Source organism: Amblyomma maculatum, chromosome 5, assembly GCF_055883805.1.
Source record: "Amblyomma maculatum isolate TAMU_Amacu chromosome 5, ASM5588380v1, whole genome shotgun sequence".
Taxonomy (NCBI): domain Eukaryota; kingdom Metazoa; phylum Arthropoda; class Arachnida; order Ixodida; family Ixodidae; genus Amblyomma; species Amblyomma maculatum.
The window spans coordinates 27,520,736-27,664,914 of record NC_139348.1 but is presented as its reverse complement, the minus strand read 5'-3'; the positions used below and the strand labels follow the sequence as shown (position 1 = coordinate 27,664,914).

The window sequence follows — 144,179 nt, the reverse complement described above, 5'->3', positions numbered from 1 at the left end:
GGCTTTTGCGTCTCGCAATCGTGCCAATTCCAATTTAGCGGCCTTCAGCTGAGAGGTCAGATTTTCAACTGTTCCTTCGGTGCCACCAGCAGCCCCCGTTTCGCTGCGAATCAATTCCTCGTATTCCTTGAAGCGGTCCTGCATGACCGAGCGTAAAGATGTCAGTTGCATCCGATACATGTCTATATCTTTGCGATTCTTCGTCGCCTCCGCCAGTTGTTGTTGCATGGCGCTCTTGGCTTCGTTCACGCGTTCGTCAATCTGACGCTGTGCATTTGAGGCAAGCTGTTGGGCAATCAACAACTCGTTTTCGCGCTTGGCGATGACCTCGTTAGCCCCACGCAATTCCTTTTCGAGGTCGTCGATTTTCACCAGTAACGCGTTGCGCATTAGATTCTGTTTGTCGTTCAGCGCATTCTTGGCCTCCAACAAGTTCTGCTCGAGTGTATCAATTTGCATCTTCCTGTGATTGAGTACCCTGTTCAGTTCGGCGGTCGAGTCTCGGTGAATATTCTCTTCGTGTTTAGACGCGCGTAGTGCGCTCCTGCGTGCACGTTGTGCATCTTTGTTTTTCGAGCTTAACTCGTTGTATTTCCTCTTCCAATGTTCGATTTGCTGTCGCAAGCTGTCCACTAGGTCCCACTGTTCACCTTCTCCGCGAGGTCTGTCGGTGCGTGTCTGCAACTCACTCTCTTGGAGAGCCTTTGTAAGCCGATCCACCGTGGTTTGGCTCGCAGACAGTTGCGTTTCAATGTCGACGCGTTGCTTTTCGGTCGCAGAAATCTTCGCCTGTAACTCGCTCTCGACACGTTCGTGTCGCGTATATTCCTGCAACAGCTTGTTCTGGGCGCGAGCCACAGATTGAAATAGCGATTCCAGACTGCCGCTGAGTTGTTCGACGTGAAGTACATCCGGACGCAACACGTCCCGCAAATCTTTGTACATTGCGGTAACAGTGTCGTTTACCCAACCACGCATCGCTTCTGCTTCAGACTTGGCGCTCTCCAAATCGCGGTTCAGTTGAGAGATCATACGATTGGCGTTTTCGAGTTCCGCTTTGCGCTTGTGCATTTCGGTCTCGAACTCATTACTCCTTCTGGTCATCTCGTCCTGCGTTTGCACGAGGTCCACCTTGGCCTGTGAAAGGTTTTCACTGAGTTCCCTCACGTGCGCAGCGTATTTATCCAGAGCTTCCCGTTCGCCTTGGCTCATCATGGATTTTGCGACTTCCCACGATTTAGCATTGCTGATCACATTCGCCTCAAGCTGCGCGTGTTGTTTCTTGTTTTCGGACAACTGTTCTTGCGTCTCGCGCAACTCGTTTCGCAACGCGCCTATCTTGGCCAAATATGCATTTGCTGTTGCTTTAGCACTCTTCAACTCCGACTCGCGTTCCTTCAGTTGTCGTTCTGTCAGCTGAATGTGATCAATGGCTAGTTTGTGCTCGCTCTTCAACTTTATCAGCTTCTGGTTCATCTCCTGCATGCCTTCCCTGTCGCTACTGCCAACTTCGATCTCGCGACGTAGGTTCCCAATGAGCGCTTCGTTGGCCGCAACAGTGTCGCGCAACTCTTTAAGCCTGACCTCGTACTGGGACGCTTTCTTCGTAGACTCTTCCAATAATTGGGAGGCGGTAACATGTTGCGTAACGAGAGCGTCCAGCTCGTTCTTGACTTTTGCGTGTTCCTCGAGACGCCGTTTCAACTCGTCTAGGCCGACGTTGATCTGCTGCTCGTAATCGGCCACTTCCGAGTCGACGCGCTCGAGTTCCGTTTTCACGGCAGTCGCCGCCGCTTCTATCTGTTGCGCCTTCTTGGCATCTCCGATGTTAACCAGTTCCTCGACTTTGAGCGTCAACTCCCGATGCGCTTGCAGTAGTGCATTTCTTTCGGCGACCAAGTGGTCGCGTGTTGCCTCGAACTCTTTACGCTTGGCTTCGGCGTTGATTGTGAGTTTGTCTATCGTCTCCCGCTTCTTCGCAACGAGATTTTTGAAGTCTGTAATTTGCAAAGACAGATCCTTTACGCGGTTCTGCGATTTCCTCAAATCTCTCTGCGCGGTTTGCAGTTCGGTGCGCAACTTGGCCTCCTTTACTCCGGCGATCTCGCGTTGGTCTTGTAATTTGCGTAGTTGAGTAACCACGTGCTCGGTGGCTAGATCCTCACTCTTGTCCAAATGGACCATCGCAGTTTCCAACTGCGCGATGGTCTCGGCCTTTGCGTTCAGCGAGGCGACTTGTTCCTCGTATTGCGATCTCAGTTGTTGGGCTTCGCCCGAAAGTTCCTCAATTTGCTTCCCGCAAGAGGCGTGTTCTACTTGAAGCCGTTGCAATTGGTCTGTGTACAACTGCACGCTGGCCTGCAGGTTCTGCACGAGCACACTCGTCAGACCCTCGTCGTTGTTGGCAATGGTGTCCGAAAGTTTCTCGGCGTGAGCTTTGAGCTCTTCGACTTGACTGATGTACGCGTCGCGTTCCCGGGAAGTAGTTTCGAGCGTTTCCCGAAGTTTGGCCACCGAATCTATTTCTGCCTGGCGTTTCTCGATCTGTTGTTGCAGCTCTTGGATCCTCTTGTTATCGTCATCTGTCTTTTGCGTCGCCTTTTCAACCTTCGTCAGCAGATCTTTGACTTGCTGTTCCGCGTCCTCGTTCGTCTTGCGTAATAGCTGGATGTGTTTCGCCAAGTTCTGCTCGGCTGTAATGCCAAGCGCAAAGTTGGCTTCGTGCAATTTCCTATTGAGCTCGTTAAGCTTTGATACCGCGTCCGGAGACGTGACAGACTGCAATTGTTGGATCCGTGCACGCAGTCTCTCGATCTCTTGCTTGGAACGAGTGGTACCGGGAGTCGCCATGGCCTCTTGCAGTTTCTGTTTAAGCTGCTCGATCTCTTGTTCGTACTTGGGACCCGCGGCTTTGAGTGTGTCTACCTTTCGCGTCAACTCTTCGATTTCGCGCAGCAATTTCTCTTTGCAGAATTCGGCATTGACCGTCGCGCGCCGACATTTCTCCAGCTCCACGTATACATCTTGCGAAAAGAGATCGCGACCTTGACTCGTTTCCAATTGGCGCTTGATTCGCTCAAGCTCTTCCACGGCGCGCTTAGAGCATTTGGATTTGATGAACTCCTCTCTCATGGTGTCGACCTTCATCTTGGTCGAATGCTTCAATGCCATCAACTCTTTGTTCAATTGGGCACTGTGTGTTTCTTCGACGTTGGCGCGCAGCTCGGCGTCGGCCACTCTCTTTGTCCAATCCAAGATCTTTGCTTCGGTCTCGGCGCGTACGTTTTCCAAATCGAGCGTACAGCGCCCGAGCGCTTCTTCGATGCTCTGTTTCTCTCTCGCGATCGCTTCGATTTTACTAAGCGCACTGCCCACTTCGGATGTCGTGGCGTGAAATTGCGGTATGCTTTCACTCAGCTCCTGCTTCGAAGTCGCGAACGCTCTCTGCACGGCATTCATCGCGTGCTCGAGATTCTTGTATTGCGCACTTACTGTTTGTAAGCTTTTGCCGAGAGTCGCGTATTTGCCGGCCGTCACGTCGTGCCTGGCTATCAGTTCGTCGTACGCTGTCTTGGTGATCTCGTACTCCTTGTTCAAGTGCTGTTGCGAGCGCAACTTTTCCTTTAGCCGATGTTTCAAGTCGGAAAGCTTGGCCTGGCACTCTTCTTTCTGCGCGGCGATCGCCCGGGCTTTCTTGATGTCGGCCCTTGTTTGCTTACCTTTTGCCTCGCACTTGGAAATGATTTGCTTCAGGCTCGTGATTTCCGATTCCACGAGCTCTTTGACCCTTTCGGCTGCCTGCAGCTGGTCCTTCATGTCGGTTAGTGACGATGCATACGAGATGAGATGTTCTATCGAACCGCAGGTGTTCAGAAACGTCGCTTTGGCCTTTTCGAACTCTGCAGTGAGCTTCTTCAACTTTTCCGTGCACTGTGTGTAGTTGGCCTCGTGGGATTGCGACGTTTGCTGTAGTGTCGCTAGCTTGGACTGTAGCTCTGCGACCTGGTTGCTCAGACTACCGACTCTGTTGTGGCTCTCGTCCAGTTGCGCCCGCAACCCATTTATGGTTTCGTTGGCTTCTGTAATCTTTGCCTCCGCATTCTTCATCTGTTCGGTGCACATCTGCATGCTTTCCTCGATGTCCCTACGCTCCTGGAGCAGTCTGGCGGCCGCGTCTTCCACGCTTTCTTTTCCTGCCTCCTGGACATGGGCAGCTGCTTCCTGCGGGGCAGCAGGTTGCTCCACGCGTATCCTGGCCTTGTCGATAATGCTTTGCACTTCCTCGATGTTAATCTTGCCGACAGCAATGGATAGCGTGGCTTCTCGACCCAGCTGTTGACCGAGTTCAGCAAAGCGTTTGGATAGATCGTCCAACATGGCGGAATATTGCGTTCTGAAACGGTCCAAGTTCTTCGTGATGTGGTCGTCCGTGATATTGTATATGTTCGCCTTTAGCTGTTCAATGTTCGCATTGAGACGCTCGTATGCCAAACGTTCCATTGTTTGCATCGCACCGTAGGCATCCGTCAGTATTTGGTCCACGCGCGTGCACTCGCGTACAAGAACAGCGTCAAAATCTTGGTCCACCGCACACGTCCACGCTAACGCGAACCACGAAGCAACGTTAGCCATTTCTGCTTCCCATTTCTCGCATTCTTGCTGTACCAACACGCGATAATGGTCGAGCGTGGCTCTTTGAGACTCCATGGCTTTCAGGTCATCTTGCCGTAATTTCTTGGCTATGTCAACGCAATGCGACACAAACGCAGCTTTCAATTCCTCTATATCTGTCTTGTACATCGCAATTACATCGACAACTGCGTGTCGTTTCAGAATCTGGCCGGTCATGTTATTCATCACATACTGTTTCAGCTTAATAATAGTTGCGCCGAACTTTGCCTTCATGTCTACTTGTGCCTTGCTCCACAAGTCAGGATGAGTGTCTCGTATGGTCGTCCCCTCTATGCGGCGTTTCTGCGCGACCACAATGTTGTCTATCGCCGATTCCAAACTTGCAACGGACGGAAGGAAATCGGGAATGGAAACGTGGAAGCTGTCATTATAACGTTCCCACTCGACCGCGTCTAGATTAGCCAGGGAGCTCTTGAGATCGGCGTACAAGAACTGTACGAACCGGCTACATTGTTCTGTCATGGACATCGTATTCTCCGATGGCTGTGTAACGCCCTTCATGGCGTAGCCTAAGACCTCCTTTACTGATTCCGCGTCCACCACTTTCATCTCGGTGTAGTTGGTCTCAGTCGCTTGAACAACACTGAGAACTATCTTCAAGTATTCTACGGAGCCGGAGCCAATTTGGGCGTCAATTTGTTTACGCGCATTATCGACACTCTTTATCCACTCTGTGATCTCCTCAGCCACGTCGGCGAGTTTCGATAACGAAAGAAAGTAATCCAATAGCTTGAACCATTCATTCTCACTGCTGGGCAACTCTGGATACCGGAATATGCGCATTTGCTTGCTGACGATTCTCTTCATGTCATGGAAGACGGCGACGGTTGCCTCCATGTACAACATTGCATTAAAGATGGCAACTGTGTTGACCTCACTACTGGGTAGCGAAAGGACTCCACTGTGCAATTCCTCCAACTCTTGCTGCATCCGTTTCAAGTAGTCGTTGACATTCGCCAGTGCCTCAAGCATGCGACCATTTGTTGTCTTCGTGACAGCAACCAATTCCCCTTGCTGCATGTTGTCCAGCTTCGTGCGCTGCTCCTCTCCATATTTCGTCCACTGAGTCAACGTCCGCAAGACTCGCGTAACCACTTTCAGATGCGCGTACACCCGAGTGCTGGCGGTAACCAGGAACCGTCCACGCCAAGACGACGACAATTTGTACTCCTGGAAGAAGACAAAGGCTCGCAATATATTGATGGTGCCCAGTACCATATCCGCATTATTTACGTCTTTGACGAGATCAGTGTGTACATCCGCTACCGCAGTGTCGCTATTACACGCGGAATTAAGGTACTGCATAAATGCTTGGAAGGTGACAGGCGCCAGTTCACGTTCCGCCGTTGCACATTGAATCTGTTCGTAGATTTTGAGCAAACCGGGGACCCCCGAACGTGCAGTGTTGACCAGGGTAGTGATATTTGTGTCCACACGGATGTTGGTAGCAAACAGGCGCGAGCTCAGATTGATGGAATCGACGTACTCGACGATGTCTACGTCGCTATGCATCCGCAATAACAACTTGTCGGGGCTAATGTAACCAAACGACGTATCCGTAGAGTTCCTTAATTTCTCAAACTGGGTGAAGAATGGTTCCAGCAGAGCGAATAGTTTGGCCACTTGAATGTCAGTGTGGAGGAACGGCTTATCGGTATTGACGTTAGACGTGCACGGTTCGTAGACTGCAATGTCCTTCGCAACGTTACTTACTCGGTCGGTCAAATAGTGCAACGCCGTAGCAATGTGGTATACATTCTCCAGAAACAACAGAGTAGCTCGTCGCTTGGCGAATGCTATCTTCTGGAGATCATATTTACTTTGCGAAGCGATCAGCACGGCGTAATAGACGTGCAAATTCGTCAGTCTGACGAACATGGGGAACGAGGATGTATGCGAGATGGTAGAGAGTTGCTCGAGAATGTCGACTCCTTCCGGCGATTGCATGCTTGCTCCCACAACCTTGGCCATGTTTATATCAAGTGCTTGAAAAGCGTCGAATATGGCCTCGTCAGAAATACTGAAGAGGAATGCGAAGTTGTTTGAGCGCTGTAGCCGATCCATCATGGCGATCTGGACCCAGAGTGACATCGAATACGTCGTGAATTGGATAGCTGTCGTCAACATCATTTCTTGATTCAGTTTCGTGCGCATCGACGTTATCCGCTTGTGCAGCGTTAGACAGAACACCGCGAACATCCTGCGAATGTCGATCGTAGAGTACTGTACGCTTTGGAGTACTTGCATGCCACGCTGGGTATACAGGTAGGAGTCGTCCATTATGTCGGTGATGTAGAACCCTTGATATGTCTTGTCACACACCGCACGCAGAAACATCTCGATGCTAGAGTACACGGCCATCGTGTACGCATGGTCAAGGCCGGTATTGGTGACGTGCGCGTAGTGAATGGCGTTCCACGCATTGAACAACGCGTGCACCGTGTCGGACATGTACGGGGTGATGTATGAGTCTGTAAACAGCCCGACGTCTTTTACGAACACGCCAAACAAGCTTTGGATGCCCCTGATAACATCTTGCAGTGAGCTCTTGTTTCGGGTTGCTTCGCTTACAATCAAGCTGACGCGATGCACGGCTCGTGCCATATTATTGACAAGCCAGAGGAGCTTGTCTGATGCGTTGACTTGGGCGGCGCCGACATTGGTCGTGCCATCGTACAGACTACAGGAATTGCTTTTAGCAACAACAGTAGCAGCATAGGCGGGCATCGCCATCGCTGCTGTGTTGCTGCCACTCTTTCCCGACTGTCTGATTTTTATTACAGAACATTGCACACACACACACACACAGGGATTTCTAACGAAATATCTTTATTTGTGCGCTATTATAGCCAGCGACGCGCCATCGTCGTTGCACAGTCTAGGCCGTGCAGAATTTCGGGTGCGAAACGTAGGAATATTGCCAGCAGCACAGCGCACACGACGACTCTCCAGGGGAAGCGAAAATCGCCACGTTGCCGATTGTTGTAGACTACGTAGCCGCTGCCTGGTACGCACAGGGCAGACACGATACGGTGGGCCATGTCGTCAATGTCAAACTCCCCGGCCTCGGTTCCGGCACGCAACTGCTCCTTGACGACATTTACACGTGCAGTGTCCATCGTCATTGCGAGGCGTTCTTCTCAAACCTTTCTTGTCCCGAGGTTTTGACGCGAGCTGTAGGCGGAGGAAGATCGGGCTCGTTGTCGTCGTCGACGAAACGCCGTTTGGTGACGCGTCGCTGCTCCTGCAGCGAACGCCAATATTCGGGCACGTCATGGGAGGCGGCGCGCTTTTCACGCGCGTCGTCGAGCCTTCGTTGCCGCTGTCGTTGGCTCGCCCTGGTGCGATTCACAAAGTCGCTCACCGCAGTGTAGCCCACGTACGTGCCGGCCGCGACGAGCGCGATCGCCGAGATGCCGCGGGCGCCCAGCGAAAGCACGCCCGTGGCGCCAAACGTTTCCTTGGTCTCTCCGTCGGGATCCTCAAAGTAATCGCGCTGGCCGGTAATCGTGTCGATGTACGGTTGCAGTACGTCTTGAAGTTTGCGCTTGGCCAGCGCGTCGACCGAATTAATGAGAGGCGCCATGTCTTCTTTGAGCGTGGCCAGCAAGTTCCCTCCTCCGCTGTGTGCGGCGACGGCCGCGCCGGTGTCCGCCGCCGCAGCGGCGCCTTCGAGAGGAACGCCCGGTCCCACGTACGTATACATTTTGTCGCCGCCAGCGGCTGAACGTGGTCATGCAAGTTTAGCCGCGAATAAAATTTGTGGTTCGCAAAATACACACGGGGCCGGGATCCCCGGAAAATGGCTACGTCCGCGTACGGCGATGTCGCCCGCGAAGAAGAAGAACACGGGCGCCGCACCGAGCTCGTATCGAATTCGGAACGCGTCGCCGAATTCCTCGAGTCCTCTGGGGCAATGTAGGGGTTCGACTACGCCTTGCGCGCCGCCACCCCGGCGGCGCAACGGGTCGTCGTGCGCATTGCCGAGAACGTGGCCGAGGCGCTGACCAAGAGTGCAGCCTCGATCGGAGTGGAACGCGCCGGCTCCGCCGGCCGCGTCTTCCACGCTCGCCCGGTGGACTACGGAGGCCATGCTGGCGCGAGTCGTCACCGAAGCGACCGCGCAGGGGCTCCGCATCTCGGCACGCGTGCTATCGTCCTCGTTCAACGTGGCCAACTACGCCCTCGTAGGTCTCGGCATAGCCGGTCTCGTTTACGACATCATCGACAAACGCGGCTACAGCAAGATGCTCACCAATCGCGATCACATGGCAGCGTACGCCCGGGCCGTGTACAAGCTTCAACGCACAAACATGGCTTCGGGAGTCGCCCCAAACGCCTGGCCCGCGCCCGTCACCCCGGGCCTGTATTTGCCGCCTCTATCGCTGAACGACGCGCTAAAGCGCGGCGACAACGAGTTCGTCCAGCGCTACGCCAAACACGTGAACACGTACTTGGCCGCGCTCAAGGTAAACAGCCGCGGCGAGGCCTTGGTCGACCCCGTCACCGACCTGACAGAGAAGCCCCCTTACTTGTTCGCGCCGTTCCACCCGGATAGAAGCAACAGCATTGATGCTTCGCTCAATCCGCACGAGCTGAGTCAACAATTGCTGAAGCGGTTTGCCAAGCTTTCAGCGACAGCTAGCGAACACGATCTGCTACTGCAGGACACGTCTCACGATCCGTACTTTAGCTACTTTGAGCGTTCGGCCAGCGGTAACGCGCGGCGCAGTGGTTCGTGGAGTCGCAAGCGCAAGCTGACGGCCGTCACGGGCGCAGTGGCTGCAACCAACGCGTTGCTGCTTGCGCTACTCTAGGGTGCAAAACCTCGGTGCATAGTGCGGCCAGCGTTGATGTAGCCACCATGTCGTCGTTTCGCGAGGGAGAACGCGTGTCCGAAGATTTGGGTGCGCTGTCGCTCGACGACACGCAGGCCGGACCCGCTCGTAAAGTGGCCAGAACCAACACGGAGCGCTTTGTCGATGGTTTCACGGGACCGGCGCCCGATGCCGGGGCCAGGAGGGCAAGCAGGCGCGAGCCCGTCTCGCCCGATCCCGGCGCAATCCCCGACCCAGACAACACCCCGCAAAAGCTAGCCGAACGAATCCCTCCGCCACCCAAACCTTCCTCTTCGGTGGCGGACACCGGCGGCGGCGGGGATAACGCGGCCGCAATACAGCTCCTTCGAGGCGCGTGCAAGGGCCCCAAGAAATGTTGGCTTTCCACCGCCGAGGGATTCCGCGACGCGCGCGAGCTTCTGCGAGGCTCGCCCATCGCACTGCTCGCCGCTGCCAGTCCCACTTCCGAAGTGCTCACCGAGACGGTGCCAATTGGATGCCGGCGTCGCTTGCACGTCGCAGTGGGAATGGCGGACGGCGGTAACGAGCGTTCGCCCTTTGTGCTGGAGGTACTAACGCAACACTCGTGCGTGCGACAACTACGATTCGGCTACCCGACCAAGGCGCAGTGCTCTTTCGAGCTCGTGGACGTGGTTCTCGAAGCCCTGTATTCTCCGGCGACTCCGCGCGGCGTGATCGATCTGCGAGGCTGGCCACTGGCCTCGCTCATGCTTAACGCGCGCATCAAATTTGCGACGTGCGCCGACGAAGACATCCAGGCCAGCGTGTGTTCGCTGCTCGATCTGCGAGATCCCGTGGTGGAGCACCGCGCCCGGCTGACCGAGGCTCCGTTGCGAGCGCTCGTTCGGCGGGCGGAAGCGCTACGACTGTCCATCAACGACGATTCTCCCGCGGCCTTTCTGCTGGCGCGCGACGCGATGTCTCACGTGGGCTACGGCCTGCGAGATTTCGAGCTTCACGTCGGAGCAGATACGCCGGCGCGCTGCCCGTTTGACGCGATGGCCGCGATGGCCGTGCGCGCCCTCTCCAGCCTTCGCCGGCTCGTGTATCGCTATCCCAAACAAGTATGTTCGTGCATGGTGCACCGCGGCGCCGACATATTGTTCTGCGCATGCATGCAATTGCGCGAAATCGAGATCCCCGTTGAAATCTGCCAGGACGACGATCTGAGCAAGTTGCTCACGAATACGGGCATGCTGCGAACGGTTCGCATCACGGGCATTCCCTTGAACGGAGCCCCGCGCTTCGTAAACGCCGTGTTCGACGTCAATCAGCGAAAGTCGCCCGCGAGCCTACGCAATCCGAACGAGGGTCCCATCGAGCTGTTCGAGATCGAGGGCGCCGACTGGAGCTCCAACGACGGCTCGTTGTTCTCGGCAGCGCTCGGCAACTGCAGAGACTCGTTGCAGCTCAAGAGCGCGGTCGTTTTACCGCGGGGCATTGTCGTGAACGCGCTACGACTGAGCCAGATGGGCGGACTTGAGTTACGCATGCATCTAAGCGAGCATCCGAACCGCCTGGTGTGGGGGACGATTTGCGACGCGTTCGAGCTCGACTCGTACCTGCACGAAGACGATGGACTGGAATACTTTACAAAGTCGGTACTGAATCTCTTGCCCGACGACAGCGACGTGGAGCTCGATGCTTCTGTGCTGGGCAGCGCCCGCAGCAAAGAAGAAGTGCGGGTCGCCGCCGAGCTCGTGCAAAGAATGCGCAGCGTAAAAGGATGGCCCCTGTTTGGGCCAGGCAGCGAGGAAGGTTGCATGCACTCGATTCTGCGTGCCGCCGCCCAAAACGACAGACTGCGAGAGCTAGAATTCCCGTCGCTAGACTACTGGCCCGCGAGCTGGAAGGGATGCGAGGACGGTCTCGCGGCTCTGATCACGTCGCACCCCTCTCTGCGCGTGCTGCGCAACTATGCCCTGGTGTCACCCGATGGCACCGAGTACCTGCTATCCCAGTTGAAGACCGTCGAGAGCACGGGCTCTCTACAAGTGGCCGACAGCGTGTTTGATTTGAGCGAGCTCGGAGGAAGCCCGGAGACCGTTCTGGAACTTCAGCGTGCGCTGCGCCAAGTGTGCTGGCACAACGCAGTGGCGTCGCCACGCAGCAAAGTGTAAGAATAAAGAAGTTCTCCCATGCGATGGGGCGTGTTATCTCTCGGCTGCGGCTCCGCCCTTGTTGCGGGGACGGCCCACTTATCCGGCTGCGCAGGCCGGTATGAATAGCGCTCCGCCGCGTATGTATCTCACTAGCTGTCGCGTAGTACGCTAACCATGTTCGGAGTAACTTTGGCCAAGGCGGCCACGACCCACCTCTACTGCGCCGGTCCCGGAAAATGCAAGCTAATCAATTCCGTGAACAAAGCCTACTGTACCCACAGCCACACATTTCCCCCCGATGCGCACACGCCGCGCCCCGAGTACGAGCTGGTGCGAGAAGAAGTAGCCGTCGACGTGTACCATCTCATGCACCCGGATTACTACGCCAAAGCCGACGAGATGGACGCGGCGGTGGTCAACTCGTGCCATTTGCTACGCAACCACGGATGCGTGATCGAGGTAGAGTACATGCTTGGATCGTCGGCCGAGAATCGCTTGGCTCCCATGAAAGGTGGCATAATCGAGCAGCTTCAGCTGAACGCCAAGGGACGCTCCACTAATTTGACGATGGAGGTGCTGATGGGGACCGACCGGCGCCTAGACGTTCTGGGGCTGACCGTGTGTCGCGACGGGTACGTTTACATCCCCGAGGACGGCCCGCTAACGTACGACTGCCTGGACCTGATCCTGCAACATCGCTCTCTGTGGGACCTGACCCCCGAAGAAACGAGGGCCGTACTTTCGCTGCTGAACCGTTGCCAGCGGCGGTACCGCCTCACGTTCTGCGCAGAGGACAATCTCGACGGAGATTGGACCGTGCTGTACGGCGTCCGCACCGGACGCTCCAAGTTGACCGGACTGGGTTCCGAGCTGGCGGCCGAGATCGTGCGCGTCAACGGCGTGTGGGGGAACGGCAACGCCGCCTTGCCCTGCAAGGGGTGGCTGTTTGCCGACGATTCTCTTTCCGTCGAAATGCCGCACCTGCGCCAACTGCACGTGGGCTGCCCGTACATGACACTTCGCACCGCGTGGAATTTGGTGAAGATGCTAGCAGGCAAGTTTTCCGGCCTGAAGCAAGTGGTGTTCGCCAGTCCGATCGCGTTGCCGTCCGAAACCAATTACAAGCGACTGAGGCGGATGCACGCGAGGGACTTGGAGCAATACGACGTGACGCCGACCGCCGCCGTAAAAGAGTACCTGTCGCTCGAGTCTTGGCTGGACGCCCTGCAGTCGGGGTTCGGCAACGACCAAGGAGACGACATACCCCCACCGCCGCACCAACTGCTGGAGGCCGTGGTGTCGTTAGACGTGGCTTCCCAACTCGACCGCAGGTGCCTTCCGATATCCGGCAAAGTATGCGTGCGAGTGGTCGGGCCTCGGGGGATCAGGATGGACGTAGCGGTCGCGTACAAGGACTACCAGTGCAGTTGGACTGCGCGCACCGTGAAGAGGGCGTGTGACCTGATGAGCTGGGCCAGCGAAAAGGGCACGACGGAGCTGACCATCTCGACCGCCGTAGACACATGCAGTCACTTGGCTGTATTGGTGTCGGCGTGCCACACCGTGAACCTCAACTACGTTCGCGGTAACAGCTGGGCTACCCTGGAAGGCATTTTGGCCCCGTCGAGCCGCACCGTGCAGCTCGTCGAAAATTGCAAGCAGGGGGATTGGTCGCACAGCATCACTACGCTGGACGACTTTTGCAAGGTGTTTACCAAGTCTGAAATGGTAAGCGTGAGCTACAACCGCAGCTTCCCCGAATGCCACCCGGACACCGTTGAAAGGTACATGTCTCCGTTTGTGCAATGTGACGACCAGGTGGTGTCGCACGCGGCCTACGCCAAAGCGGTCGGCGACGCCTGGCGCACCAAGACGGTCCCCACGAGCGCAGTGATCCGCGAATATGCCCGCACCTTTGCCAACGTGTACGTTGTACAGCAAAGCGTTGCCGACGTCCTCGACTGGGCTCCCCTAAGCGAGGCCCGAAGCGCCCTGGCTTGGGTCGCGTCTTGTGGAAAACAATAAAGAGCTACGAGACCGTACACTCCAACATGTCTTTATTCACGCGGCGGCAATAGGTAGGTCACCTTTGCGGCAGCCTTGACGTGCTGTTGTAGTGCGACCGCCAACACTTGCGTCTGTACTTTGCACACGAGGTAGGGAATTAGTCTTCGCTTGGCACGTTGCTGCGCGTCGCCAACTTGTTGGTACGCAATGTCGTCGGCGATCCGGTCGTAAGCGATGCGATAGATTCCCTTGTCAGCGGCCACGGAGGCGGCGATCGCAATGTCTACCGCGGCAAGGGACACGCGCTGCAGGGGCGTCAGTCGCTTGTTTTTGGTCGCACGAAATAGTATGATCTCCAGGGGTACGTCGTGATCTCTGGGGAATCCAATTTCCACTATGGGCCCGGTGTCTTCGAGCACGGCGTCGGGCAATTCCCCGAGCCTGGCGTAGCCCTCGCGCACACGCAGGATATCGCTGTACACACTGGCAATCAATTCGCCGGCAAAATTACGAGCCCGAGGATCTCTGCGCGACAGAGACAGGACTGCCGACGCAGCATCCACGTGTCTGCATATGGCGTCTCTGTCTCGTTGATCCTCGCCCGAATAGGCGTCTAGCAAAGCGTTGCACAAGTGGCGGCCAAAGCTAGTGGGCTTCTTTTTACGCTCCTTGCTTTGCCAACAGCCCATTGCGCAGCAACGCTGAAATGAGTGAGGCGCGTGAGTGAAAACATTTATTCAAATAGAAACGGGTCCGATGCCTCGACGGTGGCGCCGTCCTCACTGGCGCTGCAATGGGCCAGAACGTCGGAAAGCTGAATGCCGTGCGAGCTGAGGCAGTTGAGAAAGTCGGCGCTCAGGGTAGACAGGTCGCCGATTCCCCCAGAGGTCCACTCGTGCCAAAAGTCTGGGTTGCACCTATTGCGATAGCGGCCAATGCATTGCTCGGCAAACACCACGTTCCAGTCGCAGCGGGCCTCGACGAGGCGCCGAAAGTCTGAATCGCACAACTCGAGAAGAGTGTCGCGCACATCGTCTTCAGGGGCCGGCAGCAGCCACGTCGATTCGGCGCCCGCGGTAATGACGGCGTCGGCGGCCCTACTGATTCGAGCTCCGTTCTCCAGTATGCTGCGAGGTTCGTGTAACGGTCTGGCCGGAGACACGACCTCGGTCAGGAGACCTTCGTCGTTAATGGGCACGCTGGTCAGGCCGTTTGGCAGACCCGAGCGACACAGCGACAAGTAACGCAGGCTAGTGGAGCCGCCGACCAGCGCGACCACTTCTTTGCGCGCAGCCATGAGAGGTCTGGTCGGTGCGTCAATCGTGAGTCTCTGGAGACGGGTGTTGGCGGCTGCCGAAAGCATGGCTTCTTTCGGAATCACGTTCACGGCACGGGCGCTGCGCGTCCACGTAATGTTTTCCCCGCGAGGCCCACCGCACAGCGCGGTGCACATGGAGAGCAGACACGACAGGGAAACTGCGTCCGTGTCAGTAACAATGCGCACGGTGCAGTGTCGGGCGCGCACGATGCGATCGCCCAGCGACGTAGAGACCAGTTGACGGGCCCAGTCAAGCAGCAGCCAGGCGGGCATCTTCATGTTCCACAAATTCACGTCTACTTGGCGTTTGAAACGCACGTTGTCGCACGAGCAGAAGGGAGACACCGGACCCGGTCCGTGCCGCAGATCGCAGCAGCACATGCTGTACTCGACGGTGAGCCTCATTATGCGAGGGGCCTGGTCCGTGTATGCACAGTAGCGTGCGCGCACCGTGCCCAGGAATTCGACGCACGACACCTCGACGCCGGAGCGCTCGGCGGGCAGGGGTATCTTGCACCATTCGGTCAACTGGGCGTCGGGCTTGCTTGCGAGCCACGTGTGCTTGCGCAGGTTATGCAGCCACCGGCGCGTCGTGGACGATAACATTTGGTCGTCGGCCAGGCCGTACGGACTCGTAACCAAATAACTGGCGTAATGGGGACGCTCGCGTTCCATCACTGCGCACACTTCGGACCACGGTTCGTTGCGAAACACCTCTACCGTGCGCACCGACGAGAACCCGATGGTGCCGTTGCGGTTGAGACACTGCAATAGTCTGGGCGCCTCGGCAGGGACAACGGGGAATTGGACATCTTCTTTTTCTGCCAGGAAACGAGCGCGCGTGAGATTCAATGAGACGGGCGCTGTAGACGAGTCCGAGTCGTCCTGTCGCGGCCGTTTTCGCTCCTCTCTTTTCCACGCAAGCAAACGTTGCCTTTCTCCGTGGGGCACACTGGGCGTTAGGCGTCTTGCAGTCGGCGGCGTGAATAGCGAAGCGGCGTCGTGCTTTGGCGGCGTCAGATAACGAGCATCGTCTTCGCTTGCTTCGGCTTCTTCCCCGTCTTCTGTTTCTTCCGCCTTCTTCTTTAATGGGCGGCGCCGCTTGACGGGGGGCCGTTCTGTACTGTCCGACAACAGCGAGATACGCTCCGTCTTGTGAGGCGAGATGCGAATACGCAGAGCCGGTGGTTTGGTGGGAGATGGTTCAGATCTTAGGCGTTCGATCGACGGCGCCTTTCTCGGCACAGGCGTCATGCACGCCGTACTCGAGCCGTAGCGAAGAATGTGCAGCCGAGGGAGACCTGCCAGGATCGGCTCGAAGCTGGCAAAGTCGTTGCGCAGCGAGATTCTATACAGCTTGTCGCCGTGCTTCTTCAGAAAGGATTTGAAGCCTTCTCCCGCGTGAACGGAACAGTGCTTCCTGCCGGCGGACAAGGGGCACGAGTCCATCTCGATATCGAGCGCCGTGAGAGACCCGACGAGCTGACTCAGGGGCGTGAGAAGGTCCTGTGTGCAATCGTACGCCATTCCTTGCTCGATGAAAAGAGAAACGGAGCGCACCTGTGGCATTTCTAGCGGATATATGGAGCGTAAAACTCCGTTCTTGGGCGCGTGCTTGCCTCCGCGCACGACAATCTTCAGGCACAGCGTCTCGGGCCCCAGGAGCATCCAAGCCCGATCGTTATCCCGGTACTGCGTGGTGACGTTGCGCAGTATGAGACGCTTGGCCCGCACCACAACCGAAGCGTCAAAGCACATTGAGTCTACGTACATAAGTTCCAATGGTACGCCGCAGCTCAGGGCGGCCAGGGCAGCCCTGAATACGCCCATGGGATTGTCCGTGCTGGCTCCGTGACCCTTCAATCCCATGCGCAGCCACACTTGGCAAAAGCATGTGTGTGCCCGTAGTAAATGTTCGGAGTAGCCCAACGCGCGGTACGACACTTGGCTGGTGACATTCATATCGACGACAAATCGAAATGCACCGCCGGCTAAAGGCACGCGGAACTCAGACACCTGTCCGTCGTATTCTGGATACGGCACCGTGAACAGTCCGATGGCCGGGTTGGAAAAGAGGCACGAGCGCATACTTTCGTATTCCGGCGACGAATAGAGCGGGCATGTGGCACTGTTGCCTGTGCAGGGTGGTAGAGTTGGAATTTCTTCGCAGATTGCCGATGTTCCTTTAGGAGGTAGTATGCCGAAGATGGGGCATACGGCGGCGGCCGTGACAATCCGTTGACCGGGCTTTCCGGCCATGGCTTGCGTGTGTGTGTGAGTGGAGTTGGAAACTCAGACAAGCGCCCCTGTAAAATACGCGCCTGAAAGGGGGAAAGCGCCCGCCCCGCGGAAAGGGAGCGGCGCGCCTAACTGGTCGCGGAGAATAGTGACGCGACACGCGAGCGCGCTATTAAGCGCTGCCAGCGGCGGCAGCATTGGCGGAGAGATGGTAGACGAGGAAGAGGTTTGCGGTGGGCCCGACTGTTGCTGGCTGCGTTCTCCTACCGGATTCTACTTTGTTACGCGACGAATGAGCGGGCCGTGCTTTACACTGGCTCTGCTGCCCCGCGACAATTCCGACGAGACCGCTTACGTTCCTGCGGAGGATCTCGGAGACCCCATCTACGTGGTGGGCAGGCCGCTCAGCCTTTGCGCACTGGTCACCGTGGGCGATTACGACGAATCGTACACCTCGTCGCCCAACGTTTCCTACGCTCTGTCTACCCTGAAACGGCATTGCTGCATCGCACAAGTAACATTTTCTGCCACGCATTGCTGCATAGCTGTTGCATTGCTCTCACAACCTTTCTCCATTTGCAGTACCGAATCTTCGACCGCCGCACAGCCCCGACTCCGGATGACTGTGGCAACGATATAATCTCCTCCGTGCTAACGACGGGCCATGCTCTACAACGTCTGGCGTTGCACAACGTCCGAGCCGACGTAGTACTTCACGTGGGGCGACGAACCATTAGTGCCGCCGAGATCCAGACCTACAACGGGAAACTACAGCCGCGGCCGGCGACCGCCGCATTATTTCCACAGCTGCTACGGGATACGACGCGACTCGTGTTGCTATCTGACGATTCTCGCGCCGACCTGGTGAGTATCGCTCTCTCTCCTCTGCATCTCTGTCTATCTCTTGTCATTGAGGGTCTCCTTCTTTTTTTTGCGCAGCCCGAAACGTTGGCCAACGGCGTGTCCCCAAATCAACTCAGAGCACTGTCCGTGGAGGAACTGAGCCCCGTGGACGGCATGCACCTAACCGTGTTGCGCACGGTGATCCGTTCAAGCAAATCCCTGCAATATTTCCGCTACGGAGGCCACACGCAGCGGCGGGTCGGACTGGCAGCGGCGCTTTGGGACTGCCGTACTCTGGAGCGAGTGGACCTGGATTTTGCGTCGTGCTCGGTCATGTGGGCTCTGGCCAACCTGCCGTCGTTGGTGAAACTACGAGTGCGCAGCACGGACAGCGATATGCAACACAACTTTCCTCGCTGCGCGTATGCCCAAACGCCATCGACGCCAAAGCCTCGAGGATGGGTGCTGAGCCTGTGCAAGCACTTGCTCACGGATCCGCGGCCTGCACCGGAGCCTAAACAGACGCTGCGCAAGGTACGCCTGTTACACGACGAACAAGAGTGCACTATAACTATGTGCGTTACTGCAGACGCGGACAACGAGCGACACACACACACGGACATTGTGCACGTGAACTGGCCGCCCAACTGCAAACGCAACGTGGCCTCGGCTGTGTTGCGACTGACCGAACTTTGCGACAGCGTGAGCATCACGCTGCGAGGCGCAGTCCGTTCGGACCTCTACGACGGCAACGTGGTGGCAGCCGTCGAGCGATGCGCGGCTACGTGCCGCCGCTTTTCGTTCGAGTCCAACGTGCCCTGGTACGGGACGTCTGTACGCGGAGGCCAAGCGGCTCCTCTGCCCCTGCTGCTGCGCGCTCTCACGGCTGCAGCGACGAACGAGCGCGTTGAGAAACTGGCCCTGTTTGCCCGCGGTCCCGGAGCGGCGCCCCCCGTAACCACCGAGGGCCTGCACAAGCTACGCGTAGCCGTCGAGGCCGTGCAGGCTGGAGCGCCCAATCTGCGAGTACTGCGGGGGCCCTGGGTGAGCGAACTCCCTTCCTCGACGTGGCGGTGCGAGTCTGCTAGCCTGCTGCTACGGCCCGACGCAGGGAACGAGGTAACGTCGTTGCTTGTTTGCTTGCCCCAATGGAAGCCTGGGCCGTAACGTCTATTCTTTGCGCAGGAACCCGCACACGCAAACGCGCTGCGATTCCGCAACTCTGCACTGTACTCGGACGCCGTGGACCTGGTGGCCTCGGACGCCTGGGACGCGGTGCCTTCGGCCCCCGAAGCCCTGGACAATCTCGGACGAATGCATGAGCACATCGTGGCAAGCGTGGCCGAGGCGAGCTGCTCGGCTCACGAATTTGTCAAGGCGGTGGCGACGCGGGCGGGCGGCGACACGTCGGAGGCGCGATCCCGCTGCAGCCGCTTTGCCCTGTGGGTGGCTGCCCGGCTTTGGGGTCCGGACTGCGGCAGTAGAGACAAGGTTGTATAGGTGACAAAGTATTCGTTCCCCCCGGTATGCGCGCTGTGAAAGTAGTCTTTAGTGCGCTGACCGTCGAGGGGGCTAACTGGTCGCACTGGGGACGCGGGAGCGGGCCGATGCTGGAGGCGAGCCGCTGGCTGTAACGCCACCTAAACAACGGCCGCGACCCTTGTCCTAGTGCGTCTTGTTGCTCCGTCGAACGGTCACGTAAGCGGCATTGAGATGCCCGTTTCGCTAGCGGTATTGCAGCGTGCATTGCCGTTAGCGAAGTGGGCATCTAGAGGGCCGTTGAGGAGATGTGCGTGGGCTATGGAGCGTCGCCGCAACCTCTCCATCATCGGCCTTGCAAGGCGAGCGCGCTGTTGGCGGTCTTGCAACAACACGCTCGCCACTGCAACGCCGGTCTCGACAGTGCAAAGGAGCCAGTCCGGTGGAGCATGCTCGTGCACCGTAGCGTCGACCACGGTGTGTTTGAAACTACACCAGGCCTGCGTCGAGTCTCTGGTGCATGAGCGTGCACTAAAATTTCTCCGTGCGATTGCTCGCCGAAAGCGTCGTGGCCTGAGATCACCCGACCAGAGGTTCGTCACGACGGCTGTCGAGTGGTTGGGCTGTAGCTTCAACGGGGGTCGCCCCGCCACCGGTGAGTATCCGCAACGCACCTGCGATAGCGCTCCCGGCGTGCTATTCCAAATATCACAGGTGCGCTCCGGACACGGGTCAGTGGCGGGACTGCTCTTTGGCACGCGTTCACCGCTCACGCAAAGACTACGGTCATGTACGGAGTCTTCTGCCCGGGTGTAACTCGAACGCCTCCTCCCGGTTAACCACACGAGTGGAAACAGCCACGATGAGGCGTTGGAGGAGAAACACTTTTAGCGCACTGCAAGGATGCAGTCGTCGCGACCCGATTGCGTAGATGTCTCCTTGCAGTGGCGTTGGCAGCGAGACGTCCGAACGCTAGGGCCACGCCAGTAGAGCCTGTGGGAACCTTTACTGGTGGGCCCGTTGGCTCGTACGATCCGCGACGCGGGTCAGCGGAACCGCCGGGTGTGTAGGATTCAGGGGCCAGGTTACATGGGCGAGCCTGTCACGCCGCGAGCAGTCTGGCCGGTCTCGGATCGCAGACGCCGCCCCGCTCTGCCGAGACTCTCCAGCTGAGGAGCGTCTCAGCCGGGGACGGCGCGGCTGCGACCCGCAGTTGTCGCACTCGCTGGCAGCGCGTCAGGTACGTCGACGCACCCTGGCACTTTGGATCCTATACATCCGGCGTCGCTGGCTCTCTTCGCAGATCGTCCGCATCAACGGGTAGGCCCTAGCGCTGCTCGTACCGGGGAGAACACCGGTGTTACACCGGCAGTAGCGTAACGGTCCCCCTCCCGCTGCTCACCGGCTGCCGTTTGCGCTCTCTCGCGAGCGCGCGCTTCAATAGTTGTAAATAAAGAATATGTGTACTTGAAAGCCTGCGTGGTTTCCTCTTTTTTCGGCGTGCGACGCTGCCGTCACACGTTAACATGACTGTGGGGGCGACGGTGATGGATGGACTGCATTATGTGTCGCGCCCTTGCGGCCTTACTCTCACTGTGCACACAATCATGGTGTCAGCGCTACGCCGACTACGCCGACCAAAGTGCCCGTTTAGGCATTGTTTACCTTGACCATTGAACGCTGACGCCGCTATCCGACACCGCGCCCAGCCAAGGCTAAAACGAACTTTCTCACGGCCGTCGGCACAACGCACGAAACCGTAGAGCAAGATCACGTGAGGAGAGAGGGCGAGCCGTCTCTGACGTGTGTGTGTGACTGGTGTACGTGTCGTTACCAGGGATTCAAGCGTGGGAAGAACGGTGTGAGGCTGTGAAATGTGAATACCGAGAGAGTCAGTGGAAGCTGGACGGAGCGATAGAACGGACGCATAGCAACAGCGGAGTTCGCACAGGCGTGTTCCTGTTGGGGACTGACATCCACCTAATTTCCTAATGCGACCTCAGTAAATCAGTTCTTGTTTATTTTTGTTTCGGTTCTGGGAATGGAATCGACTCAGGGGGCCCATCGCGCGTCAATTGCGTCAGAGACTGGGAGACGTCGCGGCAGATTACGTCGCGAGCTTGTTGCGGTTTGCAGACGTCGCAACGACTCCCTCTTCCCCTTGCCCAGAATGACCGCCCTTCTCCGAGAGCAAAGTAGCTGTGACCGCCCCCTTCTACCATGTAGTCGTAGTCGGGGCGACACACATATTAGAGCTGCTAATCACAGACCCCCGTTTAGTGTAGACCATGTATCCCCCGTGCAGCGGAGAATTGGAGTGCTGGCTCTGCCACCCCGTGGGATTCGCCAGCGTGTGCCACGCGCTGGGGCCGGCTGTCACGCTCGGCTTTCTCGAGCAACCCATCGCACATTACCTGGTCCGAGCAGGGACACTTGTTCGCGGCGCGCGGCCTCTGCCCGGGACCGTATTTGCGCCGTGTCTGGTGGTGTTCGACGACGGTAATGCTCTCGAGAATGCCGACGACCGTAGTATCGCCCAGTCGTTGCAAGTAGCACTACAACTGGCCCGGAACCACCCCTGTATTACTGCTGTAGTGGTCGAAGATGCAAACGGGGAAGAGCTCAGCTACGAGTGTCAGCAACTCTTTCTCCAATTGCTCTTTGGATGTCGTGAACGCTGGGAAGCCGTGCGCCTGAGCAACGTGGGACTGCCGGCCTGCGAACCCGCCGCCGAACACAAGTTGACGGAGATCGGAACGCTGGCGCTGGAAGACGTCCGCATGCAGTCGTCCGCGACGGTGGAAGCGCTGGCCAGAGTGACGCGCAACTCCTGTTTGCTGTGGAGCAACGAAATGGCGAATACGGCACTGTTGACGTGTTCCGTGCTCGACGCGCTGTCATCAAATTCACTGCGTAGTCTGAACGTTAGTGCGGGGTTGGCGGTTAGCGCTGGATGGGGGAACGGTTGCCCGTTTCAAAGTCTGGCCGCGTGCATGAAACGCAACGCGTCTACGCTGCGCAAGGTGCGCATGTTCATCAGCCCCGTTTGCTCGAATCTGAATCCCATCTGCGAGAGCCACCACACGCAAATGTTGGTGGAGGCGCTGTCGCAATGCACAGAACTTTGGGACTTGAGTCTCAACTACAAGATGTGCGTGAATTCCGTCAACTTTAGCCACATGCAGTCGCTCCGCGTATATCGCCCCGTAACGGGCATCGCGGATCCGAGATGCCTGCCTCAACTGCGCGCCATGGACCTCGTGGAGAACGACTCGGAGGCCTGCTACGTCTGGATGCACGACCGAATGCCACGGCCCCGGGAAAGCATCGACGAGTGGGTATACGACATCAGAAAATGGATAATTGAGCAAGACCCGGGCGCACCTCCTCCGTGTGCCGTTCCAGTCAAGTTGCACACGATTGAATGGGGGGGTACATTTGTAAGCTTCATAGTGCACGAGATCAAGACGCCGGACACGTATCGGCTATGCGTATCCGAGCTTACAGATGAAATTGCAGAAGGCCCACTGTCGTACACTCTGGACCGGATCACGGCACTGCTGGTTTCGTACGGCGAAAACAGCATCGTCAACATAGTGGAAGCAATAGATTGCGGTGCGGTCGACGAGAATGCCGCGGCTATGGCGCGATGCGTCGAAGCGGCGGGCAAGGAATTTGTCGTCACAGTCACCAGTACGACCAAACAGACGAAATCGTGGGATATGAATCCGGTTCTCGAGGCTGCCGCCCGAAATCCTGACCTGAAGACATTGGACATTTCATTTGTGAGCGCAATGGGCAATCCTCTACCGTTCCCGGCTCCCGCAGCCTCGGTAAGTACGGCATTTCTCGAGTTGCGAGGCAACGTTTGCAATGTGGCTCACAACGTGGTTCCTTTCGTTTTCGCAGGTGTCCCGCTTCCTGGCCACGACTCGAGTCGAGTGTTTGGGCGGTTCGAGTTTCAAGATGCTATGTGAGCAGCAGGCGTCCGAGTTGTACAACAACCGGTTCCTGCTCGACAACCTCGTCTACCCTACAAGGGCCAACTACCCTCCCAACGACGGCGGGATCCGCTGTTACAGTTCGCCAATGGACATGCTGTGCCTACGCAACCGAAGCGCAATGCACGCCGCGGCACTGTTGGTGTCCAGGTGTGGCGATCCCCAAGGACTGCAACGCACGGCAGACTTGCTCGACCGAGCGTGCGACGATCACAGGAGGAGCGTCTTGCAGTACGCCATCGAAACTGCAGATCGTCGGCGAAACTGCGCTTCCTTCGTGAAAGCCATCGAAATGTATATAGATCCATCGTTGGATTACATCGCGGACGAACATCGACGTGCCCGCGCGCTTATTGCAGAGTTTGGCAAGCTAGTGACTCGGCGCTTCTGGCACCTCAGTCGCATACGGGGGGAATTTGGCAACACAAGTTTGGGACTGTTGCCCGCAGAGTCGCTCGTAGCAATAGCCCAGCATTTACATCTGAGCGACATTCTCGGTGTCCAATAAAGAAATATGTGTGTATCTCTCTGTGTGTGTCACTCGCGAAATAATGGCATACGGCGCTGCTTCGCCACCCAACTCTTTATTTCAAAAATTAGCGGTCGCCGTCATTGTCCGGAGTACTGCGCTGCTTCTTGGGAGGGAGGCGGCGATGAGGGGTCGGATCTTTGCGGTAACGACGGTGCTGGTCCGGCACGACGTGAAACACGGGCACGAGCGGTGGCGGCTGAGGCAGAGGACGCGTGCCGAGCCTGATAGCTTCCTCAACCTGTTTCCAGGCTGGGTGACGTTGCAACGGGGTGAGCTGTGCGCCCACGTTGTCCGTCATGGCCTGCAACATAGATAGCGCATTGTTGGTTTGCGGTGAGGACGGCAGGACCGGCACGATGCGCTTGGCCGGTGGCAGCGGAGACGGCGGCGTCGAGCGCTTCTCGCTCAGGCCAGCCACGAGCAGATGATGCATTAATGAAATCTCGCTGTCGCTGCACTGGCACGCGACGCTGACTTGCGTCGGAGTGCGGCCCCACTCGCCTTCCTCGGCGTCTTGCCACTGCGTCTCGGCGTCGACGGTGGCGGCGTCCTCGGTGTTCGTGCCGCGGTCCCGAAGTCGACGGTGAGCAGTCTGGGAACGCACGTTGCTTGTGCGCACGTGGGAGCTTTGGCAGGCAGCGTTTGCCGCGGGGGCCAGCAGCGCAACCTGGGTGGCCCGTTCGTAGGTGAAATGTCGCGGACGCACTTCAGTAGAGACGTTGCGAACACGCAGTGGCAGCGTTTGCGTGCCAGAGTTTCGCGTGGCAGCCAAGCGGGGATCCCTAGCGTAGTGGGCCGCCATCCACTGTTGCTGTTGCATGGCCGTGGCTAGCATGGACCACTGGAGCCACTGCTGATGCTGGCTCGCAGCTAACCATTGGGTCATGGCATGTGTCAACGGCGGAGGCAGACAGTATTGCCAGAAGAAGCTCGGAGAGGGGTGCTGCTGCTGCTGCTGAGGAGGCTGGACAAGCACGGGCGCAGATTCCCTAGGCGGCAGCGGAGGTGGGGGAGGCAACGGTAGCAGCGCGCGCCGGTTTCCCTGATTGGGACTCATGCTCCAACGTCCACACTGCACTCGCTCTCGTGTCGCGTCGCGCGAGCACGCCTGCCATCTATGTCCTCCCGAGACTGACGCGATACCACGCCCCGGAGGTTCAGCGAACATCAACTCTGAAACTAGCTCGTCGACGACGCGTGCGCCGATGACGCGCAACTGGTGAAAGCCTCGTTATAAGGAAGCCACCCCAGTTCTCCGCCTCAAGAATTTTGCCAAACATGACGGTGTTTCTGAACTTGTCGCGCAATCTGCCCCGCCTCGACCTGTCGATTCTAGGGGATTTGACTCGCGGCTCTACAAGCTTCGAGCTCGCCGCCGCCGCATTTGCCGAGCACGATCCTCTTCTGCGACTGGGCGCGCACGTTGCGCCCTCAGCGCTAGGCTTACTGCGTCCGAACCTCGTCTACTATTTTGGCGTCTCGACGGCGTCCGTCGAGCGAGGGAGCGCCGTGCAAGTGGAGCACGCGAGTGGGCCGCTGTATCGCATCGCGCCTCAGGGCACCGTCGGCTATTCGCTGGACAAGGAATCTCTCCAGGAAAAGAGGCCTTGGTTCGTGTACGTCATCGAGGCGCACACGCGCTACCCGGTGTGCACGCTCGACTGGCTCGTACTTGCAAGCGACGCGTGCCCGCTGTCCTACGGGCCGCCGCTCGCTTTCCTCGGCCTCGACTGGCGCGAGGACGTTGAGCGCGTTTCGCCTATTTCGCCTTCCATACAGCCGGTGAACTGCTTCAGCTATACGCGTTGGCACCTGCGAGAGCGGGGCCGCGCAAAACGGCGAGCCCACCGCGGTCGCGCACGGGCGCAGCGAGGCCGTTCTCCGCGGCCGCGCTCCTCCGCTGCTCGTGGAGCCGGAATATCTGCGGCTGCTAGCCCGCTGTCGAATACAGGAAGACGAAGGGGACGGCCTGACAATCACCTAGGTGGCGCAAACACCGAGCCTGACCACTCTGGCCGCGAACCTGGGCTGCGCGGCGCTCGCCCGCCGACACACAGGCGTGGACGACTTTGTGAAACGAATGCCCGGCGACTTTTTCGAGCTGTGCGTGACGCTGGGCATTTCCGAGGACTGGGCCGTAGACACTCTAGCAAAAAGGTACGCGCAACTGGAACAGGTCGCTTACGCGACCGGTGGAAGCAGCGGGCGCGAGGAGTACATCGCCCGGGCGCTGGCCCGGCTGGCCGCGCGCGTGCAGGCCGGCCACGAGGAGCGGTGTCTGCCTGTGACGTCGGCCTTCTACAACACGGTGTCCGCCTGCGGCCGAATGCTGACCGGCGGCGCGTGGTTGAACGCCTGGCTGACCAAGCGCGTTATCGACGAGCACAGCACGAGCACTTCTAACAACGAGGAGGACCTGTACAAACGAATCACAGAGCGCGTATGAACGGAGCCGTCATGCTCAACGCATACGACGTAAACGAAGAGTACAAGGCATACGCGTGCCTGGCTGCAGCCCTGCGCGAAATGCCTCTTGTGGGTCCGTCTTGTTGAAAGAAAAAGAGATTGAACCCGGTTCTGTGTGTGTTACTATACCAGTCCTGCGTTCCGCGAGTGCACAATGGTATCATTACAAAATAGGAGTGTGCTAGCTCCCCGTGTGTGTACCATTACAAAAATAGAGCGCTAGCTCCTCGTGTGTGTGTATCGTTACAGAATAGCAGTGGTAGCTCCCCGTGTGTGTACCATTACAAAATAGGAGCAGCTCCTCGTGTGTGTGTAGCATTACAAAATAGGAGTGCAGGAACTGTCGAGCGCTCCTCGGGTACACACACATAGGAGTGCAGGAGCAGTCGAGCGCTCTTCTAGTACACACACAATTACAAAATAGGAGTGCAGGAGCAGTCGAGCGCTCTTCTAGTACACACACAATTACAAAATAGGAGTGCAGGAGCAGTCGAGCACTCGCCGAGTACATTCGGAACCCTCCCCGTGTGTCTAGGGTGTCTAGCTTTGCGACCACCCAATTGCTGAGCACTCGTATGCGTGCGGCCATCGTTCCGGGGGGAACCGGTGGTTAGGATGGGCGGAGGAAGGCAACGGAAGCCAATGCGAAACATGGCCAAACCCAAACCCTGATACAGAGCCCTCTGTTTCCCGACGGCTAGCCCCCCCCCCCCCCCCCACAACCGCGCACGCGGCTCGAATTTACAGTCCTGAGCTTCATCGGCTGCGTGGCTATCACGGGGGTGGAGTGCGTTGACGAACCGAACGAGCATCAAGTCTCGGGTGGCTGTCGAGTGGAGTCCCAGCACGGGTAGCAGAGGACCGGTGTACGTTCGCACCGAAATCCTCCTGAGAAGAGGGTCCCTAGCGGAATGGGGAAACCTCGTGTCTGGCGGCACACTGACTGGTGCGATTCATTCCCCTCTCTAAGTGCTAGCAGGATCGCAGTGAGGTTGGTAGGAAAGCGAACGGATGACGGCACGCGAATCGCATAGCTGTCAGATTTCTCAAAGGCCCGCACGAGCGCGCGTCACACTCTTATCGTTGCCAGGGGCCCGGGTAGCGGTAAGAAGTGTGGCGTCGGGGTCAGTTGGTACCGAGCGCAAACGCGGGTCGTAGACTGTTTGTAGGCCGGAGGACGTCTACGATAATAACCAGCACCAGCGTGGCGTGTGCGCGCGATTGCGCTGGGCGTAAGACACACACTTGTCGCGTCGCGCGTAACCGCTTCCCCTGTTGCTGGAATGTGTTTGTGTTTCCCTTGACTGGTCGCGCAGTACGTGTTTGTAATTATGCGCGTGAAGAGGAGCGAAACACTAGCGCCGCCCGCGCGCTTCTATATCTTTGCCAGCTGTGGGGGCTGCTTCTTCGTTCTTGTGAGACCGGCAAGGAAAATGTCTCCACTACTCTCATTGTTACTCGTGCTTCTTTGTGACCACGTCAGCGCCGAGGATCGCGCACTCTACGAGATGGGGCCCACGCTGCGCGAATATGCGGCTCGAGTCGCACCGGGATACTTTCGTGGCGGGGATGCCGATCTGTTTGTGGAGCACGACTTGTACCTGACGCGGCTGGCCAACTACGAGATGCACAGTTGCGACGACGGTCCCGCAGACGAGTGCGTGCTCCTGGACATCGAAGGAGGATTCGAAAGCCGCTCCAGGAAGCACGTCGAAACGGACCCCGTGCAAGTGCTCCAGTGGGTCAACAACAAGAAGCAAAGGGTTCCCTGCAATTCCGATCATCTGTCCACGTACGTTCTGGCCTACAATGTCATGCGCGGCAAATTCGAAGTGCGCGACGCGACGTGGATGCTGGCCACGTTTGACGCGTGGGGCATGAGCGTTCCCTTGAGTTTCGAGGACGATATTCAGCTGTGCACGAGCAATCCGCGAGAGCGACGGCGAATCGAAACGCAATGCCACGTTAGGGCCGACGGTTCCATGTACGTCGTGCCTGTGGCCTCGGTGCTGTTTGTGCCCCTGCTTCAGCTAAGCGTTTCCTGCGAGCCCAAAAGTCTGCCCGCGACCGAGCTGCTCTTCAACGCCACGGGTTACTGTCCTCTGCGCAGTGCATCGGGCACGGTTTCGGTGGGATCCAACGCCAGTCCTGCACTAGGATGCAGCGGCGACTTAGTCCAGGTGCGTGCGCGACGTCTTCCGTGCCCCCCCCCCCCCCCATTCACCCCCGTCTTCTTTCTTCCTAGGTACGCAAGGCTAGATACACTTGTTCGCGAGCCGGCACTTGGAACCTGTTGGAGGGACTGCTGTGCGAGCAAGCGTGCGCCGTCCAAGTGGTGCCCGACGTCGGACGCAACGTTCCAACCATGCCGCCCCTGTTGGGGCTGGACGGTCGCGAATACGGCTTCACCGTCCGCTGCAAAGAAGGGATGCTCGTGAACGGCCTGTACGAGTCGCTCCAGGTGCTGTGCGACGGACCCAATGGCACGGTGACCGCCAACCTGGCAGAAATGTGTCAGTTACCGCTTCGCTGCCCGGCAATGTGGTACATGTCGAACGAGTTTGCGTTGGCGGAAGCAAACGAGAGCTCTGCCGTGCTTCGCTGGCACAGCTACCCAACTCTGTCAAACTCTTCCTTGGTATTGCAAGTGGGCCAAATGCACGTGCTCTCTACGGATGAAGGAGCGGGCTCGGCATGGTGCGCTCCGGGCCAACACGGGATGGCGGCTCTGTATATGCGCTCGGCCGGCGTTACACACGGTAAGAGTTGGGTGGGGGGGGGGGCGGCATTGAAGGGGTGTCGTGTAACTGCCTGGCTTTTGCAGGTCCGATGCTGACGGCCGACCAAGTGAAACGTGCGGTCGCGCGGCTGCACGTTCGCAAGCCGGACAACTGGGCTCCGCGCATGCGGCTCTACCAGTTGCACCCCAAAGAAAGAGCGCTAGCTTTGGTGTGGCCGGCGTCCGCCACGCCCAGGCTCGTGGGCACAGTGGTGTACCGGGACCCGCGTTGGTTCCTGAGGCAGCCGGCGCACGTCATGTTCTACGAGGACGCCGTGGCCTGCCAGCACGAGGACGGCAGTCGCAAACTCATACCCGTGGGTTACGGCAGAGTCGAGGCGTTCGCCGTCGGAGCCATGTGTAACGGCGGCAATCGCCAAACCATGTCTCTGCGCGAACCGCTCGCCGCGCTGCTCTACACGCTCAACGACGAAACGGGCGAGCGGTGGCACGGGGTCGTGTGCGGCGGAAGCGAGATGAGCGTGCGGGTGCCTTTCCCCAGCGGCCGACAGACGGTGGATAACGGCACGGGCGTCCACTTTGCGTACCTGCCATCGGCGACGACCGGGAAACCCAGGGCCGGCACGCTCGTCGGCGTGGTCGATTTTCGCCGCTGGATCTCGGTGGCGTCGAGCACCCTGTTTAGCGATTCGTGGGCTTCGGGCCACATCACTGTATACGGCGCCGAGGCGGTGTACGAGGCCGTGTGCGGGGCGTCCGCGTACGGGGTGGCTCACGTCGATCCCGTGGATGGCACCTTCGAAGTGACTGCCCGGAACAGCTACTACCTTCCCCGAGACCCCGGAAACGGCACGGACAACGTTACAGAGATGTACCTGTCTTCAGGCGGCGACAGCCAGGCTGCAGCGCAGCACTACGAACCGGGCCTGGTCATGTACGGCGAGGACCACGGCGTGGGATCGTGGGCTCCGCGACAGCTACCGCCCGAATTGAGCTACGGAGATCATCACACCTTGCTGTTGGTGGTTGCCGTGTTGACCGTATTTGCGGTCGTGTGTGCGATAGTTGTGTTGGTCGTGTTTGTAGTTGTCACGAACCGCATATACAAGTACGTGACCGATAACAATGGCACTACCAGTGAATCGTTGCTGCTGCGCGTGTTGCCTAGCGAATGAAAATAATAAAGACAACACCGAGTATCCGTGTGTGTGTTTCTTTATTAGGCGTCCATCACCACGGATGGCCCGTGTCTGCGAGCACGGCGAGCTTGGCGATGGGGCCTAGATTTTTTTGCAGGAGTTCGGCAAAGCCGCTGCACAGCCAGGCCGCCTGGTCGGGGCTCGCGCAGCCGGCCGCGTGCATGACTGCTTCGACGAATTCCTCCCGGTTCCTGACGGCTTCGGCCAGGCTTAGCAGCTCGGGCGAAACGGGGCCGAGCAGACAATGAATGGCGGCTGCTCGGGCGACCTGCAAGAGCAATTATTTTAGCCCCTTGCGGCCTTACTGTATCATCGCGTACCATGACCGCGGCACGAGAAAGACGATGCCAGTAGTGTAGATCGTGAATGGATAGATCTGCATTGTCGGCGCGAGCCCGGGCCAGCGTGTAGTTGCCTTCTAGTAGGCTCGCTGCGTCCAGAGCCCGTAGCGGATCGGCGAAGCGAATCCCTTCGACGGTGTGTAAAGTGCGGCTGCACAGGAGTGCGGCAATTTGGCTATCGCATCCGGCCCAGGGCATCTTGTCTGCCGTGTGCAGTACCAGCTTGCGCAGAGTGCGATTGTTGGCAGCCACCGAAAGCGCCTCGGCCAGGCTGCGCACGGCTACGAGAGCGTGCGCCTCGAACGTAGTGCACAGCGCCAGGCAGTCGCACAGAGCTCGCTCGTCGTCACTCGTGGCAAACGAAGGCAGGGCCGACAACAGCCTTATCGTGCAACTGCCTGGCAATCCCGTGCGAGCCAGAATCAGGGCGTCCCGCAGCCAGGTGGCCAGGGACACGTTTGAAGAAGCAGTTGGGTCTACGTTGAGCACGACCTGCATATATAGAGCGCACGCTTAGTTGTTAGCCAGCTACGGCGTAGAGTGGCGCCTACCTTGACGGAGAGCCTGGGCTTCCTATGCGTGGAGACGCGAGAGCCAAGCACCAGGGTCTCTAGGTCCAGCTCCAACGTAATGTGCAGGTGTAAGGCATCCAGCGCCACTTCGAGCACGCGCGCTCCGTACGGGATCGGGGTAACTTTCACGATGCCACGTCCAAATTGTTCGCGTAGCAACGCGAGCCAAGCGTGCAATTCTGGCAGCAGCGGGGCCGACTCCGATGTCCCGTAGTATGCGTCGGTGGCGTCGATCTCCCTCAGATCTGGCATGACTCCCGGCCATTCGCGCAGCACCATTTCCCAGGCGAGACGACAGACGGCGTCCAGCGTGTTGAAGCCCTGGTGCGCGTGAAGAACGAGCGATCGCAGACGGGGGAGTTCCGCGGCGGCCCGCACGTACTCGCTGACATTGCCGTAGATCTGGAATGAAGGAAAGAGTTTACGAACGAACGAGAACGGCCAACCAAATATTCTACTCACGTGAAGCACCCGCAGTTGCATGCAGGAAGCTAGTGCCAGGCGCTGTCCCGCGTCGCATGCCTGGGCTTCCTTGCAGCAGTGCAAATAGTTTGGCCCCACGCGAAGCTCCAGCAAGCTGTACGAACAGCGGGAAATTGCCACGGTGGCGTACGTGACGAGACAGGGAGCTTGTTCTTTGTCTTCTTCGACGTAGAGCGGCAGCCCTTCTCCGTAGGACAGATCGAGCGAGAACAGGGTCGGTGCAACGAGCCCCAGCGCTCCGGCTAGCGTGCGGGGCGACAAGAGCGAATTGCAGACGGGCTTGAAATCGACCGTTTGCCGAGAGCCAGCCACCAGCTCACCGAGGATGTTCCTCGCCGGCTCCGATTCGTGGCACGAGACGTGGGCGAACAAGTGCTTGCACGTTGGCACGGCTTCGCCGTTCCCCGTTGGAACGCCGTGTAGCCGGTACACTCCCCTGTGTCTGCGCTCACGAGAATTGATAACTGCTTTCTGGCAGCCCATGGCGACGGCGGTGCCGATGTGCACGTTTTGCAGACTGATGCGTTGGTAATCGTGACCGCAGCGCAGCAGCGTGCGCAGGAGAAGCACCGTGTCGTAGTGGTCACACACGATGTCGTAGACGCGAACCTGCGCTATGCACGGATGCTCCAAAATGAGGCTCTCGGCCAACAGTGAAGCGCCGGTTCGGTCTCCGAGCGGAGCGAGACATTCGTTACTTCCGGGCAGACAGCCGGTCACACACAGGACTAGATCGAAGGGCCCCGCGCGGCATCCGGGTGGCAACGAAAATCTCGGCGTCCCCGCATCGTATGGAGTGTTGACAATTCCTAATTGCACGTGAAGTCTCTCGCCGTCAGCCGCGCTGCAAAGAGAGGCTAGTTTGGCCGAAGTCGCCCGAAAGCCTGCGACGGATCGAAGCCAGCACTTGTCGGTGCCGCCGCAAGCAGCCATGCCCGCCGGTGTTGTGTCGTCAGGCCATTATTATCGAGAGCCTTCCCCGTCGGCGGCTATTGCTATCTGCTGCTACTGAAATGTTGCACCTTCTGTAGCCACCGCTGAGCGGATGTTCTGTGCGCGCCCGCCTCTAACGCGCGGCGCTGGCGCGTGGATAAGGAAATAGAGGGAGGTCGTCCGAGGAGAGCGGATGGGGGGCGGGGGGCCCTAATTATGCACCCTCTTTATTTGGAGTTCCCGTGTGGGCAGGGTTGAGAATTTGGAGTTCCCGCGTGGGCAGGGTTGAGAGACACGCGTTAAAGGGACACTAAAGAGATAAAGGAAGTGGGTTTGCATCGATAGAATGCCAGTTCCTGATTACAAAAAGACAACTCTTACTGAAAACAGAGCTGTTATAAGTAATTAAAGAAGAATAACATAAATACAGGTATCGCCACCGCAGCCAAACGGCCGCGGCTCGCAACTACAAATCATGTGACGCGCTAGGTATTCCGGAGGCTGACAAATGCGAATTACGTTGCATGATTGAATGCGGTAGTACGTTTTTTCTCAAGCACGATAACATGCATTTATCACACGTAAAAGACAGCGAAAAGACAGTAGAAATATAGCCAGACCAATATAAAAATATACTTGGCGGCGCCACAGGTGCCCACTTCAGTTTTGGTTATGTTTCGGCGTGGGTCCGCCTTATCCACTTCGTGCGTAGTTTCGTTTTACCCGCGGCGCCTGAAACACGAGCTCGGAGCAGCGGATGCGCCTAATCTAAGTGCTGATCGAGGATCATCACTCTGCACGCACCTGCGAATTATTTTCGTGAACTTTTCAGCAGTTTACATCACGCTCAAGCACTGCGCGCTGCTTAGTGCCCCTGTGTGCGACGCTCAAATCCAACGTGCGCGGACGGCAGTACGTCGTAATCTCCTTTTTGAGCGACAAAAATCAGCACCCCCACAGCGTCGTCATCACGTTTTTGATCCGCAACAGTACAACGCCGTTCAGCTGGATGGAAACTGCTGCTACGGCAACAAAAAAGGCTGGGCAATGCGATGTCGTAGGCTGTCCGAACAGCCGCGCCATGTCACAGCGAGATAGCGGCACTGCCGTTGACGTCGCTTACCATAAGGTGCCAAGAGATGAGCCGCGGCGCTCGGCATGGTTGAATGCGGTACCGCTACGAAAATGCAGAGGCGTTGCACCACTGCACGCAAAGGTGTGTTCTCTACATTTTAGTACAGAAGACTATGCTTACAATCCGGCCGTGAGAGATATCTTCGGAGTTCCCCGGATGCGCCGTCAACTACTCCCTGGTGCAGTTCCCTCCATACAACCAAGAACAAGCGTGCAGCAGCCCTCAGTGGATCGTGGGGACACCAGTTCTGTAAGTACCAGCCTACTTCTTCCGGGAGCATAACAATGCCTCGAGAAAAATAATGCACGAGCGGCAAAACTCCGATGATGCGGTTAATATGCTAGGTTTCTTCTGCTATAGTAGTCGTCATATTCATGACATTTTTCATGAAGTGCATGTTGAAATAAATATGCCTGAAATGAGACTCGTTTCTTTGATTTTAAGATCCGTAGTGAGAGCTGCAGGAGCAAATTTAAACACATTTATGGCTACTGCTGCTGAGCTGACAGAGTTATCACTGAAATCAGGCGGCTACAATAAGCTTTTTGTTCTGTTAATTTTCTCTGTGCCTTAATTTAGCTTCTCTCAAAGCTCCTTTTATTATCCTTCTTTAGGCATTGAGAGTATAAATTTACCGTTGTAGTACTTCATCACTTACCAGGCTTGTCACATAGCTTACAGCGCTTTTAATTATTGCTCATTTGCCTTCCGGCAGGACACTCTTCACACAACAGGTGACGGAGCTAGCACATCCTCGCAAGGACATAAAGAGGTAAACCATAACACACTCGCAATCCCTGTGTGCTTGTCGAATTGTGCCAAGTTGTCACAATATGCAGTATGCTGCATTTTTACATCTCACCAACTGTGGTTTCCAGGCTAACATTGCCACAATTGATGACGAAGACAGCATAATTTATGAAGAACATGAAGAGGTAAGCTATGAGGCCCCATCATTTATTTATATGCATTCCTCAAGTCATTCATCCTCCATCACAAACTTGTGCATGCAATGAATGTAGCTAAAGAACCTAATTGCTATTCAATTCTGACAGGGCTCATCAACTGGTGCCAAAAGCTTGGCAGTAGAGACTGATGCTCCACAAAGGCCCCGCTGCACCAATTTGCACAACGTAGCTGTGCAGGTTCGTTTGCCCGTCCGGAACACAGGTACGTCCAGACATGTATTATTTAGTGCTGCCAGGAGCATTCTGGCTTCTATAGCAAAAGTGAAATTCTTGCCTCTTTGTTTACACTGTAAAAAATATCAAACAGACAACTTCCTGTACTGCATTCAGTACCAATGCTTCCCCTATGCAGCCTAGCAGTTCAGTTCAGTTCACTTGTTCAGTCGTGTTCGACTCTTCGTGACCCTATGGACCATGTCACGCCATGCTTCCGGTCTCTCACTATCTTCCTAACATCACATCACTTCATCTCCAGTGCCTCGAGGATGCCATCTAACCACCGCGTTGGCTGCCTACCCCTTCTCCGGCGACCCTGAACCTTTCCCAACATCAAATCTTTCTCCAGCGACTCCTCTCTTCTCATGAGATGACCAAAGAGCTGAGCCTAGCAGAAAATAATAATGATAAACTTTAATCTCGTTATGTTTACAAACTATTGCAGGAACACCAAAGCCACAAGTGGGCTTGTAGGGTTTCAATGGCCAGCAGCGACAACCCAATGAAAGGGGATGTACCCGTGCAGACAAAAATAAAAGAGCACGCTATTTCTTTTTAAAACTTTTCGCGCGTTGCATAATTGAAACTGCCAGCCGTGGTATGAGCGAACTGGTAATAAACGCCCACACACTTTTACTTGGGCAAATATTGTTTTCTTATCTCCAGTGCAGAAGCGATTTTTAATTTGAACGGAAAAGCGTGCTCTGTTTACTTATGTCCGCACTTGTACAGTTTGTAAAAAATACATATATTAAGGAGTTCCAAGTCCATTAAGGAGGTTCTTTGCACATCTTTAGAGTTTGCAATCTCGCAGGGGATGCGATAGATATTCTCACCCTTCTCCCTCACCCTGTACGTTTTTTCAAGAGCAATGGGGCAAATCCCTAGGGCTGTATATTTTTGACAACAAATACTGTATTTGATGATGATCATTGCAACGGAAAGAATCAGAAGCGTAAATGAAAAGACATCATGCTACCAAAAGTAAATCACATTGGCATGTTTGCACAAGTTTGCATTCAGTACCTGCAGGTGCTTAGGCAGAATAATAATTTTCAGGTCTGAAATGATTTCATTAACGTTGAATGCCTATCCACTCTTTTTTTATCAGACATGAACTACCACACTAACTGATGTGGCATTTGCTGCAGTGATATTACAAAGTGTCTAATGGAGTACTTTGTTTTCTTAATTTTAGCGGTTCAGGTGAACAATGAACTCAAGGAAAAAAAAGACCAAGCAGTTCAAACTACGTTTGTTCAAGAATTCCCTAGCTCAACACCAGTGAAACGTCCTCGCCTGGATGAACCGCAGTCCAGCCCAATAACGTCACCCGACGTTTCACCAGTACACGTCCAAAGTGATGACTCTGACATGTATGAACCAAATGATTCTACGTGGACGTCAGACGACACATTGGAAGATGAGTAAGTACAATGGACCGCATGAACATACATAACCAAGTTGTGCTTTGAAATTTCTGGCTGAAAATACAACCTGCTGTTTCACTTTTGAAAGGTGTAAAACAACTGATCGACACAAGCACATGCATTCACACTATAACAGAAGAAGCTAGTGTCACTAAGCTTACATAATAATGATAGTTACGTAGACTCCTATAAGATCTTTGTGGGAAAGCCGTCATTGTTAACAGTACAAATCATATATTACCCAGTAGCATAAAGGAACACTTGAACACAGTACTCCTCTATAAAGCTACAGAATTTACAAAAACCATCTTATTTTACAGGGACAGCGAAAGCAATGGAGATGCTGAAAACAGCAGCTACTATATAGTCGCCCATGCTTGTCTCATGATGTTGCTGAAAGTCTGCCTGACCTGCTTCCACCGTACCTGCAATGTAACACTGTTCTACCTGGGTACTTGCATTAGTGCAAAGACAGAATGCCCCTACGGACACACACACTCTTGGTCCAGTCAGCCACTTGTTGCAAGTAAGCGAAAAGGAAACATTGACCTTGCCACTGCATTACTTTTTTCTGGCTCAAGTCCTGCAAAATTCCTCAGGATGATGCAGCTAATGAAAGTCAAATCAATCAGTGAACAGACATTCTTTAATTACCAGAAGGCATACCTCTTCCCTGCAGTCAACATGGTAAGTGTGCAACCTGTCCTTTTTCACAATAAGCAACCCCAGTTTACAATGCACAACACAAAGAAAACTCACAAGCCATAAATCCTACAGTGAGCCTGCTTTCAGATATTATCAAATGATTGCGGAACGCATGGCTACTTTTGGACATGAATATTATTCCAACCAATTTCAAAGTTGCACGCTGCCAACTGCTTAACTTTATCCCATTCAGTGGAATTTCAAGTTAGCGCAAAGACTAATTCCCTACATCTTTATTATATTATAGTGCACTCTCCGTATTAGGCCATCAGACATAATGTGTACTACTCTAGATTCACCCATAAGATAATATTTTAATGCAAAAGCTTCTTCGCTGGTAGCCACTGCGGTGTGCCATATTTATAAGAAATAAAGCTGCAAAGGCCATGGTCAAAGTTTTCAAAGGCCGAAGGAGTGAAACTGCTGTCGATAAATGTAACTGGCTGTGAGGGTAAGCTGTATGAAGTGAACGTGCAGACTGCAGGCTCTTCTCTAGATTAGAGCACTGCAGGTGCGCGGGCCAGCCTGAAAGCCTCGGCCCAAAAACTGTTGTTTTGCAGGGCCCGGGCCAGACTCGGCCTTGACATTGCGGGCCTGGCCTGTGCCTAGGCTTGGCCGAATAGCCAATATCTAATATGCATTCAAAATGCCTGTAATCGACATCTTTTAAAGGCACATTGTGCATGGTAACTTTAAATAAAATGTCTCCCAAAAAATTTCTTGACCAACTCTTCGGTTCCACGGGTACTATAACTATGCCCTTCTCTGCTGAGAGGAACATTTTGTAAGTTTTTTCACACATCTTGATTTATTGTTATCTACTGATTAGTTGATTTCTCGTGAAACGGATCAACTCAACCCAGTGCAGCAAGCCAAGCGCAATTTAGGCACTTGATTACTATTTCGAATTGAAATGCCATGTTTTACTCCCATGAAGTGGAGGAAACACACAATGAGTCCAACTGAAGCCAATTTCTGCATTCTTCATAGGTCTGGGATGAGCATCAGGAAAAATTGCTGGCATCTCTAGAAGACAGTGAAGTGGAGCTGTGTGGTGATGGACGCTGCGATTCGCCCGGCTACAGTGCGAAATTCCTCACATATTCATTTTTGTGCCCCAGCTTAGGAAAAATATTACATACTGAACAAGTGCAAGTTGGAGAGGCAAGTACACAAACACATTGCTTTAAACAGTGAACAGAAGTCATGACATTGCTAATAAGCTCTGCACTTTTTAAAATTCTTGGCAATTTAGTGTAATGTTTTTATTATTTCTTCTTTTTTGTTGGCAGTAGTGTAGTGATGACAGTTGATTTTCTCCGGTTTTCAGACAGATGCAGTGAAAGCGAGTGCCCATATGGAAAAAGAAGGCCTTATCAGAGGCCTTGCATTTTTTTCGGCCATTGGAATTCAAATTCAGTCATTGATAACTGACAGACACCCGGGAATTAAAAAGCACATGCAGCAGCACCCGTCCATTACTCACTACTTTGATGTTTGGCACGTAGCAAAAGGTAGGGAGACATTTTCACCTTATTCAAATTAATATGTTGAGTGGAGCAGTCTAAGTTTTGCAAAGCTAACCAACTAATCTCAGTTGGTAAAGGATTACTAGTGCCTTGTAATTGTTAGCAGGAACAGCAAGTGCTGCTACACATACAGGAAATATCTTGAAGCAAGGCTTACTGACAGCTCTAGATATATACTTAGGCATTCCAACAGCTTTTTGGAAATTTTTTTTTCCAGGCATCACTAAAAAACTGATGACTGCTTCCAAAAAATCTGGTTGCACATATTTAGAGAAATGGAGGCAACCAATTGTCAACCATTTATACTGGTGTGCCTGTGCTTGTGGTGGTGATGGCAAGCTACTGCAGGCAGCATGGCAGAGCATGCTGAATCACATTAGGAACATCCATGAAGGGCACAAACAGCCCTATCCGAGGTGCCTACATGGGCCTCTGACCAGCTCTGCATGGCTTTCTGCTGGTAAGTACAACTGTATGGCCTCTTAGTACCAAACCTATTCTGCGAGCAGACATCTACTGCGTATAATCGAAACCGTTCAAAGAAAACGTCACTGCTAGCTCTCATCGCTCTGCTGGGCATGAATGTTGAATGTTCACTTTTGTTCAGTTTCCTAACAAAAGAAAATCATGTGCAACATTTCTTCCAGAATCCCCTGCATACAAGCAAGTGGAGGCTGTGGTAAATTCACCACTGCTTCTGAAAGACGTTCAAAAGCTTTCACCACGAGCCCAGACGTACGGCCTGGAGTCCTTCCATAATGTGTTGAATGGATTCGCCCCCAAATCTACAGCATTCACATATGAAGGCATGAAGGCTCGGTAAGACTACATATTGTCATTCATATATTATTCATGACGAACCGTTTCTTGCTACCACACTCTGCAGAGCTAAAGAAGCTCGCCAGCTGGCCAGAGTTTGAATTTTATCTTCACAAGAACGTTCTAAGAACCGATATGACATCCAACACCAATAAGTTTCTTATGTTCCTGGTGACTACGTGTGGTTGTGGACACCTCTCCGTAAATGTGGTCTTTGTCAAAAACTGCTGTCACACTACACCGGACAGTTTGTTATGTTAGAGCTCATCAGTGATCTGAATTATGTTATAGCATGCATAACTGCGAATGGTCGACGGTCACGGCAGTCTCAGGTGGTGCATGTAGCCCGCCTCAAACGATTTCATTCCAGAGGTTCTATGTAACTCGCCCAACGAGCTCCGTCTGCAAGGAGGAACATATCACGAGCCTTAGCAGAACGTCGACGGAAGAAGAAGAAGAATGGTCGGGTAGAGCGGGGAAGAAAAAGAAGAGCAAGGGCAGAGGGGTGTTTGTACCCTTCGCCGCAATTCTGTTTGGACTGATCCCTGCAAATAAACCCCCCCCCCCCCCCCCCCGTGCGTACACAGCACGTAACAGTATGAACAGATGCAGAAAATTATCAGTCGTTTTTTAGCTGTGCAATAACTGAAGCAAAATAGATTTGTTGCATCACTGTGATAGTGTGCGATGCTTCTCAATTCATGTTTCTTTACTTTTCTAGTACCCTTCTGGCAGCTCTCCATTTCAACGAAAATGGTGACAGAGACCAGGCCATAACAGCTGTTGGAGCACCGAAGTGGCACATAAAAAGTTCGAAGGCCAGATACGGTGCCACATTTGTCACCCCACAAAAAACGGCAACAACATTTGGCAAGTTTATTGTGATTTGCATGATCTATTTTGGAGTGGTTTGTATGGTAGGTATTAAAATCATAGGAAGCAAGGCTCGCAGGTTCAAATATTTTAATATACAGAAAACATAGCTTCTCAGTACATGTTGCAAAAAATACACAATACAGTAAACGCTCGTTAATTCGAACTGCACGGGACCCGGGGATAAAGTTCGAATGTTCGAATTATCTGATGTCTTAATTATCAAATGGCCTTGAAAAACTGACAAAAACCCTTTGAATTATGGTAAGTGTACCATATTTAGTCGCGTAATAACCCACTCGCATAATGAATCCACCCACCCCCCGATTTTCGCCGAATAACTGAAAAAAAAGGGCATCGGTAGTTGGCGCGTCCCTTCGTTTTGGTTGTGTTCCACAATGCAACGCATTTCTTAGCAGTGCGCCAAGATGCTGCGCAGCGATACATCATCATGGTGTGTTTACCTTTTGACATTAGATCTAAAATAGAGAGGGGGGGGGGGGGGAGCGACTTGGCGGGCAGAGTGCCAGCGCTTGACCGGCTGTGCAAGCCTCGTTTCCAGTATGTTCGTTTTACATGCTATGGGTGATTGAGGCGGGCGGCATCCACTGCCACTAAAATCATTGAAACACGCGACAGCAGCAAGCGCCTTTTGATAGATGACTTTCGCAAAAAAAAAAAAGAAAGGAACTTACAAAGGTTCAACGCTGCTGAACCAAATATTGAGCGAGAGCATTAGCTGCGGGTGACTTAGTGTTCTTCTCTTTTTCTTCTTCTTCAGCCCACATTTAAAGCCCCGCTTTAACCAAGCCGTATGAATGTGCCTTAGTGGCCTATAGGGGTAACGTGAATGCCAGGGTTCTAGCAGGCCGATCCTGACATAACCGTCCCATGTGAAACGAGAGACCGAAGTTGGCAGCTCCTGCCAAAAAACACATTAAACGTGACAAAAAACAATCAATAAATAACAATATGACAAGCTTAACAGACAAGACGAACACAAATACGAGCTAATAACAGTCAATTCAGTTCAGTCGTTTCCGACTCTTCATGACCCTATGGACCATATCACGCCACGCTTTCCAGTCTCCCACTGTCTTCCTAATATCACATAACTTCTAAAAGATTAACATCTGTCAATTGCAGGGTATGCACAGGATCTGCACACAAAGGTCATGGAGCTGTGTTGCCTGCATCCTAGCTTCAAAGAAGCATTGGAACACACTGAACCAAGAGTGGGACCTGCGTACTCAAAAAGTGTGCAGGACAGACCAACTAAGGCAGATTTGGTAGAAGCCCATAAAAGGCGTTTTGCTAAAACATAAAGTGGCTGCTGTGCTACAAGCAGCTGTGGGAAAAGGGTCAGACATGGACCACAACATCTCAAAGCCATCATCGCTTTCAACTTGACTGTGATCACTGGAGGAAAAAGGCCTCTATTGTTGACCTTAGAATGAAGGCATTTTGAATAATGACTATGCACAATGGCACCTCAAGTAATCGGGCTGAAGTATGAAACGATCTGCACTCAAAGATACGCTCCTTTCAGAACTAACACAAAGTGGCACCAAAAAGGTAATTATTGGTACGTTTGTCAACTGATCGAATTGCATAGCGCACCGACATCACGGTGGCTTGGCCATTGCAAACAGTAGCATTTACACAACTCTCGAGGTCTCTTTAGGCAACTGTCATGAGCAGGTCTGTGTGCTGCTGTGTCGTGGTATGAGGACTTGTGTGGTGCGTGTGCTTTTCTGAGCTCTCTCTATATCTCTTGTGCGAGTGCGCCTCTCAGTGCTCTTTATAAGATCCCTTGTATAAATGCAATAAATCGTTTTTGTTCTATCTTCTGTTCTTTTGTTCTTCCTCCAAACAAGGAGTGTTCATTCCACACAGAATCAAGGCCTTGGCCTAGTACCTCAAACGCCCCATCAACAGGAATCATAACAATAACAAGGTCGTAACTTTAATAAGGAACTGATTCAGTTGCATTTCAAGCTACAGCAACGACAATGCATAAATTTGTTAAAATGCACCTGCAAATGTCACCTCTGCCAACTCGAGGATGAGATAACAAGCCATGTAAAATTTTCTGCCCTTACCTTTGGCAGTAGAGTATCTAAACCACACTACAGGAAACTGAATTTGACTTTACTTGCCTCTTAATATTCTGCATACTGGAATCCCGTTGGTGCATCTGTTGGAAATGATGCCCTTATCTTGGCCACCACACAAGCTGGCAAGACGAGACGATTTCTTTTCCCCAGGCGACGCCAAAGCCAACGGACAAACTGGCGGTACGCTGTGTAGCGGTACCTTCTGGGAAACAACAAAACATGAGCACCAATTGAAGTGTTATAGCATTTGACATAAACAACTTCCCCGTAATCTGGCGCAGCGTAAAACCTTCGGGGCATGGCTATAGGCAGCATCAAACACAGAACCTCACTTGTGGATATCGTCGTTCATGTCTGCCCCCTGTGCACGCAGCTCGAAGTACGCAACGCGGAGTACGGTAGTGTTCAGACACAGAAGACTGAACTCCGGGTGCTCCGTGATGCAGCCTTCGGGATGAGCCGTGACGACACGGTCCATCTCGCGGCAGCACAGACACTCGAGCTCCTTGAAATTGTCGAGGACCTGACAATGTCCGCAACTGCACCTAAAAACAACAGCCGAGGTATAGTTCATGCAGAAAACAACCCCAAAGGTTATTAACGCAGGCTTTCCGCATTAAAAAAAAGACAAAACGTGTTGGGTAAGCTCACGAACAATTATGCTAACCACTCGTACTGTACTATCATACGAACTACATAAAGGAGATCCACCAAGCTGGTAAATGCGTACGGGGTTTATTATCATGAGTAGAAACTGTATATAAAGACGTTACTTCCGCGCACATTTCGACCGCACCAAATAGGGGCCTTGAAAAACACTTTCGGCTTGCTAACGTTGCACTGCGTTCCATGTTGGCTGACACGCAGCTCAGTATGCCCGCTTAGCCAATACACCGATACGCCCGGCTGCACAATCAATGCTACTAGGAATACTGTAGAAGAATTCCAAAATATCTCTACGTACCAGTCCGTACTCATCAGTCGTGACGGAGCTTCGGCGATTATAGCTGCCGCACTGGCACCTTCGCTTGCAGTCGATGCTGGCGCCTCGTCCATCTCGTCTGTTGCTGTATGCTCTTGCTCTTCTTGATATCCCGCTAGCCCAGCCGCCTCAGCCCTCAAAAGCATCGCACGCTCTATAGGGCTGAGGTCGCTGAAGTGCAGGCCAGCGGTGGCAGCCAAAACTTCGTTATTGGGTTCGGGATCCGTGGCTGGTGGCTGCTGTTAGCAAGGAGGAAGAAAAAAACTAAGAGGGAGCGCGTGCAACCTCCGCAAGCCAACCTCCTCTGACGTCGCTCCCTTCTCTCTCTTGCGCGCAATGATTCTTGGGAATTTAGCCAACATAGTTGCCAGACTCAAATGCACCAAAGTACATGGTATTGTTTAGTGACTTCGGATGTCCCCGCGGAAAGCCTATCGGAGTGGTCTGCCGAAAGTTGTGCGTCTCGTCGTAAAACATAAGTTACTTTGTTTACAATTGTTGCATTGTACTCCGTGTTTATAGGCACACTAGTGGTAACTACACCTGGCCTTTTCATATTTGGTATCGTCAGGGAGACTACGAATTCGACATAACATTGCATGCCCGGGGAACTGGCTTCAGCGTAACAATGTGTATTTGAGGTCTGCATTTCCTAAATGAATCAAACGATTTTCGTCTCGAACAATCCATGCACATGCCCGGACAAACAAACGTTTCGTTTCTCCAGGAGTGCGCATAACAGCTAGGATACTCACCGTTGGAGCGACAGCCCCGAGGTATATCCGTGTAGTTCTTGGATCCCGGCCGCCACGCAGCATTTCATATGGCAGTACTTTTTGGTGGGCTAGCTTGCGGGACTCAGCGCACAAAGACAGAGGACAAGAACACAACGGACGACAGGACGAAGCCCCTCGTTCTTTTTGTTCTCGCGTGCTTCGTCTTTGTGCGCCGAGCCCCGCAAGCATTTCATATGGCGCAGCTGAGAGGACCCAGCCATACTTCGCGAAATACACGGGTGCACTGCGCGACGGCGGCAGCCCCCACGGGATTAGCCCGTCTAAAAGTCCAAAGTTTCATCCATCGCCTGCTCGCAGCGCGCGCCTCAGGTTTGTAGTGCAGGCGTCGCGTAGCGAAGGCCACGCGAAGGCATTTCTTCAGAGGGAAGCGTGCGAAACCGCAACCGAAACCAGCTACCGGCTACCGCTTGTCGTACCACGTGACGGCTAATTTCCCATGATTCTTTTCATTATTTTTTTTATGACTAGGCTTCACTTTTCCGCCGCGGCACTCCCTCCTAGTTTTTTCTTCCTCCATGGCTGTTAGCGAAACGCGAAAAGAAGGCTACGGCCGGCGGTAGTTTTCATACTTTCATTTCGGCGGTGCTAGGCTGCACCGCAAGAGGGCTACGGCCGGCGGTAGTTTTCATGCTTTCATTTCGGCGGTGCTAGACTGCACCGCTGCCTGCGCGCCAGCAATCACGGAGTCTCCACCTACGTCATTGGTGGAACCCCGACTACGTAGTTGGAAGCAGCAGTTTGAATTCGACCGGCGGGAACAAGAAAAAACTCTAACTTCTTATCGCAATATCTCAGCTATTATTCGATTTTTTGCTGCCGGATATGCGGCAACAGTGTCACCAAATGCAGTTTATTAGAATTTCATAGCATCTTTGGGTGTCTTTAGTGTCCCTTTAAGGGTAATCGTGTCCGAACGTGGTACTTGGAAAAAGAGCATTGCAACCTTCCTTCAGGACAAGCTTAATAAGCTCCCTCTTAATGACCCGTTTTTAATCAGAAATTCAAACGACTTAGCCGGGTATACTGCTTCGCTTGATGGCATGTCGATTACTTTTTTTTCAATCGATGTTAAATATTTGTTTTATTCACTTCCGCATGATAGAATTATGTCGTGCGTCGATAGGTGAATTTGCAAGGCCGGAGCTGTCGATTTCCAGAATAACTTAGGTCTAAACGTATGCAGCTTCTTAGAGTTGTTACACGTTTATCTAGCATCTACCTACGTAGAATGGGGGGACGGCATCATTTTGCAAAAACAAGGTGTGTGTATTGGTTCGTGTATTGCGCCTATGTTGAGCGATTTGCTTTTGGCAGAGTGGTGATAACTTGCACGATTGGACGATTGGATGGTTGCAATGTTAAAAAGGGGGTAAGATATGTAGATGACTTTCTGATCTTAATTGAACTAGAACGCGACCATGTGACGAAACCATCGGCTGCATAGTAGCAATTTTTGAAGAATGCTTGGCCCCTTTGATATTTACCCATGAAGCGCCTTTAGAGAACCGCAGACGGTTCCTAGACTTATGCTTCCATTTTGTTGAAAAACACAAGTGCTGGACTTATGAACCCAAGGGAAAAAACCCACTTTCGCCGTTCGATTCGGCGCATTCTAAGCCAACGTTACTAGACTAGCTTCAGTTGTCAAACTCTCCGCGCGCGCCATTACCGGCGCTGTCTCCATTCCTTTGCACGCCACCAGATGGAGGTGCTGCTCCATCCAGCTCCACAGCAGACGCCCCGTCGCAGCCTAGAGCTCGTGCGGACTTGTAGCTTGCGTGCGTTTCACGCTCGCTGGCGTTATAAATAATAAAATTGGTTCACAGGAAGGGAAAGGCGCAGTAACTGTCACACTTGCTCTGTGGACACCCGAACCGCGCCGTAAGGGAAGGGAGGGAGGTGGGAATGAAAGTGGAAAGAGAGAAAGAGGAGCCGTAGTGGAGGGCTACGGAGTAATTTCGACCACCTGGGGATCTTTAACGTGCGCTGACATCGCACAGCACACGACGCCTCTTCGTTTCGCCTCCATCGAAACGCAGCCGCCGCGGTCGGGTTCGAACCCGGGAACTCCGGCACAGTAGTCGGGCGTCTTACCACTGCACCACCCCGGCGGGGCCGCTGGCGTTATCCCTTGATGAATTTCTGATACCATGCAAAAGCGATATCCATCTACAGCAGGTTGGGACGCTTCCTCACTGCTTTTGTTTTTTAAGAATGCATCCCCGCTGCTGCTCCAGGAACCTAGCATAGAAATTCATGCGTATCGCTCAATAAATTTTAATGATGCGCGCACAGTTCCTGAAATTGCAAGGAACACCCGACAAGACTGAGAATATCCTCTGACAGCGCTAAAGCTCTCTTAGTCAAATCACCATTCATGCTTTAGGGTTCTGGTCTCGCGTGCCCTTGCGACAGAAGCAGGTTTCCAGCGGTCGTTCGCTTGTTTACGGCGATTCCAGTTCAGAGCGAATGGAGAGCTGAGAAGTCGCAGGACGATTTCTGCGTGTTGTGCCTTTGCTTAATCACGTTGATGTGGGCAGTTATGAACCAGCCAGTAAAAAATTTATCGCCGCAAAAATAACAGCATAACTTTGTTGTGAAGCAACGAATGTTTTATTAAACAAAAATGAAGTAAAAGAAACAACTGTATGCCTCACATATGTAACCAAGACATAAATTATCGCGAGACATAATCTAGGCCAAATGATCTGATCTCATGAGGAAACCATTCGCACCTACAGCAGCTTGGCACGTTTCCTCGCTGCCTTCACTTCAATGCTGGCTCCCCTCCGCTGCTCAGGAACCTAGCATAGAAATGCATGCACGTGCATGCATTTGCATGAAATGCATGAACCTCAGCCATAAAAGAAACTCTAGCAGATGCAGCTCGTATAGCTTTCTTGTGAAGATTTTTTATCTTTTTCTGTTTTTGCAACGCCTTTGTTTGCTTATGAAGCATTTGCATTTTCTGCTGTTTCATTTTTTTTTTTGGCACGGCTTGCACATCGCTTCAGAAGAGAGCACCTTGCACCTGCGTGCAAAGCTCGTACCAATCACTGCTTCTATCCCGTGACAGACATTGAGCTCGTCATCTCTGTCTTTTAGCACGGCTAGGTCATTCAATGTGCGGATGCTTACGTTCTTGAAGGCGGCGACCACACGGCCGAAAGCACTTGCAGTGGCTGTATTTTCAGTACCCACCGCAACGCATTTCTCGATTTGCGGGAGCCTTTTTTGCGTTTTCAAAGTAAAGAAGACCACATATTGGCCAGTGTTGTCCTCGAGAGTAAGCGTCCGCCACAAATGCGGTAGCCGGATGTCTTCCATGTCGCTTAAAGTAACTTCCTTGACCGAAACATGGGTTACAAGCGATTTGCTCTTGTGCGTTTTCACATTGACCCGCACTTGAAGGTGAAAGGGTGACACCTACTGCTTGTTCAGTGTTGTGTTCTCTTCATTTACGTTTCTTTTCCGGCGGCTTCGACAGGTAGGAAGGGAGGTTCGGGAACACTTTCGGCACCGCGCCCTCATCAAGCGTCCATTTGCCTCGTGGTACCTCAACTGGTTGATAACGTGCACATAATTCTTTAGGATGTCTTGCTCATGAAAGTGCAAATCACAAACCTTGGATTTTGCAGAAAGTTTCCGGTCCGCCCGAGGAATCGCTCTGTCCCACGCCGAGCGAAGCGTATCATTGCTGGAAGCACAAAAGAAATGACGCGCCGAACTGTTGACATCGTTCCGGTAGCCGCTCGTGCAGCCAGGAACGCAGCACGTCGGCATCGCCTGCTGTCGGTAATACACAGAGCGAAGGCTAACGCTTCACGAACGGCATGCGGGTTGAAACGCGCCGTCAAATTGCACCCACAGAACAGGACAACTCTGCACCGCGTCCCGTACTTCCCGCCAGTCCGCGGAAGTACGGGACTGTGTGCGAAGTGAAGCTGTGTGCGACTACAGCGCCACGAACTCGCGGGCGAGTGGCGGTTCCGCGCGGCGCCGCGGAGTTTGTCAACTGAAGATAGTCTAGTAACGTTCTTCTAAGCTAGTGAAAACAGGCATTGCTAGGCTATGTTTTCGCAATGCGTAGGGCAAGTCCTGTTCTCACATTGTTGAGGAGAGCCTCATGAAGCAGTCAGCCCGTTACGGTTCCGCCGAATACCCAAGCCTTCTGCTAGTTTCAATGGCGGAAACTATCATAAAAGACAAAAAGGCGCAGCGTCCTGTGTTCTGCACCCCTGAGGACAGGAGAAGCAGGAACACTAAAAAGAAAAATGTTGTGGTGAAACCCTATATGCATAAGGTATCGCATAGCCTTAAGATGATCGCCCAGAAGGCCACCGTAAAAGTGGTTTTGTCAGTCCCTGTGAAACTGATGCAGTTGTGTCATGCGACTAATCCTAAAAAGAAGCCGAGTCCTGGATGTAAAAGAAAACATCAAATCTATTTGTAGCATGACAGCAGTCCATTGTATATGAAATGAAGTTGTCCTGTGGGAAACCGTACATTGGCCAAACAGGCCAATGTCTGAAACGAGATTGTACAAAATTTATAATGCGTGTAAAATCACATCAGGCTTTCTATCGAAGCATTGCCGCGAGTGCGAGCACGAGCCTGCTTGCAAACCTAAGTTCTCGGTTTGCGGCATCCTGGCCAAACACGTTTGCAAAATAGCAAGATTATCGAGGCGAACCAATAGGGGACTTCATGCGTCAGCACGCCATAGATTTTGCTATCCGAGAATTAGTTGCATTTCCTTGATGCGCGAAGATTAACCGTGATTAAGGATGCCGAGAGATCAGCTTTTATCCGACCCTGTTGTGTTGCTTTTGGTCAAATTGTTTCGTATTTATTGGGACGCGCTCCTGAATAAAATTTAGTTGTAAGATCAGCGCTTGTCCCTGTTCCTGTCTGTGTGTTTCATGGTGCGCTGTCTCATATTTAATGGCATACCAACTAGCCCAATTATCCGCTTTACTGAGAGCGGAATGAAAGATGGAAGATGAGACGGTATGTTTCTGTCTGAGGAAGCGCGTACGCGGCGGGTGCGTTTCCCCCATCCCCTCTGCCTGTGCTGGTATCTTCGCTGAGGCGGTACGGAAACTTCAATACCGCGCTCTTGGGGCTTACTTGCATTAGGAGTCTATAACTATGTGGCTTGTTCATTTTGCGACTAGACTAGCTAGAATAAGACGAAGTGCCCTACAAAACACTTCCTCTAAACGTGCTGCAACGCCATAAAAGAATGAGCCAAAGCGAACGAAATTGATGAAAAGTACAGCTGATAACAGCTTAGTCAATAAATGTCATGCTTACAAGCCGAAAACTTAAAAAAAAAAGATTTACTACATCAGCTTCACCAGGCAAGAACGCAGGCATATGTGTTGTTACATAGTGCGTAGTCTGGAAATTTATCACGTCACTGATCCGATGTGCCATTCGCCTAGCCTATACGCGTATTTTATGAATGGTGGCAGTAAAGACACCTCCCTCTTTAGCCAGAGAAAAGTAGAACGCTAACGTCAGTGGCTTTCAGCCGACTGACTGCTAATGTCAAGTGCTGTGTGTGCCGTACGCGTTCTTCCAAATGTCAACACATTTATCCCTGATACGCCATGGGGATATTAGACCACTAAGAGTGCCAAGTTGCAGTTGATTATGCATTTCAATCCATGTTAGTAGTCTTATAGACCTAAAGATTGTATTATCAATTTGTCAGGCCACCAGTGCGCAAAACCACATCTTAATCGTAGCATGCGTTAAAAACATTTCTTCGAGATTCGGTATACGGATGCCTGTATACGGAGCGATGCTGTCAGTCAGTTTGAATTTCATTCGTCTCAAATACCACTGTAAGAACTACACTGAAATGGCTTCTAGATGCGTATTGAAACACTGAAATGCGAAATCTTGTTTTGATTTGACTAATCATCATATATTTATTTTGTAACTAATTATAGCCAGTTTATAAATGTGGTAGATACAGTGTGGGGGGACAGCTTGGTCCATCGTCCGCGGTTTTTTAAAACCACCTGGCCGGTATCAGAAGAGCACGAGACAAAGTAATCCGTTGCAGCCAGTTTTTAAAAACGGCAGAGCCCATATCTGGACAGTATACCGCGAAAGCTTCTAAACTGTATTTGCAGTTTTTTAAAAGCCGCCGGCACGCGGCCTTATCACTGTGATTCTGGCACGCGTATCAATTCTGCTTCCCGTGTTTGTGCATGCTTGTTGCCGCGATACGACGCGTTATTATTTTCTTTGTCGTGAACGATGCGGCGAGATCTGTCTCGAAGATTCTGATCCCTTGCGTATGTTTCTGCAATGTTCCAGGTTGTGCTAGTAGCAGTTTGCCTAGATTGATCTGAGCAGCCTTTCAATTGGACGTTGACGAGGGTGACGGACTTTCTTTGTTCGACGATCGACGAGCACGTGTGTAGCTATCACTGCCGAATTGCTTAGTTCTTTTGCGGGCGCAAGTCAGTCCAATAAAGATTCTTCAGTGCAATCACCGACTCTTCATTTGTGTCATCGACCTCGTAACCAAAACGTGACATCTGGTGGACGTGCTTCCCTTTATCCTTCAAGCGAAGACATCAGCCTTGTTCCGGTCGCCCTGGAAGACCAGCCTGCAGGTCACTGATCCAGCCGCCGACTCCAAGGCCTACAACCCGAACGCGGTCTGCTGCCTGACCCCGTTCGACCCCGGAAGGCATCAACTTTGGAAATGGCCCAGTCAGCAGCACCAGTTGTCTTCGTGCAGCCCAGAGAGCCCCCATGTTCCAAGGACTGCCCAGTGAAGATGCGGAAGACTGCATGGACCTTTTGGACCGTGTGGCAGAATTGAACGGCTGGAACGACGCCGCGAAACTCTGGCAACTCTACATTGTTCTTCAAGGACACGCCCGAGTTTTGTTCGAAAATCATGAGGCAACTATGAAGGATTGGGAGACTTTCAAGGAAGCATTTCTGGCTGCCTTTTCAAGCGTCGTCCGAAAGGAAAGAGCCCAGGCCGTCCTTCAGTCAAGACTTCAACTTCCTAACGAGCCTGTCCTGGCGAACGTTGAGGAGACGAAGCGCCACTTCGCCGCGCTGCCCCTAACATGAGTGATGGTGAGAGAGTGAAATTTTTAATGCGAGGCGTTAAAGAATCGCTTTTTGCAGGTCTTGTTCGAAATCCGCCAATACCCGTGGCGGAATTTGAAACGGAAGCGTCTACCATCGAGAAGACGTTGGACATTCGGATGCGCCACTACGATGACCACCTCAACCGGAATACTCAAGCCACTACCCCCGCGTATCTGCAAGCGGAGAGAATATTCGGGACCTCATCCGGGAGATCGTGCGAGAGAAGCTCCGCCGATTGCTGCCATCATCACAACAACCCCTGGTGGCGACGCTCGCGGACATCGTACGTCAAGAAGTCCAGCAGGCACTGGGCGATCCTCAAGAGACGATTCCGACGACTACAGTGCATGAATCAGTAGCGATCAACTATGCTGCTGCATTACGTCGTCCTGCACCCCGACGCGACCTCCCAAGCCCTCGTCACTACCATCCTGCCCCCGAAAGCCTCCCCTTGGCCCCCGCCCGCCAAGACTACCAACGATCTCCAAGCACTAGGAAATGCGACGCCTGGCGGACATCTAACAATCGACCTCTCTGATTCCATTGTGGTGAGGCAGGACACTTCCTCCGTCACTGCCCGTACAGGCGGATCGGCCTTCGTGGTTTCGCTGTTGACGCCCCACGACCCCGTCCTGGCGAGCGACCACAGGAAATCAACGACTTCCTGCGCCGCGGAGAGCACTCGTCGCCTAGACGTCTGTCACGCTCCCCATTGCCGTACAATGCCCGAGTTGCGTCGCCTGGCCGCGATTAGTTGCAAGGAAGGTCTCCTAGCCCGCGTAGGGGAAACTCAAGGCAGCAGCCTTTGGAGGTGAGGTTGCTCAACGGCGAAAAGACGAAGATCCTCCGCCGCCGCTGACACCTAACGACGACGCAGCCATTTCATTGCCGCTCCACGCGACGACACCGACGACAACACGACCAGAGTGCAAGCCGACACCGCCGCCCAGCGATGTAACAACGGTATGCCCCGGCCTTGACCTGAAGAAACGACGGAGCCGAGATCGGACACCAAGGCCCATGTGCAATGCGAGGACGCGAACAAGCGACCTTGAAGTTGATGTCGACGGTCGCAGGGTCAGTGCCCTAGTAGACACCGGAGCTGACTATTCAGTTATTAGTGGACCATTAGCCTCTCAGCTCAGGAAAGTTACGACCGCTTGGGATGGTTCGCTGATTCGCACCGCAGGTGGCAACCTGATTACTCCGTCGGGACGATGTACTACGAGAATAACCGTAAATGGGCGTACTTACCCCACCAGCTTTGTGGTCTTGCAGCAGTGCTCCCGAGATGAGATTTTAGGCATGGACTTCCTAAATGAACATAAGGATATCATCGACCTCCAATCCAAGGTCATCAAGCTCTCTGCAGACGAAAGAAGTTCTTTACCAGAACGCTGCGGTCCCGTCTCTGTTGTTTTTTGGAATTTGTGACATAACCGGGAGGTACCACTCCCTTTTTCTCACGGCGATGCAAGTGGGCCCTCATGGGCCTCCTGTGGAACCCGGTGCGTCGGCAGCGGTCGCCCAGAGGAAGCGCCTCTACAACTCGAGTGACGCAAGCAGCCAGGCCACCGTGCTGTACTGGCCTGCTAATGATCACTCTTCGGCTGACGACGATGGGTTCGTGCCGGTGCTTAGCAAGAAAGCAAAGCGAAGACTACACCGACGACAAATTCGTCCTCATCAAGCACGTCCACGGTCATCACTACGCGAGGCCCTCCGACACACACTGCCTTGTTTGTGCCAGAGACGCCAACAGACAGTCTGAATCAACTCAACAGGCAAGTCTCGTCTGTGTTCCTTGAAAGCTTCGTCCCGGGAACGATAAAAGACGTTGGTGTGAATCCTTACAAAAACATAATTGCCATTGTTGTCAAGGAGCGGAGCGCATTGGAGAGATTGACCGCCATCAACAAACTCGGCGACATCAGTGTGCACTCCCATATTCTTCAGGAGCGTGGCAGTATGGCCGGCGTCATCTACAATGTTGACGAGGCCATCGCCGACACCGATCTACCAGTCTTGATCAAACCAACATCAAATAGCATCTCCATACTGCAAGTGATGTGCCTCGGGAGATCGAAATTCATCAAGCTCACTTTCAAGGGAGACTGCATACCATGCATGTAAAGGTTGGATATTTCCGACACCCGTTCCGGCCTTTCGTGTCCAAGCCACTTCAATGCAGGAAGTGCATGAAGATCGGGCAAGTAAGTGCAGTCTGCAAAAATTCCATTTTGTGTCCTAGATGCTCCGAGTCGCATAGCGGCGACATTTGCCGCGCGATTGTTCTGAAGTGCGCCAACTGCCATGGCCCTCATGACTCCTCCTCAAAGGTCTGCCCCCGCTTAAAGACAGAACGGGCAGTGCTGAAGCAAATGGAGCGTGATCAATCTACTCACAGAGAGGCCGCTGCTAAGGTGCGACGGCGTCGTTCGCATCGCCGAAGATCATCGAAGAAAGCAGATAATTTTGATAGCAAGGCCTTGAGTACTCCTGCATCTTGTCCTACTCCATTGCCTGAAGTTTTAAAATTAAGGGACCTCGACGGGCGGTGAATCTGGCAGTGGTGCTTCAGACGTTAACTGGCCACCGCTCCCAAAACCTTCCACGTCCGCCGTGCCAGGAATCTTGCCGCGAACTGAATGTCCTGCACCTACTTTCGAACTAGAGGAACGTCATGATGTGGGACATGGCCAAGACTTACAGGTAATTGCCATTTTTCACGTCCATGATGGATGCAATCCGCGCTGTGCTATCTAGTCTGCACACAACAGCAGCACAGAATGCGCTACAGGTTCTGGACGCGCTAACACCAGTTCCAGCGGCTCTACAGTAGCAGACACAATGGCCTCCACAGCATTAACATTTGGAAAGACACTCAAGGACGCCTCTATTTTTCTATGAAAGGCCCGTGGGCTTCAGTCCCAAATTGCAGATATCCGACAATATGTTCATGCAAATCGCATCCCCATCCTTCTTATTTGTGAGCCGAATGTACCAAATATTTTACGACTGTCAGGCTACGAGGCATTTGCATCTCCAACGCAACAGGGAAATAGCAAGGTCATCATTTATATTCGGCGAGAACTCACATATGTAATCCATCCGGTTACTCCCAGCAACGACAACCAGTACGTTTGCCTGACAGCGAAGAAGCGATATCTCACGTAACACTTGTGTGTGCGTATATGTCGCCATCCAGTCGTTTTGACGCCACACGATTGAGCGACTTGATGGCGATTACACCTGGCCCTTGGATCATCATAGGAGACTTTAACGCTGACCACATGATGTGGGAAGTGTTCGACTGAACCTCAATGGAAGAAAGCTTGTGTCCTTCGCCTCTGATCATGACCTGCAATGTCTTAATGACGGTACACCAACCTTTATTCGAGGGGCAACTTACAGCAGCTGTCTTGATTTAGCTTTCGTGCCTCGATGCCTTACCAACAACGTTCAATGGTTTGCAGATATAGAAACACACGGAAGTGACCACATTCCTACATATGTAATCATTAATGGCGTTTCCACATCCACGTCTCTACCACGAATGCGCCACATCGATTGGTCGGCATTTAAAGCACTTATGGAAGATGCTTGCACAGCAGGCCCCTCTGCAAATATTGAAGAGAAAATTGAGAAGGCCATGATAAACGCGACATCTTTCTTCACCCCAGTGCCTACCTACACAGAGTTTGATACGGAATTACAGCGCCTGCGAGCATTGCGACGGAGGGCAGAGCGTAGATACCGACGCACGAAGTCGCGCCTCGACCTCAGAGATGCGAGGCGCCTGCAAAAGAAAATTCAGCGCCGAATTCAAGGCCTCCAGGCAAAACGTTGGCGGTCATTCTGTGAAACGCTTGATCCCCGCAAGCCTTTATCACGCATCTGGAATGTCGTTCGTGGTTTCCGAACATCCCCTAAACAGCTCTACCCATTCAAATCTCTCGCACTCTATCAAAGACGTAGTGAGGTCGAGGTAGCAGAAAATTTCTGCGCTAGGGCAGCAGGCCAATCGACTTCAACGGCAACGCTACATTTCAACGATGTTCCATCTTCACGGGATTCTCGAATGGACCCTCCCTTCTCCGTAGAGGAACTTGACGCTGCGCTGGCTTCTTGAAGACGGTCATCATCGCCGGGTCCAGACGGTGTAACATACACTGCGCTTGCAAATCTTGGACAAGAAGCCAGGCACGCTCTTTTGGAATATTACAACAAATCATGGAGTGAAGGTACAGTTCCATCGTTTTGTGAGAGTTATCATCGACCGAAATCTTTCGTGGACTCCCCATATTTCATTTATGAAAAAGAGGCTGACAGCAATTACTCACGTACTTGCCTTTATTGGGGGAAAGTCATAGAGAGCGTCCGTGCGGTCGATGCTCCAACTATACCGTGCATTATTTATGAGATTTCTTCGGTACGGCTTACCTGCACTTGGAGATATCAAGAAAACCAACTTAGGAATTTTAAAGAGCGTTCAAGCTCAAGCTCTGCGAACCTGCCTGGGATTGCCGAAATGTGCCTGTACGGCTGCTACCATTATAATTGCACAGGAGCATTCCATATCTACCTAACAGTTGACTCCCTGAGGGCACATTTCCGACACATCTCTCGGGTTCCTTGTCATCATTTGGCCAGTCTTCCTTTTACCAGGCCGCGTACATCGTTTACAAAGACCGTTGATGCGCACCGCGCTATATTGCCGTCCAAGTTTACACCCGCATCTAGACTGTCTTCTCCACTATGGAGCCTGCATAAACGACACGTGCTTCTTTAATACCCGGCATCAGAGGAAGGTCGAGCTATCGATGACAGAACTGAAAAAAGTCACTCTTGAATACTTCCTTGTGTGCCATGCAAATCGTTTGCACTTCTACACCGATGGTTCAGTGAATGCCGTGAGTTCTTCAGGCTCATGGTCATACCCTTAATTAATACAGAAATAAAAGTTAGGACAATTCACCGGACTTCTTCAACAGCTGCAGAGCTAACCGCTCTTCGTGTCGCAATTAGGCATATCCGTCGGCAGAGCCCCCAGCGGTGGTCTATTTTAAGAGATTCAAAAGAAGCCCTGCAAGCCTTAAAAGCGGCTCTTCGCCGAGGAGCTTATGAACAACTCATTGCGGAAATACGACAAATTCATCACTGTGCAAATAATGGAGGACATGACATCATCTTCCAGTGGCTTCGAGTACACAGCGGCATAGCAGGCAATCTTCGGGCGGACGAAGTCGCACGAACAGCCTACCAAGACGGCAATTGTGTGTTGATTCCCTTTTCCAGGGCAAACGCAGAGGGCAGGCTTCGCGCACTTGCGCGAGAACACACACTCTCCTTGTGGAATTCTGGCCAGTTTGCGAACCGCCGCTTAAAATCCCTGGACCCTGACCTGAAGCTCCGCCTTCCACCTGGCCTACCCCGACACGAATAAACTGTGGATGTGACGAGACTATAGGCCACATTCTTTGTGTGTGCCAAATATACAGCGAGAAAAGGCAGTGTCTGTGCCGTGCGCTGGAGCATCTAGATGGACGCCCATTGAGTGAAACTAAGATTTTAGGTCCCTGGCCACGGCGATCATCTGCGGTGAAGGCTTCACAGGCAATACTCCGCTTTATGAGAACCACAGGCCTAATCGAAAGACTGAGTTCGCTATGACATTACTGTGACATGATGTGGCGTGTCTGTTATGTGACTGTACTAACGTCAACTATCCCTCTCAGAACTTTTATATCCACTCATCCCCTTCCCTCAAACTTCCCTGCCTTTCCTCCTCATCTTCCTCCTCCTCCTCCTCTCTGCAGACAAAGCCCTACCTGCTACGACGACTTCGACGCAACACGTCGCTCTAAACGTCCTCGACGGAGAATTGAGCGTGCCGCGGTGGTCAAGCGTCGCAGTCTGCGTAGGTAGCTCAGACATCAAAACCGCTGAAGGCATCGTGGCATCGTCGAAGGAAATATCCAATTGCTCCAGGAACGAAGCATCGGCATCGCTAGAGGCATCGCAATATTCCGGAGAGGACAACCTCACCTCAGGTGCTGGTAACAAGCTTCACCGAAGAATACGGGCGCCTCAACAAGGGCACGACGATCGCTTTTCTCGACGAATTAGCGGACCTCAAAAGTGTATTCGCCCTCTACGGCCAACCCATGAAAGATGCACCGAACCAATTCCGTCAGCCCACATTTTACATCAACCTGGCATTGACCCACAGCACGAAAGTCCAAATTCGCAGTCTTTTTCGAAGCTACGGGGATTGCTTCTCGTCATCATCGAAGGTACGACAAACGCCACTGGCTGAGCACCGCATTATAACGGACAAACACGCCCGATGTCTGCGCCAAAGAACCTATCGTGTATCGCCGCGAGAACGCCAGTCCATACGCGATCAAGTTGTGGGAATGCTGCGTGATGACGTAATCCAGCCTGGGGGGCACCAGTCGTTTTGGTGAAGAAGAAAGACGGTACACTTCGCTTCTGCGTTGATTACCGCCGCTTGAATAGCATAACTAAAAAGGATGTCTACACGCTTCCCAGCATCGACGACACCTTCGACCGGCTCGGCAATGCAAGGTACTTCTTATCGATGGACCTGAAGAGCGGATATTGGCAAATTGAGGTCGACGCAAGAGATCACGAGCAGACCGCATTCATCACACCGGACGGCCTTTTTGAGTTCAAGGTGATGCCATGTGGCCTCTGCTCCGCACCAGCCACGTTTCAACAAGTAATGGACACAGTCCTGGCAGGCTTGAAGTGGCAAATTTGTTTGGTATATTTGGACGACGTTGTTGTCTTCTTGTCAATTTTTGGAGACCACCAAAAACGACAGCAAACAGTGTTCAAAGCCATCAACTTATCGGGACTAACGCTAAAAGCAGAGAAGCACCACTTCGCCTACGATGAACTGCGGTAGAACTTGTTGCTGGGCTAGTTGGTTCATGATCGTACGGGAAAGCAAGCGCAAAAAAAGAAGAACCGACGTAAGCAGTGCGGGCCTAGGAGCCGTTCTCGTCCAGAAGAGTGCCGGACAGGAGAAAGTAATCGCCTACGCTAGCAGGTCCCTTACAAAAGCCGAAGTCAATTACTCGACGACCGAGAAGGAATGCCTTGCGATCAGCTGGGCCACTTCTACCTTTCGTCCATACCTATACGACCGACCATTCAAGGTGCTAAGCGTTCATCACGAACTCTACTGGCTGGCTAATTTGAAAGATCCCTCCGGTCGCCTTGCCAGATGGAGCGTATGACTTCAAGAATTTGACTTGACTGTAGGCTATAAGTCGGGCCAGGAGCATTCCGATGCAGACTGCCTATCCCGCGCTCCTGTCGACGCTCCCCCGAACGACGATGACGACGACGCTTCTTTGGGACCGGTAAGCGCCAGCAGTTTCGCAGAATAACCGCGATCAGATCCTAAGCTGAAAGTGCCAACTGATTACTTAGAAGGAAAGACCACTTCCCCTCTTGGTGTGTTCAGGTGACATTTATCATCGTTCGCGTTAAGCAATGGCCTCTTCGAGAAGAACGTCGCACCCAACAGGACCGCGCAGCTTCTTGTAGTGCCTAAAATCTTTCGGCAGAAAATTCTGCAGGCGTTGCACGATGAGCCCACAGCAGGCCATCTCGGATTTGCGCGCACGTTGCGTCGAATCCAGGAGAAGTACTACTGTCCGCGACTGCCTGCTGAAGTTGCCCACTACGTGAAGACGCGTCGTGAGTACCAACGAAGCAAGACGCCGCCGATCAGACCAGCAGGACTACTAAACCCGATTCCGCCCCCAATCCTGCCCTTTCAATAAATTGGGATGGATCTCCTCGGCCCCTTTCCATCTTCGGCTATGGGTAACAAGTGGATCATCGTGGCCATTGACTACCTTGCCCGTTACGCCGAAGCAAAAACACTGCTTATTGGTACCGCGACAGAAGTTGCCAAATTTTTTGTTGAACAAATTCTCTTGCGACACGGTGCCCCAGAAGTGGTCATCACGGACAGGCTTTACGGCAGAGTCGACGCAAGCGAGCCTGGAATAAAGTCATACAAGCCATGGACGAACAACTGCGTACCATCCCCAGACCAATGGCCTTACGAAGCGCCTGAACAAAACGATCGCGGACTTGATCGCTGTGAACGTCGATGTGAACTGTAGGACCAGGACGCCATTTTACCGTACGTGAACTTCACGTATAACACGGCAGTCCAGGAGGCGATGCGAGCGACCCCGTTCAAGCTTGTGTACGGCAGGGCGCCCCCGACGACGCTCGACGCAATGCTGCCGCACGTAACCAACGAGGACAACCTTGACGCGCCGCCTATCTACAGCGTGCAGAGGAAGCCCGACGACTCGCACCGCTGCGTATTAAAGACCAACAGCGCACCGACAGCCGACGATACAGCTTACGACGACGCCACGCAGAGTACCATCCAGGAGACCAAGTGTGGGTTTGGACACCAATTTGCCGTCGCGGACTAAGTGAAAAGTCCTTGCGCCGATATTTGGGCCGTACAAATTCATTCGATGCGTCGGACCACTGGACTATGAAGCCATTACCGACGGAACGTCGTCATCACAACAGCGACGCGCATGCCCAGAAATTGTACATGTTGTACGACTGAAGCCATATTACGCGCGTTACAGAATCTGTGGTGTTTAAACTTCGCAGTGTTTATGTTTACGTTGCTCTGTTTATGATCGTCGAGGCGATGTTTTTCAAACAAAAAGCTTCAAAACTGTATTTGTTGTTTTTTAGGAGCCGCCGGCATGCGGCGTAATCACTGTGATTCTGGCTCGCGTAGCAATTCTTTATCCCGTGTTTGTGCATGCTCGTTGTCGCGATACGACGCGTCATCATTTTCTTTGTCGTGAACGATTCGCCGAGATCTGTTTCGAAGATTCTGATCACTTGCATATGTTTCTACAATGTTTCAGGTTAGGCTAGTAGCATTTTGCGACGTTATCTAGATTGTTCTGAGCAGCTTTAATTTTAGCGTTGATGGGTGTGACGGGCATTCGTTGTTCGACAATCGACGAGCACGCGTGTTGCTATCGCCGCCGAGTTGCTTAGTTCTTTTGCGGGCGCAAGTCAGACCAATAAAGAGTTTCTTCAGTGCAATTACCAACTCTTCATTTGTGTGATCGACCTTGTCACCACCACGTGACGATACATCGAACTGGTCCAATGTAGCCCGTTGTTAAAATTGCACGACCGATATTGGGAGAACATGAGAAAAGTTGTTCAAATATCAGCAATTTCTGAAACCAACTTTTCCGATATCGGGAGGACACTGGACAAACTGGCCCGGTGTTACCAGTTTCTAAATATGGCTAGTTCAATATAGGGAGGACACAGGGCAAAACTGGCCCAGAGGTTCCAGTTTCTAAAAGCGGCTAGTCTAATATCGGGAGAACACAGGACAAATTGGTCCATAAAAGAAACCACTCTTGAAAAAGATGGGGTTTGCTGTCGAAACATCGAGTCAAATAAAAACTTTCGTTCAAACATATATATACATACATTAAGCAGACAACTGAAGGAAAAAGAAGGTGCTCGTTATTATAGAAGTTAAAGGAGCTAACAGCCTACGACTCCAAGGCAAACGCTGGGCATATTTTTTTTTAGTTTTTTTTTGACAAGAGGTAGTCTTATGGTTATTTGAGGGGTTAAGAATATTAAATGCGAAGCGAAAGAGAAAACAACGCGCCGATGGTGGGAGTGGAACCCACCTGCAAATGTCGCGTCCAGTGCTCTTTCAACCGAGCTACATCGACGGCTGTCGAAAGTTCCGCTTGTTTGGGTATTTATGTTGACATGTGAGGGTTCACCAACGCCACACTCCTACCTGGCGGCGGGTGTGGCACATCCTCTTATACCGCGATCGTCACGTAGCAAGTGGACTCCGCCAAGGACTGGCGCTGGTCAGCGCTCATATTTAAATATTTAAATATATATATATATAAATATATATATATATATATATATATATATATATATATATATATATATATATATATATATATATAAAGATAGAGAGAGAGAGAGAGAGAGAGAGATTGTAGTACGAATAGTTGCGAGATGGGCAAAACGCGAAGATGATCAAGACGACGAAGTAGCGAGGACGAAGAAGCTCCTGGCAGCTCTTAGAATCGCTGGCTTTGGCTGCAGCAACGTGTCAGTAAAGCTATTATCGTGCGAATTGCTTAATCTGCCTCATCACACTTGGTGGATGCGCCGCCTTTTGCCATCCTGGAGCTCCGCATTCATACCACAACCGTCTCTATCACTAGGACTAACACCACAGCTCAATCTGGCCCGCTTGTGTCCAACGCGATCATTTGTTTAGGGTCAGTGCGGCAGTTCGATCGACCCATCTTCAGGGGCACAGATAACACAGATTTTCAGGAGTGCCCGACCTACGAACGAGTAAGTGTCTACAATAAGCAGCATGACAGCATTAAAGTCACTAACGTCATCCTCTATTTGACTGACTTCGCAAACCAGTTATTCTGAAACATTGAGCTGATATTTCTACTTGTGCGGCCCCCAAAGCTAGCCTCACCAAAGTTTTCGTCCAACCCGCTGTTCGGAAACATCGCGTCGAACACCGGTTTAGTTCTCGGGCTCAGCAAAAAAGCGAAACCTTTACCAGATACATTCAGGACATTTTCGACCTATGTAAACGTCTTACTTAATACATCAATGGCTGAGGGAGACACGAGCAAGCGTGTCCTCAAGGGGATTGACGATGACGCATTTCTGATGTTGACCGCCAAGAATCGCCAAACCGTTTCCGATATCATTTCTTTCTGTCAGAGTTATCACGAGCTGCGAAAACGGCGTCTCATGACGCGCCGTAGCATTTGCTCGAAAGACGCCGTTTCGACTCTTGATCTTCTCACCTCGCCTCAACATCGCTCAAAGCTTCTCCAGCAAATTCGGCAGTTTGTACGGGAAAAGGCGGCTCTTGCATTTTCCTTTAGTTCCCTACCCTGCCCCACAATCTCTATCGACCCCTATACAGCGTGTCATCCAGGAACAGGTTGCCGAGATCCTGCCACCCAGAAACCCGCCTACTATGGTCACCGCTCCGCCGACTTAGGCCGAAATCGCGAGCTTTTACCTGCTATGCCTACATACGCGACACCGAGCCCCAACTTTAGCAGACGGCCGCTCGTTCCTCAGGGCCCACCTGCTCAGCCTGCTCGTCCTCGCACCGGTTAGCTCAATATGAAGCCGTGGCACAACCAAGATAACCGCCCCCCCTGCTATGTCTGCAATGTTTCTGGCCATGTCGCCCGGTGGTGTCGTGCACGCCTGTCCCGTCCGTACGCCTCCAGGCCCGCGAGAACGTACGACGTGCCTGTCTCCGACCCAGTATTGCGTAGTTCGCCTTCATCTCACTCTCTGACTCGTTCCGACTCATACGCATACCAGTAGCCGTCTTCTAACGGCCCCGCTTTCCTATGACCCAACATATACCACCCCTTGCGACAAAAAACTAAGTGCCGCAGTTCCGGAGGCAAGAACTGCGCCCTCAGCAACTGTGTCAAGGTTTCTCAATATTATTGAAGTTGTCATCGAAGGTGTTGCTGTTGATGCCCTTGTTGACACAGGTGCTCGGTGTCGATTACTTGCAATCTGTGCCAAAAATGTCAAATTACGATGCTCCGACATATTTCTCAAGGAACTGCTAGCGCCGACCAGATTCGACCCCTTGCTGCCAGTACCGCCCGGCTCATCCTACAAGGCATGGCTTACACCACTGAATTTATTGTTCTCGCCCGCTCCTTTCATGAAGTAATTCCCGCATGGTACTTTTTGTCTGAACATCACGCCATCATCGACTGTGCACATACATCGATTTGTTGCCACTTTGTGACACTATAGTGGAAGCAACGCCTGCTCTCGTCATGCCTATCCTCGCCGCCAACGACACCGACGTCCCTCCTTTCTCGTCTGTACTTGCGTCTGTGGCACGTGCCGCCCTCGCTGTCGCCACTATCATGCATACACCTTCTGATCATTGTGCACATCACAAATATGTGCTGCTCCCACATGCCGTGCTCATAATTTCTGGTAGCAATAGCGCTCTGTACATCACCGACCCGTTACCTTTTCCCGCAACTTCCGCCGACGCTTCTACTGTTCTTGAAAACCCTAGTGCGCATACAATTACCGCCCTCACTCCTCCTATGGAGTCACAGACTCGACGTCCTCACGTTTTCAACCAATCTGTCTACGCCTATCTGCCCTCTACCTTGCGCGACCAGCTTGTCGCCTTGTTCCAACAATTCAGCGTCTGCTTAGACTCCCACTAAACATCGCTGGGACGTTCATCAGCGGTTCGCCCCCACATCGACACCGGCGCCTATGGACCCCAGCGCCAGCGCCCCTACCGAGTCTCAGCCGCCGAACGCCGTTCATCGATGACCAAGAAAGTGACATGCTCGAGCGCGGTGTGATCCAGCCATCTGACAGCCCTGGGGCATCCTAAGTTGTGCTTGTCAAGAAAAAAAAGTATCCATTCTATTCAGCCTCAACTATTGAAAGCTCAACAAAATTACCAGGAAGGACGTTTATCCTGTAGCTCGCATTGATGGCTCCATTTACTATATACAAGGAGCTGAATATTGTTCTTCGCTGGACCTCCGCTCTGGTTATTGGCAAGTGCCTATGGCTGCGGCTAACCACAAGAAAGCGACATTCGTCTCACCAAATGACCTCTGTGAATTCAATGTCACGCCATTTAGTTTATGCAACGCTCCAGCCACTTTTGAGTGCATGATGGACAACATCCTACGGGGGCTGAAATGGGAGATGTGCCTCTGCTACTTAGGCGATGTTGTCATCTTCTTGAAGAACTTTACATTCTATCATCTGAACCTCGGGAATGTTCTTCAAAGTCGGAGCGATGGAGGTATGCAGCTCAATTTAAAGAACTGTCGGTTTAGTGCTCGACAATTAGCCATACTAGGCCACGTCGCGTCCAAAGACGTTGTCCTGCCGGACACTGCCAAGCTTCGTGCTGTGACGGAATTTCCCAGGCTCCTCTCAATGAAAGAACTGTGTACATTTATAGGGCTTTGCTCCTACTTCCGCCGCTTTGTCCGAAATTTTGCCGAAAGTATTGCCCCTTTGATCCAGCTTCTTGCTGGAAACCGTAACCTGTCTGCCTGGTAGCCTGCATAGAATGAAGCGTTTTAAACGCTCCACCGGGTTCTCACTTCCCCTCCGATACTGCGCAATTAGACCCCTGCATTGCTAAAAAATTGCAGACGGACTTTAGCACCACCTGGTTTTCCTAAATATGTTGTTTCCCAAGGAATATTGGGCAATTGTTTGGCCCATCAATAAATTTCACTGTTATACAGATGGTCATTAGATGTTATCACTGATCACCATGCTCTATGCTGGCTGACATCTCGCAAAGATCCTTCATGTCCCCTATCCCGCTTTGTTCTCCGCTTACAGGATTACGACATTCGTGTCCTTCATCGCTCTGGTCCTAAGCACTCCGACGCAGATGCCCTCGCCCGCTCCCCTATCCTCTGATCATGAACCATCCTCTGTTAAGCGGCCTCACTCACTCTTCCGTTGAACCCATGGACATGGCGTGTGAGCAGCACAAAGATCCCTGGATTGTTTCCGTCATAGACGTTCTGGCCAACCAGTTACCGTGGCTCCATTCTCGAGCACTCCGGCGTCAAGCACACCACTTACTATCCGTGATAACCTTCTTTACTGCAGACACTATCTTCCCGACAGCCGAACATGGCTGCTCGTTACTGATCGCCATCTCCGCTCCGTCACTGGCGCCAGTTGGCACTACGATCCACTCTAGATCTCTGAAACCTTTTACTCGCCTGCGTCAAGCTACTGCTGACGAGGCATATATCGTTTTGTTCGCTAGTACGTTCGCTCTTGCATCGACTGTGAGCGCTGCACGCTTCCACCACCAATATTCCAGCTCCTCTGCAGCCCCTACCGTTCCAGGTCGACCTTTCGGACGTATTGGAATCGACCTTTATGGGCCTCTTAGCTGCTCTTCGGCAGAAAATTGATTGATCATTGTTGCCATCCGCTACCTTACTTGATATGCAGACACTGCTGCTTTACCCGCTGCCACTGCTCGTGACTTCGCTGGTTCAAAGCTCAGAATATCACGCAGCGCCCCAGGAATTGCTTAATCATCGTAGTCGCGTGTTATCAGACTTTGTGGAAGCCCTTCTTCACGAGTCCCATGTTCACTATACGACTTCTGACCATCCACAAACAAACGGAATGGTTGAGCGCGTCAACCGGACCCTTGGCGACATGATAATCATGTATGTATCTTCTACCCACTCCAACTGAGACCGGGTACTGCCATTTATAAGCTGTGTTTATAATTCTACCGCGTAAACGATACCGTAATCTCCCCTTATTTCCTTCTGTACGGCCGAGACCTTCTTGTACAATGTACACTATCCTCCGCCACCTGCCCGACGCCTCCTAAATGACCATTATTTCTAAGGCCGCTGCCTACGCCGAAGAGTGCCATCAGATCGCTCGTCAGCTGAGGGCACGCAACCAGCACCACTACAAAGCCAACCGCCCGCTTTTGCATGTCTACCGCCTGATTATCGTTTAGACTCCTTGGTGTGGCTATGGGGGCAGTCTTCAAGTTCAGGCCGTCACGTAGCTACGTAGTCAATATCATCAAGCTACGTAGTCGATACCAAGGCCATGATCGTGTACTTTTCCTCTCAATCCCCTCTTGAGCCCTTGAAATATCCATAGAACTAAGAACACCACGAAGTAAAAAAAAAAAAAAAAAACTCCAAAGGCGAACATTGAACAGCCGACTTTTTAAAACAGTTTATTCAAACGGTGTTTCCAAAGCAAACACTTTTCGGCGGAAGATCAAGCCCATTTTTGTTATTAATGACTGCTAAAGAAATTTTCCTGTTTGCATAAAAAATAACTTGAAAACGTAGCACAAAACTCAGAGCCAATCTGTAATATTTTAAACTACATCAGCAGCATCCAGCTGAGCAGTGTCATTCCTTCCTGTTACATTCTTTGTAGACAAATTATCTATGAAGAGCAGCCAAAACAAGCAGGTCGTTGCTCCGAGCAAATGCGCAAAAACATTCTCAAATCGACACCGCAATCACAATCACTAGAATTTTCCTGCCTTTTACATATATTCAGGCTTAAATTTAACATCCGCTACAGTAATTTACGTTTCAAAATGCTCCACCTGCGGCTCACAAAACACCACAGAGAGAGTAAATTTATTGAGCGCGAAAAGAAGTGATCGCCGTGCAAAAACAGGCATAAACCTTCAAAAATTATTTCCTAACATTGTAATGACTATGGCTAGATGTTTCAAAGAATAGATTTATTAGAACGGAATGGAAATAGAGGTGAAGCTTTAAATAAATAGACCTAAAATACGACAGGCACGTTTACTATAACATAAGAAACAATTTTGCCGCCTGTAATAAACATCTCTAAAAACTAAAACCTCTGAAATACATTTCGTTCGGACTAAGGCAATGGATGAAAGAAACGACGTACCCTATTTACTCATTTGAAGCCTCTTTTTTCATGGTCGTAATGTACCCTTAGACTCGAAATATCTGAAATGAACACCCCACCTGTTGTGTGGGGACTTGACAGGAGTAAAAACTTAATACTTTTGGAAAATTACCTTGGCCAACATCTTCGGCAATCACGATTACGGAAATGTATTTCTGTCATCACCGGCACATGGTAGCATTATGTGTTGAATATCGGTGTAGAAATTAAAATAGAACCTAACATTTCATGCGTGTCAGCTTGCGCCTCATTCGTGTGTCGTCTTTCACTTGTCTCTGTCTATTAAGTAGCGCAGATTTCCCCATTACGATTACAGTTTGCCTAACGTTCAAGCTTTAGGCCTTTTTATACAACTCGTTCTCTCTTTCGTTACGGCTGTGGAGCACCAGACACCAAACCAGCAACGCGCGCGTGCGATGCGAGTAAAACTTGTTAGCGCCAGCGATACAAGGCTGACCAGGCTGAATTAACTACACGCTGATAAAGTTAGCGGGGTCTCTTTCGTCCAGTTTTAGGCGTCCGGTGCAGCAATCTGTCATGTAATGTAGGTACACAGCAACGCATAAAGATGGAGATCACGCCTTAAGTGACTCTAATCACACCGTTATCACGGCGCCACGTCGGGGCTCTGACAGGTGCTGCTCGACGACAGAGTGAGAAAGCGTGTTTGGTGGACTTGCACAGCGCTCTTCCTTGCAAAAAGGGGGCGCTTAGGTTTGAACGCAAACATTTTTTCTAACAATTTTTACGAAAGGGAAGGGGGGGGGGGATACAGTCTGGAGTGCTTAGATGACGGCACTGTGAGTTACACATTTCTATACTCTTCGTTTGCTCACATGTCGCAATCCCGATGTGCTTTTCTAACTTGGGGCCTTTGCTGCATTTTCGTGTCTTATATTTATGTGCTTACTGGTTAATCATTTTCCTTTGATGTTTTCCATCTTTGCTGGAGTTGCGTCCATACGTTTCCTTTTCATCAGTGCCTCAATATTTTAATTTTAAATTATTGCGGAACCTTCATGTCTTCTGACGAATGCATTCATAGCCAATTCCACCCTCCTCAGTTTCTCCTCTTCCTAATTTTTTTGTCTGTTATCGTTTTCTGTGCAGAAACTACTTAAAATGCTTTAACGGGGACTAGTTGAATGTTCACGATAATAGGAGTGCAACTTGACAGACTAGAACAAAGGGGAATACAAATAACAAGATACGATGTACAAATCGCCGCAACTACTGATATTTTTACAGCGTTGATCATTAACATTCAGGTTCCACGCTTTTTTGCCCTGGGCGTATATTTCTTAACATCTCACCCGACAAGTTTTCCCTTTTATCATATCTGCGCTTTAATGATTTGGCACTTCCCCATTCCGTTGGTATTTCGCTCCAGCTATCCACAGTTATCCTTAGAAACGCTAAACCTCTGATACAGATACCGAGCCTGTTGTGTCGATTACATCACATACGTCGCACTCGTAGTTGCAAAGCTGGTGTCCTTGCCGTATTATCTTTCTTTCATGCCAAGAGCCCCAGATAATCAGTAACTACTATTTCGTTTTCAAGCCAGGATTTTTATTTATTTATTTATTTGAAATACCCTAAAGGCCCAATAGAGCATTACATAGGGGGGATGTGGAAGCAAATCAGGGTAGAACAAAAACAGATTAACAGATGATGTTATGGTGGCATGTGAGGGAAGTATATAATTAGTCATAGTAATCTTTATACAAAACTAGGAAAAAATAGTCGGGCAAGCAATATTTCAACATAATAAGAGAACTGTAAAAAAAAAAATGTGCAACGATTTCAGCAAAAGGAAAAAACATGCACATCGCGCATGAGAGACACTACAAAGCTGGAACTAAAACTAGAAAAAAGATAATAAATGAAACATTTGAGATCTCACTGACTCAGAAACACAGATTACACCGAAAGAATCAAGGAAAGGAAGCTCTATACAGGGAACTACAAAACCGCGCAAGTTGATTACGATGCATCTGAAGAAGCTAGCAATGTTGCTTGAAACTTTGATAAATCAGTCAAAACAGCGATATTTGACGCCAACTCATTCCATTCGTTTATTGCCAAAGAGAGTGGTGAAAATTGGTATTTTTTTTGTTCGTGCGAACAGTGGGAGGATTTTGTTCGCATGGTCAAGCCGGGATGAGACGTGAGGAGCAGGAAGAAGTAGGAAGCGAGCAAATTTCGAATTGCTGTAGTATAATGTGTGAAGAAATGATAATCTCGCAAACTTCCTTCTGCAAGCGAGCGATGGTAGGTTTAAAACTTCTTTAATTGATGATACGCTCTGAAATCTTGAGTAGGATGATGTAATTAATCGTGCTGCTTTATTTTGGACGGATTCAAGAAGATTAGAAAGGGAGTCCTGGGGAGGATGCCATATGACGGAAATATATTCTATAGTTGGCCTTATAACTGTAGTGTAAGCTTGATGTCTTGTGTTAGAATTTGCGAGGTGTAAACGGCGCCTTAGCATGCCAAGTTTTCTGAAAGCATTGCCGGTGATGAGGTCTATATGAGCATTCCAAGTGAGATTAAAATGCAAATGCACACCCAGATATTTTATAAAAGAAACAGATTCAACAGCTTTACCGTTGATTGTGTACACGCTAAGTAACGGTCCTGGAACAGACGAAAATCTTATATGTTTAGTTTTTTTCTTCATTAATTTCCATTTGCCAAGTACGGCACCATTCATTTAGCCTGCTTAGATCGGATTGGAGCGTATGTGCATCTTCCGCGCTAGATATTGTATTATAGATTACGCAGTCGACTGCAAAAAGGCGAATTGATGAGTTGATGTTACTTGCTATGTCATTTATGTAAATTAAAAAGAGCAAGGGCCCGAGAACTGTCCCTTGTGGGACACCTGATTTTACACGTGCAGGGTTAGAGATGCAATCATTTATCTTAACTGATTGCAAACGATTAGTCAAGAATTCAGCGATCCATCTGGCCGTGTTATCATCAAGCTGCAGATTTTTAGTTTTTAACAGTAAACGTTTGTGAGGAACACGATCAAAGGCTTATTCATCATTCCTCATCATGGAGGAGTCCTCTTTGCTTCCTGGTTTCTCACGTACGAAATAAAAGCATATATAAATCTCGCCAGGGATATTCCTCTGCCGAGACGAAGTCCACTTGTGGAATTGATGGCTAGTGGCATAAAACTCGCACGCATGAAATGTTAGGTTCTATTTCAATCTCTATATCCATATTCAACACATAATGCTACCATGTGCCGGTGATGACAGAAATACATTTCCCCTATTAGAGCGTCATGCGTGCACATAGTCTTCGTGGCAACCCTATAGGTTAACCTTAAAACACTTGTTTAAAGAATAGGCTGCTTTCAAATAATACGTCTTGTTCCATCATTCCCATCAAGTGCATGCTTGATAATTTAGTGCAAGATATATTTTAAATGAAATCAAGGGCTTTCTATGTCAGCACAATGAAATTCATATAAGCAGAGAGATAATTAAAAACCAGCTTACCTCATTCGTGCATATATAGCTCCCCACATCCCTAGGTACCATGTTGCGTGAGGGAATTCCCGGCGAGCTTTCGCGAAATTTGCCGAAAGTTTGAGTTCCAATTCAGAATTAATCAAATGTGAAAATCCATCTCTGTAACCTTTAACAGCAAATAAAGAAGATAACATCTACTGTTATGGTCTTTTCAATAGGCAATGAAAACTTATACGGGGTTCAAAGCTGTTATAGCAATGCGCTCCTCTTTCGCCCAGCGCACGTGCTCATATAGTATGGCGCTGTTTAAAAGTGCTCATTAAGACGCATTGAAAAACCCACTTAGACGTATAGGGCGTGACCTTGATCACCATCTTGCAAACTTTCAAAGAAGACATATTTCAGTTCATGAGGAATGCTGCCAGTGTTTGTCAAAAACGCCATACCCTATTTATTTCAATTTTCGGATACCATTAGCGGTGTGACTGAATCAACAGTTTTCACTTTAGCCTTTTAGAGCTTTAGAGTCTGGTTGCTAGTATCGATTTTGTTGCAGCTTTAAATTTATTCCTCCATCATGCTTGGCTGATAATGATTATCAGATAGCACTTGCATGCTACATACCGCTCATTTGATGTTCCTGGGCACTACTTGGTTGAGTCTCCCACATCACACTGCCATTTAGATTTGAAATGCGCGTCCGCAACCCGAGTAGCATGCCAATATTGAACCGACGATAGTGCAATGATATAAAGCTTTTCCACCAATAAAGGCTACACAGGTTTTCCAGGAAATTAGTATATTCTGTCCTTAAGACAACAGTTTGTCGCCGTTATTGGTGCAGCGTGCAACCAGTTTGGCGCTGCAAGGCGAGTTTACTGTTATCTTTATGATTCATAGCTCTATTATGACCACCCTCCTAATTCATGTTTTGAAACCCAGTGGCTTACTCTGCAGCGGTACAGTGGTGGCGCAAGGTAGACCCTCCACGAATGCAAGAGGACCGTGATTTGAATCCAATGCCGCTTAATTCTATAGCGGATAAAAAAAGTCTGCGTGCCGATGAAATTGCATAAACAGGTTTCGTGTGCGGCCTGATGCCGGTGAACACCTCCGACAACGCACTCCCTCACCAGAACAGGAGTTGGCCACCCTGGTGCAGGAATTGGTGGCAGCCTCCCATAATTAGTCCTATAAAACCCTGGACCTCAGTCACCAGCGGCTGCGGAACAATTGACAACGGCTGCGGTCAGACCAGAGACGCAGCGGATGGTGCTAAGAAGCTCTGGCTCCGCTGGACAGGCCGCCATTGAGAACAGACCCTGGCAACGTTTAACGCTAGTAAGCTATTTTAGCGGTGCTGTTAGAGGAACTAGAAGGTTTAAAATGGGATGTCATAAGGCCTAGTGAGGTTAGGATGCCGAATGAGGCACATACTACACTGAAGGACGGGCATGTAGTGTGTTATAGAGGTTTACCGGAGAAACGAGAACTGGGAGTGTTTTCTTGTCAATAAGTACATAACTGGTAATACACATCACTTCTACAGCATTGTGAGAGGGCGGCAGGCCTCGTAATAAGCTTATAAGAGGTATAAACTAAAGGTTGTACAGGCCTATTTACCTACATGTAGTCATAATGACCAGTTTGTTGAAAACTTCTACGAAGATGTAGAATTGGCAATGCGGAAATGAAACACGCAATATACTGCAATAATAGGCGACTTTATTGTCAAGGTAGGAAAAAAGCAAGCAGGAGACCAGGCAGGAGGTGACTATGGCATTGGTTCTAGGAATAGCAATGGGGAGTTACTGGTTGAGTTTGCAGAGCGCAATAACTAAAGAATCATGAACACCTTCTTCAGCAAATGGCAGAACCGGACGTAGACATGGAAACGTTCAAACGAGGAGACTAAAAATGAAATTGACTTCATAATGTGTTCAGCCCCCACCATTATGCAAGATGTAGAGGTAATCTGGAAAGTGCGATGCAGTGATCACAGGATGGTGAGGTCCCGAATTAGCCTAAATCTGAAGACGGAACGCAACAGATTAGTAAGAAAGAAACCCATTAACGAATTAGCGGTGAGGGGGAGGACAGAAGAATTCAGGATCTCGCTACAGAATACATATTCAGCTCTAATCGAGGATGATGACATTGGCCTAGAAGCAAATAACAATAATTTAGGAGATGTCATTACGAAGTGCGTTGTAGACGTAGGCGGTTGGATAGTTAGAGACGACACCGGTAAGGTAAGGAGACGAGAGACACGAAACACGAAAGTATGAAAGCTTCCAATCCAACCGACCAGAGATATCAAAGCTAATCAATATACGCAAAGTGACCGTTATATTGAAGTATATACATGGAGCAAATTGAGCACGCCGCTAGCAACGGGGGAAGCCTTAAAGCGATTAAGAAGAAATTCGGCATAGGAAAAAATCAGATGTATGCTCTAGGGAACAAGGCGGGCAATGTCATCATGATAATGGATAATATCGTGAAAGTAGCCGAGGAGCTATATTCTGATCTCTACAGTAGCCAAAGTATTCAGGACAATATTAACATTGGCGGTAGGGAAATGCAGTCACACGTTCCACCAGTGACGAAGGACGAATTTAAGAAAGCATTCGAAACTAAGAAACGTGGGAAAGCAGCTACAAAGAATCAGGTAACTACAGATTTCTTGACAGATGGTGGGATATCGTGCTAGAAATACTGGCCACCCTGCATACGCTGTGCGTGGTGTCGTCGACGGCCCCGGAACCATGGAAGAACGTGCATTTTATCTTAGTTCATAAGAAAAGAGACGCTAAGGACTTGAAAAATTACAGACCAAACAGGTTACTGTTTGTTACGTATAAGGTATTTACCAAGGTAATTGGTAATAGAATCAGGAAAGGCTTAGGCGGCAACGAAGCAAAGGATCAAGCAGGTTTTCAGTAGTGTACTCTACCATTGATCATATCCATACCATCAAACAGGCGATAGAAAAATACTCGGAATATAACCAGCCCTTATACATGGCATTCATTGATTATTTGACTCAGTAAAAACAACGGTGGTCATGCAGTTATTGCGAAATCTGGGTGTTGACTAGCCATGTGTGAAATGCTGGAAGATTTATATAGGGGCTGCACATCAACCATAGCTCTGCATAAAGGAAGAAACAAAATTACTATAAAGAAAGGTGTTAGGGAAAGAGACGCGATCTCCCCAGTACTATTCACAGCTTACATAGAAGTAGTATTGAGAGACTTGAAATGGGACCAGTTAGAGATATGGGTAGATCATCACCAATCATCGATTTGCTGATATTGTCTTGCTATGTAACTCAGGGGATGAACTGCAAATAGTGATTGATAACTTAGACAGGAAAAGAAGAAAGGTAAAAGCAATATGTGGAAGACTGGGGTAATGTTCAACAGCCTCATTAAGGAACAGCAGTTTACGTTAGGTAGCGAAGCACTGGAAGTAGTAGGGGAATATATCTGCTTAGGACAGGTAGTAACCGCAGATCCGGACCATGAAAAGGAAATAACAAGAAGAATAAGATTGGGATGGAGCGCATTTGGCAAGCACTCGCAGATTATGACTAGCAGCTTGCCGGTATCGCTCAAGAGGAACGTATACAGCCGTTTCATCTTACCTGTACTCACCTATGGGGCTAAAACATGGAGGTGAACATGGAGGGTTCTGCTTAAGTTGAGGAAAACGCAGAGGTTTATGGAAAGAAAAATGGCAATGGTAACTTTAAGAGATAGGAAACGTGCAGAGTGGGTCAGAGAAATAACGGAAGTTAGTGATATTCTAGTGAAAATCAAAGCGAAGTTGGCATGACAGGACATGTACCAAGAGAGGATAATCGATGGTCGCTCAGGGTAACAAACTGGATTTCAAGGCAAGGAAAGCGTAGCAGGGGGCGGCAGAAAGTTACGTGGTCGGATGAGGTTAAGAAGTTCGCAGGGGTCAAGTGGATGCAGCTATGACAGGATCGGGCTAATCGGAGGAATAGGGGAGAGAACTTCGCCCTGCAATGGGTATAGTCAGGCTGCCGATGATGATGATGATGGCGTGATCTACATAGGCATATCCCTGATTTTTCCATTGAGATGTTATAATAAACCTGCGCATTCCTCAGGCATCTTCAACATTCCAAAATACTGCAGCAGGTTACCCTACATTGTTGTGCGACAGGTATTTCCTCTTTTAGACTCTGAGGACTGCGACATCAAATTTATGCTCATTTAGAAATATTTCATATTTTATCTTTTTACTCATAAGCAACAAGAATATTGCAAAATAATGCAGCAAAATGTTTAAAACAAATGTTTATTTAACAGAAAGATACATGTATTGAATTCCTGCTCGGACAATATCCAGGGTAGAGGCGTTGTTCAAATACTGGATACTTCTGTTGAATATAAACAGCCTTTCAATACATAATATATTTTCATTCAACAAATACACTCATCTCTTACTGCGTATTCAGGTGGTTGCGTTTTACAGTTACCCTATTACTTGATGCGATCCTTGGGTATGTCTCAAATGAACGGAGGAACAGCTCTTGGGAGTTTTTTCGGTTTGTCAGGAAGTTGATACTATGCCCAGTGATGAGGGGCCCAGGGGTTCAGATATGCTGGGATGGGAATAGTGTCCTGAACAGTGTCCTGCTGGAGATGGCGCACTGCAGCAAACCTCTCAGCTCTTGTGTCATCGCAATCTAGATGGCACGGTAAGCTTCTGCAAATTAAATACTAGAAATCACATTTACGACCCATAATTTTCGCCCATGCAAAGCGTAGAAAATTCCAACTCAAAACAAGACCTTGCGGAACTAAAGTTCAAAAGCAGAAGTGTACAACGCGAAAAAGGGGCACCATATATTGTGACGCGTTTTAAATAAATATATACGTACTTATATATATATATATATATATATATATATATATATATATATATATATGTGAAGGAAAGAAGCCAACAGTCGGTGAGGCCAAGGTAAGCATTGGGGATTATGTTTTATGTCTTTATATATATATATATATATATATATATATATATATATATATATATATATATATATATATATATATATATATATATATATATATATATAAGCAGATCAAACAAGGGGAAATGAGGGTGCTCGTTATAATACATCAAGGGAAGAGCCAACAGTCGGCGAGGCCAAGGAAAGCGTTGGGGATGGTACTTTGTCTTTTTTTTTATAGTTTACTTGGATAATCACAGAAATTAGTAATTTAATCGGTTTAGGGGAAAGATAACTAGACACAAAGTAGAAGAAAAAACAACGTGCCGATGGTGAAGAACCGAACCCACGACCTCCGAATAACGAGTGCGGTGCTCTTCCAACTGAGCTACATCGGCCGCTGTCCTCCCTGCTACTTTCTTGGGTATTTATGCTGTCTGTATACGAACCTTGAGAGTATTCACCAGCGCCACCCTCAGCCATAGCGGCGGACGTGGGACGTCCTTTGTTACCGCCACCGTCACGTAGAACGTGATCAGGAGCGAGGGCGAAAGCTGTGCACGAACCCTATTACGCTACCTATGGCTTCAAGACTGCCAGAACCGAGACACCCGTAAGCTACAAGCAGATCAATCAAGGGGAAATTAGGGTGCTCGTTATAATACATGAAGGAAAGAAGCCAACAGTCGGCGAGGCCAAGAAAAGCGTTGGGGATGGTACTTTGTCTTTTTTTTATTGTTTACTTGGATAATCACAGAAATTAGTAATGTAATCGGTTTAGGGAAAAGATAACTAGACACAAAGCAGAAGAAAAAACAACGTGCCGATGGTGGGAGCCGAACCCACGACCTCCGAATAACGCGTCCGGTGCTCTTCCAACTGAGCTACATCGGCCGCTGTCCCCCCTGCTACTTTCTTGGGTATTTATGTTGTCTGTATACGAACCTTGAGAGTGTTCACCAGCGCCACCCTTAGCCATAGCGGCGGACGTGGGACGTCCTTTGTTACCGCCAGTGTCAAGTAGAACATGATCAGGAGCGAGGGCGAAAGCTGTGCTAGAACCCTCTTACGCTACCTATGGCTTCAAGACTGCGAGAACCGAGACCCCCGTAAGCTACAAGCAGATCAATCAAGGGGAAATGAGGGTGCTCGTTATAATACATGAAGGAAAGAAGCCAACAGTCGGCGAGGCCAAGGAAAGCGTTGGGGAAGGTACTTTGTCTTTTTTTTTAATGTTTACTTGGATAATCAAAGAAATTAGTAATGTAATCGGTTTAGGGGAAATATAACTAGACACAAAGTAGAAGAAAAAACAACGTGCCGATGGTGGGAACCGAACCCGCGACCTCCGAATAACGCGTCCGGTGCTTTTTCAACTGAGCTACTTCGGCCGCTGTCCCCCCTGCTACTTTCTTGGGTATTTATGTTGTCAGTATACGAACCGTGAGAGTGTTCACCAGCGCCACCCTGAGCCATAGCGGCGGACGTGGGACGTCCTTTGTTATATATATATATATATATATATATATATACATATATATATTGTAGTGTCGCACCAACGCTCAATAACACGGAAAGGTGAGCTAGTTGGTACATATTTTTAAGGATTAACAGCGCAGAGACGAAGGACGAGGAAGAAGACAACACCAGCGCAGGTGTTCTCTTTTTCCTCGTCCTTCGTCTCCGCGCTGTTATTCCTTAAAAATATGCACCAACGCTCGGTGACTGTCGCAGACAAGTGTATGTCGAAAGGCTCGTGCTAAAAAAGAAGACGTAAGACAAAGAAGACGACACGAGACTGGCTTCCTAGTTGAACGTTCAAGCGGAACTCAGACCTGAAATTGAACGTGCCCTTAAATTTGGGGGAGGATGCTCTTCGTTCCCTCCTCTCACGCTCAAGCTTCGCAGCCGCACACTCGCTCCGCCATCCGCTATGCCTTAGTCAACAAGCCGGACCGCTACTCCATGCTCGACTGCTCCCACTGCTCCGCCTACCATTCTGTGCTCTGGTAGGCTTAGCCAGCGTGACCCCAGCTTCTTCAGTGCGCAGGTGACGAGGATGCGAATGATTGTCTATCCTCATAGTAACGCGTAAGCGCCTAGAGCAAGTGGGAATATACCACCAAGATAGCCAACGTCCTCCTTTACCTGATATATTTAGCCAATCTACGGTTCCGCAACCACGAACCCGACCTGCCCACCTGGTCTGCCTACAAAACGAGCTTTTCCGAGGTTGTTCGGCCGCCCCGCCATGCGCAAACTGCGCGCCGAACAACGTTTCGAAGCCCGCGCTAAGCATTCCGTGGAAACATTCACCAGCTACATAGAGGACATTTCGTACCTTTGCAAATGTGTTAATCCTTCTATGTCCGAAGCTGACAAGATGACCAAAATCCTAAAGGGAATATTTGACGATGCCTTTAAAATGTTGGCCAGAAACCCGCGAACCGTCGTCGAAAGGGTTCAGCTGTGTTTAGTTACGAGGTCCTCAAGAGGCAACGAGCTTCCACTCGACGTTGTCATGAACGATTGGCTATTCCCGCCTCCGAGAGCATGCGGTCTCGCTTCTGAACCACCTTCACTCTTTCCCGAGATCAAGGCCTTTATATGGGAGGGAGTGGCAAGCCAACTGTCGCTCCTTCTTGCTTCTGCCGCAACCACCCCATCGCTAAGGCACCATTCAGGAGCAAGTTGCACAAGTTTTACCGCCAAGCTCTCAACATAATCTTCATAATCCACTTCAACCATGAAAAAACTAGCCCAAAGCAAAGTACTTCTTCTCAACATACGCCTGTGACAGCCCTGCTAACGCACACCGCTATTGCCGCTAGACCACCGTGCCCTGTCGCGTATGCTGCGCCGTTACCACCGCCACCACCTCCGCCACCACCTCCGCCCCGCCGTTATCTGCCTCCTCGACGCCCGGTCAAAACTCCACAGCGGACCTCCGACAACCGCCCAATCTGTTATTCATGCGGTGATCCTGGACACGTCGCCCGGCTTTGCCACCTGCGCGCGCAGTCGAAACGAAATGGTTCCTGTCTGTACTGTTCCAGCTATGAACCTTCCCGTCTTCCTGTCGCTGGCACCTTTACGGACTCATTGTATCCTGACCGCTCCTTCCACTCCTCCTGCCGATAACCCTCTCCCCGCCGTCGGTCCCTCGCCCCGCTGCGCCGTCGCTCTCCTGCTTGTCCGGAGGAAAACTAATAGCCCCAGTTCCGGAGGCAAGAACTGCGTTTTCTTACACTTGTGCAAGTTCTCCGTCTTTCCCGGCCAACGTTATAGAAGTGTGTTGATGGCGTCGCAGTTCTCGCTCTTGTGGACACTGGCGCTGCTGTGTCTGTTATAAGTGCCAACCTTTGCCGCCGACTTCATAAAGATACGACACCTGTTTCGAAATTTTTTCTCTCAACTGCCAGCTGACATCGCGTTCAACCACTTGCGGCGTGCACAGCTCGAATTCTTATTCAGGGTGATTTTTAACATCGCCAAATTTCTTGTGCTGTCTCATTGCTCTCACGAACTAATTCTGAATTGGCACTTTCACACCAGTCCGGTTGAAGTGGTCGCTCGTAGTGGCGCATCCGGGTGTCCAACGTCTTCTCGATGGTCGATGCTTCACTTTCAAATTCTTCCACAGTTTTCGGCGGGTTTCGGACAAGCCCCGCAAAAAGCGACTCTAACTCCTCGCATTAAACATTTCACTCTCTCACCTTCACTCATGTTAGGGTCGGCGCGGCGAAACAGGCGTTTCATCTCTTCAACGTACGCCAGGACAGGCTCATTAGGAAGTTGAAGTTTTGACTGAAGGAGGGCCTGGGCTCTTTCCTTTTGGACGACGCTTGAAAAGGCTGTCAAAAACGCTTCTATGAAAATGTTCCAATTCGTCATAGCTGCCTCATGATTTTCGAACCAAACTCGGGCATGTCCTTGAAGAACAAAGTAGACCTGCCTAAGTTTCGCGGCGTCGTTCCAGCCGTTGAATTCTGCCACACGATCGAAAAGGTCCATCCAGTCTCCCGCATCTTCATCCGGTCGTCCATGGAAGCAAGGGGGCTCACGGGGTTGGACGAAAACAACCGGTGCTGTAGGCTGGGCCATTGTCAGCGTCGATGCCTTCCGAGATCGAATGGGGTCAGGCAGCAGACCGTGTTCGGGTTTTAGGCCTTGGAGTCGGTGGCTGGCTCGATGACCTGTAGTCTGGTCCTCCAGGGCGACAGAAATAAGGCTGAGGTCTTCGCTTGAAGGATCAAGGGCAGCACCTCCACCAGATGTCACGTGGTGGTGACCAGGGTCGACGACACAAATGAAGGCACAGCTTGATGATACGGAAATAAATTCTTTATTGGGCTGACTTGCGCCCTCAAAAGAACTAAGCAACTCGGCGGCGGCGATAGCAACAAACGTGTTGGTCGATCGTCGAACAAAGAATGCTCGTCACACTCGGCAACGCTCAATTTAAAGGCTGCACAGAACAATATAGATAACGTCGCAAACAGCTTCCTGCACGGGCTGGAACATTGTGGAAAGACACCCAAGTGGCCGGAACCTTCCAGACAGATCTCGGTGCATCTTGCGCTACAACAAAACTGATAATGGTGTGACTCGCGACATCGAGCATTAACAAACAAAGATTACGGAACTGATACGCGGTCCAGAATCAGAGTGATAAGCATGTATGCCGGCGGCTGTTAAAAACAACAAATACTGTTTTGAAGGTTTCGCGGCAATATATATAGAGTGCGAGAACATATAACGTACTTGGCCGCTTAAAAAATTATAGAGCGAAGTGTACGCTTCATTTAAAGAAACATTTTATTGGACTCGACGTTTCGACCAGAAGCTGGCCTTCATCAGGAGTGCGAATGTAAGCGATGCGGGTAGGTTCTATAGGCGAAGAGTGGAAAAAGAAACAGGTGTCGCAGACGCGTATAATAGCATTGTAGTGGTGTGTGGGGTAAAAAGCAGGTGCAGGCGGGGATTGAAAGTAAGTACAGGTGGGGAGTGCGAGAAGAAAAAAAATAAAGACGGCACATGGAAGTAAGCACAGTAATAGGTATGAGCACAGGCGACGAAAGCAGGAATTGTGTGACCTGCATTGTGTGTATGCTGAGGGAGGCTGACAGTCCTTCGGTCTACTGGCAGTAAGCTTGAATTAGCAGTGTGGGTGAGTTTGTGGCAGGAATTCAGAGGATAATTGAACATTGAAGTGGAGAAAGAATACCAGGGCTCTCATTTACACCGGCCTGCAGGGCATTAAATTTAAATATAAAGTACGATTCTCGTTGTTCCCGTTCGCGGTTGCTATGTAAGCCGCTCTGGAGCAGGAAAATTTTAAGTTTGTCGAATTCGTGACTTTTCTGTTGCAGGTGTTTGAACAGGGAAAGGTGGGGGAGAGATTTGGTGAGCACGCGATGGTTGTTGAAACGAATTCGGAAGGGGTTCTCCGTTTGCCCTATGTATTGCATTTGACACTCGCCACACTCGAGCATATTTACCACGTTCCTGCAGCCACAATTCAAATTTCCGCGGATGGAGTGCTTAAAATCAGAGTGCGTGCTCTTTGCCGTGGTCACTGTTTGCATGTGTTTGCAAACTTGGAATTTATTCTTTCCGCACGGTATACAACCCACAAGATCTGCTTTATCGACAGTAGACTGTACTGCATAATTTTGTAAATTTTTTGGTCGTCTGTACGTAACCAGCGGAACCACAGAAAAAATTTTGGAGAGGCGATCACTTTGTTCGATGATATTAAAGTGTGTTTTTTTTGTATTTTGTTGATGATCGGGAAGTTGTTTGCGAAAGGTAAGATTAGTCATGATTGAAAAACAGCGCAACAGACGTGGTGAGTAAGATTAGATTTGAGCGGTGTTCATTTTGTCCTGCCGGCCGGCCTTCCCCAAATGTTTCATTGCGATCAATGATTCCCGCTTTTCGGATGGCATCATCAATAATAGTTGGTGGATTGTGCTGGTGTTTCAGAACCTCCCGCATGCGGTTGGAATATTCCTCAAAATCTTCTGAGCGTGAGCAGATTCGTTCGAGTCTTATTGCCTGAGAGTATGGAATTTCTGCTTTGCAGTGGCGCGGGTGGCAGCTTTTAAAATGAAGGTATTGTTGTCTGTCCGTGGGTTTTCTGTAGGTATTGGTGATTAGTGCCCCGTCTTCAAATTGAATTAATACGTCCAGGAAGTTAATTTGAGTGGAGGAGTAGGTATGTGTGAATGAGATTTTGGGATGTGTGTTGTTAAATGAGGTAATGAAATGGATGAGTTCGTGCTCGTTTTCTGTTCATATGATAAATATATCATCCAGGAAGCGTTTATAAAAAGCAGTCTTTTTTTTTTTTTGTGGGGGGGGGGGCACTAGCGTAAAAAGTCAGGTTCAATGTGGTCCATGAATATGTTGGCATAGTTTGGCGTTAATTTTGTTCCCATGGCTGTACATCTGGTTTTTAGGTAATACGAGTTGTTGAATTAGAAGGAATTGAGTTTTAGAACCAGATTAGCGAGTGACGCGACGGCGGTTGGGCTAGGGGAGTTTGGGGCTTTGTGTTTTTGATATGATGTGATCAGAGCTTAGATCCCGTCCTCGTGCGGAATGTTCGTGTAAAGGGACACCACGTCAAGGGTTACTAAAAGGGCACCTTTGGAGACAGTAAATTTAGATAACTCTTTCAGGAAGTAATTAGTGTCGCGTATGTAAGGTGTATGTTTGGGAGGGATATGTTTGATGAGGGAATTCGATGTAGTTAGATATTGGTTCCGTGAGCGTGCCAATGCCGGAAACGATTGGTCGACCGGGATGAATTTCTTTGGGCACTTTCGGTTGCATGTAGAAAAGCTCTGGGAATGGATCTATTGCCTCTAGTGCCTCACTTACTCGCGGTAGTATTTCCCCTTTCTCGGTGAGTTGCTTTAAAGTGTGTTATGATTTCCTGGTGTTCGGCAGTGGGATCTGATGGGAGTAATTTATAGAAATTGGAGTTGTTGAGTTGGCGATATCCCTCGTTAATGTAATCGTCTGTGATCAAAATTACTATACCACCTCCTTTATCGGCAGGTTTGATGACGATTTCCGTTCGCTGGCTAAGGGATGTTAAGGCGTTACGTTCTTTTTTGAAATCTTATAGGGTCCGGGCTTGCAGGTCTCGAAAGCGCGAAAGATGTCCCGCTGTACAGCTTTTATGTACAAGTCCAGATGTTTTTTCCTCCCAGATATAGGGGTCCACTGTTCCTGAGACCGGGGAAGTGAGGCAGAATTACTGTTAGGATTTTCGAAAAAATATTCCTGTAGTCTTAGGCTACGTGAAAAATTGTCTAGATCCTTAAGTAATTTGTATTCGTCATATCGTCCCATATTTGGGCAGAATTTCAATACACGGGATAGGAGTGCTGTTTCTTCCGGGGTAAGTGTTGCGTTTGAGAAGTTAAGAATGTTCTGCTGAAAGCGTGGTCTGTCCGGTGTTTGGTTAGAAGTGTTTAGGTGGGTTCTTGAATCGTTTGCTTTTTGATTAGACTGATTTAAAAAAATTACTCGGTTGTGGTGTCGCGCCATGCTCAAGTTTTATATAAGAAGGGACGTTATCTCTGAAATTTTGTACACTTCTTAGTCCAAATTTCTGTAGTTCTGCTGCACTGGAAGACCTCATGCTCGTTGCCCTCAGTTGTTTATAGTGTCATGTTATGACGAACCCAAACCTCCTCCCGACTCAGTGATGCCAACGTCTCCTCGCAGTGATTTATAATTATTTTCAGAAGGTTAACTGATGCATTGTGGAGTTCTTGGCTCCAAGCAAATTTATGGGCATTCGAAAGGTTGTTCATTGACGGAATTAAATCAACAGAAAGGCCCTTCGGTATCATATTCGACTGGAGATAAATTTCAAGGGCTTTTACATGGAGCTGGTGCCTGATCCGTTTGCCTAAACGTTTTCTTCCTTTTAAGAAATGCTTGGTGTGCTTGGCATCATCTGAGGAAGGAGCAGTAGGCGGGCGAGCTCGGTCAGCCCGTCAGTCCCGCTAAATCCTGCAGGGCTGAGCCACAGCGTCGCCTCAGGTTATACCGTTGTTTCGGTGTAGCGGCGCTCTCTGGACGGTCCTTTTCATTGGAAGGAGGCTGTTGGTGTCCTGTTGTGTCTCTTGGAGTGGGTGTGCTGACGTCATTTCCGATGCCCTGCATGGTGGATGAAGCTTTTTGGGACCCAAGTGTTGCAGCTGAGACTGGACCCATCCGTGATCGGGGCTTTGTCGAAGTGGAGACCGGAGATGTACTGCCTTGCACGGCGGGCGTCGGTAGTAGGGACGGGCGGTTTGATGATGAGCAGGTGTGGTTATCCGGTGTGGGATATCCTGTTGTTCTGGATGGTTTGGCGGCGGTTGGAGGCGCACTGAAATGTGGTGATCTTAGAGTTGGTACCAGAGCTTGGCGAGGGAGCATATATAGTTGTGTATTGTAGCCTGAACCACTAGGGGGTAGGTTATACGTGGTACGGCGGCAGTTAAACCCAGATGTCTGTCCTTGGTTGATCAGATGCTCTGCTTCCTCAATGATCGGGAAATCTGGTGTTGCTGGTGGACTAGCATATTCATTGTTTTGGGATGTGACCTCAAATCAGCTGGCAGCTATTCGGGTGCTGTGCTCCATGCTCCACCAGCACTATCCGCCAACTATTATTGATGATGCCATCCGAAAAACGGGATTAATTGATCGCAATGAAACATTTGGGGAAGGCCGGCCGGCAGCACAAAATGAACACCGTCAAATCTGATCTTAACTTTCGGAAACAACCTTACGAACATCAACAAAATACTAAAAAAACATCATCGAACAAAGTGATCGCCTCTCCAAAGTTTTTTCTGTGGTTCCGCGGGTTACGTACAGACGACCAAAAAATTTACAAAATTATGTAGTACACTCTACTGTCGATGAAGCAGATTTTGTGGGTTGTATGCCGCGCGGAAAGAATAAATTCCAAGTTTGCAAACACATGCAAACAATGACCACGGCAAAGAGCACGCACTCTGATTTTAAACACTCCATCCGCGGAAATTTGAATTGTGGCTACAGGAACGTGGTAAATATGCTCGAGTGTGGCGAGTGTCAAATGCAATACATAGGGCAAACGGAGAACCCCTTCCGAATTCGTTTCAACAACCATCGCGCGCTCACCAAATCTCTCCCCCACCTTTCCCTGTTCAAACACCTGCAACAGAAAAGTCACGAATTCGACAAACTTAAAATTTTCCTGCTCCAGAGCGGCTTACATAGCAACCGCGAACGGGAACAACGAGAATCGTACTTTATATTTAAATTTAATGCCCTGCAGGCCGGTGTAAATGAGAGCCCTGGTATTCTTTCTCCACTTCAATGTTCAGTTATCCTCTGAATTCCTGCCACAAACTCACCCACACTGCTAAGTCAAGCTTACTGCCAGTAGACCGAAGGACTGTCAGCCTCCCTCAGCATACACACAATGAAGGTCACACAATTCCTGCTTTCGTCGCCTGTGGTAATACCTATTACTGTGCTTACTTCCATGTGCCGTCTTTATTTTTGTTTATTCTCGCACTCCCCACCTGTACTTACTTTCAATCCCCGCCTGCACCTGCTTTTTACCCCACACACCACTACAATGCTTTTATACGCGTCTGCGACACCTGTTTCTTTTTCCACTCTTCGCCTATAGAACCTACCCGCGTCGCTTGCATTCGCACTTCTGATGAAGGCCAGCTTCTGGTCGAAACGTCGAGTCCAATAAAATGTCTGTTTAAATGGAGCATACACTTCACTCTATAATACATATACATATATATATATAAACTTAAAGTAGGTGACACACGGTGGAAAAAACAACACTTTATTCCGACGTTTCGGCCGGGGTCCGGCCTTTGTCAAGGAATGTAGAAAGAAGCTGTCGGTTCCCGTTTCTTATATACATGCACAATCGAAGAACACGTCACCAGCTACTATCAACAAATAAACATCAAAATATCAAAAGCAAGATTTCACACGCGTGACGTAATGGCGGTGCAAGGTATATAGACAGAATTATACGTGTTGCGCTTAGGTCATGCATCGTAATATGTTGCACAAAGAAAGGAAGATATATCTCTTAAAAGATTGTTGTCAATACCAGCGCACAAAACAAAATATCACGAGGTTAGAATGGGTGGAATACATGTCGCACTTAATCCTGCAATATTCAGGAGGGGGGGGGGGGAGAATTCATCTACTGAAATATCATTCTCATTGGTAGGCGACAGTAGCAGATAACACGTCACTAGAATTTAACAGTGAAATATAAATGTGATTTAGCGCGGTACACGCACACAAAAAAGTAAACAGTCACTCGAATCGCGGCATGGTGACAAAACTCGATTTTGTGCTCAATGCTATGGGGGCAAAGAGAAGAAGTAAAGAAGTTAATTGTTCGTAACAGTGTTTATTACACAAGGAATCCTGTGCAACGTTATTGGATAAGTTGTAATGATAAGTGCATGTTACGGCAGGAAGCAATGTGATCGTGAGAAACTGGCAAACATGAAAATTATCAGTGCAAGTAAAGCATGACATCCTGTGAGGGGCTTTGGGCTGTGACCTTAACAGCGCAAGCGAAGAGGCAAACAGTGCAAAATGGAGGCAATGTCGATTAAACATATCTTTTGAGACGCTGCCAAAGGTGCTACCATTTAGTTAAAATGCTACGACGAGAGACAAGTTAGCTCGCCAATGTTTTCATTCAGACCACAAGAAACCGTGTTAAACTTGTGTATTAAACATGATTCGCGAACTTCGCGTTCATGGTGGGTTATGAAACCTGATTCCAATAAAGTTACTTGCATTTTTTTAAAGGGGTGATTGGTAATGTTTACAGGCTTAGAGATAGGAAGGTTAGGCAGTGTATTACAATGAGCTTTATGGTTATTACATCGGTATCTGAAGGGTGTTTCGGTTTGGCCAATGTACTGAATTTTGCAGATAAAACATTCAAGCATATAAATCACGTTGTCCGTATCGCATGAGAAGTTGCCTCGAATCTTTACATTAAAGGTCGATGCAGTGCTGAAAGCTTTCAATGATGTAGCCATTTGTGCACAAACTTTGCACCGTGACTTGTTGCAAGGATGGCAGCCGATTGGTATAGTGGGGCTAGTTTTAGACGAAGTTAAAATATCACTGAGGTTCTTGTTACGGCGATAGACAACACGGGGGTCTTGCTCATAAATTTCTTTTAGGCGATCACTTTGCATGAGAATACTATGATGTTTCTTTAAAATTCCTGCAACGTTGGGGACCGAAGCTGAATGTGTTAGCACGAGATTGATTCGTGATTGGCCGGATGTTTCCTTTTCCGCTTTGAGGAGTGCTTTGCGATCAAGAAGGCTTGCTCGTTCCACTGCATCATTTATTAGGCGCTCTGGATATTTGCGTTCCATTAGGGTGCTATGAAGGCTGGCACAGGGAAATTCAAAGTCGCGATCGTCTGAACATATCCGTTTAAAGCGGACAGCTTGTCCATATGGGATGCTAGTCTTCCAGTATTTAAGATGGCTGCTGTCGAAGTGCAGGTACTGAGGTCTGTCACTGGGTTTCCGGTATAGATCAGTGTTTAGTTTGCCATTCTTTATTGACACTGTCACGTCTAGGAAAGCAATAGTGGTTCGAGAATAAGAATGAGAAAAGTTTATGGCCTCTTACACATTATTAAAACTAGAGATGAATGATAGAAGTCCTGCCTCACTATGTTGCCAAATAAAAAATATGTCGTCTATAAATCTCTTGTAGTAAAAAGGCTTTAGCGGGTAGTCTTCGAGAAACCGGTCTTCTAATAAGCCCATGAATATGTTGGCGTAGTTGGGACCAATACGTGTACCCATCGATGTTCCGTTAATCTGGACATGATGTCTGCCATCAAATTCAAAGTTGTTAAGTTCAAGTATTAATTTAAGAAGTATAGCCAATGTAGAACCGTCAATGTTACTGCATAAGTTTCGATCTTCAAAACCCTTTACAACTGACCGGATACCATCGGAGTGGGGAATATTGGTATAAAGTGACGCAACATCCAGAGTTTCGAGCAAGACGCCTTGAGGGATGGTGATATCAGCTATATCAGCTAGGAAATCAGTTGTATCCTTTATGTAGGACTGGAATGTGGCTGGAATCTTATTGATTAGAGTGTCAACATAGCGTGACAGGTTTTCAGTCACGGTTCCTATACCGGAAATGATGGGTCGTCCAGGGTTGTTAGGTTTATGAAATTTGGGCAATAAATAAAATCGGCCGGGTACAGGGCTGAGGGGAAGTATTGACTTTGCAGTGCTTTTGTCAATTTTTTCACCCAAGCTAAGACTGGATAAGGTTTCTTCCAAAACAGTTTTAAACATCGCAGTCGGATCGCTTTCTAGCAGGCGGTAAAAGGAACCATCTGCCAGTTTTCTTTCGGCTTCCGCGATGTAGTCACTTCTGTTCATGACTACGATGGCACCACCCTTGTCAGCGGGCTTTATGACAATATCAGTTTGTGCCGCGAGTATTTTTATTGATGCGGTTTCTTTTCCAGAAAGGTTACGACAAAATTTCTTTTGGGTATTGTAAGCTTTCAGCACATCATTTTGTACTGCCGTAATATAAATGTCGAGGCAGTTTTCTATTTGGGTCGGGGGAGTCCAGTGATTTTGAGAGGGCAATTTACCATCTTGTACGGGATCTTGTGGTCGGCCATGGAAGTACTCTTTAAGTCTCATATTGCGGGCAAAATTTTCCAAGTCTTTTAACAATTGAAACTCATTGAACCTACCTGACGCAGGGCAAAAATTTAAGCCGGGTGCCAAGGCACTCTCGTCATAATTAGCCAGGGTGAAGTTGGGGTTTGCACCTTAGATGGCAGTGGCAACGGAGGCTGGGACTGCGCGGGCCGGGAGATTTTGTCGCGCAAAAGGTTTTTGGATTTCACGGAGTTAATCTCTTCCCATTTTTTCTTTTTGTACACATCAAGAGCAGCAAGTTCTTCGCAAGAGAGATTAAGATGATTAAGCAATTGTTTTTCTGTATTAGCTAATGTCTTTAGGGCAGATTGGTGGTGATCCAAAATAATGCGCGTAAATTCCAAAGCAGCCGTTACCGATATGCTGTCCCATTTTGCACTGTTGCTGTTAGACAGTTTGGATGTTGCTGGTTTTACATTAACGCGGAGACCACGCGGGGCAGTGGAGCATGCTAGATAAGCCTTTAAAGTCATAACATGCAGTTCTGCACGAATGCGCTTTTCTGCTACTTTTCTAACGCGTAGAAATTCGTTGGAGTATTTGAGGCTAGGCTTTTACTTAGGAACCGAGTTTTTAAGTCATAAGGGTTTTGTTACAGTGTTCGGGAGTTTCTTTCGAAGGTTGTACTGGCGCTCCTCGGTCGAGGCATGGTTAGCTGAAGATGGAGCAGACGTAGCATGGGCTTTGCAAAAGTTCGACTTACAAGTGGAAGTTCCGGAGCCTCGAGACCTATAAACACGACTGTTAAAAAACTGAGTATTACACTTCTGAGAGCAAATATCTCGAGAGTCAGAAACAGCGGGGCAATGAAGGCTGGAGCTCTGGGCGTTGGAAGCTGGAGGGTCGGCATCATGAGGGCCTCTAGATGATAGGCTGGGAGCGGGAAGGGCTCCTTCAGCGGGAGCGCCAGAATCAGCAGCATCGAGACCAGCCGAGACTGGAGCAGATGGAGCAGGCTTGCAACTCAGGACGGTCCGTGTTTCAAAACTACTGCAAATTACTGGAGCACATATCATCCACCCGGCCCGGCATCACTCGTCTGTACGCTAGCCTGGTTCTACTAAGAACAGAAAATCGTCCAAACCACAGAGACAGGGCTTTTCGCTGGCAAAATCGAGAGGCATGCCTCTTCAACCGCCTACTGCGGGCCTTCTGCAGGCGCTCCAAGCTCCTTTACTATGTGGACCATGGCTTTGTGTGGCTTCCGGCGACACGCGTGCTCGCTGCCGACGGCTTCCATCCAAGCTATGACGGGACCGCCCTGATTGCAAGTAAGATTAAGCATTTCTGCACAAAAGCCACTCAAGATGTGGGAGCGCCCTCATGGATTGAGTGCGCACCAAATAAGCCTTCTGCAGGAATGATAAGCACTTCGACAGGGCATGCACTTACAGACACTCCCACTACTGGTGTCATTACTTCAAGCCCTACTGCAGTCAACACTTTTGCTACCGGCGTCTGTCCATGTGGTGTCCTTGCTGCAACTACTGCTGTTCCCGACACAGCTGTCCCCGACGAGGCTGCTCCCGTCGACGCGCTTACAGGCGATTCCACTACTGGTGCCTTTACTTCAAGCCCTAGTGCCGCCAACGTTATTACTACCGGCGTCTGTCCTAATGGTGTCCTTGCTGCAAATACTGCTGACACTGCTGTTCCTGACGCAGCTGTCCCCGACGAGGCTGCCCCCGTCGACGCGCCTGCTGCTGATGCTTCTGCTTCCGGCACTTCTGTCGCTGCGGCTCCCGCTAACGCTATTCCCGACGCTCCGACCCCTGGCTCTTCCACTACCGACATTTTCACTCACACCAAATCTGCCCCTGTCTCGCCTGGTCAAGATGCTGCTGATTCTGACGCTCCCGCTGAAGGAGCCCTTCCCGCTCCCAGCGTATCATCTAGAGGCCCTCATGATGCCGATCCTCCAGCTTCCAACGCCCAGAGCTCCAGCCTTCATTGCCCCGCTGTTTCCGACTCTCGAGATATTTGCCCTCAGAAGTGTAATACTCAGTTTTTAAACAGTCGTGTTTATAGGTCTCGAGGCTCCGGAACTTCCACTTGTAAGTCGAACTTTTGCAAAGCCCATGCTACGTCTGCTCCGTCTTCAGCTAACCATGCCTAGACCGAGGAGCGCCAGTACAACCTTCGAAAGAAACTTCCGAACACTGTAAGAAAACCCTTATGACTTAAAAGCTCGGTTCCTAAGAAAAAGCCTAGCCTCAAATACTCCTATGAATTTCTACCCGGTAGAAAAGTAGCTAAAAAGCGCATTCGTGCAGAACTGCATGTTATGACTTTAAAGGCTTATCTAGCATGCTCCACTGTCCCGCGTGGTCTCCGCGTTAATGTAAAACCAGCAACTTCCAAACTGTCAAAGAGCAACAGTGCAAAATGGGACAGCATATCGGCAACGGCTGCTTTGGAATTTACCAACATTATTTTGGATCACCACCAATCTGCCCTAAAGTCATTAGCTAATACAGAAAAACAATTGCTTAATCATCTTAACCTCTCTTAAGGCCTCGACCCATGAGTCGAGGCCTAAAACTGACAATCCTGTGCTTTCTTCACAGTCGTCCACCGCATCTGAAGATGCGATGGACACAACTTCTTCACCCCAGCTGCCTAGGCGGCAAAGCTCACTGGAGCGAAAAAGACGGGGAAAAGTCCCAATAACAGGTCCCAAGGACCTACAAACCTAAGTTTAAACTTGTCCCCTCAATAACTTTTAATTATGGCGCTCCTCATTTATTTAAACTGCCGAGGTCTATTTAAACATTTAGATGATATATATGAAATTCTTGCGGACTATCAACCAAACATACTTTGTCTGCAAGAAACCCATTTACAACCAGCAGGCTCAAATTTCCTTAAGCAAAATAATGTATTCAGGAACGACAGCAAGGCAGCTGTCACTCCTCTGGTGGCGTTGCCATTGTAACACAAAAATCAATCCCCTCTCGAAACATCTCACTCAACACAGACTTAGAGGCAGTGGCAATCAGAAGCTTAGTTTATGGTAAAATAACAACGGTATGTTCCCTGTATATTGCTCCAACTTGTAAGCTAAGTAGCGAAAGTTTTGAAAAATTGATTGATCAACTTCCGCAACCTTGGTTGCTGGTCGGAGACTTTAATGCTCACCACGCATTATGGGGATGTACAAGAACGGACTCCCGAGGTGTTCTAATCGAAAAATTCTTATTGTCCTCGGGATCATGCTTACTAAACACGAAACAGCCAACTTACTACAATATAGCGCATAACTCTTACACATCCATAGATCTAGCAATCGGCTCCTCGATGTTCCTGGCAGCTACAGAGTGGACTGTCATTAACAATCTATACGGAAGTGACCATTTTCCGATCTTAATAAAATATACTGGGAACGGAAATGAAAATGTGTCGAATCCCAGAAAATTCAAAGAAAATGCAGCCAACTGGAAGATGTTCAGGGAACACATCACTGCATTGTTCATCCATTAGTGGTCTAGATGTAGATGAAACTCAGCGCTTGATCACACTGCACATTATAGAAGCTGCAGAAAAATGCATCCCACAAACGTCCAGTAAGAAACGAAACAAACGAAGATCCTGGTGGAATGCAGAATGTAAGACTGCTCTTGAAGCTCAGAACAAGGCATGGTCGAACTTGCGACGACACCCCACAGCTGAAAACTTAATTGCCTTTAAGCGAGCAAAGGCAAATGGCAGGCGTGTTCGACGCATCTCCAAGCGAGAAAGCTGGGCCTCGTTCCTTTCGTCTGTGAACTCTTATACTGACGCACACAAAGTCTACAACAGAATAAGAGCACTCAAAGGATATAACACTCTCACAGCACCTCTTGTCTGCACCAGTGGCGACACACTAGAACATCAAGCAGACACACTAGGGAAACACTTTGAATACATATTTAGCTCGGCACACTATACAGATTCCTTTCTGCGGCACAAGGTGACCGAAGAGAGTAAACATATACATGATAAGAGACCATGCACAGGAGGGTACAATAGCCCGTTCACACTACAGGAGCTGAAGAGTGCACTAGACACATGCAAGAACACAGAAGCTGGTGCTGACAGGATCACATATGCAATGCTCAGGCACCTCCATGTGGACACCCTCGAAACCCTACTCTGCCTGTATAATAAAATATGGGCCACAGGACGCTTTCCTCAAGCATGGAAGGAAGCAATCCATGTCCCAATATTAAAACCTGGCAAAGAACCCACACTTGCAGCGAGCTATCGGCCAATCGCCCTAACCAGTTGCTTATGCAAGCTTTTCGAAAAAATGGTAAACCGTCGTCTTTTTCACTTCCTAGAATACAATGGCCTTCTTGACACAAACCAAGCTGGTTTTAGGGCTGGGCGATCAACAGACGATCAGCTCATTGCATTTGAGCCCTATGCAAGGGATGCTTTTGTACACAAACAACACTGTCTATCTGTCTTTTTCGATCTTGAATAAGGATATGATACCACATGGCTCTATGGTATCATCCGCGACCTCTTCTCTCTCGATATCACAGGGAACATGTTGAACACGTTAAAAAGCTACTTGTCTTAACGAACCTTCAAAGTTCGTGTTGGCAATACGTACTCGAAGCTATTTATACAGGAAAATGGTGTCCCTCAAGGTGGTGTTCTCAGCTGCACGCTTTTTATTGTCAAAATGAACTCGCTAAAAGGCGTGCTGCCAAGAACCATCTCTTATTCTTTATATGTTGATGACGTCAAGATAAGTTTCAAATCTTGCAACCTGGCCATCTGTGAACGCCAGATTCAACTAGGCGTCAACAAACTGTCTAGTTGGGCTGACGACAATGGGTTTAAGTTTAACTTTGCAAAGGCCGTCTGCGTGCTTTTCACTAAGCAGCGTGGCATTAGACCTGAGCCCAACATTACACTGAGTGGTCAGAGCTTTGCAGTTCAAAAAGAACATAAATTTCTCTGTGTAGTTTTTGATGAAAAGCTTTCCTTCATATCACACATAAAACAGCTGAGATTAAAAGGTCTGAAGGCAATGAACCTGCTAAAAATTCTGTCCCACCAGTCCTGGGGCACAGATCGTGACTGCCTCTTGAGCCTTCTGAATAGCGTAGTTTTGTCTTGTATTGACTATGGCTCAATGGTTTACGGGTCAGCATCACCTTCTGCCCTAAAAATGCTCGATCCTGTGCACCATTTTGGCCTTCGCCTTGCCACGGGTGCTTTTCGAACTAGCCCAATTGCTAGCCTCTATGTTGAGGCTAACCGATGGTCATTACAGCGAAGAAGACAATTGACTGCTGTAAGATATGCTACCAAAATATTGTCTCAACTGGATCATCCTTGTCGCCGGCTCCTGCTTGACACAGCTAACACAGAACTTTTCACAAGAAAACCGTCACTAACACCACCATACCCAATAAGACTAGCCACTCATATTGAATATCTGGACATCCCGGTTGGCAGCCTCCATACAACTTCCATAAAAGACTTCATCGCTCCGTGGGAAATGCACTCTGTTAATTGCGACCTAACATTCCTTCAAGTCGGAAAACATGCCCTTCCTATAGCCATACAACAGCACTTCATGTCTCTGCAGGCAAAATACATTTGTAATGAGTATTACACTGATGCTTCAAAGTCGACTCTAGTCTCATGTGCCGCACATGGACCACAATTTTCACTAACAAAAACACTGAACAGACATACAAGTATATTTACTGCAGAATCCCATGGTATCCTGTTAGCTGTGAGACACATTATAGAAAACAAAATACAGTCATCGGTCATCTACACAGACTCCCTTAGTGTTTTAACCTCCCTAACTTCTTGGAAATGGCACAATAAGAACCCAGTCCTGAATACTCTATTTAACAACCTTATCCCTGCCCATATATTACAACTTAAAATTACACTTTGCTGGGTGCCAGGCCACCGTAGCATACAAGGTAACGAGGCGGCTGATAGGCTTGCTGTGTCAGCTGCCTGTCGAAATACTACAGACATCGACAAAATAATATACCAGGACCTCAAGCCACACATTAAAAACAAAATTCGACAACAGTGGCAAGCGGAATGGAACACAGCGACTGAAAATAAACTACACACTATAAAACCTATCATAGGCAGGTACACTACAGACAAAAGAGACAGATTCAAAGAAGTAGCCTTGTGCAGGCTGAGAATAGGTCACACACATACTACACACTCATAGCTTTAACGAACTCTCCTGCACCACGCTGCTCGAGATGTGGTGGTCATCTTACAGTAATACATATTGTAATTGAATGTCAAACACTTGAAAAACAAAGGCGACATCATTTTCCCGAAATACACAAAAACATATACCGAAAAATCCGTGCATATTTCTCGGCGATGACCCAAAGTTCTCACCCGAAAGAGTTCTTAAATATTTTTCAAACGTAGGCTTTTTATGTCAAATTTTTTATCAACGTGGGCTTCAACCCGTCCCTCTTACTTAGATAACTAGCGTTCTAACATTTACATTTCTTCTTTTAATATTTTACTCAGAATACTATACATCTATACATACACTGCAAACGAACTTTTAGGGCCTATACACCATAGCTTTTAGCACATCATCATCATAATCGCCAAAGCTATCACATCAACCGGAGATGGCATTTCACCTTGTGTTTGGCCTTCTTTGGCCATAGATGCCCTTGCGCCAGAAAAAATCAGTTCATCATCATCATACTGGAAGACTAGCATCCCATATGGACAAGCCGTCCGCTTTAAACGGATATGTTCAGACGATCGCGACTTTGAATTTCACTGTGCAAACCTTCGTAACACCCTAATGGAACGCAAATATCCAGAGCGCTTAATAAATGATGCAGTGGAACGAGCAAGCCTTCTTGATCGCAAAGCACTCCTCAAAGCGGAAAAGGAACCATCCGACCAATCACGAATCAATCTCGTGCTAACGCATTCAGCTTCGGTCCCCAACGTTGCAGGCATTTTAAAGAAACATCATAGTATTCTCATGCAAAGTGATCGTCTAAAAGAAATTTATGAGCAAGCCCCCCATGTTGTCTATCGCCGTAACAAGAACCTCAGTGATATTTTAACTTCGTCTAAAACTAGCCCCACTGCACCAATCGGCTGCCATCCTTGCAACAAGTCACGGTGCAAAGTTTGTGCACAAATGGCTACATCACTGAAAGCTTTCAGCACTGCATCGAACTTTAATATAAAGATTTGAGGCAACTACTCATGCGATACGGACAACGTGATTTATATGCTTGAATGTTCTATCTGCAAAATTCAGAACATTGGCCAAACCGAAACACCCTTCAGATACCGATGTAATAACCATAAAGCTCATTGTAATACACTGCCTAACCTTCCTATCTCTAAGCCTGTAAACATTACCAATCACCCCTTTAAAAAAATGCAAGTAACTTTATTGGAATCAGGTTTCATAACCCACCATGAACGCGAAGTTCGCGAATCATGTTTAATACACAAGTTTAACACGGTTTCTTGTGGTCTGAATGAAAACATTGGCGAGCTAACTTGTCTCTCGTCGTAGCATTTTAACTAAATGGTAGCACCTTTGGCAGCGTCTCAAAAGATATGTTTAATCGACATTGCCTCCATTTTGCACTGTTTGCCTCTTCGCTTGCGCTGTTAAGGTCACAGCCCAAAGCCCCTCACAGGATGTCATGCTTTACTTGCACTGATAATTTTCATGTTTGCCAGTTTCTCACGATCACATTGCTTCCTGCCGTAACATGCACTTATCATTACAACTTATCCAATAACGTTGCACAGGATTCCTTGTGTAATAAACACTGTTACGAACAATTAACTTCTTTACTTCTTCTCTTTGCCCCCATAGCATTGAGCACAAAATCGAGTTTTGTCACCATGCCGCGATTTGATTGACTGTTTACTTTTTTGTGTGCGTGTACCGCGCTAAATCACAGTTATATTTCACTGTTAAATTCTAGTGACGTGTTATCTGCTACTGTCGCCTACCAATGAGAATGATATTTCAGTAGATGAATTCTCCCCCCCCCCCCCTCCTGAATATTGCAGGATTAAGTGTGACATGTATTCCACTCATTCTAACCTCGTGATATTTTATTTTGTGCACTGATAGTGACAACAATCTTTTAAGAGATATATCGTCCTTCTTTGTGCAACATATTACGATGCATGACCTAAGCGCAACAAGTGTCATTCTGTCTATATACCTGGCACCGTCATTACATCACGCGTGTGCAATCTTATTTTTGATATTTTGATGTTTTTTTTTGTTCACAGTAGCTGGTCACGTGTTCTTCAATTGTGCATGTATATAAGAAATGGGGACCGACAGCTTCTTTCTACATTCCTGGACAAAGGCCGGACCCCGGCCGAAACGTCGGAATAAAGTGTTGCTTTTTCCACCGTGTGTCACCTACTTTAAGTTTATGCCCCCTACCGGACCCATTCGAGCTTCAACCCCCTCCCTATATATATATATATATATATATATATATATATTGTGAAAGAAGGCCAGGTCGAGACGCCAAAGTCGTGACGGCAAAGCAAGGTACGCTGTTTCAGCGTTTTAATCTGATGGTGAACCCAGGCGCGAGCTGGAGCCGGCGCCGCGGGACGATGACGATGGTATGTACAAAAGAAAGAAGAAGATTATGGTATGTACAAATGAAAGAAGATCCGTGGAAAGCTCACAGAATCTATCTATCTATCTATCTATATATCTATATATATATATATAAATATATATATATATATATATATATATATATATATATATATATATATATATATATATATATATATATATATATATATATATATATATATATATATATATATATATATATATATATATATATATATATATATATGCTTTGCTTGTGACTAATGGGCCAGGGTGAAATGTGGGTACTTGAAATGTAAAAGCAGCCACCCACACAACTGTAAAACCAGCATACCCTACTCACAGGCCCATATATTCCGACGGATCTGCTCTGAACTGGGGGACTTTGACCACCAGTAGGAGCAACTAAAAACAAATGGTCTACGAAAGCATACCCGCCCTCCATTGTTGATGATGCTATTGGGAAAGCTCGAGGGTTAGAAGGAAACAAATTAATCAGCTTTCAAAAATCACAGAACGACAGACAAACAAACCTCATTCTTTTACATTCCTCAAACATACCACGGGATATTATTCTCCTATCAAAACATATCAATATAATCCAGCAAAGCAGTCCCTTGTCTTCCATTTTCAAACAGCTACCTATAGCAGTGTATCGACGCTCTAGAAACCTAAAGGACATGTTAAATCTAACGCTACCGCCAATAGTAACCCTAACCCCGGATGCAAACCGTGCGGAAAACTACGGTGTAAGGTTTTGCAATCATGTGCAGGCGAGAAACATTGTAAAAGGTAACGTATCTGATTTAACCTTTAAGATTAAAGAATCCTTGAATTGCGACAGTGCTAGTGCGGTATACATGCTAAGCTCCGGTGCGCGTGTGTCATGGAATACATCGGCCAGACCAAAAAACCATTCGGGTTGTGTTTCAATATCCACTACGCCCACGTCCACACACTGCCAAATCTCCCTTTTTCTAAGCACCTGTGCCTTCTAAATCATATTTTCGGAACGATTTGGGCTATTCTCCTTCAATCAGGCTTCCAAACAAGTCGACAAAGCGAACATATCGTACTTCATACACAAATTTCAGACTCTAACACTTGGAAATAATAAAACTTTGGGCAACTTTGCCTTTCTCAAAAGCCTATCTAATAGACAAGATATTTATCTCCATTTGCCCACTTCTAAGATTTTCTACTCCACTGTTCATTATTTAGATCAGATCAGATCAGATATTCTTTATTTCTCTTTCAAAAAATGAAAGAAGGAACTGCGACAAAAGGCGGTTAGGTCTGACGGGGTCACAGTTCCGCATACAGTTCACAGCGGCGCGCAACACGGAAAACAAACGATAACAGAACATTACAGCAAACGTGGTAATTAATCATACTGGAGTAAAACCTAAAAAAAAAAGGAACAGTGTACACTGTACACTCAAAAAGAAACAACAGCATATGGCAAACAAAACACGGCAAGGAAAAAAAAATTGTACAGTAACATAACATGATGAAAATTTGCATTTGTCAAATACAAAACCAGACTAAACAATTATTCCACTTCGGAGAGTATCAACTGCTTATTTATTTCTCTTTTAAATCTGCGTTTAGAGAGATTGAACATTGAACATAGGGATGGGTTTTTGAGAATAGTTGGAATCTGGTAATTAAGCTTCTGTTTACCGTAATTTGTCCTTGTTTTTGGGACGAGGTTTCTGTGTTGTCTGAGAGGGTATTTAGTAGGAAATCGATTAGGAGAGACGGAGAAAAGCCTATTGCTATGGATATGTTGTAACAAGCGGTATGTGTAGACTCGGTTAGCTTGAAGTAGATTATGTTTTTGGTATAGAGGTGATGTTGGTAAGTGTTCCGGTCTTCCATGATAACCCTCAATAGCCCGGAGTGCCTTTTAGGCTCCCTTAGGCTCCCCCCCCCCCCCCCGCCCCCTCTGGCTGGTTCACTTTCCCGCACCAACGCCGCTCTTTCGACTGTCGCGGCGGCGCGCTGCCCTTGCTCCGATCGCTGGCGCATCGCGGGATGGAACGACTTAGTCTAGAACACATAACGCTTATACCAACGGTTTTTAAGGCGAAACCCTTTAAGGGCTCAAACTGTCGTGGACAAAGTGTGTCCCACTATTGCGGCGGCTGTCACGTAGCGTTCCTTGGCGCACGTTGAAGTGTGGGATTGCAGATGGCAGGAATGCTAGACATGTTGATACTTCTGGAGGAAAGGCGCAGTAATTGCCAAACTTTCTCCGACAAGTGTGCGTTTGGATGGTACGACATCACTCTTGTCGCATGGCGTTCCTTGGCGCGCGTTCAAGTGTGAGATTGCAAATGGCAGGAACGCTAGACAAGGTGAGACTTCTCAGGCTATCGCCTTTCACTGCTTAATTTGCTAAGGTACCTCCTAATCTTTTTGAAACCTGCACTGCTGGGCAGCGTGCCGGCCTGTTGTTGAGGCTGTAGGAAAAAGGAAAAGAAAATGCAGGGTCTGATATTGGTTCTGTAGCTGAGCCACCTCCGCCGCCTCGTGCAGACAAAAGAGAGAAAGCGGTGGCGGGTGCAATGACGGCCTACCACAGGCAAAATTTGGTAGCTGCATAGCCCCTGCCGCAAGCTCCGTTGACCTATCCTCTCAGCCCCGTAGGGCCAGGAGCAGCCACCCTTCCTCCCAGGGCCGTCCTGGTATGCATGTTCGCGTTATTTGTTTTCGAGTTGGTTTCTCTTTCTTCTTTTTATTTTGTCCTAATAGTATTCTGAACCTTTGCTCAATTTCTGGCTTCTTGCGAGGTAGGCTTGCGTTGCTTTTAGTGTCGTTTCCATGGAAGCATTTCGCGTATGTAACATTCTTTGGCTATCGACTTGCCCCCTCCAAACTTCCCCCTTTTTTCCTCTCTCTTTCTCTCTCGCTCTGTTTCATTATCAGCCATTAATCAACGAGAGCTTTTCGCCCTTTCTATCTATTCAGTTGGTTGGTTCACAGGAAGGGAAAGGCGCAGTATCTGTCACACTTGCTCTGTGGAGACCTGAACCGCGCCGTAAGGGAAGGGAGAAGGTGGAAGTGAAAGTGGAAAGAGAGAAAGGGGAGCCTTAGTGGAGGGCTACGTAGTAATTTCGACCACCTGGGGACCTTTAACGTGCGCTGACATCGCACAACACACGTGACGCCACTTCGTTTCGCCTCCATCGAAACGCAGCCGCCGAGGTCGGGTTCGAACCCGGGAACTCCGGCACAGTAGTCGGGCTTATGTGTGTTTCTCCAAAGATAGAGAGCGAGAATTCCTTTGTCCTCTCTTAACAGTGGCGCAATGTACGGACTTAATTCTCCATTCTGAGTTCTACACTGAAAAAGGATGGTCCACCATCCGAAACTGTTGTTAGAGTAAAATAAATAAATGGGAAAGTTGAATGACATTCTGTTTGAATATAACCCTGGCCCATTAGTCACAAGCAAATCATATATATATATATATATATATATATATATATATATATATATATATATATATATATATAGCATAAGTAAATAGACGTACTTGGTTACTAGAGGTTATACACAAGTGAAAAATTGCTTCATACTGTTTCCAAGTTTATTTGGACTCGACGTATATATATATATATATTTATAAAAGAAATCAGCTAATTCGCCTATGTAGCTCTAGCTACCCAAAATCCCGTCACGGTGGCAGACCTTCGTGCCACTTGCCAGCGGCTTGCTACTAACAGTCGCGCCGGCTCGTTAACACCTGGGATCCTAGCCAAACTCCCGAACCTGATCTGCGCACCATGATCCGGTCTATTATATGACAAGAGGTCCGCAATGATATTGTCACGTGGTGTAACCAGGGTCGATGACACAAATGAAGAGTCAGTGATTGCACTGAAGAAACTGTTTATAAGGCTGACTTGGGCCCACAAAAGAACTAAGCAACTCGGCGGCGGCGATTGCAACAAACGCGCTCGTCGATCGTCGAACAAAGAATGCCCGTCACACTCGTCAAATATCAATTTAAACGCTGCTTAGAACAATCGAGATAATGTCGCAAACTGCTACTAGTACAACCTGGAACACTGCAGAAACATACGAAAGTAATCGGAATCTTCGATACAAAACTCGGCGCATAGTTCGCCACAAAGAAAATGATAACGCGAAGTATCGCGACAACGAGCATGAACAAGCACGGGATACAAAACTGATACGCGATCCAGAATTAGAGTAACAAGGCCGCATACCGGCGGCTGTAAAAAAACAACAAACACAGTTTTGAAGGTTTCGCGGCAATATTTCGTCGGTGCCTGCTTTCTCATGCCCGCCTGTTCAATCTGCTGAGTTACGTTGCATTATCAAGGAGGAGCTTGCTTTATTCACACTTTCCATGGCTACAAAACCACCAGCCCCTATTTACGTTTCAACGTATGCTGAAGTCACTGCGGCACCTCCTCCTTCTTCTCTTGGCCGTGCCTGTGCCACCCACCCTCGTCACAATGTCCCCACGACAACCGGTGTATGGTAATTGGCGGCCTCTCCCACCTCGTCCAGTGTGTTTCAACTGCGGCATCCGCGGCCAGGTAACACACGTCTGTCACCGACGACTGCGAGATAAGCGTGCGAGGTACGGGTACGTTCAACGTGACGACGCGTACCAGCTTCATCCTCGACAGTATTACACCGATCACGACCTCCTTCGCTCATCCTCTTCGTCGACTTCCCCTGACCGGTCTATGCAGCCTGGCCATCGCGTCGTCGCTCCCCATCACCCTTTCGCCGGTCATTGTCGTCCCTTCTTCCTTCTGCATGCCACACGGAAAACTAACCTGTGCAGTTTCTGGAGGTAAAACTGCACGCCTGCTGTCGCTCCAATTTCTCCTGTGCTCCTATCCAACATGTTGACTGTATTCGTTGAAGGAAATATACTCAAAACTTCAATTGATACTGGCATGCTGTTTCCGTTATGAAGCTTGACTTGTGTTTAAAACTCCGAAAATCGCGCACTCATTGCACCGGTCATCCTTTACGTGCTGCAAATAGAGGGAATAGCAACCCTTGTGGAGCGTGTATAGCCCGAGCCACCATTGACGGCATCTTGCACTTCATTGAGTTTGCTGTCCTATCAACTTGTGTCCATCAACTCTTCATAGACTGGGATTTCCTCGAAACGCCTCAGCACTTATTACGTGTTCCCCTCCCACTATTGATGTCACTGAAAGGATCATTGTTGCCGATACAGAACCACCTTCCTCCCGCTTAGTTATGCTTGCCACATCACGTCCACTATTCCGGCAACGAAGATATTCTATATGTGACTTCTGACGCTGTTAGCGATAGCGATGACCTGGCTACACCCAGCCCTTGTCTTCTGTTAAAAGGTATTAGCATCATCGTGTTCCTTCGCTTCTCCAATGGTTCTTCTCTTCTCACCGCCTTCAGCACCACATCAGAGCCCATTCATCTGCGCGGCGGCTCTACTGATGCAACAGTTGCTTCCGCCAAGCCGGTCACTCTTCTTCCCATTTCCACCTCCAATCGCACTGGCTCATCCCATGCCTCGCTCACTGCAGCACTTAGCCACGCGGTCAGCGCCGACCTGACAGCAGACCATACAGACGCATTGCTCGCTGTATTGAACAAGCACGCAGACCCGTCCGATGTAAATTCCGGTGCATTGGGTCAAACCGCTGCAGCAACTCATCGCATCCACACTGACGGATCTGGCATAGACGTCGGCCATATCGTGTGTCTTAAACCGGCCGCGAGGTTATTCAGAAAAATGGTGCTGACATGCTTGCACGCAACATCATGCGCCCCTCGTCCAGTTCCTGGTCATCGCCTGTTGTGCAAGTGCAAAAAAAAAGACTACTCGGCTTGTTTTTGTGTAGGTTACCATGCTCTAAATACAATAACTCCTAAGGATGTATATCCCCTCCCTCGTATTGACGACGCCCTCGATTCTTTACAAGGTGCCCAATATTTCTCCAGCCTTGACTTAAGATCAGGCTACTGGCAGATCCCCATGCATGAATATGATAAAGAGAAGGCCGCCTTTGCAACACCGGACGGTTTATTTATATTCAATATAATGCCATTTGGACTCTGCAACGCTCCTGCTACATTCGAGCGCATGATTGACACAGTTCTCCGCGGCCTCAAATGGAAAACATCTATCTGTTACTTAGATGACATCGTCAAATTTTCTTCGTCATTTTCTGATCACCTTACTCGTCTCGATAAACTTTTGACAGCACTTTCCAGCGCCGGCCTACACCTAAACACGAAGAAACACCGTTTTGCATCAAAATTAAAGTTGTTGGCCATCTCGTAAGCAGCAAACGAATTAAGCCTGACCCTGAAAAAATCGCTGCTGCTCTGCACTTCCCCCGTCCGACTCGCGTCAAAAATCTCCGTAGCTTCCTCGGCTAGACATCATACAAGCTTCCGCCGATTCATCCGCAATTTCGTCTCTATTTCCTCACCTTTACATGCGCTTCTTCACACCGACGCGCCTTTCGTCTGGTCTCCTACTTGCGAAAAAGCATCGAAACTCTGAAGCGTGCTCTGACTTCGGGTCCCGTCTTCTGCCATTTTGATGACAAACCTCCGACTATTTTGCACACAGACGCCAGTAGCCATGAAATTAGTGCTGTCCTCCAGCAACGCCAAGACATCTCTACAGAAAATGTTGTTGCCTATACAAGCCGAACTGTCACTCTTGAGGAACAAAACTACACTATTGCCGAGCAAGAATGTCTAGCCGCCGTCTGAGCTGTTCAGAAGTTTCGTGTTTACCTGTACGTCCATCACCTCACGGCCGTCACTGACCACCACGCCCAATACTGTTTATCCTCTTTGAAAAAATTGTCCGGTCGTCTCGGGTGGTGGATCTTCTGCCTTCAAGAGTACGACTGCACTGTCACTTGCGAATAGGGCAAGAAGCTCAAGGACGCCGACGCTCTCTCTCTCGTTGCTCTATTGTTTCGCCGTCGTAACACATGTCCTCGCATTCCTCTCATGTCCCAATGGAGTCACACCATCCAATCCCTACAGTTATCCAGTCTGAGCGCCGCCTCTGTTGCTCCCACGCCAGATATAGACTGCAATCTTGCTCACCAGAAGAGTGCTTACTGTCGAAAGCTGATTGATAGCCTCACCGGTGTTATTAGACCTCCAAATGCCCGTCTCCGTCGTCGGCTCAACAATTTCAAGTTACAGTATGGCACATTATTTTGGCACAACTAGAGCCCACTGGGCCACACTTGGGTTCCCGTAATTCCTTCTTCCCTGCGTCCTCAACTTTTACAAGCCTTTCACGACGACACCACCGCAGGTCGCCTTGGATACCACATAACCCACGACCGCATCAAAAGTCGTTCTTTATGGCCTGACATTTCAACCTCAGTATTGAAATACGTAGCGTCTTGCGTCCCATGTCAACGACGCAAGCGGTCTACGCCGCCTCTTGCCGGTATCTTGCAACCTCTCCCATGTCCTTTCACACCTTTCGAAGTTGTCGGAATCGATTTGTATGGACCCTGCCCTTGACTCCAGCTGATAACCGCTGGGTCGTTACTGCCGTTGAACCCCTCATATGGTACGCTGAAACCGCAGCACTTTCTTCCGGCTCCGCTTCCGAAATTGCCAACTTCTTCCTCCACACCATGGGCCGTATTACAGACGGCTCACACTCACAATCACACTCACACTCACAATCTTCCTATTGGCCAGCGGCAAAACGGTGGGAGTGGCCGTCCTTTACATCATCGACGTCTGCTGTTTACGTCATGAACACACTTGAAGTGGTGACGTCGACTACGGGCCAATTGTGAGCGGGGGAGGTGAGCGACGCGAGCCGCTCACAACTCGTTTGTGAGGCGCTCACAAAGGAAAAATGGCGGCGGTCTATGCGGCGGCCGGCGTTCTCGTGAGGCGGTAGCGGCGGCGCCCCGACGCGATCATCGGCAAAGGACGGTGTACTAAGACTGTTTGACGTGCCGGGCGAGATGTTTCGACGCATGTTGCTACTCGAGAAGGATATAGGACAGTGACTGTGCGACGCGACGAACTGAGATAGGTGTGTGCGGCCGAGTGCGCTGTCTGTGTGGCGGCAGATAATGTGTGCACTGCGCTTTTTCCGAGCTCCTAGTGGCTTCCAAACCGCTACTGGCAACGAGGCGAACATCGGCCTCGCGCAGCCGACACTTCGAAAGCGTTTGCGGCATGCAGCAAGGCGGCGGCGAAGAAAGGCTTCCTTAGTCACGGCAGCATACCGGGCGTCGTCGGGTTTGTCGACGGCCCATCGGGCGTCTACGAGTAGCCTTGTGATGTCCCTGTTTGAGATGCCGACATGATTTGGGCCATGAACCTCCCTACGTGGTATCTTGGCATGATGCTTTCTTCTGGCGGCCTTCTCGGCTGCACACAGGCATGACACACGCCGAGGAAGGCGTGCTGCTCTTTGCAAGATAAGTTACGGTAGGCTCCACATGCCTCACATGTATTGCCGTTCTTGGGCTTTTATAAAAGCTGAAACGTATGACACGTCGTACATTTTTGAAATGCATACGTAAGAAACGAATATGGGAATGCGTGTGTTTGATGCCTGTATTGAGTAGGAATGGGGCACCATTTATACCGATATGAAGTGCAAGGCTGTCCTTACAGCAGTGTTGCTGAAACTTTCAATCATTCATTGTCTGCACTCCCATGAATGTCATCGTCAGCAAGACCTGGCAATGAGCTACTTGATGCGACTCTTCCATTGTGTCAGCAAGGCTGTTAAAGTTTATGAGGCTGTTGAGGTCGACAACGACGAAGAATGTGCTTAACAGCGTGCCATTTTCGGTTATGCTGGTGAAAGGAGGTCGACAACGACGAAGGATGTGCTTAACAGCGTGCCATTTTCGGTTATGCTGGTGAAAGGGGCACCTGTTGGAGACATGGCTGCTAGTGTCATGGCATCCCGGTCCGGACTCTCCATAACGGCTATAGAACAAGGCATACACCTCCACAAGGTTAATGGTGGATAACTGCGTAGGCGTGCTGAAGAGCCGCTTCCAGTGCTTGCAAAAATACTAGACGCTCCTCTACCAGCCAGAGCGTGTAACATGTGCTGTGTTGCATAACTTCTTTGGATGTCTTCCTGCCTGCAGACGAGGAAGGTGCTGCTGGCTTGGACAAGAAAGGGTCACATCTGTGTACCGGCTACTTGGAAGTGGGATCACTATTGCCATGCATACCTCTAGGGAAAAGCCATACAGAATCATGTTAGCCTGTTCCACAGAACCTGCCACCAGAGCTGGCTGGCACAGCTGCCCATGGTGCGGCAACAGCTGCGGCGTCAATGCCAGCACAACAATCGGCTATGATATACCACACGTAGCTGACCAACTCATCGCAGGCAGCCAAGTGCAGCGCCTTCTCGTTTCATGTCTGTGCCAGAAACCTTTGTGATAATGATGAATCTTCTCGAACCTCACCTGTCAAGTCAAATTTGTCTTCGTAACCCCCCCCCCCCTTCACTGTTGCTTGCAACCGTGCATGTTGGTGTTTGTGTGTGTGCCTGTGTTTGAGTACATAATTAAAGTGTTTCACAACGAGGTAGCAATTGTGATGCCTATCAGAATGGGAAAGTCTCACAGAAGTTTTTTAGAAGCACGTGTATCAACTGTGCCCCTTTATTTTCCTGCAGCGTTTCACACGCTTGAATATGCAGCAGCGAAACCAACTGCCTGCAATAGCACAGGCAGTTATTTGCACGTGCTGCACGATTGTGCTACACAGAGAAGACATACACGAATAATTTTTTAGAGCCTGTAAGCTGGCACTGTACTGATCGCAGGTCTGACACACTTCAGAAACAAGAAATGAAAGTATTGTGCATAAAACTGCGACTCAGAGGCATGATACAAAATAATAGTTGCTTAATGATTACAGGCTTGCATAGTAGTTGTCATAGGTTTGGCACATTTCAGAAGCAGGAAACAAAGTATGGCTCTTAACAGTGCAGAAACATGACACAAGTAGTGCCATGTACAATGTTTGCATAAGGTAGTCTCCATTAGTGAACCTTCCAGGACTACAGGCCTGCATATACTGTTAGGACGCATAGAAAGCATTTGCTTAATGCTAAACAGTGTAAAGCTGACAAATTGAATGCATAATATTGCGAGTTTTAGTGTTCACAGTGATTGTAGCGTACGCAGAAAAACATCACATATGCATCAAGCAAATGGTGTGTGGGCAGAAGGTATCGCTCAAAAACAAAGCAACTCAGTCATGAGAACAAAGAAAAAAAAAATACAGAGCACACTACAACGAAAGCTACATCGAAAGCCCTGTCACGGTGGCACTGCAGTGAATGAAGGCTTCGGGTTCAGTCACGGCAGGGGTGGAAGCATTCCCATGATCATGTTCTTTCCTAAACTATCCAGCTACATACAAACAGATGATAATGCAAGGACAGAGCTTCATTTTGGCCTACACTACATGCTTCACAGTCGTCTTGCATTTCCTAAAGAGAAACAAATAGAATCACGGAGCCTGCACGTTGCACTTTAAGCACTTTTCTCATCGATACTAGTAGGCGCCGACCGAAAACACCTTCGCAAGTTGTCTTTGTCCATTTCCGTGTCAAGCGCTCCATGAAATTTTATCGCTGCAGGCCCTGGACTTCGACTGCATTCTATTAGGTTTTCAGCATGCTCACGGCACTTGCACGGTACTTCGATTACCGACGACACTAAAAAAGCAGCACCTTCTCGGGGAATCAGCTGTTTGCTTGCAGGCCGCCATGTGCACGCCATGACGCCGCCGGCGCACCCTCGCGGCAACAAAAGTTACCTAATAGCAAGTATAATTACACAGCTAAGAACGCTTCAACTTGAGCTCAATGTTAATCAATACTAAAAATAGTTTCTTGCCAAAATAAACCTTTGTTTGTTTTATTTATTGCGTATTAGTTGCGTCGTGTTAGAAAAAGTTAGGAGACGGTCCCTGCTCAGTTTTGTGCCACACTGTGGCATCAACGTTTGCCGAGGATTCGGGACTACTAGGGCGGAGCCACGCTAAAAGTCGCTGGTAATTGGACGATTTCGCATACTCGTCACGATTGACGTCTCAAGGCTGCGTCACAGCTTCGTAATTTTGACGTCACGCTCACAAACTTGTGAGCGGAGTCCGTAATTCGGCCCCATACCTCTTCGCCACGGCGCCCCTCGCCTCCTCCTTAGCGATCGTGGCAAGTCGTTCCTCTCCCCCGTCCTCGCCGCAGAGGTTCATACTTCAGGCACGGTGCACAAAACTACATCTACACCCTCAGACCAATAGCCTCACGGAACGCATTTATCTCACCCTTTCTTATATTCTATCCGCCTATATTCACCCTCAGCAAAACTGTTACTGTTTACTCGCCTTTGTCACTTTCGCGTACAACACTGCCGTTCAACGAATCACAACCTACTATCCGTCGTTTTCTTGTATATGGCCGCCACCCTACCTTCTCCCTCGAGGCATCCTTCTTCCCAGCTTCCATTCCTTCTGCCGCGCCTTCCCACGAAGATTTCGTATCTCCTATCGCTGACTGCCGGGATCGTGCCCTCTTCAAACTGAAGCCACTCAAGCTTCCAGGAAAAATACATATGATACGACCCATCACTCAGTCTTTCTGCCCTGGTGACGAAGTGCTAATGTTGATACCTACTCGCATCCCCGACCTCTATCTCATCACACCTGCATCACCTGTTAGCGATCGTCGGTGTCGCGGCACCGAGATTGTGCACGTGTCGCGTTTGAAACACTTTAACCGGCGACCTTGAGATATAATTTGCGACCAGGATGGTCGATTATGTTCGGGAGGGGGAAGATTGTAAGCACTGTGAGTGAACTTCATCTTCATCTGAGCATAAGCTCAGATGAAGATGAAGTTAACTCACAGTGCTTTGGTCATCTATATGTATATATATATATATATATATATATATATATATATATATATATATATATATATATATATATATATATATATATATATATATATATATATATATATAGGCAGATCAATTAAAGGTAAATGAGGGTGCTCGTTTAATACATGAAGGAAAGAAGCCAACAGTCGGCGAGGCCAAGGAAAGCGTTGGGGATGGTACTTTGTATTTTTTTAATGTTTACTTGGATAATCACAAAAATTAGTAATGTAATCTGTTTAGCGGAAAGATAATTAAACACAAAGTAGAAGAAAAAACAACGTGCCGATGGTGGGAACCGAACCCACGACCTCCGAATATCGCGTCCGGTGCTCTTCCAACTGAGCTACATCGGCCGCTGTCCCCCTACTACTTTCTTGGGTATTTATGTTGTCTGTATACGAACCTTGAAAGTGTTCACCAGCGCCACCCTCAACCATAGCGGCGGACGTGGAACGTCCTTTGTTACCGCCAATGTCACGTAGAACGTGATCAGGAGCGAGGGCGAAAGCTGTGCTAGAAACCTGTTACGCTGCCAATGGCTTCAAGGCTGCCAGAACCGAGACCCCCGTAAGCTACAAGCAGATCAATTAAGGGGAAATGAGGGTGCTCGTTTTAATACATGAAGGAAAGAAGCCAACAGTCGGCGAGGCCAAGGAAAGCGTTGGGGATGGTACTTTGTCTTTTTTATTGTTTACTTGGATAATCACAGAAATTAGTAATGCAATCTGTTTAGGGAAAAGATAATTAAACACAAAGTAGAAGAAAAAACAACGTGCCGCTGGTGGGAACCGAACCCATGACCCGAATATCGTTTCCGAATATGTCACACCTTAACTATTACTAGCAATTCAGTTCAGTTCAGGCGTTCAGTCGTGTCCGACTCTTCGTGACCCTATGGACCATGTCACGCCACGCTTTCCGGTCTCTCACTATCTTCTTAACATCACATAGCTTCATCTGCAATGCCTCGAGAATGCCATCTAACCATCGCGTTCGCTGCCTACCCCTTCTCCGGCGACCCTCAACCTTTCCCAACATCAAATCTTTCTCCAGCGACTCCTCTCGTCTCATCAGATGACCAAAGTAGCTGAGCTTTAACTTTAGAATTTGACCCTCCAATGAGCAGTCAGGGTTTATGGTCAACAATATCGACTGATTTGATCTTCTGGCAGTCCAAGGAACTCTTAAGAGATCTTAGATCTTACTAGCAATAGTTATGGCTAATGATCAGTCAATAACTACTACCAAGGGCTAACTAGTAGTAATTAGAAATTACTCATGACTAACTAGTCATGGTAATGACAGAGACGACTGACTATGCCATGACTACATGGTGACGTCATCGACGGTGACGTCATGGCCGGATGTAACTTCATGGCGTCACATTCGGTAATGTCTAATAATCGGAACTGACGATCATAATGACGTCCCATCCTGTCATAACGCCACCAGACAATTCACGCGGAAACGAAGCAGATCTCGCCGGGCGTCCGGTCCAGGCGTTCGTGCAGCGCCTATCATATATCCCTTTCTCGAACGCCGCACCACACAGCACATGGAAGCAGACGCCGTACAGCTGGCATCAGCGGCGTTTCGAATTGGTTGACAGCAAAGAAAAGGCGCTGTACCTGTCACAATTCTTCGCGGACACATGTAAACCGCTGTAAAGAAGAGAAGGGTAGGAGTGAAAGAAGAAAGAAAGAGGAAGAGGTGCCGTAGTGGAAGGCTAAAGAGCACCGCGCTATAAAAGCTTTCGCCTCATTGCATATTAGTGGTCCAAAGTGCAACCTAGCAATTTTTCTTTCCTTCAATGCTGATAGTGATCGCGAAAGGAGGACCCCTGTTGATAGTAGGGGACTTTAACGCGCATCACACGGCATGGAGGCACAGATACACGCAGGTAAAAGGAGGCGAACTATGGAACAGCATTCAGCAGAATGGCTTATTGCTTCTGACGGATCCCCTGAAACCAACCCGCCAGGCTAAAAGCGTTTCGATAGATACATCTCCGGACTTAACTCTAACCGAGGCTGCATTTACGCCACGTGGTGTAACACAGGTGAAACTTTAAGCAGCGACCATAAAATTATAGAAATCGTAGTAGATAACGGCCCACTGGTCGTCCGCACCAAAAAGGCAACGTTGGTGAACTGGGAGGCTTTCCGAAATGGCCGCACAGGTGACGAGGAAGGCATAAGTAACATTGACGATTGGAATAAAAAGCTCATTCAGTCGTTCAACGAAGCAACGGAGGAGATGGAGGTTGACGAAGACATTGAAGGAGTAGACCGTCACATGGTCAGTATCAGGCGTAAGAAGGATCTAGAAACGACACTCACACAGAAAAGAGCGAATAGGAACTTGCGCAGAATTGGCAGTGCTTAACAAAGAAATTGAAGAATATGCGCTCGTTTTAACGAGGCAAAACTGGGACAGCATTTGTGAAAAACTGGACAGGAATATCGGGAAGGCAAGTACGTGGCACTTACTTCGGCATCTTCTAGATCCCGACAAATCTAAACTGGAGGCCAGGCAGCAAATTCACAGGCTAATACATACATTTGACGGGACCGCGGCTACTCTCATAGCCCAAGTCCGAGACCGGTATTTGAACTGTGCAGAGAGTATAGGCCAACAAATGCCTGATTACAAGGGCCAGGAAAACCCGGAGCTAGATAGCCCGATAACGGTTGCCGAAGTCCGGGTAGAAATAAATAGACTGAGAACAAAGACGGCTGCAGGTCCGGGAGTTCACCTCGAGCGCGCACCAAGGGCTGACGTGTTTTCCGTCGGCTCCGGTGCCTCTCGCCGCGAACGGCGACCCGCCGACCCAAGCGGGGCTGAAATTCGCCGAAAAGCGTCTGGCCCAGGCCGCGCTGCCGCGGCTGCCTCCTCCGCCCGGCGGCTGACGCCGTCTCCGAGCCGAGGAGCTCTTCCGGAGAATATGGCCGCTCTGCAAGCTCAGCGAGGCTACGATCCTGAGACTATGGCCTGGTCCACGGTCCCGGTTGCCCCAACCGAAGAGCTTCCGCCGGGATCAGCTGTCCGGCATGAAAATCTTTTCAAGCTCGTGGAACGCCGCTCCCAACGACGAGCCAAGATAGCGTCCTCCTCCGCGTCAGCGAAGTCAGCGCTCTCAAATCAGCAAAATGACGTCCAGCGCGCGGATGCATCCCAAGGCGGTTCAGCTCAGAAGCCGACACCGAAGTGGAAACCTAGAACACTTCCAAGATTCCATCCGGATGACTATCAAGTCGTCCTAAAACCCAGCACACCGGTGGCCCTCCGGGATTTGTATCAATGCGGTCAGTTGGGAGAAGCTTTCAAGGCCCTACTGGGTGCGTCGGCAGCAGCTAATCTCACTCTGCTTCCTTCATGGAAGCAAAATCTCGTTGTCACGGGCACCCCGGTTGCCGAAGTGGCAGATCGCCTCATTGGCAAATTTCAACTTGCCTCTCCAAAAGGCTCCTTGCCATGCGGGGCCATCTTAAGCAAACCGACAATGTTTCTAAAGGTGTCATCACCGTAGCGAGCTGCGAGACCACTGCGTCCCTGCAACAAAAAATTCAATGGCGAGCCGGAGCGATCGTCAACATCCGAAAATACGGCACCTCCAACGCGGCCCAGCTCACCTTCTCCGGGAAGAATGTGCCTCGGTATGTGCATTACAACTCAGAAATTGCCCTTGTCCGGGCATACAGAAGAACAATTCCGGCATGTGTGAAGTGCGGCACAGTTAGACACCGGGCGGACACATGTCCCAACCCGAATGGTGAAACCTGCGGCCTGTGTGGCTAAAAAGTGCCGGCAGTGGAGGGGGTGCGGGCTCCTCACGACTGTCAGCCGAAATGTGCAACATGTGGGTTCGGGCACCCAACAAACTCTCCTGAGTGCGCGAGGAAATTCCGCTCGCCCTCTACGGCCAAGCGCTCGGGGCCTCCAGCAACACGGCATTCTGACGGGAAGCCAAAACACTCCGGCGCCACAACCAAAGACATCGCAAAACGTCACACCAACATCACAGCAAAAACGCAGCAAGAGTCCCCTGACGAAGGTGGCGCCAAGGGGCAGACGCCTCCGCCACCACCGAATGGGGGAAAAGGCCACAAAGCCCATACTAACAAGACGGATGGCACAGCTGACGCTTGAGCCCGCGCCGTGAAAAAGGACAAACAGGTGAGTGGCATGGGTGGCGTTGCCTCCTCTCCTCCCCCTCCCTCCTATCTCACATTGATATCGAGCTCCAAATACAGATGGCAGCCATCCGGGCCCAAAATGAGGTGCTGCTTACCAAAATTCAAGCTTTAGAAAGCAGATTGGCTTCTAATCCTCCTAGCCCGGAGAACATGGAGAGCGAGCCGGTGGCATCATCACCAGCCTTCGCGGCGATCCTCGCTGAGATGGAGGCCCGCCTGACTATGAAACTGACCTCAATGATCAGTGCAGCAATGGAGCAGGTCCTGACCAAGGTCATGGAGACTGTTCCGGCTGTGATTTCAAAACATGTCGGTGAAAATGCCCGCCTTCTCCGACGATCGGGACCCCTTCGGGTTGTGTCCTCTCGACTTCCCAAAACAAGCCGTCGAGTCATAGACTCGGACACCGAGGAAGCTGCCCCTCACCCGGGGACCGAGATCCATGCCCATCCTTTGGGTGCTAGCTCTGAGGTAGTCGCTCCCTCCAAATTTATATTTAATCCTAATGCAGGCGCGGCCCCCTAAAAGTAGGCGCTTTCCACCTTCAAACTCGGCTTCCCCATTTACAATAACACAGTGGAACTGCAGAGGTTTCCGCGCTCGCTGTAAGTGGGCCAACTTCCGTCTTTACCTCGCAACTTTTGAATGCTTACCAGCCGTGGTAGCCTTCCAAGAGCCAGGGATGGGCGCCGCACTCACAAGCTCTACGACATTTCAACAAGACCCCTCGACTTGGCTTTGTGTCCACAAAAATTATACAGCTAATCTTGTCGACCTCGACCTCCAAATTGTATATTCCTACGTGATGGTGACTCTCTTCCTCTCCGCAAGCACGACCCACCACTTCACAATCTCAATGTATACTGTCCTCCTAAGCTGCAACACATTTCTTTTGCAGACCTCTTCAGCTGAGCGCTGAGAGTCGCGGGTCGAGACCCCCTCCTGATTGTAGGCGACTTTAACGCCCTCAGTCGGCTTTGGGGCTAACACCGTGAAGAAAAGCGAAGGCGCAGGTTGGCGGAGCTTGCGTCCACGCTGGGCCTCACTCTTCACACTGACCCCGTCCACCCAACCCGACTTGGTAACTCCGTGACAAGGGACACCTGTCCGGACCTCACCTTTACTTATAACGTCCAACATGCAGACTGGGTCAACACCGAGGAAACCTTCGGCAGCGACCACTGCATTATCAATACCACAATCAGAACTCGTCCACTCTCTGAACCTACAACACAAGCCCGTCTCCCAGATTGGACGAAATTCAGGCAAAATTTCGGCAACACAACATCCATTACAGAGCAAGGGTACACCTCATGGTCCCAGCATTTGGTTTCACACCTTCGCTCCACCGAAACTCAGATTCAGCTTTCAGAGGTGGTTTCGAATGTGGACAACCACCTACTCCACCTGTGGGAAGCTCGGCACTCCCTCGTCCGCCGATGGCGCCGGCAGAAACATAACAGAAACCTTAAAGCTCGAATTGCCGAGCTCACCCAGCGAGCGGCTGAGTACGCGGCCCAGCTCGCCGACTCTAACTGGGTGGATAGGTGCAACACGGCAGCGCGTCAAATGTCCAGCCGAAACACAAGGCGCCTCTTTCGCGCCCTCATTGATCCAACTCAGACCCGTAGAGAAACACAAAAACATCTTCAGCGTGTAATCCACGCCTTCTCTGGTAATACTACACAACTCGCGCACAAACTCAAGGACCGATATTTGTGCAACATACAGGACACCCGTGGGCAGGCGTACTCTTATGCAGGCTCTGAGAACGCTGAGCTTGATCAGCCGTTTAAGCTCCACGACTTACGGGCAGCCCTGGGCAAAATGAAACTTGGTACTGCACCTGGCCGGGACAAAATCACTTTTAAATTACTAGCTAACCTTCCCGACTCAGCTTATACAACTTTATTGGACTACATCAATGCAATATGGAGAGGAGATACGCCACTCCCAATTGATTGGAAAACCGCTGTGGTCACATTCATACCAAAGGCCGACAAAGCAATAAACACGGACAACCTTCGCCCCATCTCTCTTACCTCTTGTGTGGGCAAACTTATGGAGACGATGGTGCGGGACCGGTTGTCTGAGTACCTTGAGACACAACAAGTCTTCGCGGACACCATGTACGGATTTCGCCCACACAGATGCGCACAGGATGTCTTGCTTCAACTACATCGGGAAGTCCTTGACCCCCTCGAATGCCCTCATATGGACAGGGTCGTACTCGCCCTGGATCTTAAGGGGGCTTTCGACAATGTAACGCATCATATTATTCTCACTCATTTAAGTCAAACCAACTGTGGCCACCGTGCCTTCCAATATATCCGCCAGTTCCTCACAGACCGCCACTCTTACATCCGCATTCAGGATAACGAACACGGCCCCTTCCCCCTAGGTACCAGGGGAAAGCCGCAAGGCGCAGTGCTTTCTCCCCTGCTATTCAACTTGGCCATGATGCACCTGCCGGACCAGCTGGGTGCTGTCGAGGGCGTGCAGCATGCTCTGTGCGCCGACGAGATCACCTGTGGGCCACACAGGGCTCACTTGGAGACATTGAGGCCAGCCTGCAGCAGGCGGCGACTATAGTAGACCGCTATGCTAGCCGCTGCGGCCTTCAATGCTCCCCACAGAAATCGGAATTTGAGCACATCCGCCCCTCTCCCAAATGCACTACTAAAATTCAACTTACTCTTCAATCAGGTCCAATTCCAGAAACACAAGAAGTCCGAGTACTGGGACTCTTCCTTCACCAACACCGCAAGCCAGACACAACATTGGCTAAACTCCGGAAGGTGGGGGCCCAGGTGGGCCGAATGGTCCGCCGGGTTTCCAATAAACGCGGGGGGTTACGAAGCAAGGGTGCCTTGCGGCTGGCAAACGCCTTCGTAACCAGTCGAATCCAGTATTCGACTCCATATCTCCACCTGCGGAAGCAAGATGAGGATGCCTTCGAGGTCATTCTCCGCAAAATCATTAAGCGGGCCCTCGATATTCCGGTGAATACCTCAAACCAGCGCCTCATGGCGCTGGGAATGGTGAACACCTTCAGGGAATTGAGGGAAGCGCACCTCACAAATCAATATACGCGTTTGTCGCAGACGCAGTCGGGCCGCCGCCTTCTTGCCCGGCTCCACATCAAGCATACGACACTTATGGAAGAACGGGCACGCATTCCAGCGCCGTGGAGATGCGCCCTCCGCGTACGCCCTCTTCCCGCCAAAATGCCACGCGAAGACCATGATGGCAGACGCCTGGCGCGGGCGGAAGCCCTGGCACGCCATTATGGTTCTAAACCCGGCCTTTTTTATGTGGACGCCTCTGGCCCGCACCATGGGGGGTGGTACACGGCCGCAGTCGTCCACGAGGCGAAAACAGTCAACGGTCTTAGCTTCAGGGCCCGCAACATAACTCATGCGGAGGAGGTCACCATAGCATTGGCTGCTTCCCACTCTGACTCGAAATATATAATTTCCGACTCGCGAGGGGCCTGTCGGAACGTCAAACAGGGCTGGACCCCTTATCTAGCCTACCGAATACTTCAACATAGCTCCTACATTGGGGACCCCGCTACCCGATATATTATTTCGGCTCCTGCTCATCAGGGGCTGGCTGGAAACGAGGCTGCCGACGCCGCCGCCCGCGCGCTCTCTCTCCGGGAAGTTTCCTCCTCCTCCTCCCCCTCCGACCAAGACGCTGATCCTAATCCGGCTTATACATTCAAAGATATCGTAAATTACTACCAATCTAGCCACAGCCTTTACCCCCGCCCATGTAAAGGCCTTTCAAAGGCGGATGAGCGGCTCTTACTACGCCTGTATATACCAACACACTCCTGTGCCCGGCAGATCTAAAACACTTCGATCCTGCTTTTTCTGGCAGTTGCCCGCACTGTGGGGTGATGTCTTCGGACATCTACCACATGGTGTGGGCCTGCCCCTCAAATCCGGCTATCCCCCTTCACCGCAACCCAACCCGGGAGGACTGGGAGGCGACCCTGCTCGGCTGCTCCGACCTGCAGGCCCAACGGGCCTTAGTCGGGCGAGCCCGAGCGGCGGCAGACGCTACTGGGATCCCGAACTAGGGACCTCCACCTAGTGTTTGTGAGGGTTGGCCCCTTCAAGCTCAGCTCATGCATAACCTCCTGTATTTGTATCTTATATAAATGTTTTCTACCACCACCAGGTCCGGACAGAGTTAACAATCAAATGCTAAGAAACTTGGACGACGCGTCGATCCGACACCTCGCAGCATTCATGCAGGAGCGTTGGGAGGTCGGTCGGCTGCCGGCGACATGGAAGGCCGTCAACCTAGTTTTCCTCCCGAAGCCGGGGAAGAGGCTGGGTTTCGAACACTTGCGTCCGATCTCGCTCACGACATGCGTGGGGAAACTAATGGAGCATGTTTTCCAGGCCCGGCTGAACTGGTTTTTGGAGGACAACGATATCTATCCGAACACCATGATAGGATTTAGACCGCATTTGGCCGCATGCGATGTCATGCTGCAGCTAAAAGAACAGATCATATACAATTCAACAGTAGACACCAGGGTGATGGTTGGTCTAGACGTGTCAAAAGCTTTTCACAACGTGAAGCTCTCGGCTATTCTGCAGAATCTCAGTGCATTAGATGTTGGAGTTCGCACGTACAACTACATACGCGACTTCCTCAGCGATAGAACGGCAACTATCAGTATGGGGGACACACTGTAGAAGGTATTCGACTGGGAAACAAAGCCACACCACAGGAATCGGTGTTGTCCCCGACGCTGTTTAATATCGCCATGATTGGTCTCCCCGCAAAACTAGAGGAAATCCAAGGGCTACACCGTACATTATATGCAGATGACCTGACTCTGTGGATGTGCAGGGGCAGTGACAGTGAAATTAATCAGGCACTCCAGCGGGCAATCGAAGTTATAGAAAGATACTTAGAACCGATCAGGCTGAGATGTTCGGCCGAGGAATCGGAAGCGCTCGTTCTCAAGTCAATGCGATCGCCCCATTGTCGGCGTATAAAGCAGGATAATCCGGAAATAACACTCAGGGTCAACCATAACGTTATACCAACGGCGGCAACCATTAGAGTTCTGGGATTACGAATCCAGGCCAACGGAAGGAACTCGGAAACGATACAGAGGTTAGACGCTAGCACCAGTCAAACCTGTTAACTCCTGAAGCGGATCGCAAACAAACATGCGGGCATGAAAGAAGCTAACCTCCTTAGGCTAGTCCAGTCCTTTATAATCAGTAGGATAGTCTACGTTGCGCCGTATTTACGGCTTCACAAGGCAGAAAAGGAGTAACTTGACGTTCTCATTCGTAAAGGGATAAAACGGCACTAGGTTTACCACCCCATACATTGACAAAGAAGATTATGAGACTAGGGGTTTCCAATACCCTCGAAGAGCTCATTGAAGCTGCAAGGACTTCACAATACCAGAGACTGTTGCGCAGTCGTACTGGTCGGAGCATTTTGGAAAAACTGGGGTATGAGCCGCAAACATGCTCCAGACGTAGAGAAAACCTACCTAGACAGGTTAGGGACAAATTAAAAATACCTCCGCTCCCCAAAAACATGCACCCCGTTTACCCTGAGAGCCGGAGGAGTGACAGAGCAACAGCGCTGCAAGGCCGTTTTGAGTGAAGACAGGACGTCTTATATACAGATGCCGCACGATGCACGAACGGTAGGGGACGTGTTTCCGTAGCGACTAGAGAAGACGGCGGCTCGGTAGTTTGCTGCAGCACCCGAAATTCGACCGCAACGGAGGCGGACGGGGTGGCCATCGCGCTAGCTCTAACAGAACAACAGGTAAAAATTATAATTACAGACTCGAAATCAGCGATTAGAAACTGACGCCGGCCGCATTTCGGCCACAGCAGCAAGAGTGTTGGCCAGTGGTCCACCACCGGCAGAGCAGGTCGCGCTCATTTGGACGCCGGCGCACCAGGGGTTGAGGAGGGACGAGAAAGCGCACGTACTGGCCCGAGGATTAGCTACATTCCGGGATCACTGTGGCGACTTATGCGCAACCCCGTACCCCTTGCGCGATGAGGAGCCCCTACAGTTCGACGATGACCTTAACACCTACCAAGATATCCTAAATCATTACAAATTAGGCAGATCAGTACTGCCAAAAGCGTGTAAGCAATTCACCAAAAGCGAGGAGGTTATGTGGCGTAAGCTACAGGCTGGAGTATTCCCGAACCCCCAGCTTTAGAGCAAGTGGCATCCGGAAATTTTTAGCCCCAGGTGCAAACGTTGCGATTGCATAGCGGACATGATATATATGATATGGACGTGTCCTTGATTTAGAGAACCTGACAGAACAGATGAGTCCTGGGAGGCACTACTTCTCAAGCAGGACGTAAAAGGGCTACGAGAAGTCATCTGTCTTGCTCTGGCCGCTGCTCAGATTCAAGGCATCCAGGTCGACGGCTGAGGGGGAGGACATTGTTGGGACAGAGCTTCGCCTCGGATCCTCACCAACCTTTTGACGGGTGCAATAAATGTTATTTATCTCTCTCTCAATGCTGATACATTTTGTAATAACACTCATAATGTTCACAAAATTTAGGACCGGCTTTTTAATGGCGCGTGCCCTTTATGTTAAAATGACAACAAAAAAACCAATGGTTTTCTCGGGCAACGCTAGAGTTAAAAAAAATTGAAACGCATGAAGAAAAAAACAGTCATTCTCTGGAATTAGATCTAAGGATAAGTTTGCTTATTTCTAAGCAAGAACAGAACACTGTCGCGGAGAAACCGAGTTACTTTGAAGAATCTTTACCCAACTTTATATAAGAGTATCCCGGCCAGGACGAGGGAAGGTGGCTGCTTCAGGCCTTACGGGGCTGGGAATCATACGCCCCTGCCGTCTAGACTCGACTGCCACCGGCGCTTGTATCTATTATAGGCCGTCATTGCAACCGCCATTGCTTCAGTGGCGGACGTTGTTGTTGTTGTTGTGGCTGTAGGAAGAATGAAAAGAAAGTGCACGGGCCTGCTACTGGCTCTGTAGCTGAGCCACCTCCGCTGCCTCGTGTAGACAGAAGAGAAAATAGAGAAGAAAGAAAAGGAAGACGGAGAGAAAGACGCGCGCCTCAACAACAGCCGTCGTCCACCACCGCAGCGGTGGCGGGTGCAATGACGGCCTACAGCAGATAAAAATTCGGTGGAAGGCTAGCCCCCGCCGCAAGCGATGGTGACCTACCGGCCCCAGCCCCATCAGGGGAGACCTCATACACCATCAGAGGCGGTTACGACGCGTGTCTTGCTCTCTCTCTTTCTCCTTATTTTTCTTTCTTCTCTATTTTATCCTTTTTCAAAAGAGGCAGCGTAGGTCGCTCAGCTACAGAGCCCGTGAATTTTCTTTAACGTCTTCCTGCAGCCGCTACAACAACCATCAGAGATCCATAACTACAGCGCAAACGACAGGACAGAGATGAAGGAGGGACACCACCATCTCTGTCCTGTCGTTTGCGCTGTAGCTATGAATCATCAAAAACACCAAATCGCCCAACAAACACTTTTCTCGAACAATCAGAGTATCCCGAAAAATTCTGGCGTTTGGTCTCCCAACCCTCAAGGTTCAATAATGAGCTTTAAACAAAAGAGGTACTGGTCAGTGAAGCACAAACAGCATCTAATGTATTCAATGAATATTTCAAGTCCGTATGTACTTATCTCAACAATATTTTTCCAAAATTTGAAGCTTCACTGACGCCTCTCGATGAACTTGTAATTAGTGAGCATGGTATTTTACACATTAGCCTAACTATGATATAAAGACATCACCTGGACCAGAGAATATAGCTAATGTATTTCGAAAAGATATGCACAATGGACATCTGAATACTTGTTTGTTTTATTTATAAGTTTTCAAATGAAGGTCAAATTGCGAGATACTGGGGACCTGCTAGAGGGAAACCGCTTCATAAAAGTGGAGACAATTGATTGACAAAGTACTATCACCGTATTTCACTCTCGACTGCTTGTAAACTATTTTAACACATAATTTACAATTACATATCAAACTTTCTGAAAGCTAATAATTTTTTGCAAAGTATCAGCATGGGTTCAGGACGGGTTACTTACTTGTACACAGTAGAAACTACACATGATTTCGCCTCATCAGTTAACAACGGAAGGCAGATTGATGCCGCATTTATGGACTGCTCGAAAGCTTTTGATAAGGTTACTCAGGAAAGGCTAATTTATAAATTGGACACAATACTTTATAACGAACAATAAGTAAAATGGACTTCAGCTTACCTTTCAAATTGCGAACAATTCCTCTTTACTTTAACGACCATTCTTCTGACAGGCTTACATTACACTCTGGAGTCCCTCAGGGCTCTGTTCTTAGGCCTAAATTATTTTTAATATATAGTAATAATATTGTAGCTAACATTCATGTGAAAATTAAATTTAGCAGTGATGATTGTGTTATTTTTACAGAACTAAGAAATGTCTCCGATCATGTACTATTTATTAGTGCGTTGAAAATCTTTTTCACATGCTGTGAAGCCTGGCAACTGAACATTAACTTAGAAAAAACTGTACTAATAAGAATCACTCACACAAAAAAAGTGTTACCTTTCGATTATTTGCACTGACTGAGGTAACAGAATATAAATATCTAGGGCTCTGTGTCACTACCAATCTCAGTTGGAAAAAACATATTGACTTCATAACGTGGAACGCTTTTTGTAAACTGCTTTTCTTGAAACTGTCATTGCGGTCGTCTACCCCATCTGTACGCCTACTTGCTTACAAAGGTATTGTTCTGCCTGCTTTAGATTATACTGCCATCAAATTTGACTCATTCATAGAAACTAACATGAATAACTTAGGGAAGTTTCAAAAGAAGGCGGCACTATACATATATAACAATTATTGACGTACATCAGTACCATATCTTATAATCCAAGATGGCCGTCCGATAAAAAATGAGGTGAATCGTTGTGCATGACCCAAATTTGTGTATCAATTAAATAAAACACACTGCAGAATGGACGTCCGAATATGCGACACCACAACGACACCAGCTAACTCCTTTTCGCGTTCGAAATAATTACTTTGAATACTCATTCCTTCTACGAACGAACTATTTCCGATCGGAATACCTTCACAGACAATAAAGCGCTGCAGCCATCGCTGACGTTGTTCTCGCAACACATTATCTAGTTTCTTTTATTTTAGTTTTTTCGAATGCATTTTTAATTCACTGTTCTGCTGTATATATCTAATTGTTTCGATGGTAATGGTGCAGAAGTGCTTCAGCTTGCACTGTTATTTTCGTTTACTTTTGCCTGTTTTGTTAAACTGTTTATTTGTATCCCTATCCTGCTATCATCCCAACGTCAGTATTGCAGTATCAATAAATAAAAAATAAATAGTCCAACCCTGTAAATAAACTTTACTACATCTGTGCAGAGGAAGTCAGAGAAATAACTCAAGTCACTGGTATTCTAGTGGTAATCAAGAAGAAGAAATGGGCATGGGCAGGACATGTATTGCGAAGAATTGATAACCGAAGGTCGCATACGGTAACAAGCTAGATTCCAAGGTAAGGAAAGCGTAGCACGGGGCGGCAGAAAGTTAGGTGGGCGGATGAGGTTAAGAAGTTTGCAGGGGTCAAGTAGATGCAGCTAGCACAGAACCGGGTTAATTGGAGAAATATGGGAGAGGCCTTCACCCTGCGGTGGGTATAGTCAGGCTGATGATGATGATGATGACATCTGTTGTATAATGACCGAGCCACCTTTTCTAAAGTGTTTTCCACTTAAAGGTGCCTTTTTGGTTAAAGAAAATAGAGCCGAGTGGACATCAGTACATGCTCTGTCTACTAGTATTCAGTTGATTAGGGAAACATAACCGAAAAACTGAGCTGTGGCACTGAAAATCAAAGAAGACAGACTGTCCACGCATAGTTCTGGAAAGTGGTTGCAATATATAATCAGAGCTACTCTTGCCGTGTCTTCGTCTAGGAGCATTTTAGTACTTGCCGTTGATGTTAGTTCGAAAGTCGAACTCGTTGCCTCCAGCTTTCATACGTGTGGTGTATATGCGGATCAGCACATAGTCTGTGCAGCCATATCTTTTATCCCACAGGTTGTCAGCAATGTACTCGAACACACATACCAGCGTGTATGAGCCTGCAGAAGAAACAGACATTAGTAAGCAGGGGAGCGAAATATGTTCCTGATTTGTGAATAATTTCAACGAATGAACTAAACCCAGACATTCACACGTAAAGAATAATATTGTTTCAAGATACATATACCGTTTCCTAAAACTATTAATAAATAGTTCCTCACACAGTGCCTTTTCTTTAAGTGCGAAATTCCGTTCACTCTACGTCCAAGGTTTCATAAACATTTAGTTGGTATGCACTTTATGTAGTGATATATGCGCTGCAGCATGAGTGGTGAAAAATGGTATTGTCCATCTCGATGGCACATTCGTGCCCCCAGGTGAGTAAAGATTCCGAACATTGGCTAACGAGGGATTTGTAAAGTAAGCCCAGAGAATGCAGTGTGCAGAAGTAAGATTCGTATTCTTGGCAAGTTTTGAACAAGCTTGTCCAATAGCGTCGTATTACATGTTGTTTTATTTGTAACTATAACCGAATGTTTGCTTGCCTATACAACTCCACTCTTAGGCTTTAAGGGAATACGCGACAAGCAAACACTCCCAGACCATCGTATTCAGATATGTGGCGCAAACAAACACAAACACAGGAGAAGATACACACCACACGCGCACACTACCAACTGAAAGAAGAACCGGAAAACACTTCCTCTTCTACACTCAGGCCGGTTCTTCTTTCAGTTGGTAGTGTGCGCGTGTGGTGTGTATCTTCTCCTGTGTTTGTGTTTGTTTGTGCCACATATCTGAATACGATGATGCACCAACCAGCCCCTCAAGCCGTTATTTTGACTCCCAGACCACTTTGGAGTAGAGCGATGTTGATTCTTGAATTGTAAAACTCGGGTATTCCATCAACCCAATAGAGAAAATTGTTAATCATAGCAGGGAAAAGACCGCTACAATGGCCGCCTGAATATGTCAAACAGCCTTTCCAAGGTGATCTCAAAAACACAAATTTTCTAAATATTTTGATTTGAAACAGGCGCAATGAAAAGCGGAAAAATAGTGAAGAAACGCAGCTCGTTGGTCCAGTTGTTTCATGATACAAAGGGTAAACCAGCAGCAGAAAAGACGCGTTCACAACTAGACTTAGTACACAGGAAGGAGCTGGCACTTGCTTACGCGCATGTGCGCATGGTTCTGCTTTTGGAAATACACTAGTACAAAATCAGGAGGAAGAAGAGATCCGGCAGTAGGCACCCAGGGCGCAAGGCGAGATATCGAGATTTTGGCACGAAAGGCTAGGACGGTCGCTTTTGCGAGGCCCTCGGGTCCTCTTGCCTTGGCGGAGCTTGCTGGGTCGACCCTTCGTCTACCAACCTGAAGCTCCGCAGCCGCACCATCGCTCCTACTCTGACAACCGACCTGAGCCACACCTCTGCTTCTTAGCCTACCGCTGCATTTGCCCAGGTGTGCTCTGATATCGCGACCCGGACATTTATAGCGGGACCGACGATCACGATGTGTAGGATTGGGTTGCCTCCTGTGAGCGGGTATGCGGCCAGGACCAATTGGACGAAGACATTAAGGTGAACAACATAGTGTTCTACCTCATAGACGTCGCCAGCCTGTGATACCATAACCACAAAACTGAGTTTACCACCTGGTCCGCCTTTAAACGGGCCTTGTCTGACATTTTGGCCGCCCTGCTGTCCGACCGCTGCGCGCAGAGTAGCACTTTCGATCTAGAACCAAGCTTTAAAGTGAATCCTTTACACGTTATATAGAGGATTTCATCCTTTGCACCAGTGTAGATGCGTCCTTGCTGGCGGCGGATCGCATCAGACACATTTTAAAAGGTATCGAGGCAGCCGCACTCGAGATGCTTGTCGTTCGGAATCCCACCACCATTGCCGAGAACTTCACGCCTCGCTAGACCTATGATGAGGCCCGCAAACAGCGTATTGTAGCTTAGCCAGCATCCATGCAGCCTCATTCACTCTCCAGTCTGTTTGTGTCGGCGACCAGTAGCTCGCTCCTGACAAGATTAAGGACTTCGTTCGCGAAGAGGTCGCACAACAGCGGTCCATTATTCTGACGTCCAGGGCGCTCCATCTAACCTGGCCCCAATCATTTATGCTGTGATTAGTGATTAAGTGGCTGATGTGCTACCTACCAACATTTCCTCAGAAGGCTCCTGTCGCAGTGCCTCTCACGTACGCCGACGTCCTGAGGCGCTCACGCGCTTACTAAGACATTCCGTGCCACCCTCCACCACCGCCAGCGGCTTTCATGTGTACCTGGACACATTATCCGTTACTGTCGTCGCCGAATCGTGCCGCCTGTGGATTACTCACGACCCTACGTCAACGCACCTCCTGAACATACGCAGTGTCCCTCATCATCGACAAAAATAGACTCCACTCCCGACCAACCGCCTGCTCGCCGCCGTTCTCCATCGCCGAGGCGCACGGTTTCACCGCTGCGTCGATACGCGAACGCGCCCCACGAAAACTTGTTAGCATAGTTCCCGAGGCAAGCATTGCAAGTACATCGGTCACTATAAGGCTTCGTCATGTCCATACAAATGTTCTTGAAGTTGTGTTGGAGGGTGTGGCTGTCTTGGCCCTTGTGGATGCCGGCGCTGCTGTGTCTGGGTTGAGTCGAAATCTATGCCGCAAGCTACGCTAAGTGCCTTTACCTGATCTCTCGATTCAAACCGCTATGGTACTGCTTGTTTTGCCTTTGGTGGCCTGCACAGCCAGAGCTGTCATTCATTCGCTGCTGATTATATAACACAGATATCTCGTTCTGTCGCCGTGTTCACATCACCTCATTTTCGGCTGGGACTTTCTCTGCGACTATCACGCAGTCATCATCTGCGTTTGCGCTGAAATCGAACTTCTCCCGTGCAACATCCCTTTGGATATCGATTTGTTTTCTGCACTCACGAAGCTGACTGCGACTGTCGATATCGACGTCCCTCCATGCACCATTCCTGTTTCCTGCCTCTCCGCACCTGACGGCGCCATCAGTTTCACCACATCTACCAGCTTCGCATCTCGTCCCGCCCAGCTTCTACCCTCCACAGTGCTCACTGTCTAAGACGCCTGCAGCCTAATTCAGGTCTCCTACTCTTTACTGATCTCCTGCTATTTCCCCCGCAGTGAGTGCCTTGGTCATTCCCATCTCATATATGCCTGGATCTTTCCGGGCCGCCCACTCTCTCATTTTGCCTGAATCTACTGCGTCCATTGCAGCCGAAACCATTCCTGGTTCTATCGACGCAAGCCTCGCACCACAGCGCGCCCAGCTTCTTCACTTACTGGACAAGTATCGTCCTTCGTTCAATATTTCGAAAATCCGACACGGCAACACTCTGCCGTCACCCACGAGAATGATAATGATACCCTTAAGCCGCTGTGTCAATGCTCCTACCGGATCTCGGAGGCTGAACAATAGATTATTAACACCAAGTGGACGACATGCTTCACTGGAGTGTCATTCAACTTCCAATTGGTAGTTCGCTTCACCTGTCGTTCTTTTAAAGAAAAGGGTAGGACTATACGGTTTTGCAATATTATCGGCGCCTAACAACATCCCCAGTAATTACATCTGTCCACTGCCTCGAACGGATGGCACCATCGCCTGCTTGCAAGGAACCAAATTTATTTCATCTTTAGACCTGCGATCAGGATGTAAGCACGTCCCTCTGGCGGAAGCTGCAAGTGCCAAGACCACTTTTGTAACACCTGATGGCCTATACAAATTGAACGTCATGCCCTCACGGAGTTACAATGCGCCGGCTCCATTTCTGAGCATGAAGGATTCGATTCAACGTGGCCTAAAGTGAAAATTTTTCTCTGCTATTTTGTTGCCCTTGTCATCTTCTCTTCTGATTTTGAGAGCTGCCTTTTCCGCTTAAGTGCGCGTCGAACTGTTTACCCTAAGCCAGGCTCAAACCTATCTGAAGAAGATTCGCTTCGGCGGTAGCAAACTCGCGATTTTAGGCCATGCCATGTCTAAGGATGGTGTAGGTCCTGATGCTGCCAAACACCACGCTGGCGACGGGTTCCCGCAGCCGTCACCTATGAAGGAACTCCGGAACGTTCTCGGCCTATGCTACTATTTCTGACGTTCTGTCTGAAACTGCGCCACTATCATCGCGCCTCTGACAAACCTGCTCGGCGACAACGACCTGAGCGGTTAATCAAACGCCTGCGACACCGCGTTCACACCCTTGCGCCCTCTCCTTGCCTCACCTCCTATTTTGTGGCCCTTCGTTGCAACTGCTCTCAATGAAGTTCATAAAGATGTCAGTAGCGTTGGCGCAGGCGCTTTTCGTACGCAACAAATACCCGGTTTTGAAGAATACGTCGTTATCTATGTGAGCCGTTGATCAAAGCAGAATCTAATTACCCCGTCACAGGAAAGCAATGCCTAATTATCATTCGGGTTATTTCCAAATTTCGCCCTTACGCATACAGCCGCGCTTTCGAGACCGTCACGGACCACAATTCCCTGTGCTGTATTTTAAAATCCTACAGGCTGATAGGCCCTTCCTCTCAAAGAGTACAATATTCGTCTCATCTATCGATACGGCCAGAACAACAACGACATCGACGCCTTGTCCCGCTCTCCCCCATCATTCTCATGTCGAATGCACTTCACTGGCACATCGCTTGCGCAACATGGCCGGCGAGCAACAATAGGATCAATGGATAGCTCGTCTTATAAGCTTTCCCTCCGATCTATCAGCCGCGCCAGTGTCTTGTGCTATCCGCCGCCAGGCTGCTCACATCGCCGTTCGCGATGACCTGCTGTACAGCCGTAACTAGAAATCTCACGATGGAATGTGTCTGCTTGTCACCCCTGCCAGATTGACGTCAGAAATCTGCGCAAAGTTTCACGATGACCCACACTACGGTGGTGACGGCGCCTTTAAAAGATATTCGTTGCTAGGCCTCGATTATTATTGGCGAGGTATGTTTACATACGTTTGCAACGACGTTGTCTCGCGCGCTTAGTGCTAACGTCGGAAGTCTGGCCCTCACAATTCAGTCGGCTCAAAGCAGCCTCTTCCTTGCCCCTCGCTGCCTTTCAACCGCATGGGTATCGACCTCTATGGACCGCTTCGATATACTACTGCCGGAATCCGCTGAGGTATCGCAGCCGATGATTACCTGACTCGTTACGCTAAAACTGCGGCTGTCCCTGACTCTACGCATCCCATGTTGCATCTTTCAGTTCAGTTCAGTTTATTACCTTAAGGACCCCCGTGGGGGTATTACATAAGGGGTGGATTATACAAAAAAATTAAGTACAATGGCTGCCATGTGGGTTCAACATACAATATGATCTGTTAGTGCTTTGGAAAAGTTGGATGGGCAGGTGATAGCGGCGATGCTGTGGGAAAGGCCGTTCCAATCTAATGCTTGAACCACTTGATTCTGTGCCATGGTGCACCCCTCGATCTGTCCAGCGACAAAAGTCATGTATTTCGTTAGGCGGTAGTGGAATCCCTTTGGCGAAAATGCAACATCACTCACTGGACTATTAAATGATGCCATCCACAGACGAATGGCTTGACAGAAAGGCTAGCCTTGGTCCCACGGCAAAACTGCATTTTTCTACAAACTTCAATAAAGTCAATTATAAAAAAATCACTGTCGCTCACAACATTAAAAAAATTCAACTGCACTTTGGGTGATGTGCTCTCCATCTGCGTCGCGGCTTACCATTCCAACTAGAACTGGTTCTTACCATTCGTTACGCATGCTTATAACACCGCCACGGAGACCACTACTGGTTTCTCGCGGTATTTTCTTCTCTACGGACGCGAACTTTACTCTGCAGAACACGATCCCTCATTTTCGGCCTGTAGCTTCCGAATGCACCGCTGTCTCTGAAGCTTCGAAGCACACAAAGGAATACCGTCAGCTCGCTCGGTCTCTGAGGTCTGGAGAGCAGGAACCCCAAAAATCTTATTTCGACTCTACCCACACTTCTTACATCTTGTAACTCGGCTCTCTCGTCTGGCTTCGCGTGCCATCCTCCAAACGTGTGCCAAAATATTGCAGTATTGCAAAATGTTGTAATAGCCACAGATTATGCGACATGGTACGCGATAACGCACCCGCTCCCTACGAGTACTGCCGCTGATGTCGCCCACATTCTTAACGATCTCATTTTTCATCATGGAGCTCCCCGTCAACTGCTCAGTGACCATGGCCGCACCTTCCAGAAGTTGTGGACGACATTCTTCGCGCGTGCTCAACTAAACACAAATTGACGTCCGCTTGCCATCCACAAAATAATGGTCTCACTGAGCTGCTCATTCTCACTCTTACTCATATGCTCACCATGTACCTCTCCTCTGGTCCCCTTGACTGGGACATCGCTCTCCCATACGCTACAATTACGTATACCTCGCCCCCTTCACGACACTGCCGGATAGTCTCTAGTTTCTCTGTCGTACGGCCGTGAGCCTCAACTGCTGCTTGGCGCATTGTTTTAAACATCTAATCTCCCGTTCAGAATACGCCCGTTGTGTCATTGCCTGTGCCGACCTAGCTCGCCAAGTCGCCCGTTTCCGTTTAAAAGCCTCCCAAGATTCTCACCAAGAGCACTACAACAGCTGCCACCTCAACAGCTCCTCTTACATGGGTCCCAATCGTGTTGCTCTGGGTGCCTTATCGCCGTATCGGGCTCTCGGAAAAGCGTCTTTCTCGCTATGTGGGCCCGTATCGTGTGGTGCGCCAAGTCGCCGTCGTCACCTACGAGATTAAACCTGCCTTCCCCGAGTGCGCTTGCCGTACCATATCCTCCGATATTGTCCACGTCTCGCGCCCTAAGCCCTACAATCTATCTTGTTCTGACACTCTATAAGCAGCACCGCGACGGCGCTTCTGCGCCGAGGGGCCATGCTACGGGTCGTCTCATCGAGGTTGACGCAAACGAATATGTGTGCTCATGGTGCATGCTCGGGCCCGAAGACATGGCAGTGGTCTGTGTTCTGACTCCCGATGTATCTTGTCAGTGTGTCACCTTCGGTGTGAGTGTACCAGTGTTCTACGTGGCGTGTACGCCTCCTGCTACGGAAAAATATTATGAACCCTATCGCGTCCTCGAGAGCACTTCGCCATTCAAATCATCGACGGACCCGTGAAGCCACTCGCTGATCTCCACCGACGTAACAGAGAAACTGCCCGCATGTGCCGACTCAAGCCATACTATGATCGGTGTGTGTTATTGCTGTGAGCAGTTCTGATGGCTCGTCTGATCGCTTGGCTAATTGTATAGAGAAGGACGAGCTCCGGCAGCAGGCGCACCGCGAGCGCACGGCGCGAAATCAATTTGTTGGAACAAAAGGTTAGGACGGTCGCTTTTGCGAGGTCTCTCTCGGGTCCTCTTCGCTACGAGAAACACCGTTAAAACGCATAACATAAAAATATAATCTATGTCTATTGACAATTACAATTTAGCATGTACGCTGTTCCGAGGAAAACAAAGTAAAAAAAAAATCTGCGCTCGTTAGAAGTTCTACACATTTCTTGGTATTCCAATAAAATGATTTCATCATGTGTTACTCATGCGAACATCAGTTCAGTTCAGTCGTTCAGTCGTGTCCGACTCTTCGTGACTCTATGAACCATGTCACGCCACGCTTTCCGGTCTCTCACTATCTTCCTAACATCACATAACTTCATCTGCAGTGCCTCGAGGATGCCATCTAACCATCGCGTTCGCTGCCTACCCCTTCTCCGGCAACCCTCAACCTTTCCCAACATCAAATCTTTCTCCAGCGACTCCTCTCTTCTCATCAGATGACCAAAGCAGCTGAGCTTTAACTTTAGAATTTGACCCTGCAATGAGCAGTCAGGCTTTATGGTCGACAATATCGACTGATTTGATATTCTGGCAGTCCAAGGAACTCTCATGAGTCTTCGCCAGCACCACAATTCAAACGCGTAAATTTTTCGCCGGTCAGCCTTTTTCACAGTCCAACTCTCGCATCCATACATCACAACTGGAAAGACCATAGCACGAGATATACGGATCTTGGTTGGCAGACTAATGTCTCTGCTCTTTACTAGGCGGTCAAGGCTAACCATTGCTCTCTTTCCCAGAAGCAGGCGTCTCCTAATTTCATGGCTGCAGTCTCATTCCGAGGTAATCTTGGAGCCCAAGAACAGAAAATCTGTCACAGCTTCCACTTCTTGTCCATTGATGCTCCAGGACTTGATAGGGCAAGACGCCATGATCTTTGTCTTTTTAATGTTCAGTTTAATCTCAAACTTCTCACTCTCTTCTTGTACGCGCATCAGAAGCCTCTTGAGTTCCACTTCACTTTCTGCCATTAAAGTGGTGCCATCCGCATATCTAAGGTTGTTGAAACGTTTTCCAGCAATCTTCACTCCAGCTGAAGACTCGTCCAGACCGGCCTTCCTCATGATGCACTCTGCATATAGGTTAAATAGGCAGGGCGACAGTATGCAGCCTTGCCTCACTCCTTTCTCAATCGGAAACGAATCGGTAAGACCATGCCCAGTTCTGACTGTGGCCTCTTGCCCTTCATACAGGTTCCTGAGGAGACCATGCGAACATAATATGGGCCTAATCCTGGGAGCACTGCAGTGGAAAAGACTGCTCGAACTATGAATTCGTCTTAATTTTTTTTCAAGGCTCTCTTTGAGAGATGAAGAAAACTCAGAGTAATAGCTTTTTTTTTTGAAACCATAAATTTAGTTTTGAAAATTATGGCCAGAGCTTCCTCGCTCAGGAGCTCAATTGCATTCACTAGCAAGCAGAGTTAGTGAGAGAGTCGGTGCCAAGTAACATGAATCCGTTTTACATAGAAATTGTTTTGCTCAGTGCATTTCTTCGCTCGGTTTGAGAATACTCCTTTTACATTAGAAAAGGAGGCTTCCTTGAAGTGCCCTTACTGTGCCATTACAGATGATGCTTCGCCATCTATTCTCCGGTGGTTCTGCATGGGAATTTCAAGATGACCGTTAGTCTACGTGGGAGAAGTTTCTCAATTCCGATTTCTATCGCATTTTTCGCAATATGTCCGGTGCGCTAAGCACTAAACCTTCCAGAGTAGTATCATAGGTTTCTATAACATCCATAAAAGTATAAAACGAGAGTACATCGACCGACCCTATCATCGCCCTTTTAAATGAAAGGCTGAGAGAGCGTCGCTTTGCAGTGGGATCTAGCACTTCTGCATGACGAACTACCACTGTGTCATTATAGATGATGCTTTGCAATGTATTCTCCGGTGACGTCGCATGGGAATTTCAAGATGGCCGTTAGTCTCAATTTGAGAACTTTCCCGATTCCGATTTTTGTCGCAATTTGCGCAATATCTCCGTTGTGCTAAGTACTAAAACTTCGCGAGTAGAATCATATTCTTCTATAACCTCCATACAAATATAAAACAACAATACATCTACCGAACCTATCATCACCCGCTTAAAGGAAAGGCTGAAAGGACGTCGCTTTACAGCGTCATCTAGCCCTTCTGCATGAGGGACCGTCACTGTGTCATTACAGCTGATGCTTCGCAATCTATTCTCCGGTGACGTCGCATGGGAATTACAAGGTGGCCGTTAGTCTCGGTGGAAGAAGTTTCCCGATTTCGATAACTATCGCATGCGTTGAAATATGTCCGGTGCGCCAAGCAATAAACCTTGGCGAGTAGAATCATAGGTTTCTATAAAATACATAAAAGTATAAAACGACAATACATCTACCGACCCTATCATCGCCCCTTTAAATGAAAGGCTCAGAGAGCGTTGCATTGCAGCGAGATCTAGCATTTCTGCGTGAGGGACTACCACTGTGTCATTGCAGATGATGCTTGGCCATCTTTTCTCCGGTGACATTGCATGGGGATTTCAATATGGCCGTTAGTGACCGTGGGAGAAGGTTCCCGATTGAGATTTCTATCGCATTTTTCGCAATATGTCCGACGTGCTAAGCACTAAACCTTGGCGAGTTGAATCGTAGGTTTCTATAAAATCCATAAAAGTATAAAACGACAATATATTGATCGACCCTATCATCGCCCCTTTAAATGAAAGGCTGAGAGAGCGTTGCTTTGCAGCGAGACCTAGCACTTCTGCATGAGGGACTACCACTGTGTCATTACAGATGATGCTTCGCCATCTATTCTCCGGTGACGTTGCATGGGGATTTCAATATGGCCGTTAGTGACCGTTGGAGAAATTTCCCGATTGGGATTTCTATCGCATTTTTGCAATATGTCCGACGCTCTAAGCACTAAACCTTGGCGAGTTGAATCGTAGGTTTCTATAAAATCCATAAAAGCATAAAACGACAATACATCGACCGACCCTATCATCGCCCCTTTAAATGAAAGGCTGATAGAGCGTTGCTTTGCAGCGAGATCTAGGACTTCTGCATGAGGGACTACCACTTTGTCATTACAGATGATGCTTCGCCATCTATTCTCCGGTGACGTTGCATGGGGATTTCAATATGGCCGTTAGTGACCGTGGGAGAAATTTCCCGATTGGGACTTCTATCGCATTTTTCGCAATATGTCCGACGCTCTAAGCACTACACCTTGGCGAGTTGAAGCGTAGGTTTCTATAAAATCCATAAAAGTATAAAACGACAATACATCGACCGACCCTATCATCGCCCCTTTAAATGAAAGGATGATAGAGCGTTGCTTTGCAGCGAGATCTAGCACTTCTGCATGAGGGACTACCACTGTGTCATTACAGATGATGCTTGGCCATCTGTTCTCCGGTGACGTTGCATGGGGATTTCAATATGGCCGTTAGTGACCGTGGGAGAAGGTTCCCGATTGGGATTTCTATCGCATTTTTCGCAATAAGTCCGACGCGCTAAGCACTAAACCTTGGCGAGTAGAATCGTAGGTTTCCATTAAATCCATAAAAGTATAAAACGACAATATATTGACCGACCCTATCATTGCCCCTTTAAATGAAAGGCTGAGAGAGCGTTGCATTGCAGCGAGATCTAGCACTTCTGCGTGAGGGACTACCACTGTGTCATTACAGATGATGCTTCGCCAACTATTCTCCGGTGACGTTGCATGGGGATTTCAATATGGCCGTTAGTGACCGTGGGAGAAGGTTCCCGATTGAGATTTCTATCGCATTTTTCGCAATATGTCCGACGTGCTAAGCAATAAACCTTGCGAGTAGAATCATAGGTTTCTATAAAATACATAAAAGTATAAAACGACAATACATCTACCGACCCTATCATCGCCCCTCTAAATGAAAGACTGAGAGAGCGTTGCATTGCAGCGAGATCTAGCACTTCTGCGTGAGGGACTACCACTGTGTCATTGCAGATGATGCTTGGCCATCTTTTCTCCGGTGACGTTGCATGGGGATTTCAATATGGCCGTTAGTGACCGTGGGAGAAATTTCCCGATTGGGATTTCTATCGCATTTTTCGCAATATGTCCGACGTGCTAAGCACTAAACCTTGGCGAGTAGAATCGTAGGTTTCTATAAAATCCATAAAAGTATAAAACGACCATATATTGACCGACCCTATCATCGCCCCTTTAAATGAAAGGCTGAGAGAGCGTTGCATTGCAGCGAGATCTAGCACTTCTGCGTGAGGGACTACCACTGTGTCATTGCAGATGATGCTTGGCCATCTTTTCTCCGGTGACGTTGCATGGGGATTTCAATATGGCCGTTAGTGACCGTGGGAGAAGGTTCCCGATTGAGATTTCTATCGCATTTTTCGCAATATGTCCGACGTGCTAAGTACTAAACCTCGGCGAGTAGAATCGTAGGTTTCTATAAATTCCATAAAAGTATAAAACGACAATATATTGACCGACCCTATCATCGCCCCTTTAAATGAAAGGCTGAGAGAGCGTTGCATTGCAGCGAGACCTAGCACTTCTGCATGAGGGACTACCACTGTGTCATTACAGATGATGCTTCGCCATCTATTCTCCGGTGACGTTGCATGGGGATTTCAATATGGCCGTTAGTGACCTTGGGAGAAATTTCCCGATTGGGATTTCTATCGCATTTTTCGCAATATGTCCGACGCTCTAAGCACTAAACCTTGGCGAGTTGAATCGTAGGTTTCTATAAAATCCATAAAAGTATAAAACGACAATACATCGACCGACCCTATCATCGCCCCTTTAAATGAAAGGCTGATAGAGCGTTGCTTTGCAGCGAGATCTAGCACTTCTGCATGAGGGACTACAACTGTGTCATTACAGATGATGCTTGGCCATCTTCTCTCCGGTGACGTTGCATGGGGATTTCAATATGGCCGTTAGTGACCGTGGGAGAAATTTCCCAATTGGGATTTCTATCGCATTTTTCGCAATATGTCCGACGCTCTAAGCACTAAACCTTGGCGAGTTGAAGCGTAGGTTTCTATAAAATCCATAAAAGTATAAAACGACAATACATCGACCGACCCTATCATCGCCCCTTTAAATGAAAGGCTGATAGAGCGTTGCTTTGCAGCGAGATCTAGCACTTCTGCATGAGGGACTACCACTGTGTCATTACAGATGATGCTTGGCCATCCTTTCTCCGGTGACGATGCATGGGGATTTCAATATGGCCGTTAGTGACCGTGGGAGAAGTTTCCCGATTGGGATTTCTATCGCATTTTTCGCAATATGTCCGACGCGCTAAGCACTAAACCTTGGCGAGTAGAATCGTAGGTTTCTATAAAATCCTTAAAATTATAAAACGACAATATATTGACCGACCCTATCATCGCCCCTTTAAATGAAAGGGTGAGAGAGCGTTGCTTTGCAGCGAGATCTAGCACTTCTGCATGAGGGACTGCAACTGTGTGATTAAAGATGATGCTTCGCCATCTATACTCCGGTGACGTTGCATGGGGATTTCAATATGGCCGTTAGTGACCGTGGGAGATGTTTCCCGATTGGGATTTCTATCGCATTTTTCGCTATATGCCCGACGGCCTAAGCACTAAACCTTGCCGTGTAGAATCATAGGTTTTGATAACATCCAGCAGCGGTGGCGAAGCGGTAGAACATCCGCCTCGCATGCAAGACGGCCGGGGTTCAAACTCCGGTGCCGCGGAAATCTCCGCCGGATTCAAAAAAAATCGGCGTGTCGATGGAATTGCATAAACAGGTTTGGGGTGCGACCCGGTGAACACCTCCGGCAACGCACTCCATCATCGGAACAGGAGTTGGCCACCCTGGTACAGCAATTGGCCCCAAACCTCTCATGATAAGCTCCTTAAAACCCCGGCCCTCAGTCACCAGCGGCTGAGGAACAACTGACCACGGCGGCGATCAGACCTCTGACGCAGCCGGGGTGCTAAGAATACCTGGCTCCGCTGGACAGGCCGTCATTGGAAACTGACCCTGGCAACGTTTAATGCTAGACCCCTAGCTAGTGAAGCTAGTTTAGCAGTGCTGCTAGATGAACTAAAGGGTAAGAAATGGGTGTCATAGGGCTTAGTGAGGTTAGGAGGCGGAATGAGGCATATACTGCACTGAAGGATGGGCATGTGCTGTGTCATCGAGGTTTACCAGAAAGGCGACAACTAGGTGTAGATTTCCTCTTCAATAAGTATATAGCGGGTAATATAGATGAATTCTATAGTATTAATGAGAGGGTGGCAGCCATCGTAATTAGGCTTAATAAGCGCTATAAACTGAAAGTTGTACAGGACTATGCACCTACATGTAACTATGATGACCAGGCAATTGAAAGCTTCTTCGAAGTGGTAGAATCGGCAATGCGAAATGTAAAGCCGCAGCATACTGTACTAATGGGCGACTGCAATGCCAAGGTAAGGAAAAAGCATGCAGGAGGCCAGGCGGTAGGTGACTATGGCATTGGTTCTAGGAATAGTAGTGGAAGTTACTTGTTGAGTTTTCAGAGCGCGATAACTTAAGAATCATGAATACCTTGTTCAGCAAACGGAAGAACCGGAAATGGACATGGAAGAGTCCTAACTGGGAGACTAAAAATGAAATTCATATCATATTGTGTTCAACCCCCGCCATTATGCAAGATGTAGAGGTAATCGGGAAAGTGCGATGCAGTGACCACAGGATGGTGAGGTCCCGAATTAGCCTAAATCTGAAGAAGGAACGCAACAGATTAGTAAGAAAGAAACCAATCAACGAATTAGCGGTCAGGTTCTTCTTGTTCTTCCAATCTTCCACACCTCTGCAAGGTGCTGCTCGATTCGGCAGGCGACGCGCAGTTCACACACAATCGCACAATGAGACATAGGACGACGAACTTGCAGTAACAAAACGAAAATTAACTTTATATAAGAAGACCACGAAGCACAGGGCACAGAAAACTTATTCACGCGAGGCAGTGAGCCAACGCACTGTATGAAAGAGACTGATGCGAAGGACTAACTGCAAACTGAGCGCATCGCTCTTTTTTACGACTTCTCAGTCGGGGCATGTCTGCTACGCTGTCTTCGTTGATGACGAGCCTCAGCACAAGAACCAGAACCAGAACCGTCGATGGCTGCGTGGCGCGGTCTTAAATAGCCAGCGCAGAAGCTTCTAGGCGCGGAGGAGGTACGGAAAACAGCTTAGCGCTTCCAAAGCTATGCCTCCCCCCCTCGGCCCTCTGGAGAGGTCTGGAATTTACTCGAACATGGTCAGCACGCGAAGCCTTCCCGCGCGAAGCGAGAAGGGGGGCTGAGACCGTGTGGGGGAATGCACGCGTGACTCCGCCCATGCCGGCGAGGGCGAGGAGGCGCAGCGCGGTGGCCGAGATTACGCAATCGGTCGCGTCGCGTTCTCGGAGCTTGAAGAACATTCCATCCCCGTTTTCTGCGGCGCGGGCGCCGAAACATTAAAGAAAGGGCCACCGCGGCCTTAGAGGGGAGGGCAGAAGAGTTAAGGACCTCGCTACAGAATAGATATTCAGCTCTAGCTGAGGATGGCGACAGTACCCTAGAGGCAAGGAACAATAATTTCAGAGATATCATTACTGAGTGCGCGGTAGAAGTAGGTGGTAGGATAGTTAGCGAGGATACCGGTAAGCTGTCTAAGGAGACGAAAGATTCGATTAAGAAACGCCAGAGTATAAAAGCTTCCAATACAACCGACCAGACCGAATTGGCCGAGTTATCAAAGCTAATCAATAAGCGCAGGGGGCCCATATAAGGAAGTATAACATGGAGAAAATTGAGCATACTGTAAAGAACGGGAGAACACTTAAAGCAGTTAAAAATAAATTGGGCTTAGGCAAAAATCAGATGTATGCGATAAGGGACAAGGCAGGCAACGTCTCACGAACATGGACAAGATAGTCAAAGTAGCCGAGGAGTTCTATACAGATCTCTATAGTAGCCAAAGTAGTCAGGACCGTAATGAGATTGGCGGTAGGGAGAAACAGTCAGACGTTCCACCAGTGACGAAGGACGAGGTCAAGAAAGCATTAGAAACTATGAAAATGGGGAAATCAGCTGGAGAGGATCAGATAACTGCAGATTTGCTGAAGAACGGGGGGGGGGGGGATATCGGGCTTGAAAAACTGGCCACCCTGTATACACAGTGCCTGGTGTCATCGACGGTACCGGAACCATGGAAGAATGCAAACATCGTCCTCTTTCATAAGAAAGGGGACTCTAAGGACCTTAAATATTACAGACCAATCAGCTTACTGTCTATTACATATAAGGTATTTACTAAGGTAATCGCTAATAGAATCAGGACAACCTTAGACTGCAATCAAGCAAAGGATCAAGCAGGTGTTCGGAAACGGTACTCTACTATCGATCATATCCATACCATCAATCAGGCAATAGAAAAATGCTCGGAATATGACCAGCCCTTATATATAGCATTTATTGATTACCAAAAAGCATTTGACTCAGTTGAAACCTCGGCGGTGATGCAGGCATTGCAAAATCAGGAGGTGGATGAGCCGTACGTGAAAGTGCTGGAAGACATATATAGTTGCTGCACAGCAACCATAGTTCTGCATAAAGAAAGCAGCGAAATTCCCATAAAGAAAGGTGTTAGGCAGGGAGACACAATCTCCCCAGTACTGTTCACAGCTTGCTTAGATGAAGAATTCTGAGACTAGGAATTGGAGAAGTTAGGGATAAGGGTAGATGGAGAATACCTCAGTATTCTGTGATTTGCATATGACATTGCCTTGCTAAGTAACTCGAGGGATGAACTGCAAATAATGATTGATGACCTAGACAGGAAAAGTAGAAAGGTAGGCTTAAAAATCAATTTCAGAAGACTAAGGCAATGCTCAACAGCGTCGGGAAGGAACAGCAGCGTACGTTAGGTAGCGAAGCACTGGAAGTAGTAGGCGAATATGTCCACTTTGGACAGGTAGTAACCGCAGGTCCGGACCGCGAAAAGGAAATAACAAGAAGAACAAGATTGAGATGGAGCGCATTTGGCAAGCACTCAGATTATTACTAGCAGTTTACCGGTATCACTCAAGAGGAAAGTATACAACAGTTGCACCTTACCTGTACTCACTTATGGGGCTGAAACGTAGGCCAACGGTTTGAGGCTAACCAACTGAGTTTTACTTAAGTTTAGGACAACCCAGAGGGCTACAGAACGAAAAATGGTAGGGGTAACATTAGGAGATATGAAGCGTAGTGAGTGGGTCAAAGAAATAACTCAAGTTACCGACATTCTAGTGGAAATTAAGAAGAAATGGGCATGGGCAGGTCATGTAGTGCGAAGAGAGGATAACTGATGGTCGCTTAGGGTAGTAAACAGGATTTCAAGGGAAGACAAGCGCAGCAGGGGTGGCAGAAAGTTAGGTGAGCGGATGAGGTTAAAAAGTTAGCAGGGGTCAAGTGGATGCAGCTAGCACAGAACCAGGTTAAGTGGAGAAATATGGGAGAGGCCTTCGCCCTGCAGTGGGTATAGTCAGGCTGATGATGATGATAATAATAACGATGATCAAAGTATTAAACGACAGTACATCGACCGACACTATCATCATCCCTTTAAATAAAAGGCTGATTTGCAGCTGAGCTTCGATTTGCAGCGGGATCTAGCACTTCTGCAAGAAGGACTACCACCGTGTCATTACAGATGATGCTCCGCAATCTATTCTCTGGTGACGCTGCATGGTAATTTCCAGATGGCCGTTAGCCTCAGTTTGAGTAGTTTCCAGAGACCGATTTCTATCGCAATTTTCGCAATATGTTCGTTGCGTTAAGTACTAAAACTTCGCGAGTAGAATCGTAGGTTTCTATAACATCCAGAAAAGTATAAAACGACAATACATCGACCGACCCTATCATTGCCCCTTTAAATGAAAGGCTCATAGAACTTCGCTTTGCAGCGGGATCTAGCACTTCTGCATGAAGTACTACCATCGTGTCATTACAGATGGTGCTTCGCAATCTATTGTCCGGTGACGCTGCGTGGGAATTTCAAGATGCCCGTTAGTCTCGGTTTGAGAAGTTTCCCGATTCTGATTTCTATCGCAATTTTCGCAACATGTCTGTTGTGCTAATTACTAAAACTTCGAGAGTAGAATCATATTCTTCTATAACATCCATAAAAGTATAAAACGACAATACACCTACCGACCCTATCATCACCCGTTTACCGAAAAGGCTGAGAGAGCGTCGCTTTGCAGCGTCATCTAGCACTTCTGCATGAGGGACTACCACTGTGTCATGACAGCTGATACTTCGCAATCTATTCTCCAGCGACGTCGCATGGGAACTTCAAAATGGCCGTTAGTCTCGGTAGCAGAAGTTTCCCGATTCCGATTTCTATCGCATTTTTCGTAATATGTTCGGTGCGCTAAGCACTAGCACTTCGCTACTAGAATCATAGGTTTTTATAACATCCATAAAAATATAAAACGACAATAGACCGAGCGATCCTATCATCGCCCCGTTAAATGAAAGGCTGAGAGAGCGTCGCTTCGCAGCGGGGTCTAGCACTTCTGCGTGAGGGACTACCACTGCGCCATTGCAGATGATGCTTCGCCATCTTTTCTCCGGTGATATTGCATGGAAATTTCAAGATGGCCTTTAGTCTCAGTGGGAGAAGTTTCTAAAACCTCGTACTTGAAGAAAACGACAATACATCGACCGACCCTATCATCGCACTTTTAAATGTGAGGCTGAGAGAGCATCGCTTTGCAGCGGGATCTGGCACTTCTGCATGACGGACCACCATTGTGTCGTTAGAAAATTTCTCATTTTTCGCAATATGTCCGGTGTGCTAAGCACTAAAATTTCGCGAGAAGAATCATAGGTTTCTATATAACATGCATTAAAAGTATAAAACGATAATACATCGACCAACCTTATGATCGCCCCTTTAGATGAAAGTCTGAGAGAGCCTCGCTTCGCAGTGGGATCCGTAACAGCTGGAGGAATCTCGCTGATCATTGCAATCGATGCTTTATCGAAATGTACTCTGGCGAGCACACCTATCACACCCTGCACAATAAAGTCCGAACTTTGTCAGTCCACCTGTGAATTTTTCTTAAAACAAAACGTCATACTTGAAGTGTGGCATCCCCACTGCGCACCTGTGGCAGGCAAAACTCTGAGACGGCCTATACTCCATACCTTTTTCAATAAACGGCAGTTGAAGAAGCGTCTGTCCCATTCGTATGCGCTATTTCGGTTCCTTGTGTCTTAATAACGCTAGAAAATGTGATTTGTTCACCTGCACTCCAGGATTGATACTAATAAATGCAGGTGAACCAAGAGAAAAACTGTTCGAGATCCGCACTGTTTAAATGCTCGAGTCTATGTTGCGTCTATGTTGCGTCCAAGGTTTCAGTGGAGTTTCATTTGAACGGGCGTGGAACAAGTTTCGGAGCGAATTTGGACTATTTGGTGAATATTTGAACAATACAGAACGACATAGTATGTTTGTTGCAGAATTTCAATTTTAGCTAGGCAGAAGTAGAAGCCTCATTCTCCATGAAATATTGCATCAGCGTCGTGACATTGTAGTTGAGAAGTGTGGGGCAGGTTTGTTACGGGGTTTAACGTCCAAAGGCGTCCAAAGCCTGTAAGAGATCCAGTAATGGAGGCCTGCTGACATTTTGACAGCTTGCGGTTATTTAGAGTACACTGACATCGTACAGCATACGGGCGTCTTGCTCTTCGCCTACATCGAAAAGGAGCCGCCGCGGCAGGGATTCAATTCTGCATCTTTGGATATAGCAGTACAGCGCCTTAACAACTTTGCCACATCTGCGGGGTTGTTGCGAGGTGGTATGGCTCATCTAAGCACTAGACAAGACCTGCTTTAGTGATTTAGAAGAATACATCCCTTGATGGTGGCAAAAAGAAGCAACTCATTCCAACTATTTCTTTGAATGCCAAGCTCCCTTTGAGACTGTAGCTCAACTTTGTTCTAAACTCTGCCTTCTTGTACGCGTTTATATTTCAATGGTCTTGCGCATTTTGGTGCGAAATTCTAGTGGCAGAACCGTTTTCCAAAACCGTGCGAAAAGTACTATCATACAAAACGATAGAGAGCATGAGAAGGGTTTCCTTCTTTTGAGTAACTTCGGACGTCATTGCTCAAACGGGGCACAGTGCAGTCCTTTACGTATTTCTCGGATCTTGTCTGGAACGGGATGAACCCACATGGCATCGACATGACCAAGTATATTAAGCTGACGAAGGCGAAACGGTATTTTGAAGAGTTGAGCTGCAGTCCGGCATGGCGAAAGAGTGAGAGACTTTAGAAAGGTGTGTCATGTGAGACGAAAACGTGGGTGAAAACACAATTACATAGTATAGCACAAGCGAGTGGGCCATTTAAATTCTTGCAGCAGGAAGTCCATTGTGCGTTCAAACGTGGGTGGCGCGTTACGTAAGCCGTCAGGCATAACCATAAGCTGATACAGACCATCCGGAGTAAGAAATGCAGTCTTCTCACGATCCCGGTCCTCCACAGCAATTTGCAAATAGCCAGGTCATAGGTCAATGGTAGAGAATAATTTTGCTCCGAAGAGGCAATTCAAGGCATCGTCGGTTCTACGAAGCGGATAGACATCTTTATTAGTTACCTTATTCAGGTGTCGGTAATCCGAACAGAAGCGCCATGAGCCATCTTTCTTCTTGACCAGGACGGCAGGCGAAGCTCAGGTACTATGAGAGGGCTCAGTAATGTTCTTCTCAAGCATTTTTGCCACTCCCGTCTGGATTACCGGTCGTTCTGCACGGGAGACCCGGTATGGTTTGCGGCAAATAAGAGGAGCGTCGCCGGGTCCATATGGGGCGTGACATTTAGAGCTTGGCCGTGGGCGCCGTTATGGAGGTCAAAGATTTCAGAATAAGGCTCTAGGAACGCGCGCAGCTGACGTCATTTGGCAGGGAGCAAATAGGAAGGAATCACTGCCGTGATCGCGTCAGTCTGAGTAGGATCGTGGGCAGCGTCTGCAGAAGCTGGGGCATGGAGTGTCCTATGGTGCAACTAGACAGGAGCCAATAGGTGAAAACGTCGCCATGCATATGCCAGGTGGAAGCACTTGGGACGAAACTGAAATATATCAACGGCATTGACAGTGTCCCCTTTATTGTAGCGATTGTATGGGGCAGTGCAATGTTGCGGCTCCGCACGAGATCATAATTAGGCGCAACTAAGTAGTCACCATGGTGACAGATGAGGCAGGACGCAAGGTAACAGATGAGGCGGCTAGTGAAGGCCGAGAAACTTGGTCGAGCGAATACAGTCGGCGAGAAGAATGCAAGGGTTCAGGATCGATGATTAGGAGAGCTATGTGCAGGACTCTTTGCGAGTAGTCGATCAGAGCAGTGTTCTGATAGGAAATTGGGGCCGAGGATGAGGTCGTGGGCACAAGGGTTCAAAACAGTGAACTGCACTGGAAGGTCCTTGTCAGCAACACTAACGTGAGCAGTGCAGTGGTGTAACACTAACGTGAGCAGTGCTGAGGTGTCAACA

At 49.5% G+C, this 144,179-nt stretch overlaps 2 protein-coding genes across 2 annotated transcripts; one reads left to right on the top strand and one right to left on the bottom strand.

The window, feature by feature from the left end:
* Positions 1 to 37,145: 37,145 nt before the first annotated feature.
* Positions 37,146 to 41,890, top strand: LOC146187897 (uncharacterized). Its single transcript, XM_084604947.1, has 7 exons — positions 37,146 to 37,241; positions 38,250 to 38,414; positions 38,590 to 38,773; positions 39,006 to 39,248; positions 39,436 to 39,607; positions 40,329 to 40,477; positions 41,829 to 41,890. The coding sequence occupies exons 1-7, from the start codon at positions 37,155 to 37,157 to the stop codon at positions 41,888 to 41,890; spliced, it is 1,062 nt and encodes a 353-aa protein (XP_084461073.1). The 5' UTR covers positions 37,146 to 37,154.
* Positions 41,891 to 42,411: 521 nt separating this feature from the next.
* LOC146187896 (uncharacterized) lies at positions 42,412 to 129,476 on the bottom strand. The gene is made up of 4 exons (XM_084604946.1): positions 129,384 to 129,476; positions 43,562 to 43,818; positions 42,930 to 43,142; positions 42,412 to 42,799 (listed from the first exon to the last, which is right to left on the bottom strand). Exons 1-4 carry the CDS (start codon positions 129,474 to 129,476, stop codon positions 42,643 to 42,645), a joined length of 720 nt encoding a protein of 239 aa, XP_084461072.1. The 3' UTR covers positions 42,412 to 42,642.
* Between the last annotated feature and the right edge of the window lie 14,703 nt (positions 129,477 to 144,179).

Bases quoted from the DNA above. Each gene is read 5' to 3' on its own strand.
- LOC146187897 (XM_084604947.1), top strand. From the start codon at position 37,155: ATGATGCAGCTAATGAAAGTCAAATCAATCAGTGAACAGACATTCTTT. The intron at 38,415-38,589 runs GTTGGAGAGGCA...TCCGGTTTTCAG, and splicing joins TACATACTGAACAAGTGCAA to ACAGATGCAGTGAAAGCGAG. The intron at 39,608-40,328 runs GTAAGACTACAT...TTACTTTTCTAG, and splicing joins TATGAAGGCATGAAGGCTCG to TACCCTTCTGGCAGCTCTCC.
- LOC146187896 (XM_084604946.1), bottom strand. From the start codon at position 129,476: ATGGTCACTGAGCAGTTGACGGGGAGCTCCATGATGAAAAATGAGATC. The intron at 43,819-129,383 runs GTGCGTTATCGC...CCTTGCTAACAG, and splicing joins GCAGTACTCGTAGGGAGCGG to CAGCCACCAGCCACGGATCC. The intron at 43,143-43,561 runs GTACGTAGAGAT...TGTTGTTTTTAG, and splicing joins CGACTGATGAGTACGGACTG to GTGCAGTTGCGGACATTGTC.